Source organism: Xiphias gladius, chromosome 22 (genome assembly GCF_016859285.1).
Source record: "Xiphias gladius isolate SHS-SW01 ecotype Sanya breed wild chromosome 22, ASM1685928v1, whole genome shotgun sequence".
Lineage (NCBI taxonomy): Eukaryota > Metazoa > Chordata > Actinopteri > Istiophoriformes > Xiphiidae > Xiphias > Xiphias gladius.
In genome coordinates this window covers 13,112,056-13,255,753 of record NC_053421.1, presented here as the reverse complement: position 1 = coordinate 13,255,753, position 143,698 = coordinate 13,112,056, and the positions used below count along the sequence as shown (strand labels likewise).

The following is a 143,698-nucleotide window of genomic DNA, read 5'->3' as shown; positions in this document are numbered from 1 at the left end:
AAGTCCTATATTCACTCTCCTTTTAGCGCTTTTTTTTTTTTTTTAATCTCTCTAAACTCTTAAAAAAATATCTGGCTCTTTAGCTGCTAAACGATCCACTACGTTAAATAGCTAATCATTAACTGTCTGCCATTTGGGGCTGAGCAGGTAGCGTATGGTTGGTTTATCAGAGCTTGCTGAAAACATCTGCCAGCTGCATCAGGAAACAACGTGGATTAGGGCAGTGAGAATGAACCAAAACAGTAAAGCTGTGGGCTCTAAACCCAAAAGGCTCAGTAGAGGTGAGGGGAACTGCAAAGTTGGGTGATAATTCTCTGTGGGATCATCACTACGATTGAAACCCTTAACATTACACAGTCATATGACCACTTGTTATTAAAAGAAAATTCCACAGACTTATATTATACAAGACTGAGAAAGTGCAAAATGCTTCTGAGGCAAGCTCACGACCAGTGGGAGACACAGAGCGGCCACCTCATTGTCCAGCACTTCAAACAGCCAGAACATATGTATATTAATCAACTGATATTAACCATAAAGGTGAAGCAGCAGAAATTAAGAAAACCTTGACCTGGATAAAGGTTGGGAAAACAAGATTCAAATTGGCTCATTTTTTTGAGTCTGTATCTGCAAAATAAGATCAGTGCACCCCTTCTAATATTGTGCCCCCTTTGTGATTGTCCTTAATAAGCCTGGATGATGAAGTTGTAGGGGGGGTATCTCTAGACCTGTCAGCTATGAGAGATAAGGAGAAACAGGACTTACATCATCAGGGAAGATGTGTAATCGCTGCATCATGGTGCGCCGGTGTAGATTCTTAGGAAGCATGCCGTAAACTGACAACTTCACAATCTGGTGAGAAGAAGCACATTGAAAAGGTTGGAATACAGTCAACTATTTTTTTCTCGTAAAAACGTCAGTATCTATAGCAACCTTACAACTTTTTTTCTTACATTTGCGTCCGTCCCAAAAATTGACTGTGTTTCTCAATATGAGGCTGGTTGCTAAAAAGGTGAATTCAACTTCAGAGTTACTGGATTGATGGATTGGACAGATATATTGGACAGAGATGCTGGGCAGAGGCAGTGCTGACAAATCATTTATCTGTCCAATTCTATTTCTCCCTCTTCTCTCTCCAATCCCCCAAAACCTCATTTTAACTAAACCACCATCAGGACAAAAGTCTGAAGTCAGGGACTGGACTTAAACCTGCATCAGGAAAGAGCCAACAGCAGAGTAGATGTCTCCCCTGGTTTTGTCAACTACAGGTTGGGAACCAGTGCAGGTAATTCACCTACTTTTAGTGGTCCCCACATGACAATAGCATTTTACATATTCATTAGCCTACACATGTGGAAAAAGTCTACAAACGAGTAAATAAGGAATTTGTTGGGGACTATTTTTTAAAATGCGGATTAATACACATTTGGGTTTCTGGTAAGTTTGCATTTTAATAGATTTTGAATAGTATTTGGAAAATAGTTTTTGCTCTGTGGCACAGAGAAATTTGCTGTATCAAGCTTTGGCTAAACAGAAAGTACGTGTACAATACATTGTTGGTTTTAGTCTTTTCATGGGACTTGTTCACAATAAGAAAAATATAGACTATTGCCAAACTTATCCTCTCAGTTCATGAGTTGTTCTCTCTCGCTTTTGTCAAAGCCTTGATGTTTTGAACATCAGGGATTGCCAGTGGTTAGTCAAGTACATTTTTTCCGTCGTGTGAGGGAATTTTCTATTGGATTAAACCAGTCAAGCATGGGCCTTGAGGTCTCAGGCGAAACAGCAGCAAATCTTTCTGAAAGGCAAACTGTCTTCTCTCCCTGAGACGCTGGGCAGCTGTCTGGGGTTATTTTGGGGAAACCAAGCCATTCTGATAAAAGTGAAGCAACATTGTTGTAGTAGCCAAGGTCAAAGGAGATGGCTGTTTTTGCCTGCCTGGAAGTCTTAGACCGGGATCTGCTAGAATCCATGGGTTTAGCCAGATAACAGTGGCTCAAGACCAGGATGCGCTGACGTTATACTGAAGGCTACATGCAATGTAATCTGAACTAGCACAGGTAAAAACATTAACTTGTTTACAGAATAACGAACCAATAGACTAACTCCACAAACTGTGGCGGCATTGAGCTTGACAATTTCTGGGCTTAAAGTATTTGCAGCATAATCAATAAGGGTTAAAAGACTGAGCACAGGGGACTGAGCTTCAGAATGGAGACGGCATCATGCAAAGAAACTTGTATTGATAATTTTCTCCAATCTCCTTGGCCAAGCTTCAATAAATATTTTCAGCATAAGACATCTTGGGCTCCTGAACACTTTCTTCACTGACGAGTTGACCAATAATCAGCAAAATCTCCACAATAGGTCATATCATGTCGTAAATGTAATTTTATCTTTGTGTATAAAAAGCCAAGCTCTGCACTTCCTGTAACACAATGAAGGGTCCATAACCCTGAACCCAATAATATGCAAAACAACCAAAACTCCAGGAGTTATCCCTCAAGTGACATTCTCATACTGAGTTTCACCAAACACCACCATCACCAGTGTGAATCCACTGCTGCTTAATCCCTGTTCTCTGCACTCCACATTAATGTGCACGAGCAGCACATATGCGGGAAGGGATAAATGTCAAACCATGAAACACCTACTCTGCACCACATGTGGCAAGACATAAAAATTATGCTAATCTCTAAGAATGTGGTTTAAAAATCATACATACAGTATAATAGAACTCCACGTGTAAGGTATGAGGGCAGAGACATTCCTAAGTTTTTTAGGAAAAAATGCTGACTGACAATACTTACAGCTTTTGGGTCTTTTTGATGCAGCTGGGCAGCTGTGACTTGTTTGAATCCACCTGGATACCTTAGGAAAAAAAACAAAAACTTAGTCAGTACTTGTTGTGCATGACATACCAAGACCACAGTGCTTTAACATCTCTAACTTCTCTAGTATTCCACTTACAGTTATTCGATTCATATAAAAAATCTAAGTATGCATTTACCAGACATGACAAAGAATAAGATCCTCTACTAAACACAATTTATTAAAAGATTAAACAGTGTTCTGATTTTGTATCTGCACTTCTTATCAAATATTTTTTCTCTTTTAAACAAAGGAAATAGAAAAGTAAATTGTTGTAGGAAATATGCAATATGCGAATATGTAATAATGCATTTTAAAGGCTTTTCAGCAGCAAGGGGGTAATTGAGCCTTAAGTGCAGACTTCATTATATGTCACCCCCCTAATCCCCTAATCTCTAATGTAAATGCATAAAGCACTATGCAGAGAAGATAAAATGCTTAATTACAGCAGTTTGTTTTCATAAGTCGAGAGTCCAGAATATAAATACAATACAACTCCAACCCACCACAAAAGCTGTGGTGTGTTTGTGGATTGTTGCCATTCCTAGAGACTCTGACAAGAGGCGACAGAGACATGCTTTGTATTTAAATTTTAACAAGTACTGAACAGCAAAAACAGCAAAAGCGACAAGAAAAGTGGAAGTATCATATGAGCTAACTAGGCACTTACCCTGTGTGTGATGAGTAGACTTTCTGCTCCCATTTGTTTCCAGAGAAAGCTATATGTTTGGTGTTTATTACTACCACATGGTCACCACAGTCACCTGCGAAGATGATCGAGAGGTTACAGTTATGTTAGAAATTATAAGAAGAAATACTTGACTCCGTTTTAACAGAGAGACAGAAAGGTACAGACACAGCTGGACTTCCCATTATTACACCAAAAACAGCAGCTATTTTTTCTAGAGTAGTGAAGACTCATTTTCCAGAAAACAAAGAATATTATGAGAATGTAACTTCACAAAGAATAAGTAAGAAGAAATCAAAAATATTTTTTAAGTTTATACTCTACTGCCATTGTGTGGTCATTCCATGCCACAACAACCTTAAACTGGGATGGGACTGGAGGTAGCAGGTCCTACTCACTCATTGAATGGTAGATAGGTTTGTGCTTCCCCTGTAATCTAACAGAACACATGCTTGCGATCTTCCCAGGAGGCTGCATCCTGGCATCTATTAAGAACCAGGAGCGGGCAAAGGTTGCCCATTGCTGAAAGAAGAAAGGGATAAAGAATGGGATGGTTAAAATGACAGACATGGGACCATCACAGGTTTAATGGTATGAGAAACGTTGTTGTACTTTTCCTGTAATAAAGTGAGCACTCCATAAGCCTGGCACCATGAATATGCTACTAAAGCCCAACATCCAACCCAAATAAACCCCAAGCAATTATTTGTGAACAGACATTCTTGCACTGCACTGATTTACAGAATGCACCAAACACCACCATCACCATCACAAATGCACTACTGGTCAATCCCAGTTCTCTGCTCATAGGAAGGGATAAGTGTCAACAAAAGACTCATCTACACACAGATTGTGGCAGACACAGAAACTGTACTCTATGAATGTAAGTTAATTCACACACACAGTATGACAGAAATTCAGTGCATGTCTGACATCTTCAGGGAATATATCAAACTCCTTGACCTTTCCCAAATAGAATATACAGTATTGTGCAAAAGTTTTAGGCATTGTAGATGTTTAGATGCGTATCCATCACACAATACTATGACAAAGGCATCCAATTGGTCACAAATTCATTTTGCAGTTGGGCAACAAGCCAAAACATACAGCCAGAGTCGTAAAGAGCTATCTTCAGCTACAAGAAGAACAGGGCGTCCTGCAACAGGTCTGCCTGCCACAGAGTCCTGATCCCAACATCAATTAGTCAGGCTGAGATTACATGAAGAGACAGAAGACAAAGAGACAGACTAAACCCATAGAAGAAATGTTGTTCTCCAAGATCAAGATTTTCCGAAAATTTAACCTGTGTACAAGTGTACTTAGAAGAACTAATGCTGTTTTAAAGGCAAAGTGTGGTCACAGCAAATATTGATTTGATTACGTTTTCTTTTTCTGTTTACTGCACTTTGTATGAAGTTAATGGGTGAATAAATACTGTTCATGGCATTATTTCTGAAAGCATCCCTTAGTTCATATTATATTATATACAACTTTTGTGCAGTACTGTATATTTTAAAGTTCCTTCTTAACTATTGATGTCTATGTAATTTCCTTTCCAGTTTTGACATTAGTAGCAGCCACCGGAAATAGTTCATCAACTGCACCACTATGGCCACATCTCAATTTGTTGAGATCAACACACAGGTCTGAAAAGTATTCAGAGCTCTGTTGTAAGACCTAACCCCAAAATATCCCGTAACAATGCTTCAGGCTGCCATATTTTAAAGTTCAGAGGGGCTAACTAGAAATAATATTGATCTTACAGTCATAACGCTTCTTGTAAAGAAAAGAGTTAGGCTACAACTTCGATACGTGGGTATTTTTTGCTGAACACTGTCCACTAGTTTCCTAGCTAACCATTACAATAATGTTCATACTCACTCACTCACTCACAAACACAGACACACACACCGCGGCTAGCTCATTAGCAATGCTAGCTAACGGTGTGGCTATCGAACCCGCGTGAGATTAAACGCAAGTAACAGTCAAATTGTGAAATAAAAATAAGATTATGTAATGAATGATGTGTAATATCACCTGGGCAGATCTGGAGAAACTTGACATTTCAACGACACTACAAGCACATCCTCAATACATTTGACCCTTAACGTGAGCAACGGTCCATTCGGTAACTTTATTCGGTTGAAACAAGATTTGAGACTTCGCTGTTCCTATGTTACAGCTTTAGCTATATCTAGCTCATGTAGCAAAATGTACCGACATTTCATCAGCACACTCACTTGACTTATTAGTAAATCTACATGACAATCTATATAAATCTTCGATGATAATTGTTTTAGCATTTATTTAAGAGTCAATCGAACAGTAGTTTCTACCCGGTCGTATTTTGACGTCGCGCCTCGACGTAGTTACCACTTCCTTCCCACGATAGAAACAGCGCGGGGAAATTTGACAATCACCGGATACAGAGGAAAAAAAAAACATTTTACACTTCATTAAAAAGGGAATTTTCTGACAGTTTGTCTCGTCAGTTAAAAAGGGTTTATTCGTCAAAACACCATCGAGTTAGCTTGCCGTCTGTGCTAAAAATGAGAACTTTAGAGGAGGTGCAGGCCACGCTGCAGATCGCCAAACTGAAAGAAGAGGATCTAAAGAAAACAATCCACTGTCTGACTTTTGGGGAAAATGTTGCGTCTGCAGACTACTGCCTGATGGAGCTGGACGACACACTGTGCAAACACATAGAAGCTGGCCAAACGTAAGCTATTGATAGTGTGCATTCAATAAGGAAGCATTGTTGTTCTGTTTTATTCTGTTCTCGTCACAAGGTCTGATTAGTTTCGCGATTGATTAAGCTATAGATGTAATCGCTGCATCTCTTAAATTTCAAAAAACAATGAAAAATACCCTCCTTAAGTGCCCCAGAGCCCAATGAGACATCTTCAAAATGCTTGTTATATCTGACAACGGTCAAAAACCCAAAGGTTATATAATCTACAGTGATATAAAAGCAATCATTCATCTCATTTCAGAGGGTGGAGCCAGTTTGTCTTTTTTACTTAAATGGTTTAAGCAAATCGTTTTTTTTAAATTGTTGTCGTTTTATTTTGTGAAGATCGACTAATCAAAAAATGAACTCATCATTTCAGCACTACCGTTCATTAATATACAACCTCATAAGAGCACATAGTCTGTAAACTGTTGTCATTCCCTTTTTGTCTTGTTTAACACAAATGATAAATGAGGGTGAAGATAATCAAAACTGATTTGCACTGCAGAGGCACAAGATGAGCGGAATGGATGCAAATACATATGTAAATGTAACTTATAAACAATAACTAACAATTGTAATTTGATCTTTTTCCAGTCTAGTGATTCGGGGGGATAAAGATGAGCATGCAGTGCTCTGTAGTGGTGACAAGACCTATGATCTTAAAATAGCTGACACCTCCAACCTGCTGCTGTTTGTACCAGGATGCAGAACGCCAGACCAACTCACTAACAGCCCAGACAGCTCTCAAGTGGTGCACGCACAGGTACGGAATTGATAGATGCATAAGAACACATGAACACTTGCCTGACGTAGTGTAACATCCACACAAACAGACACGTGCACATAATGGTTGGTTGAACTTATGACCCACATACACTAACAATATCCTACTTCTGTTGTAGATCTGGGGATTTTGCAACAGCTACTGGGAACTGAGGAAACAGCGTCCTAAACTGAGGAAACTGTCAAAGCTTTTAAAGGAGAATCCTTATGAAGGACCTGTTTTAGGAGCACAGGCAGAGAACACAGAGAACAGGGTAAAACATCTTCTATAGAGAAGTCATTAAACATAATAGCCTGTAGGACTGAGTATCACTAGCATGCATATTAAGTCTTCTTTCTTTCAGTAGTGCCCATGGTAGAAGTCCGTCACCATGTAGGCTATCGCTCAGTTTCCACAAATTTTGCATGATAAAAAATATTTGCTTACTACAAATGATATCTCTGTTAAGTAAAATATCAGTGCAGCCCTAACTGACTGTATCATGTAATGCATCTGGTGAAAGAATGTGGGGCTTCTATGTCAATATGTCCTTTCCTTTTTGAAAATTAGTGGCTTTTAAACCATATATTTGAGTATTGCTTGCTAAGATGAATGGTCCTTCTTTTGAATGTTACCATAGCTCTTAGTAAGTGCTTCCCTTTGTGTTCCTCTGTTGTCAGTACACAATGCAGGATCTGTTGGAGAGGATCCAGGCCAGTGAAGAGGAGATAAAGACCCACTTAGAGACCATCCATGCCTGTCAAATAGATGGTAAACAGTGACTTTTGTTAATAATTTACATACATACCTGTATGAATTGTTAAACCTAAAGGCTGTTTACAAAAAGTGTCTTTCTTTCTTCCAGGCTACTGGCGCATGCTGGACTTTGACTATGAGATGAAGCTGCTCGGTCATGTGACTCAGCTGGTGGATTCTGAGTCGTGGTCCTTCAACAAGGTTCCCCTTCAAATCAGTCTGGAAGAGTTAGCCCCGCTGGAGCCCAAGTAAGTTAACATCTGAGATCCTCATGTTCACCGGTAGAGATCTACAAAAGGAAAGGCAAAAAGTTGGCAGTTAAAACTAAAGTTGGTTTTTAGTTATGTTGAGACTGAGGAATCAAAAAACTACCCAAATAACAAAACTAGAGAGGTTGTACTGACTTTCTGAGCATCTATTATAAGTCTTATAATAGAGTAGATGGTCGGTGAGGTTCCAATAATGATATTCTCTTTCTTATTCACAGAGGGATGATCGAGCACTGTTTGAACTGCTATGGGAAACCTTATACTGAAAACGGTAAAGAAAAAAAAAAAAAGATTCAATTGATAGACCATAAGATTTTATTAGCAAATTGGTAGGATATTCTTACGCAATCTGGAGCTACACTGTACTAAAATCTCTTTCTCCTCCTTCCTCTATACAGACGAAGTGTTTTACGCATTGCATGAGGATAAAGTCTGTAGAGGCGTAGCACTAATGCTGCTGCAGAACGCTGTCAAGTTCAACCTAAGGGAGTTTCAGGAGGTCTGGCAGCAGAGCGTCCCGGAGGGCATGAGCACAAGACTGGACCAGCTAAAGGTTAGCCTGTACCTCGCTTATACTACATACTGCAATCTGACCTGTATTTTGAAAAAAGGTTTTCTTCATTATTTACGAACCGGGGGTCCAAAAGTAGGGTCTGAGTCTTTTTTTTTTTTTAATAAGGGTCAGATAAGTTGTCTTAAGAATGCATACAAAGCCACTACACCTTGCAGCCGAAACATTGAAGAGTGCTATGGCTTCTAGGGGCCAGGAATCCATTAAAAATCACCAGACTCTTCCTCATATCTCAGTGTTATTTCTCTTCCAAGCCAGTTTGCATTTTATTTAGTTTAGAATTTAGCCTCCAAATACCCCCTAACTAGACTGAGCTAATATGGAGCATAGTTGTTGACTGACCTTCTTGAGAAACTGGCCGCAGCGCTGATGGCATTGTAAATCTTCCAGAGCGTTGCCCTGGTGGACCGCATGTCCCGTCCAGAGACTATCTGCCTGCTGCGAGTGGAGGAACTCCCAGAGGACACGCTGGAGCGCTTCAACCACCTCTTCACACTCAGAGAGAAATGGACAGAAGAGGACATCACGCCATACATACAGTTGGTGTTATCCATCTAAGAAATTATCTTATCCTTTCAATAAAAGCAAAATAATAACAACTTGTGAATTAACTGATTTTTAACCTTCTAGATAAGCAACCTGGTTCATTATAACACGTTATAATTCACTTCCTCCCTCTTCTCCTCATCCAGAGACCTGTGTGGAGAGAAACAGACCACCGGAGCCCTCCTGACCAAATATGCTCGATCTTCAATGCAAAACGGGATCAAGGTCTTCAATTCAAGAAGGCCTGTGGCTAGATGAACATGTCTACTGTCAAGCAGTGAATTTAAATTTGGAAATGAATGTGGTTATGTTTATTCCCAGTCTGACTTTTGCAATTGTCAAAATTCTTTTACTCATGATTGTCCTTAAAAATGCCGATAGCATTGTAGATATTTATCAATCAATTATATTAAAGAGTTATTACAATTAACCACTTAAAATTCAAGTGTTAAAGTATCTGTCACCACAACCAAACTTGATCTTTGTGACTTCATTTATTTTGTCTTTAAAAATGTCACATGTTGGTAATAAAATAAGTTGGACAAAAAAGTACCTTTTTGCATTTCCGGCAGACAGTAGAATTCAGGTGCTGTGCTGGAGGTTGTCCACAAGGTGGTGGCCTGTGCTGATAAACGTAAGCTCAGGTACTGAATAGTGTGTACTGGCTGAGGTCCAGCTGCCTTGTTCCAACTGGTTGTACTTTACTGCATTTAAATGTCAATTGCTTATAACACAGAACAAGAGATCGTTCACAGTATCAGACAAATAAATTACTTTTGAGAATATTTGTATTTACTGACCTGCGTAATGTCCTCGGGTCGTTTAAAACAACCAGGTTTCTTCAGACTGGATCCCAGTCTCAGTCACATATAGAGCTGAAATATTCATATAAAATATATTGTAGCCATCATGTACAAAACAAGGGTAACGTGACACAACTAATGCTATATTGCCAAGTTTGTACTGTGATCTTATGTTCTGAATAGATCTTTGAATTAAGACTATTTTCTTTCATTAAAAAAATGAACAAATCTTTCAAGACAAATAATTGAGGAAATGGAATTCAAGCGGAGCAGATGTTACACAGTGAACCATGCAGTATTTGGTCAACATTTTTGGCTGAGCACAGGTTTAACACTCAATTCACCCTTTATAGTTGATGGCTGCTTGGCTGCTGCTATAACATATTTAAAAAGGAGATGAGTTCATCTGTATGATTACAAATGAACTCATCTGTATGATTACAGATGAGTTCATCTGTAATCATACAAAAAGGTGTATACTGTAAACCAAAATGCTGCACAAAACACAGAAGCAGAGTTAAATATCATTTCAAATGTAATTTCAAAAAGGCTTATCTGTCAGACGTTGTCTCTAATGTTAATGTGTGCATTTAGTTTTCTTTGTGTATGACACAGTGTGTGTGGTTTTTCACTGATATAACTGTCTGTGCATGAATCATTGTCAGCATGAGAAAGAGCTCCCCAGACATTTACTAAAAGATACACAGCTTTGTTTCAGCACAAACGCACACGTACACACACACGCACACATCTGTGATTTCAAAATGGCTTTATTTGCACTGGCTACCTGACTAACCCTGACCTCACCGTTTTGGGTGAGGTCAGGGTTAGTACAGGGTTAGTCAGTAAGACCAAAGGGAGAACTGACTTATCAGTTCTTGGGTAAAGAGATCGCAGCTGTGTGTGTTTGTTAAATCCTCTGCATTGGTCTGCGTGGCACCCACAAAATGAGGAATTCTCTTTAGTTCCTCTCCTCCACTGCATGATCTCTCATCATTTTTTGCACTCTAATAATTTCTTCACCCATCATGACTCTTGCTTTTCCATTCCTCTTTCCTCCACCTCCTTTTATGGAAACAAACACTCAGTGTTGTATATGTCTTCTACTCTCTTAAGTCACAGAAACTACACGATCAGCAAAACTCAAAGCATTACAGCAGATAAAGGCAGATGGGAGTAAGTGCGTAACACGTTGATTCATGCTTTATTGATGATATCACAACAGCGCAATGATTTCTTCAAATTTCACTGAATATTACGTGAGAGTGACAGGAATTGTAGTATTTGTAATACTGACAAACAGTTAACTAAATATATAGTTTGTAAAGATGAGTTTTTTCCTTTAGATAATACTGGAAACTGACAGAAGCATTACAAATTTAGGCAGCTTCACAATTTCTCAAAACACTTTCTCAGTCATTTGCCTGTTATTCTTTGCTTTGCCTGACTTTGCCCATTATATTAAGGCACTAGGACAAACACATTACCTGAGAAAGTCCTTTATCTTACACACAGATTTCATTCTTTTGGTCTTCTTTTCTTCTTTTCCCCCTTATTTCTAAGCATAATGTGTTTTGCTGAAAATGACTTTGCTCACATTGATATTTGTTATTTTGCTCTTGGTTTTCAGTTAAAACCTTGCATGCCCTTTCTTTGGTCCTGTTCTGGACTGTAGCCTGCTTCAGATTCAAAATAATCATGACACGATTCTAGTCATTATCAATCATTTTTTTTAAAGTTGGATTTCACCATATGTTTTGGAATCAACCAGTGGTTCAGAGTGATCATCCTGTCTTCCTGTCAACTGAAGGCTAAGTATCCTGTGTGCTAACTGGATACCTAGGCAGCATGTCCGGCAGGTCCGCCACAAGATAGGCAACAACTGCCCACAACGCCGAGCAGCGGTTCATGTCGTCAGGGTTCTGAACAGTCATGGTATCACCCTCAGTGTGGTGGAACCAAAAGTATCGGGCGTCATCCACATGGAGGCTGGCACCTGGATGAGAGACAGAGAGAAAGATATTTAAAATACAAACTGTTACACTCCACGTTACATGCTGAAGAGTCAGTTGTTTACACAGTCTTGGACTCATCCTAGCATGTGAAAAATAACTAAAGCCACTAAACACTCAGAAACTGGTTGAGAGTAAAGGAAGAAAACCTGTTACTAGTCTTGGTTACGCTACAACAACTGTCACTTTTCATTGTGGTTCTATTTCAATCTGTTCATTAACTCGCTCTTCAGACTATCAGGCATGCTTTGTTTTGCTTTGCTTTGCTGATGTACTAAAAAAACCATCACTGTTTGAAAAACGAAGTGTTAGCTTTGGATTGTCAAACAAGTATAGTAGTAGAAATAGTAGCAGAGATACATTTATAGGAATGAATTTTCATGCATACATCTAAGACAATATGGACGAGAAGTCCTAAAAGTGCTACAGATGAAATCATAAGAGCTGACATGCCAACAGATCCCCCTCACTGACAACTGAGAAAACACCTGTTAATAAAGCCCATGTGATACAGTTGAAAGCACCGGGAAAATGTAGTTAGTGGACCTTGATTTATTGCAGTTTTGACCGAGATTTCTATTTTTACTGCCACTCTACCACTCCGCACTCCAGTCCAATAGATGGCGGTGAAGCAAAAAAGACTGGCAACTTATCCACAGACGACAGAAGAAGTTGAAGTTTGTTTGTTTTTTTTGGTTAACTATTCCTGTAGACTGAGCCAAAGTCAGCTATCAAATATGGGTCGCAGATGCGCCTATCCCGAGTGCAGAAGCACAGAGGGACTGCACTCTTTACCGTCCAACAGAGAGATGGCACACCGCTGGCTGCATGCTCTGGGGCGGCTCGACATACCCACCGCCTCTGTTTACGTGTGCAATCTCCACTTCACGCGCGAGTGCTTCTCCAACTATGCAGAGGTGGAGATGGGGTTCAAAAAGCAGCTTCTCCTCAATCCCGATGCCCTCCCTACCCCTGCAAGAGTGATGGCAAAGGTGAGTAGAGCTCCCAACACGGATCATGTAAGATAGGGACACGCGAGCGTATGACTGCACAATGTGCATGAACGTGCTCCGAGCCACTGTGACCTGGAGCTCCTTCCTTAGGAAGCAAAGGGAAAACCCAGTTGTTTGCTGCAAAACAGAAAACAAATATGTATATTTTAAGATTCCCTACATCCGAAGATTTGAAGGGGAAAAAGTGGTTAAACATTCCCATTACGACAAGCAGCCATTTATACATGTACCCAAACCACTTTGTGGCAGACTGTTTTAATAATGCGGGATAATTCAAAATGTAGCATCGGAACCCGTCAGTAAGACGGGAGGATGCTGTAAATATGGTGACCGAGGTGCTGTTTACACTGCTTAGCTTAACCTGTTAGCATCCCCCACTGGGCCAAAGTTTGTTTTGAGTAGACCCCGACCAGCAACAAACCAACACTGTGTGGCGAGACTGCAATTGAATTTTATCTCAAATGTGTGCTTGGGGAAGATAAATTAAACGTTTTGATCCTTACAATAAAAGCATCAATACCAGGCTAGCTAAGGAAAGTGAGATTTCCATGTCTTTATTGATTCTAAAGCAGATGTAGGTGCTATATAAATACTGAGAAAGTATCAAAATGCCCAATCTAAGAGAAATACAGGAGAAAGACGCACAGCCCGTACTCAGGAACTGTGCCTTGAGAAGAGCCCTCAGGACTTCCGTAAGGATGTGATGTCACAATTCTACAGTCACCGCCCTCAGCCATTAGGTGGACGAGGACCCGCCCCTACCTTGCCTGTGATTGGCTCCGACGCTGGCATTTTCTCCTAACTCCGACCATCTCACCACTCCTGATGCCCAAACCTAACCTACCAAGCCAATCAGAGGCATAATAGGCCGGATCTTCGCCCACCTCGCGTGGGAAAATAGCACGGGTCAACGTCCAATTTTTTTCGTTGTTGTTTTAACTTTATTAGCAACACAACATAGTATGCAGGCATTCCTGTCGCTGAGATAACAAGCTACCAGCAGAAAAATGTCGAGGAGACGCTGCACAATCGCCGGATGTCAGGAAGCCAATATATCATTGCACACTCTACCAAAGGATAGTAATATTAGAGAACGGTGGCTAAAGTTTATTTTTTCTGAAGTACCGGAGCATTTCAGTCCGAATTTGACCATCTGTTCGGCTCATTTCAGCAAAGACTGCTTCCTCAATCAGGCTCAATACAATGCAGGTTTCTCAAAGAGGCTAGTGATCAAAGATACTTCAGTCCCCACATTGCTGGGCCCAACTCCAAATCCGCAACCCGTAAGTAAAATAGTAATATATTTTATATTTCAATAAGGAGGTAGCATAATTGGAAGTTTCCCCCCGCCATTTGCATTAATTGGTAAGTTTTACCAAGCTACAATAGGCTGCTTATCTTTTTTCTTCTTCTTTGGTCTGGCAGACTTGACGCAGATATGGCCTATTGCTGCCCCCCTCAGTCTGGACAGCACCATTGGTACAAATCTATATACGCCGGTACAAACTAGTGGTATTCTACAGTAGGCTACTAAAAAAGTAATAATTATTTAAAATAAACAAGAAAAACAGAGCAAAGAAAGGGGTTTTTGCTCACAACATAGTAAAAACATCTTTGCACAGTTTTTTTTTGTTTTTGTTTTGTTTAGCCTCATAATTGGTGCTTTAAATGATATTCGTTGTGACTTGTTTCTGTTCCCTTTGTTGCTGTTAAGGACACTGGTGGCAGCGTTGGTCGCATTTTGCCTGCTATAAGACACGTAGCCTCCCAGACTGACCCCCCAGAGAAAAGATCAGTCGGCACACAGCTATCCATGAAAACTCTGCAAAATCACATTCGAAGTACAGGTTTGTGGTCCTACAAATCATCGTGAAATTTAATTGTTTTTGCTTTAACTTAGCTGAACAGTAAGTGTGCTCATTCATATTGCTGCTGTCAATACAACTGACAAAATTACTGATTCCTTTGTCTGTGCATTGAAGCTACCCAGGCAAGAGTGCCCAGCAAAGACTGTGGTGTTTGCACCCTCACCTTTCCCCTGGACAGTCCCATATTGTTCCTACAACCAACAATAGTAAAGAGACCATCAAAGAGACCTCGACTCAGCCTTACAGACGAGGAGGAAGGCCTTTCCGAATGCAGCTAGCCTATGGGGGTTCATGAACAAGAGGACTCATCATGATTCTTAAGGACTAACTGTCGTGACTTAGTAGTGCTGCTTTTTTTCTTTTTATTTCAGTTTTCTTGAAAATCTCTCCATGGACAGGAGAAAAATAGACAGGTGGAGAAAAAAACAGTGACAGATTAGTGAATGGAACAATTAAGAACACTGATACTCTGTCCCACTGGACCGGATACCTGCCTATGTTTTCAGAAAGGGCTTTCATAATGGTTTCCTTTTACTCCGTCTGATACATGCTGCAGTACACATGTCTTATTATTCCTGAATCACCAGAATGGAGAAAATATGCAAAAAAAACAAAACAAAAAACAACTGCATTCAAAACCTCCTTGAGCATGGCACCAAACCCTCAGCTGCTCCATTGAAACTGTTTAATATTAGAAGACTCTAATTGAGTGTCTTCTCTGTTCACTGTTTTTGTGGTCTGCCTGGCTGAAGGACCAAATGTTTTTTTTTTTTATTTGCAGTTCCTCGTTCTACAAGTTATACTACAATCTCTCTTTGAGTACAATGCGATTTCACCTCTACTAAAACCAGACGGAGTTGGAGAAGATGTTTGGACCATTTAATGTCTACCAAAACCACACGGATGGAAACAGACATTATAAATATTTCAATGGAGGCAAACTGCTATGGCTTGGTATAGTTTTTCACTATTGCTGCTAAACAAGGAATAGTAATTTAAAATCAACTGGTGGAACAGGTGAAAACACCATTGAAGTCTTTAATATTTGACACAAAGGGACCTTTAGGTTGATAACAATACTGGTTGGTAGATATACTGTACAGACAGTGAAGGAAATATGTTGACCATTAGGATCAGTTTCAGCTCTACAAGTGTCTCTTCTAAGGCATCAAGTTGGTTCATTCAGAAATGATAACTAAAAGTGAAAAGAAATTTCCACACAGATGTTAACGTATCTTTTGTGTGAAACTGCAGGTGCTGTGCCAGAATGTTGACTATAGAGCAGACCTGCATGAGAACTGTAATTACAGTGCCGACTGGTAAAGTGTCAGCAGCCTTTGTAAGGCTGGATCCTGTTTCATGGATTTCATTATTCAAATAGCTACGTACACAGGGGGTTTTCTTTGTCTTTTTTATAGGAAACATATAACAACACATGCAGGTTCAGTAGATGTGTTGTAATAAAGCAAAGTTGCATTACGTTAGACTGATTTTGTCTGGTTATTTCCACTTTATTTAGTCATTATTTTTTAGTGTCATAGACCTACAGTATATTGTGTACCCAAGGTCCAAGTTGGGAATATACTTTTAAGTAGAGTAATTCACTTTATTTATAATCGATTAAAATCTTAGAACGCCCATCCATTTTCTAAACATCTCACAGTTCCAAGACGGATTCCTAAGTAATACAGTCAATGCAATCACAGACATACCAGTTCCACTAACTAGTTTAAGACTCAAATAAAAGGTCATATGCAAAAAGTGTGGCTGGCAAGAATACTGGGATGATAATGAAACAGGAAGGTGTCTGTAAAAAATATAAAAGTATGTTGTTATTGGAATGATAAGGGTCCGGAACTGGGAGGAAGACTCCATCATTAACCGTTTGAGACAAGGGCATACAGGATTCAACAAATCACTTTATGGAACAAGTAACACTCACTAGGAGTACGTACACTATAATGAGCCAAAATCAACTGAGGATGTGCTCAGATGCTAAAGGCATCACGTGAGGTACTAAAACCTAATACATACCAAAATCTTGGGAAGGCATAAAGTAAAATAGATTCATTTAATTAACTATTTTTAAAATAGTCAGGTTTAGCTCTTATGTCTTAAAATGTTACCGGACAAGCTTCCTGTTTCTTTAGAAAACTTACTATTGCCTGGTTAAGCTTCATCCAAACTGAGTTACACTAAGTATACGGCCAAAATCTCTGTTATCCTTATTGGGTCTACATAACATTTATCAATACTTTGTCTATTTTTGATTAAAATAACCTTAAACTGTCTCTTGAGTTTTTTAAACTAGACAACTTTACCATTCTCTTCAAAGTGTAGAGTTGTTCAGTCAAAGCCATTCCATCTGGATCAATCCAACTTATCAGAATCACTTATGTTTTGGAGGAGGTGGCATCATAAATGCACCATATTCAATGCTTTCACATAAACATTTATACAGTAAATAAGAAATATTAGTAATTAACATATTTGTCAATATGTCAAGTAAAAACAAAAATGGCTCCAAGAGGTCAATTCTAAGGGAACTCATAATTGGAAGAAGTAAATCGGAAAATATCCTGGCTGTTGTTTCATAAGTTTATTCCAAAATTTAAATAAAATCTATCCAGATAACTTCTGTTCTTTCTTCCAGATGCAACATAATTGGGGGTTTTTTCAGTTTTTAGAAAACAATGGAATTTTGTCTTCAATTTTCATGTTTTCAAAGCCACAACTGTTTCCACTTTATCCTTCAAGACTGGGAGGCAGAGCCTTCAACTATCAGGCTCTGCCTAATAACTGGAACCAGCTCTTGGTTTGGGTTTGGGAGGCGGACAACCTCTCTAGATTTAACATTTGGTTAAAAGTTTTCCTCTTTGATACAGGCTTGAGTTAGGGCTGGCTCAGGTGAGCCCTGAACAATCCCTTAGTTATGCTGCTATAGGCCGAGGCTGCTGGGGGAGTTCCCATGATGCACTGAGCCCTTCTTCTCTCTTCTTCTCTCTCTCTCTCTCTCCCCATGCATTTATATCACACTACTGTAGGCCATGAACTTTGTGTCTTCTCTCTCAAGTAGTTTATTTTTTTCCTCTCTGTCCTCTCTCTCCCTGTCCTCATTCTACAGTTATCTCTGACTCTGGAGAAGCAGGATCCAGATCTGCCACTACGCCTCAACACTCATCATCATTATTATTATTATTATCTTTGTTACTAATTGGTGCTGCTTAATTGCTGCTTTATTATTAACACTATTACATCTATAAGTATAACTATTATTATTATCATTATAACAACCAGTTTGAAAGTGCTTGAATACAACAGTGTATATATAGCAGTTCCTGGTCTCTTCTTTCCTCTCAACCTAAGCTGTTGAGGCAGACGCCCACCTTCCCTGAGTCCAGTTCTGTCAGAGGTTTCTTACTGTTAAAAGGGGGTTTATCCTCTCCACTGTTGCCAAATGCTTGCTCATGGTTAGAACTGTTAGGTTCCTCTCTATAATATTGTAATGTCTTGACCTTACTCTATAGAATGCCTTGAGATAATATATGTTATGATTTGGCGCTATATATAAATAAAATTGAACTGAATTGAAGATATCTAATACTATGACAATGGGAGTAACACGTCGCTAGAATACTTCATTCTGAAATTTCTTAATTTACTGGGAGAGAATCTATTTACACACACAATTTTTTTTGGTTCCTTAATCTTCTTTCCCCCTTTTTTAATTGAGTTTAAGGCGTATCCTAATTATCTAGCTCTTACAGACAATAACAAAATCAATGATCCTAAAACTTTATAAAAAAAAAATACAATATATTTGAGGGAGAAGTACAAATTATTAACATGTATATATTTTAATGTTATGTTACATACAGATGTTATCAGCACTCTTGTACTTAATGTTTTTAATTAAAAAAAATAAAAAATAAAAAGTGTCCTTCAACATCCGAGAAACCAATCCGTAGTGAGTGACGTGCCAGTCTCCGGTCAGCGTCATTTTCAGTCGTCACTGAAGCTGGTAGCGGTTGCTAAGGGGAGCGGCTAAAACAAACGCGTGTTATGCCGGTTGTGGTTCCGCACACTCTCGCCAGACCTATCCCCACAGCGCTGTGTCAGCACCGGAGAATGGTCTGGCTCTACCCAGGAGCATTCTGCTTTTGGGGGGGGGCGCTCTGGCTTGTATCCCTTTCTTTAAACCAACCATCAATTGTCTCGGGCACCGCTAAGCCCAGGATGCAGTGATGGTGCCCATGCAAAATTGAGGGGGGGGGTCGCTATCATTAAAATGGATGACTCCCTTCAAAACAAAACGCCATCAAAACAGTAAAAGACGTATGTCAGACTGTGTGACTTTTGCTGACAAAAACCCCCCAAACAAACATAGATTGATAATCCGTGCCCTATAGGTGAAGCCTGCCTATACTTTAGTTTCGGAGGAGCACACACGCTGGACTCATTAAAACCACAGACGATGTGCTAGCTGTGTGCGGTCCTCGCAGAAATGTATCGAACCGATATCACAGAAGCCCGAGTGAAGTAAAACGTATCGGTCCGTTGGTCAAGGCGATGTCACTGGAGCATGCCGCGGCCAGAGTAAAACGATGCGGCAGAACAACCCCGACTGGCGATGGCCGTGGCAGAAAACGGATCAGCGTCGGGTATCAGAGTCCTGCGAGACGGAATCTAGGCTTTTTCCGAGGTGCGTGTCACAAGCTGTCTTGGTCCTGCAGCTTGAGTAAAATCCGGTTCGATGCGAGATGAGCTTTTCGAGGTTTGCACTAAAGTTTGCTGGTTGTTGTTTCCTCGCGAAGGCAAGTTTATACCTGCACACGATGCGGTAAGGTGCAGCCGCGCACCAGACGCCCTAGCCAGATGTGCACCCCCCCATCCAGTGGTGTTAATGTAACTACACGTCGCAGCGACGCAGACCGCAACAACTGTGATTGGTCTGCTTGGTCAAGCACAGAAAATTCACCTTCCTATGTTTTGATAATGGTTCACCTTGGATCTACAGACACTGCGCGATCCCACGCTGAAGCCTTTATTCCCACGGTCTGCATGCGGTTAGAAACCTGCTCACTGTGAACCCCGAAGAAAAACTGTTACACCAGCGGTTCCGAAATGTGGGGATCACTTGTGGAAGAGACCGAGGGGGCATTCTTTCAGGATTTGTGTCAAGTGTTACTGAAAGCTAATCGGAGGGAAAAGAGGCTCTGAGAATTAAAAAAAAACAAAAAAAAACGGCGAGTGTAAAGACGGACATCAGAAACGGAAACTATGATACCACACCGACATACAACCGAGGTAAAGTTGGCACCTGTGGTAAAACGGTTAAACACAGTCTAAGGTTATAACAGCAACAGTGGCACCTATAACCAGAACATTTACTTCACACCATGTACTTGAGTACAATTTAGAGGTACTTATTCTTCACTGGAGTTTTCCATTTTAAGCTACTTTATACTTCTACTCCACTACATTCATTAAGATTTTACATTAAGAAAAAAACATAAAATCAGCTTATTACTTTCAAAGCAGTGACTCATTACAAAAAGCCAGTGTGCAGTTGGAGTCCCTTGACATGTTTCAGATGTCTATGAGAGATTATTTTCCCCTCCAAAACTCTACGATGGTTTCATTTAAATGACTGTCCAAGCCCCGGAGAGGCAATACTCTCCAGTATTTCACAAAAAAAGCAAAAGATAGAGAAAAGCACCCCCCCCCACCCCTTGCTTCTTTCCTCTCCCATGAATCAACTCACAACCCCACGGATTCATCTTGTGACCCCTTGAAGAGGCCCGAACCCTAGGTTGGGAACCAATGGACTAAACAAGCTAACTGTATATAAAGCAGTTAAAACTGACTCCACCCCAAGCTGCTGCAACAGTAAAAATGCTGGTTACAAATAGATGCCTCACTATTAATCTAATAATGTCAAATATAATTATTTATCTTTTGTTCATTTTACTCATAATACTTATGTACTTTCAGTTAAGTAGAATTTTGAATGCAGGACTTTTACTTGCTATGGAGTATTGTTACATTGTTATATTGGTGCATTCACTTTAAAACTTTGTGATAGCTATAAGAATAGGTACAATAACTATTTAAATCACTAATAGTTAAACAACTTTTCTGTCTTTTTACCATCTTTCATATTGTTTAAAGAAGAGATTGCATCACTGTACTGATTCTTTTGAGTAATAAAATAAAGGTTTTGAATAAGAGAATTTCTACTAAATCAATAATGAAAACAGAGACTCATTTTGTTACATGTTGGTAGATGTTATGAAATTGTCCCACATACAATCTCGAACCTGGTTGGCCACACTCTGGTTCCTACATCTACCATCTTTGTGTCTGGCTGAGATATTCCTCACGAATCACACTATCAGACTACCACTCTTGTAACAAAGCAAATTGGAAACATATGTTGATGTTCAGCAGCTAAGGGTGCATCCCCAATCCTAAATCTGGCGACTACAGCCTTGTGCTGTGTTTTATCTCTTGATTTGTTTGAAATTATATTTGTGCTAATGGAGGCATTAAGTTTTGCTGTTTCCTGCATTTAGGGAAGCAAGGGCAAAACAAATGTCTCAAATTTTCCATGTTTTTGATCCTGCAGAGAGATCAGTCAGCACACAGCAGAATAACTTTAGAGTTACAGGTTCGTAGTCATACATATCATGCAGTCGTGTATGAAATTAGCTGTAATGTTTTCACTTATTTTAATAGGAATATTTTGTTACTGTTCATTTTATTTAAATAATATTTTTGTGCTCATCCATACTGTGAAATAACGGTCAGCACTGACAGAATTACTGATTCCTTTGTCTGTGCATTGAAGCTACCCAGGCAAGAGTGCCCAGCAGAGACTGTGGTGTTTGCACCCTCCCCTTTCCCCTGGACAGTCCCATATTGTTCCTACAACCAACAATAGCAAAGAGACAATTAAAGAGACCTTGGCTCAGCCTTACAGACAAGGAGAAAGGCCCTTCAGAATGCAGCTTGTCTACTGTGGTTCATGAACCAGAGGATTCAACATAACCTGTCACTATTTTGACAGTAAAACTTCGGTTGTCCTTTTTTTCCCTTTTCAGAGAACTTGTCATGGAGAGGCGTTGGTTAAATTAAGAATTGCTGAAAACTTGATCTATTACGGTATAAACAGCACCATTTTATTGAGTCTATGCTGTTATTTCTATTTTATTCTTTATAATGGTTTTGTGTGTTTATAGGCCTACTGTACATCATGTACCCATCATTCTCTGTGCATTTTGTCACATCAAGTCAGCAGTCTGGCTTTAAGATTCTACTTCTACTGCATCATACTATACTATACTATGTTCATAGTTCATCAGTAAGGAAGATATTTTTTGCATGCAGCACCTTCACAAGAAAAGAGAGCTCATGAAAACCAGACCCACAGAAATTATTAAGAGTTATTTCCTATTTCTCTTTTTTGAGTATATGGTTGTCATGTAAAATTATACAAAGTTGTTGAAAATATAGATTTTTACTATGCTCTATTATCCTGAGCACGTGTTGCTAGTTGCAGACGGACAGATTCAACTGACCTGGTACTTTTGCCTTCATCCACAGTCCTATGTCTTCCCCTTCTGCGTCCTCCTCCAGTTTGTTCGTATTGAGGGGAGCCAACTTTTTGACAACTTCTTCCATCACCTGTTGATAAAGAGCAGCAAAGTGCTTCTTAGCTCATCACACTGTCTGTTATACACCAGAATTTTTAAAACTTCAAGTTCAACAATATTTAAAATATTGTAATTCTAAGAGGCATTACCTGATTCTTGCATAAAATTGCTATTGTTATTCAGATGCAGGACTATAGTTGATGCTAATGTGAAGTAAGGAGTTGAAAAAAAATGAAAAAAAGCCCATTCACTGGACTGGGCACTAATTCATGCCACCTTGTATAATCTGTGCTCTGCAGAATTCAGACGTTTAAGCCTGTGTAACTACTAATAATTGTGCGACAGTGTTGTGTTTTCAATCCCACCTTTCGTGCTTCGTTGTTGCCATTAAACTGCAGAGCAACCGGTTCGAACGTCCCCGTGTCAGACTCCATGACGAGGTCAAAGTTGGACAGGTTCACCTGGGTGGGGAGAGGAAGTAGAGGACAGGCAGAAGAAGTGAGCGGCCAAGACAGCATGGAAACATAAAAAACAACCCAAGGTGTGTTTGAGTAATTAAAAACAATACAAACTTCAGTCAATGGAAATAGTGAGCCACTGAATCGTCGTCATATGGGGCTTCATGAGGTACATTTTAAGCACAGCTACTCTCAAACCAGGACATACACACTCAACCAACTGCTCAGAGTTTCTGGTACAGCTGCCTTACCTGATTAGACATCAAGTCTAAGAACTGGACAGGCCCATGGGGAGTTACACTACATTGGAAAAAAGGTACAAAAAAATTCAGTAACTCTGTACCTCTGTTTTTTAAGAGTGCAGTTTATTACGGGTCAAGGCCTGGTAGGCAGCCAAATCTCTAAAGAAGGAAACTCTGTAAGACTGTAGATTTCTGTTCAGATCCTTTGCACAGAGAAAAACCTGGTAGGTAGCCAAGGCCTCTCCAGTCGCTGGAGTATACTTCTACACTCCACCAGTCTATACTTTCACAATGTGATGCAACCCTTCTTGCCTCTTACTAGCAGGAACAATATTTGCTTAACTGCTGTAACAGTTTGTTTCCTATTAAGTACTGGAGTAAAATTAGACAGTACCTTATGTAGATCATAGTACTGCTGTGCTCCAACTCCACCCTGCTCTTCACCCGTCCACAGCACTGTTCGCATTGTTCTCCTTGGACGCAAACCTAGAAACAGATGAGTAGACAAATGAACACACAGCGATGCAGATTAAATATATAGAGAAAACGGGAGATAGAAGCTCCAGTTATTACTATTGAAGTTATTTTCTTTAAAACCTGTAATACACACTAAACTTTACTGTATTCCGGACCATAAAACTTTTCATCACTGGACTTTGTACTCTTGGTTGGACGAACCTGTTCCATTATGGGCTTATTCAGTTAGAGTCTTTTCCTAATTATGTGTGTTCTTGTTCCTCTACAAACTGTTGGAGGAAACTACCGTGTATGGTCTCCCTTGTTCATGGAGCTTTACAGTATTTTGCTTGTATACATTGTTGTACCATCTGTTACAGTTGTACTTTTTTGGCCTTGGTCACTCGTTTATAAAGAACACTATTGATCTCATTGGGACACACTGGTTACATACATAAATAATAAAGTAAATAATTTACTTGACTTTGTTTATTAGCTTGTGTAAGCCTGCTGCTGTCTGTATACTGTTTTGCATTACTACAGTCTGTACATGTTTCCTTCTGTCGAAGGACTTCTGTACGTTGTCATGTTCTGTATATATGTGTTTGTTTATACGATATTTCTGTCTCTGCAGTAATTACCCAGGTCCTTGATGAGTGACAGGGCCTCCCATGAAATTATGGCTCCACCTCCATCATCCATAGCACCCTGGCCCACATCCCAACTGTCCAAATGACCACTAAGTAAGACGACCTAGCAGATTGGATAAAAGAGATATAAACATAGAAAGCAGAGATTGACAGAGTACAGTGTGACACATTTTGCAAGTGTGTATCCATGGCAACTTGACCATTTGTCTGATCTGACTCAAACAAGTACCAGAGAATTGTAATAGACAACGCCATCCAATCCATATCCTCTCAGCATTTTATTATTAAGCACACGCAAAAACATAACACAAATGTTGACACGACATGCCTCAAATTTGACTCAGTTGTTATAATAAAAAATGCTTTTGATCAGCAAGGACAGACAAACAGAATCATAAAAACAGGAGACAAAGACAAAAACCCCACAGTTCAGAGTGATATCCCCATTTCCAGGAATTTTACTGGGTCAGATTCCCATCAGTGGGATGCTCCTGACCTGACAGGTTACAGAACATTTTTCTGACAAGATAAACCCCCGTCCGGACAATGATCCAGAGGACATCCTTTCCATTAAAATGAAAGCATTTCCCCAACCATAAAAAAGACATAAAGGTCTATTTTTAATAAAAGAAAGCTGTTCAAAACATTTTTTTTGCTTAGAGCTGTAGGTGCCACCATTTTAATTAAAAGGATTTCAGTATTATTAACATTTGTGTAAATGTGCAGGTCACACACCTAAATGCTTTTTGCATTAGGTAAGAATACATCAGCTGGGAATACAAGACATACCTAGGCATTTATTACAGAAACACAAACGCACACAGACATGCTTCTGTGGACAAAATCCATGAATCACTGGATTTGTTTTGCAATACCAGAAGCGTCTACTTCTAAATGGAACATGTACATTTTCCATGCAAGGGTTTATCCTAGGTTATGGCAGGCATCACAATTTTAAAGCGCAATCTTTGAGTTTGGAATTTGCTCAAAAACATGCTGATCTTGCAATAACTCAGGCCACCAGCAGTGTTGAAATATCAAGAGATTCACTGATTCATTTATTTAAACCCAGAGTGGGTTATTTTTCTGTTGTATTGTTATTCTTACAGTGATTAACCCCAAAAAGATCCATCTATTCCCGTCGACTTTATATTAATACACCTTGTCCCTCTTACTATTGAGGTTTACAGTTAACGAACTAGTATCGCTATCAGTCTGTATATAGCTGTTTTGGACAATGTGCCAGCAGTGAAGACAGGTAAACACAATGTAGTTCAACATAACTTAAATTATGAGAGACCAACTATGTACAAAAAAGTGGTTTTAGATGGGGTTCAGTGTAGGTGGGAATAACAAAAACATTCTTTCCAATAAATACAGACAAGCATTTATAGTCAGTGCTGATCACAATCATTGTCTAGAAAAATGAATTGTGTTTTAGGCACAATCTTAAACAGAAGGCCTACACATCATGATATTTTAGATTTGAAAAGTTGAAATTTTAATTGAAAAAAAGGATGGGAAATGTAGGAGTTGAGTGGGTGGAAAAAATCCTAGCAACTCATCACTCTTAGATGACTGTGTAAGGTCCTGAAAGGCTAAACTGTGGAAATGACTCACTAAACCTCAAATGAACATCCTTCTAAGCAAACACATACACACACGCACACGCGCACACACACACACACACACACACACACACACACACACACACACACAAACACATCAGAACCACATTTTCTGGTACTGTTATCCAGAACGCAAGCCACGGAGCCAGAAATGATGTCAACCATGCCATGTGTTTCATTTCCCTTTTCTATAATGAGGGACCAAGCGTTGGTTCCCAGATCAGAATAGTAACAACTTACATCAGCGATGTTCCTCTAATCCAAGTCTCCTGACTGATTTTTCAGTTATTTCCATTTTTTTCTCTACAAAATAAACCATCGAGACTACAGTTTTAAAGAAGTTCACTTGGATTACACACAATGGGAGCCACTGAAATAAAGTGACGCAATGGCATTATTGCAATACTAAGCAGACCTAGTTTCTGCTCTCTGTTACCAGTCAAAGTCAGGAATCTTGTGTTTGCCCATCTTGGACTATAATTTTATGGCATGATGTTCTGAAATTGTTGAATCAGCAGGCCTCCAGAGGCTGTGAGGGAGTAAAGGCTTACACACATACATTTCATACTCACACTCCTCGAAAATTCCCAGTGCAAACACCATCTAACTTCATCTTCCAAAAATAACGTACAGCAATCTCTGTCCAAAATGCAATATCCACACTTCCTAAATTACAAAATAAAACACCCAGGCTCCCACCAAACTCGACCTACACATCAGGAACACCTGTACACCTGCTTATTCATAGAATTATCCAATCAGCCAATCATGGGGCAGCAGTGCATAAAATCCTTCAGATACAGGTCAGGAGCTTCAGTTTATGTTCAAATCAAACATCAGAATGGGGAAAAATTTGATTTCAGTTACTTTGACTGTGGCATGATTGTTGGTGCCAGACAGGCTGGTTTGAGTGTATCTGAAACTACTGATCTCCTGGGATTTTCACAAGCGACAGTCTCTAGAGTTTACTCAGAATGATGTGAATAACAAAAAACATCCGATAAGTGACAGTTCTGCAGACGGAAATGCCTTGTTGATGAGAGAGGTCAGAGGAGAATTGCCAGGCTATTTGGAGCTGACAGAAATGCTACGGTAACTCAGATAATCCCTCTTCATGACTGTGGTGAGCAGAAAAGCATCTCAGGAAGCACAACACGTTGAACCTTGAGGCCAATGAACTACAACAACAGACCGCGCCGGGTTCCACTCCTGCCAGCCAAGAACAGAAATCTGAGGCTGCAGGGGGCACAGGGTCACCAAAACTGGACAGTTGAAGACTGGATAAAGGTAGCCTGGTCTGATGAATCTGGATTCCTGCTGAGGCACGCAGATGGTAGGGTCAGGGTTTGCTGCCAACAGCATGAATCCATGTACCCAACCTGCCTTGTGTCAACAGTCCAGGCTGGTGGAGTAATGGTGTGGGGAATGTCTTCTTGGCAAACTCTGGGCCCCTTATTATCTATCAATCATTGTTTGAATGCCACAGTCTGAGTATTATTGATTTATGGCCACAGTTTACCATCTTCTAATTACTACTTCCAGCATGATAATGCACCTTTGTCACAAAGCTAAAATCATCTCAAACTGCTGTCACGAACATGAGAATGAGTTCAGGTACTTCAGTGGCCTCCCCAGTCACCCAGAACGAATACAACAGAAAACCTTTGGGCTCTGGTAGAACGGGAGATTGGCCACATGAATTTGCAGCCGACACATTTGCAGACATGATGTGATGCAGTCATTTCAGCATGAATCAGAATCCCGAAAGGATTGTTTCCAAAATCTTCTGGAATCCATTCCACGAAATGGGGCTGTTTTGGGAACAAAAGGAGGCTCTACCCACTATTAGCATGGTGTTTCCTAATAAAGTGCTCAGTGAGTGTACACACTGTACACACCATGATTCACCGATCACACTGTTGAATTTTCACACAGGCTTTACGTGTGATTCATAGAAATGGAAAATGTTAATTCAGTTGGGCTCAAGTCTAAACCAGAAGCTTCTTCCCCATTTTCCTACATTGTGCTGCAGTTCTGTTTCACAGAGGTTTTATCAGTCAGCTTTACAAATCAGCGCAATTAAACTTACATACCCTGCTCAGTTATTTAGGACATGCTGGTTCAACCCCACTGGAACAGTCCCTGTGAATGGGAAATGCTGATTCTGCTTCTCATCCACTTTTATTCAGACAGACCTGACAGCTTTGAGCAGACAAGACGAGAGCTCTGGACAGTTTCTTCCAAGGACTCTAACTTAAATCTGCCCCTCTAGTCCTACTGGTGTAACCACAGCTTTCTAACCCCATTGAGCAACATATGCCTTTGTGCTGAGAATTCCACTTGTAGTATCCAGGACCCTCTGGACTGTTTTCTCAACCCTGTCCAGTCAGTGACATAACCAATAGTGTGATGTTTTTAAGGGCTTTCATAGTGTCTCTCCCACAAACAGAGTGAAGCTGCATACTTTAGTGCAGCAGCCCCTTCTCCATTGATCAGGTTCTACCTGCTAGACATGTCTGGGTCCTTACCCACATACGCGTAAAGGAGCTGTGTGTGACAATGTGTGACACTTCACTGCATAACTACAAGCTGGGTCAGATAATGTGTTTTCTCTCTGCAGTGATAGTCTTCTGACTTAGAGTAGGGCATATTTTGCCATCTTATTCTATGACCGAGGAGTCTGCCAGTGAAAAAAATGGTAACTATAATTTGCACATAGTCTGTCTGTCTATGTGTGTTCTCCCTGTGATATACTTTACAAAGCCTGAAAATAAAAATAAAAATATACTAAGAATGATTGTAGTTTGCTGTACTTGTACTACTGGAAAAAAAAAAAACATCAAAATGTAGATTCAAATCATTATTCTTTTTGTTTACATCACCATGTGCTCACACATGACAACTCTGTTCATACCATTAAAAGGATGGGTTAATTTCAGCAGGCCTATAATTTTAGTTGAGCTGTTTTTGTCTGGCTAGTAGAGAAAAAAAATGGAGTGATCTAGTAAAAACACAGTAATGTCAGCTTTGTCACTTACATAAATCATTTCATATGGTCAGAGTTTAGGGAATAATCAATGTAGGAACATTTCATGGGAATGAAAATAATTCAAAACATTAAAAATGCAATCAACAGGTGAATAGTTTGTTTATACAATGTTGTGTTTCCATAGAAACCCATTTTGTACTGAATGACTGGCAGTGACATTTCTCAGTAATTCCAGCTGAGCCAAGCTTCAGCCCTTCACTGGAAAGATTAGATCAAAAACAAACACGGGCAAAATAAAGGCAGGCTGAATATCTGTGGGAATATCAGCGGTCAGCGAAAAGAGGTTACAATATTCATTCTTCTTCCCACCCATCCAAGGAAAAGACAGAGAGAAAAATGAATTAAGAGAAAGATAAGAACAGTCAGTGATAATCTTTCTTCCAAAAATGTAATTCTAACAAGACATCTGTTTCCAACACAGTTTCCTTAGAAGGCCCACTCAACAGATTTAGTCCAACAGTAAAGGACTGGAAAAGAGAGACTGTTGCATGATGATAAACTGAGATGCACAAGTCAGAGATATACAAGTCAACCAGGCAGGTATATGTGCGTGGGAGAGTGAACGTTACCTGCTCAGGGTGCTCCTTGCCTTTTATCTCAGCCACTATGTTGAAAGAGTCAGCATCCGGCAGAGTCTTGGCTCCCATTGTGAGTCTAACCACGATCTTCTGCCCCCTCTGCGCCATACGCCACATCAGCTCAGCATCCTCCACAGTGATACAGGCTGTAGGGATGCGCTTCACTCCATGCTGGTATTCCTGCCAACCTGTGTGGGGACTACAGAGGAAAAGACAAAGACATAGAGAAATATTGTTGTTGACTAAATCCTTACTATTTGACAGAAAAGATGGGGGATGGAGTACCAGTCTCATAGGCAATTAACAGTACTTAAATGTACCTTTCACAATTATTTCTTATAGATTGATAGATAGGTAGACCTGTTAATAGACAATGGAGTGATAGATCGAATGAGTGTGGCCACGGCTCCAACTTTAGCTGCCTCAGAGGCGCCACAAGAACGGTAAGCCACTGTCTCCCCGTAGCTGACAAATGGCTGGTTAAAGACCACAATCTTGTCAACAGCCTCACTGGCTCTTTGCTTCAGTTCCTCAAAAGACCGAACCACCAACACTTCTGCCTCGATACCTCCAGAGATAACAGGAGACAGTGAGGAGTAAAAAAGGAAGATGGATGGCAGATGACAGGCATTAACTTGACTTTATACGGTAATGGTCTCTACCTTCAGGCGGAGTTCCTACACTGCTACCCAGTCCCAGTATAGCCAGACTTTTGACCCTGGGCACAATCATTTCTGCACTCTCCTTCCCTCTCACCCAGTGTGGGACTTTGACAGGCTCTGGAGAAGGAATCGAGGGGACACAAAATCAAAACTTACTACTTACATTCAGCAGAGGACAAGAACCTGCTTTTGGAGCTTCTTTAATATGAGCAAATTGAAACGTGTCTTCACTGCAGACTTCTAATGACGTGCATCCAGCGAGACAGATAACAAGGCATTCTCACCCAGATGGACATCCAACCCATCCTGTGTCATAGCATTGTACATGTATTCGATAGCCATCTCTAGGTTGTGCGAGCCACTGATACGGTTCCCTATAGTGTCGGTGAAGTCGGCCAGCCGTCTGTAAGAGCGGTTCTGTGCAGCACCATGCACAGCCAGGTCAATGATCTTGTTTGCCACATCATCATTGTCTCCTACATCTGCTGCTATATCTGAAACTGAGTTTACACAGAAACACACTAAAGAAAGTCAGGTTTCATCCCCAAGTCTTTCTTGAGGAGAACTTTTCCAAAATCGTTTAAACCAAATATTCAAAAGGAGTGAATAGATTGTCTTTGGTCCAAGCAAACAGTCTAGAAAAACTCTATAGTCTTGTACAAATGCTTATACAAAGCATCATCGAAAAGCTAAAGTTGAATAAGTTAGGGAAGGAATATAAACATGATGCTTTACATAGTATAAGTCAGTGGTGGTTAGACTATGCAAACTGACCGAGTCCACATTCAAAATGATTCGAGATAAAAAGCTAGAATGGGAATATATTTTAGTGTATCTCAAAAGAGAGAAGCACAGTGTGTGAGAGCTGGGATGGAGTAATTTTAAATCCAGTATCCAGCATAATCTGTAATTTACAGGACAGGAATTTGGCCTGTATTTTTAACCACTTGATTTCTGCAGTGGTAGAAGAAGTATTCAGGTCTTTTACTGAAGTAAAAGTACTTATACCACAATGTGAAAATACTCTACTACAAGTAAAAGTCCTTCATTCAGAACCTTACGTAAGTATGTAAGTATTATCAGCAAAATGTACTGAAAGTATCAAAAGTAAAAGCAATCATGCAGAAAAATGGTCACTGTCAGTGTTTTACTATTATATATGTTTTTGGATGAATATTGCTGCAGCATTAATGTGTATGTTGCATTTTATTGATGTAGATGTTTAAGGTTAAGCTCATTTGAACTACTTCATATACTGTTGGGTAGTTTAATCTACAGTGATGCATCATATTCCATAAGATCAACATATGTTTGTAGCAACGCTGTCCTCTGAGAACCACATATCTCCGAAAAGTCAGCTTTTCATGAGCTCAGAAAAACAGCCCCGTTTTCGCTTCATGCCAATGGATTTTCCAGCTGATCCAAGAGCAGTTTTAACATGTTTATTTATCTTAAGTAGGAGCATTTTCTAAACCCATAAAGGAACACCTAATCCTTCTGTTCATCACAAACATTCAAAATCAACACATTTGATGATACATAGTTTTTGACTGGGCGGGAAGGGTATGAAAAATTTAAATCTGAAAAAGTGACTAGTAACTAGACCTGTTAGACAGATGTGGTGGAGTAAAGAGTACAATATTTGCCTCTGAGATGTAGTGGAGTATAAATTTGCATAAAATGGAAATACTTAAGTAAGGTAAAAGTACCTCAAATTTGTACTCCAGTACAGTACTTGATTAAATGTACTTAGTTACAATCCACCACTGGATTTCTCTGCCACTATATCACAGGCATGTACTGTTATCTAAATTTCTGATGGTAGGGAAGACCGAATACCTCCCCTTGCAGTATCATAGGATGCGAGGGAAAGGGATGCATCCACATCGCTTGAACTCATGGGCCGCGCAGAGTGAGGGTGGCAGTCATACGGAGATGACAGCATGGAGAGAAACATGAAGAGGGAGAGGAGGAAGGGTGGTTTCCCCTCAAAAGCCATCTGTGGACAGAGAAATATCAGCGTGATTGTAAAGAATCTCATGGAAGCTGGCCAAAAAAACCCCAGACAGGGAAATTCCCTGTAAATAGCAGCACATAATTGATCCCACATTGCTACAAATTCACATGGAAAAAAAAAAAAATGAATACAATAGTATCAATGACTCGACCACTTTTAATGGTAATCCTAACCTCTTTATAGCGTTGGGGCTATTCAACGAGATTTCAGTAATTCATCATGCTAAACAGGCGGCACAGATTTAATGCTGCGTAGCTAATCTAACAGAGGTTAGAAACTCCATCCAATTTGTTAAAGTAATACTAGTATCACCTCCATCCGACACTGGCTGGGGGAGGAAAGTAACGTTAGTTGTAAAGTAACGAAGTTACTTCTTTACTTTCAGTTACAGGACCTGACAATGATTAGCGGTTTTAAAGATGAGCCCGGCCTGCTATCAGTTCAAATACACCCCCGAAATGGTCGTATTGACAAAGACGAGTCCCCAGACTTACAGACTAACGTTACTGAGGACGGAGAGAAACGTTACCAAAAGTAACCATGGTCATAAACGTGATTAGAAAGCTCCGTAAAATAACACAAACACAAACCTTTCAGGCCACGAGTGTCTTTCTTTACGTTGGCCCTCGCAGACTTTGTATATCTGTAATCCAGTAACAGGCCAATGCTCCTGATTCCAGCGTTTTTAACGAAAGTAAACTTCCGGTCTGTCTGTTTACATAATAAAAGCGTCGTCTTTTATAATAAGAAAAAAACACTTTCCGCAGAAATAAATTAATATAAAAAATAAAAATAAGATGTGATAATTGCAAATGAATCTATTTTAAAAAATCAAAATGAAACTATAAATATTGCACCAGTAGCTGAACCATCCCCTGTTGTTTTTTGTCTGCTCCTTTTTTCTTTTTTTTTAATTTTGAGCAGCCATTTTTCTGTTTAAATGTCTAATAGCACATCTCTACGCTTTTCACCCCCCCCCCCGTCCTTGTCTACCACTAATCTTCTGCAGTCATTGGCATTGACTGTTAATGACCCACCCTGTGAGGAGGGTCAGATTCTTGTGTACTTAAAAGTTTTTAGTCTTGTTCTTCTTTTCCGTTTGTTATTTACACAATGGTAAAAGCCTCCGAGTCTCCTCTGTTTCTCACAGTTTCCTCTGCCATTTGTTTTTTCTACTATACATCATTGGGTTTTGGAAAACATCTGACCATTTGGCTCCGTTCACATGTTGCTGGCTTGCTTTAACAAAGTGGCTTGTCTTTCTTTTTTTTCTTTTTTTTTCTGGCACCTACATTTGTTAACGAATATTTCTTAAGGTTAGTAGAAATTTTTTTTCTCTGCTACTGTGCAAACCATCTACATCTGAGTGCTTTTACCTACAGCTGAGCTTTCAGTGTAGGGACATTTAACACAAAGTGTCTGAACCAATAGTTAATTAAAAACTGTGTCCAGTCAGAGCTTTCATCTGTTGACACCATGAATTTCTGTAGAATGATTAAAGGACTTGCATAAGAATCTGGCCTCTAATACAGTCTTTTTGTTTTGCCATTTTTCACACAGTGAACACACAACACCAACAACAAAACACAAGTTTAAAACACAGAGGTTCCAAAATTCTGTGCGGAAACATAAACTTATTGCTTGGGTGGCCAGATTTTGTGTATGTGTCAGCAAGGGATAGATACAGTAGAAAGGGGATATGAAAAGACAAAATGTCAATAAAAGGGACACATGCTGTTGAGTGAATACATCTGTCTTGTTGTGCCATGTGTGCACGAGAGCATAGAAGGAATGTATTATTCTTAAAGAAGAATGACAAACAGCCAGTTTCAGCATTGCATTAAAGCCACATCTTTTATTCAGTAGTGAACCTCATAAGATACACTTCAGCAACACGGTTCTCTGTAGGCTGCCTTTAGCTCATACGTCTTAAGTTTATTTTTGGTTGGTCTTCACCATTGTGTAGGTGACTATTTGTTAATTCAAGGCTTCAGTCAATTCATATTCAACTTTGATGAAAATTAAAATTAAAGCTGCAAAATATTTACAAGGGAACTTATTCTACTTTAATCATTTATCAAAGCGGTTCATATGAAAAAAGATAGATAACTGATAAACGTTGAAAATGAATTGAACCAAAGCTTCTCAAATACTCTAAAAACATAAATATAAAAAACAAAAAGAAAAAAGAAAAACTGAGCAGCAAGCACAAAGAGGCTTCGACCATTAGTATATACTGTACAATCCCAAATTATCACTGAATTATTTACCTGGACTATTGTCTTAGCAAGTATAAATTAATACATATAAACTATACTCATCAAAATACTGTATAAACTTCAAAGAAAGGTTATTGTGTGTCATCACCTGTTGAATTGCCAACAAGTCACGTGCTGACCTGTTGTCTTAACCCTGTATGGGAGTGGTCTATGTCGGACATTTCTGTTGTCAGTACCAACAGAAAAATGCCAGAGTTGTTTCGTAGACCACACTGGCAAAGTGCAGTTGAGCCCACAACTATTAATGATGTGGTTCTGTACAGATTGAAGGTCAAAGCGTGACACTAATACTGTAAATGAATGTAGACAATGACTTGCAAGGCACTGAGGATTCAAGTGCCCAACAATTATCATGTTATCAACGGTAAGTCACAGTGGGTTAGTGATCAGATCGTCCTGTTTATTCCAGCCACAGTGAATAGGTAGTTTGCATTCAGATAGTCTAGAATTGTTTTAAAAATATTAGAGTTATAGTCCCAATATGACCGAGGCAGTTATATCATGAAAACACTATAAGCAGCCTTGACTAAAGGACAAAAGATAAATGTAACATCACGAACGAAAGTAATCAAACTTTTGATAGACACTCAAACTGCTGCAACAGATAGGGGCAGTGACCTTTAACACAGGAAAATCTAACAATAGCCATTACAATCTTGTAAGGGAATACCTATACCAATTTAACATTTGTCATGCAAAATCAAACTCAAAGTCAACAAATTGCAGAGACACAGAAATAAACAATCTAAAATCAATGGAATTTCAATGAGAATGTGTAGATAAATGGCAGATCTACTCATAGTTTAACCACTTAACCCCACCTCTCTGTATGTATCAACCACTGATCTTAGTCACCTTAATAACCAAAGCTGGTCTGTAAAAAAAAAAAAAAAAAAAAAAAAAAAATTATTTAACTTTTTCATTAAAATAAGGCCACCAATAGTGCTTCAAGACAACTGTTCCCCCATTTCAATAAGAGGCTGATGTTAATAGAATTGTTCTTTGACACATAATAAGCAGTGGGTAGCTGGATAAAATTCCTCAGTCTATACATAGGGCAAGTCCCCAATATTTTCAATAAAAAAAAAATATATATATATTTTTTTAACAGGGTGTCCACAAGTAAAAAAACTCACATGCTATCAAAAGGGAATAACACCCTGTTGTCATTGCTGTTAACTTTATCCTTATCGAAGATCTAAAACTCTCTAGAAGATCCCACAGTCCTTTGGTTGGCTGGTTGAGGTATAAACTGAGAATTAGGAAAAATGTTTAAAACCTGACATGCTCACCACTCGGACTAGCACTGTAACCATTACAGGGCTGGAAACTCCCAGTGGGTTATTACAGTTCAGAGGAAATAGAAATCTGTAACTGCTTGCATTTTGACTCTCCAACCCTGCTGCATGAATAAGCCCTGATTCCATAAACTGCAAGAAACAGTAAATGCTGGCACTGTCCCTTTAACTTCAAACCCGCTATTACAGCTGTATACAGTTGACAGTAAGACAGGAATTTGCTTTGGCTTTTGTCACACACTGGTCACTTATACGGTTTGTGAATTATAGTCATTAGCCTTGGCTCTACCTTAGCAATCCTGTCCCACATGCACACTGCACCCAGACACCAAATAAAACAGTCCTGAAAATATTACTAATGTTGGACAGATGCAAGGTTGAGGGGCTTTTACGTGCTTAAGGCTACCACTGTATGAATGCAATGAAAAGACCAAAATCTCTTCTTAAAAAATGGCTTACAGAAATATAATCTCTAAATATGCAAACACATCGAAAAAAAAGCTACTAAAGATAATTTTCCAAAAGACAAATAAAGCACATTTATATTTGGTCAGGTCCACAACTGTCAAAGATCTGTGAGAAATCAACAAAGGTATATACCTGCAGTATAACAAAATCTCTCCTACCAATACTGGACAGCATATGAAAAAAAACAACCTTCAATTCAGCAAAGCATACAGAAAATGAAATGTATCAATGCAAGATGTTATCAATCAAATAGCAAATAAAGGGTATCAACTTTTGAAGATTCTTGGTAATATTAATCCTATATGTGGCACCATTTCATTTAACAGCATTCAAAATGTGTTAAGTCTATTCATATGTTTACTTCTTTATGCTGTCCTGCTGAGCTGGGACTGTTCAGTTCTGCTAAATGGGACATTCGATTTGTCAGTGTTGAAAAGTAATGTGGGTTCAAAAGCACAATGTTATCAATACTTTAAAGTTGATTACTTTGTTAGACTAGAATGGTTGTTTTCTGCTGTGATACTCAAGAGAACATTCATTTCTTAAAATTTAAGATGGGTATTAAATGTCCCTCCCTAGGATGGAATGATAGGAATGCATTTTAATAGTCTTATTTGTTCTCTTATGACCTCTTCTTCACAAAAACTGAACATTATGTGGAGACAAAGATGAAAGGATGGCAGAGGAGGAACATAGGAGAGATGAAAGAAAACAATCTAAAGAGCACTGAAGAAGAGCAGAGGTGCTTGACTTCAAACTTCAACAAGAGGAATCATCTTCAGCTGTTTATAGATCCATTTCGAGCCCTGATTGGCAGGTGACAGATTCCATTTAAAGTCCCTATTGGTCAGTTCAGGCATAAAACTCCTTGGTAGGCGCTTTGTGATAGGCTGTTGTGGAAAGTTTGGTGTCTCCAAGGTCATAGCTCCCTTCGTCTTTCTTCTTCATGCGGTAGGCGAGGAGGAGGAGGAGGAAAACAGCAAAGAGGAATCCTACCACTCCACATGCTATCACCGCTGGAGAGGACATAAGAGAATATTTAAAAAAATTTATTTTTCGACAGTGTTACAAACTCTTTTCAAATATTTGACAATATTATGACCTAGACTGACCAACACTGTCAAAAATATTTAAAGGGCTATCAACTTCAAGATATATATTTTTAGGACAACTAAATTCAAAAAGGTATTCATAATTATCATCATCCTCAGTCTAAATCCTGATTTTCGAAAAGGGCTCGTGGAAATCTGTCCTCACCTGCAAGAACTTCTGTCCTCTCCCATACATTCTCAGAGGTCACCTCTTCAGGAGAGTCCAACACATATATTCTGCCTCGACCTGTGGCTTCCTCTTCGATCAAAACATTTTCTCCACCATCTTTGGATGTCAAGATATCCCCACTATCCAGACTGCTGTCCTCATTGGTATCTTTGGTTACACTGATGTCTGTACTGAATCCGGTTGCAGTAGTTTCACTGGGAGGCACATTGGTGGAGCTGGGGCTGGTACTCTCCGTGAACCAGTCAGCTATTGGGTCAGTACCTAGCACCTAGAAGAATATATGCATTGGTTAAATGCATAATGCACTGGATAACAAAGTAGGGTTGAAAAAACCTGAGCTATAATGTGGTTTTGAATACTTTGTAGTTACCACGATTTAGACCATGAAGTGGATGTTGGATATACAATGTTAAAGCATTTACTTTTATTGTTTTATTGTTACACTTTACAGAACTAACAAATAGCTTTATATCAACTCTCACCATCATGAGTCAAAATTTCTATAATGGTCTATACTTGCAAGGGCTTTGAGTTATTCAGACGATGTATATATGTAAGTCTGAAAATCATGAGATTACTAACATTTATCAATTTTCCCAAAACACTGAAAAATCATTGAAAGTGTATGACAGTATACCATTCACAATATTTGTTTGAATATCTTAAATGGTCCACAGTATATAAGTGCTGGTTTGTTTTGGGACCCAAGCCATAGATTTGAATAAAAGGAAAAGTAATATTCTACCTTCTCATCCTCGTTGTCTCCATCAGGGAATACGTATGGTGTTGTCTTCACTGTAGTTTTTTGATCCTGGCTGCTTGCTGCTGTGGTTAGTGGGGTGTGAGGAGAGACTGCTGTTGGCTCGGGCTGAACTGGAACCATTTCTTTGGAGACTGCGGTCTTAGAGATGTTGAGGAACCTCTTGAGTAAGATCTCTGTATCTGAGATTTCGCTGAAAGCTGGGACAGAGGAACACTTTAGAGTCAGTTTCTTTTCAACCTAGCACTATAATGGATTTTGGAGTAAGAGCTTTTTTTAAAAACCTATTTAACGCTATCTGCAGTGTGACAACTTAATTTTGGCCTAATTATGTTTATAATGTGCTCTGGTGATGTTAATCCTTTTTTTTTTTTTACATGCAGGAGGAATACAATCTGTGAGTTTTATAACTTACAGGAAATTACCTAACCAAATTATACCACGTTTAAGCCTTATTTTGGGATCATGCTGAATGTTCTGAATGAACTTAATGTTCCAACACGTTCTTCATTGTGGTTGTAAAGGTGAGTAATGCATAACAGAGGCAGAAATTATCTGACATCTGTGGGCTTCCAATAAAGTCTCACCTGGTTAACTTCACATCACCTCAGGACAAACATCTGGCACACAGTGAGTGCTTCTGCATCTGAATTTACAAGCACTTGTGTCTACAATACATATTGCTCATTTGTCTGACATGTGTAACTGAGTGGATAGATACTAGATCAGGAAACATACTATGAGATAATGAAAACTTTTAGGCTGCTTGTGAGGAAATTTTGAATTTGAAGACATGTGATTGAAGGGTGAGAGAGGCCATAATCAGAATGATGAAGTTCCAGAAAGTAGAATTTCTACAAATATGCCATGGTGATATCTAAAAAGGAGACCCTGTAATGTTTAAGCTATGATTTGAAAAATAAAATGAATAGTCCACAAGACTAAGTTTTTAGTCTATGTTAATTTTACTTGACAAAAATCACAATGTTTCTGAGAACCCCCCATTTATGTTTTTTTCTAAAAACTACTAAAACAAAGAATGTATAGTTGGACCAAAATTGTTTGAATCAAAAACACAAAAAACAATTACAAAACAAGGAAAGTTCAAGAGACAGTAGTCTCTTTACCATAGTCTCCAGATCCTGAGCCTGATCTGTCGTCTCCGCCATCTTCATCATCTATAGGGAGGTCACCTGATGTTCGGCCCTCTAGGTACAGGTCATCTGCCGTGAAAAATGGTGACTGAGAGGAGACCAAAAGCTAGGAGAAAGAAAAATTCCAGACATTTTTATTACTCAATTGATGCAAGCAGGAGAGAAGTACAAAGACGAACAACAAAAACAAGAAAAGAGAGGAAGAGACATAGATACACATAAATCTGCTTCATTCACACTTAAAATTCACTTAAAAATGAAATTCCTTCCCCTAATTGAAAACATGTGAACGTCTCTTCAGTTTTGGAGTAAGACAATACAACTCACAACCAATGACCTTTGCTAGCCAAATATGCCACTGATCACTGATGTCTGTGAGTTTAACCACTGTGTGTATTCCATCCATACTTTAGCATGTACACAAGATGGAGGCTGGTTTCTTGTTAATTTCATGTGTTGTGGCAGTAATTTGTGAAGCTTCACAGAGCCAGACAGCAGAGATATAAGTGTGTGAGGAGGAGGAGAAGGAGATAGAGCAGCTTCAAAAGACAACACACAGACCAAACAAGTGGACGCACTGGGATGGTTCCCACCAACCCACACACTCCACAAAGAAGTGGAGTGTGATGAAAACCAAAATCCTAATTGTCTCTTCATCTAAAGCCTGGTCTGGGGGGGAAAAAAAGAAAAGAAAAAAAACAACTTAAATAGAAGTTTTCTTTTAAGTTTTTAAGTACTTAGGTATTTAAATAGATGAAGTTATTCAATGTCAACTTCAGAGAGAAGAATATAACAGACAGCACAGGCAGACTAGAAAAACACATGAATCAAAGAAAATAACCTTATAATGAGTCTGAAATTTAAAAAAAAAAAAAAAAAAAAAAGAAATGGCTCAGCAGATACTGGAAGTAAGACACAGAGACAGACACACACACATACACACACAAAGGAGTGGATGAATTTGGCCCATTGAGACCTAAAGTATGTCTGGTATGTATACTATGCCTCCACTAACACAGGTGCTGAGAGAGGGCGAAAGGAGGGAGACTAGAGAAAGGAAATGGAAAGAGAGAGACACAGGGACAGTACTGTGTGTTTCCCGTAAAACAGGTGCTGAGGACAGAGGAGAAGATGCATGAGGAGGTGTACCATTCTGTCTTTTGCTGCAATAAATATTCACACTTGAGGGATGAAAAGGTATAAATAAATTCTTAAAACATGTGTCTTCTCATGCCAATAATAGCCTTTCATTTGGCCGTATACCTTTGCTCATCCATAGGCAAAATTGTAATCATAAGGCTTCAAACAAAACCCAAAAAGTCATGCAGATGTTAAATGATTTGACTAATGGATTGATGGTCTCTTTCTACTACTTCGAAGAACAGAAATTGAATAAAATAAGCCAGGAACCCGATGTTATACAGATGTGAAATTTGTGTATTTATTCTGTATCTGCAGACAAAACACTTAATCTTATAATGCTGTTTCATTCTGCAACATATCACCGAACTACAGGTATAGATCAGGACGAACTGTTTAGCTAAATTTTGATCATGGTGGTATCTGAAGTCTATCTGAGCTAACTGAGATGTAACAAAAAATAAAAACAAGAAATGAGGAGAGAAAAACATTATGTGACAAACCAGATGTTCACAACTGTGGTGGAACAAGCCAAACAGAAAATCATCAACATCAATTTTCAAAAGGACAGTAGGACAGTAAAGTCTCATAATACTAAGACTGAATCAAATAGCAGACAGGGTTCTCAGATTCTTGCGATCTTCAGCCAGGGATTACAAAAGCAGATGCTGTGCTTGTCAAAACGAAACACACAGTGACAGACAAACACAAATACACAGTGATGCACACACACACGCGCACACACTCAAAACCAGAATGGCTGCAGACGTGCAAATGTGATGCCCATCTAATGTTTTTCATCTGTCTTTACCTTCAATTTAGAATCTGTGTGGATGACCAAAGAGAGTTTTAAGTTTAGCGCTTTACACTTTCAAACTCCCAGCTCCCAGTTGGACATCACAGATCTCTTATGTCTGCTCTCTAGCTTTGGAAAAAGCATTTCATGTTCAGGTCTATACTGACTGAATTCTCCCAAGGAAGAAGGCACACAATGTTTAAGGCCACTACAACTAGCCTACTGTGACCTCAGGGGCTGTTGAACTGTTGGACTGCCAAACACCCACAACCACCATACAGCCAGAGCCTGTATAGGACTGATTTTGTTGTTAAAGTGTGTGTGTGTGTGTGTGTGTGTGTGTCTGTGTGTGTATAGACACACAGGCACACACACACACACACACACACACACACACACACACACACACACACACACACACACACACACACACACACACACTTTAACAACAAAATCAGTCCCATACAGGCTCTGGCTTCAGCTTTGAGAAGCTGAAACCAGAGAAAGTTTGGCATTTTTTGCTTGATAAATGACTTAAACAGCTGATTGATTATCAAAATTATTGCAGAGTCATGTTCTGTTTATTGACTAATTGTTTCAACTCCACTGTTCTCAAACACATATAAAGACAATGTAACAAACAAAATGATACATAAAGGCAAAATACAATCAGCAATCACTTTACTGGAAGACTTGACTCAGTCACTCAGAGGCTACACACATCTGGAAAACATATATGCACACACACATACACAAAGACCATATATAACCATCTGGTATCTCGGTGCTTTGTCATAGAAGACAGTTTTCTGGAAACAGCCGGGCCACAGTGGTAAGACACTGCAGACATGCAACAGGGAGGGTGTGTGAGTGTGTTGGGAGAGTGCAATAATAGATCTTGTAACCAACAAATCCATATTTTTTGTGTCTGCTGGGCTAACAGTTATTAAAGTAAAATATTTCCCCAATGAGCTGGAAGTGAGTCAGAGAGCAGTCAGGTTGAGAGAGAGGTAGTGTAACAGCCAAAAGCACACAGAAGGTCTGTCATCACCATCTAGATAGCAGCAGCATCACACAATGCTGTGTTCGGGGAGGTTTACCATTGATGAAGGCTGTGAGACATAAAATGTTTGACCCCTTAACATCAAGTTGATCTATTTAGTCTTTGGACAGCAGTTACAGTATGTCAATGCTTCACAAAGGCAAAATTATTTGACAAATTTAAAAAGGGTTCCAATTTGAGGAAAATAGATATTTAACATTTTTGTTACAACTCTGTAGGTCTGGACAAGGTTCTGTAGGATTGTACAGAAAGACTTAGGTATACAAGAATTTCCCCAAATTCCAAAGTGTGATACTAACAAAAAAGAAAATGAGACTATCTATTTTTGTCTTAAACATACAGGATATTATAGCGTCCTAAACTGAGATATGTATCACAGTAATTTGAATCTGCCGAACCCACACTAAAGGTTATGGTCCACACGAACTGGCAAAAGATAAGATTTCCATCAGTTAAGAGGCTTAAAATGTTAAAAGCTCTGTGGGGGAGCAAAGAACAGTGTAAGATAGACAGAGTCCTCAAAAAACCAATCTGTGATATAAAAACTCGACTGGTATTTCCCACTGTAAAAAAATCTAGTTAGCTCTTGTTTCAAATTCTTTTTAGGTCTAGTTGTACATATTCGACAATGGTGTGAAAATCTCTCAAGGACCTGCTGAGATTGAAAGACAGACATACAACCAACAATGTCACAAAAACATTGTAGAAGCAGTCTGGAAGCCAATCAGACGTGTACAATCTTCCCTTGATATACAGAACAGTGTTATCTCTCATATGCTATGACTAATACCGTGCTGCTGATTAACCGAGCGCACATGAAACTTTAGGTAGACCACACTGTATAGCAATTCTCCACAGCAAGTGATGCCAACCTACTATTTTGACATTCATGGGTTATCATTTAACCATTTCTTTTTTTAATCTATAATTTGGTCTTCCTGTCATATGTGTGTTCTGGTAATGTGTTTCAGAAGCACCATGGAGATAATCATTAATAATAATGAGAACAGGTGTTAGTTATGCGCTTCCTCTTGCCTTATCTGGTTGTACGGAAAACTGCGTGTATCCCACGCACTTTCATGCTTGTCTGGACTGGCCCAGTGGGACTCACTGTGAGTCATCCATCCAGAAAAATGACACAACTACTGCTCACAGGCTGTCAGGGGCAGAAAGCCTGTGTGAACATTCATCAGATGTGAGCAACATTGCTGACTGACTAACGACTAATTCTACAGCCACCTCAGCCACACTCAGAGAAAGAGACAGTTTGAATATACAATGTAACCGTCACACCCAGCAATTTAGACCTGGAGTCTGTATAATAGTAGTATGAAGTAAAGGGGAATCAAAATATGTGGATCAGAGTAGGGGACACATTACGAGATGATACAATTGAAAGTTTAGCAGTAAAAATGTTGTTTTTCTTAGTGATCACCTTTGTTAATAAGATCCTATATTCAACTGTATTAAGCAAATGTGGGATTTCTTTTCAGTTCCTGCTACAAATATCCAGCAGGACAGCCTCAGGTTTCGGTCCTCTCCCTTTCACAATATACAGACCATAAATCATAAATATCATACATGCACGGAGAGGTGTCAAAGTTCCCTGGCTCTCATTTGGGACTTTATATAGTCAATAAATCATCCAACCAGGATATTTTCCCACTTGAGACAATGTACAGAGCTCTGCTTTAGCCTGTCATTTCCAGGTGTTTTCCAGCTTTACAACAGAGAGAGAGAGAGAGAGAGAGAGAGGGAGATAAACACAGCAAGAGGCGGGAAGATTTTTTGTTTCTTTGCATTTTTATCCTGGTTAAATATTCTTTATTTTTTTGACTCGGAATTTCAATTTGCAAATAATGACATTTTAAAGCTTGTGTGGGAGAGAAAATTCAGGCCAGGTCTGGAGGTTTGGGTTTAAATGTCAAAGCTGTGAGCTGGAGGCTGAACAGACTTTGGCCCTGTGTGAACTTGAAAAACCAACTGGACGCCTGGACTTGGCTTGAATACACAGTCTACGGCTGAATATCAGCAAACCCTGATTCAGTCCGCCACATAACGTATCTCTTATGTAAACACTGTTGCTTCCTGGAAGATAACATTCACTTAAGCTTCAAAAAAGCTGGGCTCATTTTCATGTTAATCATTTTACACGCAGACGTGATATTAAACGTCCAGGTGGACCAATTACGGAAAATGTGTAAATAAAATAAGCACACCGAACAAGCCGGGAGGATATAATACTATATGTAGGGTATTTAAAACAGTTTCCCCCTGAATTTATGGGGAACCTGCATGGGAAACAGAAATAACTGACGAGAATTAAACGTTAAACGTCTGCCTCTTTTGAACGTCTTTTGAACGGCTAATTGGTGCGTAAACTCTGGACAATACGAAGACAACAAATTCAACGTTATCGAGTCCTACAACATTCAGGTTTTTCACTAACGTCAACTGGTCTAAATTTAGAGTGAAACCAAAATTAAAAGCCACTTACTTTTTCACTGATGAACCCAGTCGCCAGACCGACGAAGAACAACAGCCACAGATTCCTCATCTTAACTTCCAAAAAGAAACGGCAGTTGTAAGGGGAAAGTGTATATAGTGACGGGGGTGTGGGGGGGAGAGAAATTGTACACACTGAAAGACGAAGTAATGTGTTGCTGCTAAATGGCTCGTCGCGTTTCCACTGATGTTTCTGGCTAGTCGGTCAAATCTCGGCACCTCGGCGAACGGCTCCCGGACGCATTGTGATGTGGAGTTGGTCCGGAGAAGTTGTTTGGATTGGTAGTGCAGCGTGGCTCCGCGGTGACGTCAGCACGGCGTGACGCTCACTGAAGAATGCTCTAGGCTGGGGAGCGCCCCCCCCCCCCCCCCCCCACCACACACACACACACACACACACACACACACACAGAGAGAGACAGAAAATCATTAATTACCACCGCCAAGCAGGTTATGTTTTCACCTGAGTCTGATTTTTGGTTTACTCGTCAGCAGGATTGCCAAAAAAAAAACAAAAAAACTTCAGAACCGATTTGCACCAAATGTAGTGGAGGCACGGCCCAGGGAGGAACCCAGTATATTTTGGTGCGGATCCGGTTAAAGGTGGACTTTTCCCCTTAACGTTGAGAGACAGGACATTTTTCGACATTTTCGTTAATATTTGGCCTTGGCGGAGGTATGCGCTCTACTGGGTGCCATACTACTTCATGATGTTTTTTAAACCCTAAAAGGCCACTATCCTTATGTAACAATGGAACAGCTTAACACCATTTATTTTCTCTGATTTATTATTTAAACGAATTGCTTTATAGTGTTGCATTGTTTCTGTGGTGGGCTAAATATATTTACTCAAGTACAGTTTTGAGGTATCTTATAGCTGCCATTATTGGTTACTTTTCTGATTAAAATAGTTCATAGACATTTGAGAAGTTTATAAAATACAATACCTCAAGATTAACAACATGTAGGTTCACAACCTTTTTTTCTTGTGTCGTCTGTGAGATGTTGGCAGTTTCACCAGAGACATTTCCCCTCTGAATTTCTCACATTGTTTAATTTCAATATCTGTTGGAGGCACTAAGAGGTAAAACTCTAATATGTCAGAAACTCTAATATGAGCAAAGCTCAAAATATGTATAGAAATGAGTGTGTCAGAAGTTTGCTTTTCTTCTTTCCTCTTCCATTAATCATGACACGATGCATCAGATTTATCTTGTGACACTTTGAAAGAGCCTGACCCCTAGGTTGGGAAACACTGGACTAAACAAGCCAACTGGAAGTATTTATAACTATTGCCACCTCTGAGCAGCTACAACAGTAAGATGGTGCTTACACATTGATCCATCAGAATTAAAAATTAAAATCAGTCACAGGGCTGATTTTTTTTTTTTTTTTTTTTTTTGAAGAACACATACTTTTTCTTTCAAACCTTTAAGTAAATCTGTCTTAGAAAACTTTGGTGCTTTTACCTAATATGATTTTAAGTGTAGGACTTTTACTTGTAAGGGAGTATTTTTACACTGTCATATTGGTGCTATTAAGTAAAGGATCTCAGTACTTCTTCCACTACTACATTTATTTCTTTGTCGATCTCACAGTTGAATAATATAGTAGTATAATAAATTCTCCAGCCTTTCTCCTTGTCTGAAACCACTACAAGCAGATATTTACCTCAAAAATATTGTAGATTGGTAATTATCAGCATGATTTTTAGCATGACCATAACTAGAGGATGTATAGTAGCAGGCCCTGGTGTAGTGTAGGATGTATGAAAATATATCAGTAAGCACTACTCTTTTTTGGAGGATTTAAATATACCGGACATCCGTGTTGGAGAAACAATACTAACCACCATAAACTTCACCATAAAGCAAGAAGTTATAGTAACTTCTCTAAAAAAGATAATATAGCTCCCTAAAAAAAGTTTAAAGAAATTAGTCAATACGGATATGTAAAGCTGGAAGCACCATCTGCTTGTTATATTAAGTGCAGTATGTTATAGCTCAAAAGCTGACCAAATCAAAGGTTCTACATAGACATGTACACGTTTTATTAAACAGAAACACATGAAGATCAATGGACATTCTAGTATCTCATACTGGTTTCACTGTACTTGTTTTACACCTGAGACGAGGGACTGACTAGTGTATGCTGCTCCATTGCGGGATGTGGAGAAGCTTCAGTCCATGAACTGCATTTCAAACTGTAGATATGACTCCCTCTAGCGCAGAAGAATGGTTATGCCAACACAAAAGTACAACATAAACAACTTTGAGTCACACCTGACACATGAAACTGAAAGTTTAAAAGAAAAAGAAAAAAGGAACTCTTTAAACCTAGCTTTTGTTTTCATTGTACCAAAAGAATTTAAGTGGAGAAAATTCCCTCTCTCTTCTAAATACTTTTGGTAGAAAAATATTCAGTGACTGCAGTTACATCTTTTTCAGTGGATGTAATTCAGACTCAATTTTTGACTCTTTAAGACACTTTACTGTCAAAGCTGTAACTGTGGCCAAAAGAGCCTCGAAATGGGCGAAAACTTCAATTTTATATTTAAGTAGTTTATAAGTTTAGTATAAAGTTAAGCTTTTATTTCATTTTATATTTGGATTAATCATAATTTAGATTAATTTGTAAGGAATTGTTTTCACTTTTAGTCTTTTTTTTTCCTTTTGGTATTTCAGTTTTAGAAAAGCTGAATCAGATCCACTGATTCAATGTGGTTAAACAAAAGAATCATGAAAAATTCTGAGAACAGTGAATAAATATATAGGCAGTGAATATAATACAGGGAGTAACTCTCAAAATGTGAAGGATTTGGCCCAACTTGTTATAAATATTACACAGTACTATAAGGCAGTTGTTTCTAACAGTTTTTGCTTGTGACCCCTGAAAGTGAAGCCAAATCTACTGTCGATTCCTCGTCACCTGTTGCATATCTCTAGCTTCTTTGACCAGTTCAACCAAAGAGTGAGTTTTAGAAGAATTGCCTGAAAAACATTCCTGTGTTTCCCTGCTTTTAATTAGTCATGTTGACAATCACATCAAATGCCAGGGTATCATTCGATTAAAATCCTTGTCTTTCAGCGCAGTGAGTGTTTCAAGAATAGTCCCTGCAAATCATCCAGATGATATTGTGCACTTAATGGAAGGGAGCCAGCGTTAACATCATTTAAACCTTTTCCCTCTTTGACAAGTCAAACGTCTGCCGTGAAAAAGGTCTATTTAGGGTGTATTAAATCCTTATTGCCTAACTGATGTTGCATGCTAATATTCAGCTTCAAAAAAAGTGTAAATTACTCTTTATAAACCTTAACAATAGACTTAACACATTCATATGGCTCATTTATTTAATTAATAGGATTTTTTTCCCCTTTTAACAAACCTTTTTTCACCTATGAAATGAGGGAACGTACAACTGCATGTACGGTGGTTATCATATTAGTGGGGTTGTTATGGGTTTCAGTTCCAGTGCTGCCTCTCGCCTGAACGTAGAGCCATGAAACCAGTGACGACAGAGCAATACTCTGCACCCACATGCTTTCCACAGATATGATATGATTAGATATGAAGACATCTAATCAAGTATGTGAAATAACCCAAACATAGTGCGAGGAATATCATGATGAGGACACAGAAGCACACATAGTGTAAAACAGTGGAATCTCCAGACATTTGGATGCAGTCTCTATCTCTGCTGTAGGCAAGGGAGAGTAAAGCAATGAGGTAAAAAAAAATAGAACATTTCCAGCATCGGAGAGAATTCGGGAGGTTCAGGGTAATAAAATGATCGTCTTTAAAGCTCCAGACTCTGTGCGAGGTCTGTGGAATTTTACAGAGCAGAGGTAGAGCTTCATCTGACTCCCGCTTTGATGTCCGATGCTTTCAGGTTTCTCTTCCAAACTGGAGGGATCTGTGTCGCAAACAAGAGAAATGACACTTGTGACTTGATCTTTGGCCACTCATTCATGTAGCATTACAAAATAAAATTATGATCAGTAAATTATATCAGGACACCGGGGTGAAGGAGTGGCCTCAGAACATGCACATGCAGAGAGACCATATGAGGTGCCGTATTCTACCCATTGTGTGTGCACCGGTGTGTGTGTATTACTAGTGGGGGTATTGAAGGCTCTAGATGCCGTCCCAGAAATGACAGCAGTCGTCTCCATATCAGCCCGCTGCCCAAGAACATGAAGCCTGTTACCAGCCAGAAAACACGAGGGTCCTGATAATAAACAGCAACACAAACACAAAAATGTATGCGTGTATAAATATACAAAAACGTACAGTGTTCATATAAAGACACATGGACCCACATGAATGGATAAACATAAGGCAAATATACAAGGAAAAACATACTGATGTACAAACTTAACAATTTTATAATTAAATAGATTGTTTTTTCTGTCAAATGTCAAAGATCATGATGAATGCCCATTAGATGTTATCTGAATCCTAAATTCTGTGTTTAAGTTGCTCATTTTTTAAAATCAGACTAACAAAGGCTTACAGCAATATAAACTTAAGACAAGCGAGACCATCCTCATATTTGAGGTTGGTTGGTTGTAGACAGCAGATACAACAGTCAAATTCCACATGTGATATAATTCTTTAACAGGATGCTGTCTCACCTCTTCAAAGCACGACGTCAGATTCATGCCAAAGGCCACCCCTATCAGACCGAATAAGGAAAGGGAGAAGGAACCCATCGTCAGCTGCAGATTCAGACGCATCATCACGTTACGATGGCTGTAGTAAAAAACAGGAAACACATGTGGAGCCAACAAGTCTTTTTATTTTCAAGAGGAATTAAAATGTCTTTTATGGTCCAGCTTAATCATTTTCTCTGAATTCCATGTTAAGAGTCAGAGTGAGAAAAAAAAAAAAAGATTTTACAACTACTACACACATTGTAAATTCCAATATTATCAATGCAAACCCAGCATGCGTTTTTGTATGTGTATGTACCTGTCCAGATTGATAAAGATGACACTCTCAGAGTCATCTATCAGCCCTTTCAGCTCTCTGGCCTTGTTCCCCAGCTCCTCAGCCTGTATGGAGCAGTTCACAGTGATTGTATGAACACTCAGCCACAATCGACACACACACACACACACACACACACACACACACACACACACACACACACACACACACACACACACAAGCACACACACACACACACAGACACAGACACAGACACACACGTAGATGACATTTAACACTGTATTTCAGTGCTTTTGATATATAAAAAACAAACAAATAGGAGGTGCAAGTGGACAGGCTCAACAGCACATTAAACGGTGCAAGTAAATATAAATGTTTACATGAAGACATAAAAGGTGTTAAGTTTGGTCAGGTCTTTGTGCACAGACCAGATTGAAAATCTCCTTTCAGCTATAATTCAGCTTCAGTGGGTTCAGTGCACTGTAGTTCATTTGATTTAAAATGTCAATATAAAGTTACATTTGCTCATTGTTGACCATGAGCTAATTATCAGGAGTTTATTTAAATAATTTTAACTGTAACTCTTTCAGTTTAATTAGAAAAAGTGAAATATTTTTATATTGGTTAAAGGGTTTCTTGGGGTTTTTTTTTTTGGTAATCAGCAGTACCTGCATATAGTAATTCTCCAGCAACAGTTCCATCTCTTCAGCATGGTCGATGCCCAAACTGCTCTCCTCGCTGAAAAGGCAGACAGACACATATTTATACACATACATTAAAAAAAAAAAAGACCTGGTAGTTATTGAACCTTTCAGCGATCAGTAAGACCATTCATATTTTGGAACTGCTCTATATCCATTTGAAAAGAAAAAAAAGGTGAGCGGCCAGACAATAAATGTCTTAGAATATCATATCCAAAAATCAACTGTCCTCATGCGACATTTTCATATTGCTATCCTAAATCTCTTACTTTTTCCGTTGAGGCTTCCTCGTACGGGTGTTTCGAGCCGGATTCACCAAACTCTCATCTCGTCGTAAAACGCTCGTTTCAACCTGATGAATACCACCTGTCCCACGCGAAGGTGCGCGCGGGCGTGAGGTGTAATCAAAAGCGTAACGGACACCCACGGAACCGCAGGTTTAATTTACCAAGAGTAAGAGGAGCGGCCTCGCACCCACCACGCTTCAGGTCCTGCCGTCGGAAATGAGCAGGGAATAAATACAAAACAACGGATGTAAGAGCTCGGCCCTGCTGTGTTATAGGACCCGAGACAATTTGAAAGTGTTCATACAGCCGTCATCGACGTGTCACGACATCGGCCCCGTGCAGATTACAGACATAAAGCGTCGATGGTTTTCCGTGATGTTAAAAGCTAAAAAAAACAACAACAACGTCTTGCTAAAGGAAAACACACCGTACAACTTCCATTAGTTGCGACCAAAGGCGATTTACAGTCACGAGGACAGAGGAAAGAACATGCAGTAGAGGATGTTGTCGTGGTGATATAACAGAAGATGTTCCCAAGCCGACAGCGACTGTCACGAAGGCCCTGACGCGGCGGTATTTTTTCGCCTGGGCAAAAAATAAAAATAAATAAATACATAAAATGATGCGATGTGGATGACATGCGGTCAACACAATAGGCTATAAAAATGTGCGGTTTTGTTTGAACTTACTTATGTTTATTTTAATGTTGGTAGCATTAGGACACGGTTGAACCCATCGTGAATTTCGGTCCTTCCAAAGAAACATTATACATTTTGAGAGAATAGTTGAACGAATGTGTGAAGTTGTTCTTAAATCCCTTGTACATGGCACCTAATAACAGATCTGTGGTCCCGGCGTGAGGCCTGTTGTGTAAGCAGCAATTCGGTTAGTGACTGATACTGCCGTCTTTCATCTGACCGCGTGGCCTAATGGATAAGGCGTCTGACTTCGGATCAGAAGATTGAGGGTTCGAGTCCCTTCGTGGTCGGTTTTCCTTTTTTTTTCTTTTTTTTCATCTTCCATCACGAGTGAGTGTGGTTGTGTAGTCTTTCCATGATTTGTGCATTACCTTGCCTTAACCTTAATGTTCTGTTTGGGCTCCTGAAGACTTAGCTAGTTTTATGAGAATCACTGATAAGCATGATTTTGAACTGAGGTCATGTTTCCGAACATGTATAAAGCTGTGATTTCGCTATCTGTGTTACAGGTTACTGTTTTGGCAAACAAAAGGAAAATACATTTTTTCCATGCATAACCCATATTACATATAAAACATAAAACATGAAAGTCAAGTTTGTGGCAATGGGAAGGGTTACCACTTACATTCTTTTCTACATAATAGTTATCAATAAGGTCGTAAAAAAGAAAAAAGTATTTCAAGTTAAAAAAAACAAAAAGTTAATTAGCAATTCTCATTATTTTTTACGTATACAGCAAAAAATAAATATAAACCCAAATTCATCACTAACCTTAACCACTTAATATGATTCATTTTCTGGGATTTACAAAGTCAAACTAACTTTTATGTAACACCAACCAGTTGTCGCTGCAACACCTAACCCTTACGTAAACCAACCCCTAACCAATGAGGACAACGATATAGAAAAACATTATTTCAAGAGGATGGGAAACACTATTTGTAGGGGAAACAGACTTTGACAACTCGGGGGATCAACAAAGTCTTACCCTTTCTTATCTTTCACTGCAGTCGCTACTGGACCTTTAAATGAGCTTGGAATGGAAGTGCTGTTAGTATTGATGTAAGTGTATGTGAGTGCATGTGTAACATACAAAACTCTTGGGTCTGTCCACTTGGTCAGACAGAGTTCTTCAATGATCTCGTCCTCATCCAAAATCTTCAGCAAGGAGTCCTTAAAAACTTTTATGTCCGTTTCCAACTCTGATAAACTGTCAGAGGTAAAAGACACAGACAAAATCTGTTAATGTTTAAGTCTAACACTGCCATGGTGGTAAATGTAGTGTGTGTGTTGTTGAAATTGTAAATGTTAATTAAATTTAGGTCCACCCAAAGAACCAAAGATGAAAAGCAGTGCACGTGACTTAAAAAATAGGTTGTTGGGTATTTTTGAGAGAAGATAAAAATTGAATTGCTATGCTGGAAAATGTTATGGCTAGGGTGATGCCTGACCCAGTTCCTAAAATCCATAATTTAGAAAAACAATGCAATCCTATGCTTCACCTCATCTACCCTCGTTTATAGGAGCTTTTACAAGCTATATGTCAGTGTGTATGGCTGTGTACTCTACCTCTTGCTGTTCTGCAGCAGTACATGTAGTTTACTTCTATCAGCAGAAAGGATTTTAGGATCCACTAGGGATTCCAATACGTCCAATATTACTGGTTCAACTTCATTCAGCCGGGTTTGTAGAGTGTTTACCTATTGACACAAATGCAGGAAGACACACATATGCAGTTGCCTTCACCTTATCTTGAAAAAGAGCTGCACACGTATCCTCAATTTACAGAGAGCTTTATCCGTGTTGGAACATGCTTAAATACACAGATACACAGTGCTACTCTAAACTGTCTCACCTTGTGCTGCAGTATGGCCTCCAGTGCCCTGAACTCAAAGGGCAGAGAGTGCGTCTGTGATGCCAGCTGAGGGGCGAGTTCCAGTACCAGCCAGCGTTCCAATCCCAGACCACGAAAATCCAATACCAAAAGGGACTGCGGGGTCACAATGGCTTTCAAAGACTGTGGAGAGACAAGGGGGAGGGTGGAAGCTATGTTAGAAAGCACCGAAACATGTACTCTGATACCTGATATTGGAGGCTTACACCAAATGTGTACTTCTTCATTTAGATTTTCAAGCTATTTGTAAAGGATCGCTTTGTTTTTAAAGTGTGTATAGAGGGGAGTGGAGGGTAGGGATCCTATAAAAAAGTGACTCAAAGTTTTAAAGTACCTGAATTTCTTCAGCAACTGTTTCATGCCTTTGAAGTGATATGAAATGGCATGTAGATAAATCTATTTTAATTTGAATGTCTCTTTGCATCTATGGCCGTGTATGAAGATCTGCATTTGGAAAACTACAGGCCCAATAGTTGATTCTGATCTCTAAATATTTGCAGTGAGAGGCCTGATCAATGAGGAAATCTTGTTATGTAATCAAGGACATTGATCTGCTGCAACTACAATTTTGTTTGTGCTCTAAAACCACAGTTGGATACCCAGCACAGCCATCAAGGATCAGCAATCACATCCCGCATCTGAGGTCTCAAGCAGCATTCACACACGGCCAATATAAAGGACGGAAGCGCATCAGCAGTCAGCAGAGGCAGATAGCTCCGAGACGCCGCCGCGGCAAAGAAAGCTTTCAGTACTCCGGGTAATGCACCAGCACTGCTCTGTATTTGTGTTTTAGTTTATTTAGCAGGCACTGATTACAGAACCTGACGCATGCAGGTAGACAAACTAAAACTAACAGGTGTAAGATTGTAGACACGCTGATGCCATCAGTAAGTTACCTCATAAGTATGTTTACTTGTTTACGGTCATGGTGTTTTGTTTTGTTTTTTAAAGACAGAAATACAGTTTTTATGGTTTCTGTCCTTGTCGGAAAGAGATGTGTAGGTACAGAGAGTATTCAAATGTTTACTTCAATACCCAAATCTCATATTGCTTTATAAATAATAAAATACAAACAGGTCGGATTCCAGGCCTGCATCTTCATGGTTTAGAAGTGTAATAAAGTAAAAGCATTTGTCTTTGTTTCCTAATAGTTCTCTTTATTTTAATTTTAAATGTGAATCATTAAACAGAGAAGATAAGACTAATAAGAAAACACGAGTTTACATCATCCAAGAAAGGGGGAAAATAAGACATGAGACAAGTAAAGAAAAGAAAAGCTAGATAATAAGTTAACACACTACACATTTGCCTATTTCCCATGCAGGACTATTTGTTTCACTTACATCTTTTATTTAGTAAAATTGATAAGCGATGACTAAATTGCTACTTTCAAGAACAGCATCCTAATGTTTTATCGTAACTGCAGGATGGCTGTGAAGCTGCTATGTCTCTGCCTGCTGCTGGCTCTGTCGTGTCCCAGCTGGGCCAAACAACAAACATGTCTCGCATCTGCCTCCAACTGTGACGAGTGCATCCTGTCTGGCTCGGAGTGCGCTTGGTGCACTGCCCCTCGTTCTAACATTCGCTGTCACAGCCTGGAAGGGCTGCGGAGAGCGGGCTGTCGTGAAAGTTTTATGTATAACCCTCAGGGCACAGTGCAGGTTGTCAAAAATGAGAGCAGGTAAGTGTGCTAGTTTGAAGATCCACTATGACACCCTTGACACTAGGCAAGTCTGTTAGATAAAACATATCTGTCTTATCAGTTTAAATCACAGAGGGAAAAAAACTGAGGGAAGGCAACAGAGACATGTATGAAATTACCCCTAATTGATATAAAACATTTGCCAGATTATAGTCTCATAATTTGCTCAAGGCCACAATGACTTCTGAGGTATTGATCTTCTTGCTGGTGACTGCTGAACTTCTGCAGCACAGAGCCAGCAGATGCCAAGGCCCTGTTCCTCCAGCCCCAGGAGTTGTCCCTCCACTTAAGGCCGGGTGTGAGCCGGTCCTTCCCTCTAACTATCACCATTCCTACACACCAGCCTGTCTCGGAGCTGACACTGGACATCAGCAATGTGCCAGCAGGAGTCAACATCACATTCAGCAGTGTCACTAATGCAAACCCCCTACTCGTACAGGTAAGCAAAATTAATTTTGGATGGTTTTGCTTGTCAATTGTGCCCTTAGAAAACAGAAATGATTATAATAATAAATCCTCTGTTCTCTAGGTGAATGTGGAGGCCGCCCAGTGTCCCAATGAGAGTGACGTCTCAAACCAGAACAGAACTGGGCCCTGGTCCGTCCACATCACACCTAGAGGCTTTTCACTGAGTGTGAAGTTAGAAATAACTCTGGAGTGTAAGTACAACTGCTGAACCATGCTGTAGTTAATATATGATCAAAAAGGTGAGCATTGGCAAAGCCCAAAAACTTATACAAATTTAGAGATAAAGCCAGTCCTCTAAAGGCTATGTCATTGCAATAGCTCATTCAATAAGATTAAGATAAGAATGTGTCAGAAGAAGGAACAAAGGCACATGTGTCTTTCATAATGCTATAATATGACAAATGTGTTGTGTAGAAAAAATTAAAAAAAAAAAAAAATTTCTCCCCTCAGGTCAGTGTGGCTGCACGAGAAACCGTGAGGAAAACAGTCCTGCCTGCAGTGGACATGGAGCTCTGGTGTGTGGCCGGTGTGAGTGCTACGAGTCTTACACTGGACAACACTGCCAGAGGGACACTGATTCATTTTCTTCACCGAATGAAGAATTCTGTCGCTCAGGCCCAAATGCCCCGCTGTGCAGCGGCAGGGGGCAGTGCGTGGAGGGCTTCTGTGAGTGCGAGAAGCGAGTAAACCCCAAAGAATTTTACAGCGGACGATTCTGCCAGTGCAGCAACTTTGACTGTTCTTACCACAGTAACAGGTACGCTATGTGATAACTAGAACCCTCAATTTGCAAAGTAGTATTGTCTTCCCTTTTAACTCTACTTAATTACAGAAATGGATTTATATTTAAAAGACTACAATCTATATCCAACAGAATATGTGGAGGCCATGGGAAGTGCGAGTGCGGACGCTGCGTTTGTGATAAAGACTGGATCGGTGAAGCCTGCAGCTGCTCCTTGGAAACTGCCTCCTGTATGGCAACAAACCAGCAGCTGTGTAACGGCAGAGGGACGTGTGAGTGTGGAACATGTAAATGTCAGCCACCATACAAAGGCCCCACCTGTGAGAACTGCCCTGTTTGTTAGAATGGATGGGAGAGAAGAAGGACAGGTGAGAACTGGTTGCTTTTAATACAGGCTGTTACGATGAGATGGGGAATTAGTTTCTTTAGCTAGAGATTGATATTAAGGGCACTTTTTTTTTTAATTTAAGAAACATTGACTGAAGCCATAAACTCAAACTTAAAAGTATCTCTTGCTGATTTTAGCATTACAATGGCTAGTTTCATTTTCGGGACAAGTTCAGATATTCATTTACCTCTTGACATGTATATTCTAGTGCTTACTACCAGAAAATAAAGATGTAGAAACACATTACGATGATAAAGCATCATCATCATCATCATCATTATTTGTCTTAAAGAAATTCAACCTCTTGACCGTAACGACGCCATGGCATTTTGACTTCAATTCCTGTTACTACTCTACATCAGACTAACTATGTTATTTTATTTCTGCACTAAGGATTAATGTTAATGAAGAAATGCCGACAATCATTTTATTTCTTAATTAGAGTGTAAAAATCTTTATCTATTTTTTCATATACAGTTCTTGAATTGACTGTGTTCTGTCACTCGGCATCAGGTGTGACCAAAAGTGTGACAAGGGTGGAGACCAGAGATGACTTGCCTCAACCAGGGGAAACCATCGCATTCTGTAAAATGATGAGCGCCGATCGCTCGTGCTTCTTCTACCCAAACTTCTCTCACACGCACTCAGGAGGACAGTAGACTGTGGCGCGAGCTAAAGAATGTCCCCATGTACTTTGGAAGTGATCAGCTCGCAGAGGGAGGGAGTGTGTGGTGAAAGGTGTCCCAAATGAGTCCAGTTTTTTCTTCCTGTCTTAGGTGTAACTAGTGCGCCAAATCAGCGCCATGCATGAGTTTTAACTCACTACATATTTAGTTTTTTCACTGTTTTTTTTTTTTAAAGGAACCTTAATCATTTTAATTATTGTGAGAAATAGGCAAATAAAATAATTTAAGACCTTGAAAAGAATGTAATGATACTATGCCTTCATAAAACTTTGGGTTTCAAATATTTTCCAGTTTTCATTATTTTACTGGATTAGGTGGTTATGGAAGTGTAAAGAACCGTTTAGCACATAGGTGGCCATGAAAGAAAAACTGTTATTATTATCGATGGTTTGGCTTAGACTTATGGTCAAAGAATGTTTCCTAATCGACAGCCAGATCAAATATGATGTAGATTTGGTTGAGAACAGAAATGTCTCATGAATCAAAAAATGTGCTTATAAGACAAAAAGAGAACATACCGCCATTCGTATGATAATACAGTTGTTTCTCGCAGTGAGGCTGGTACTGTGCTGAAAGCGAAGGTCTCTAGCCTGAAGACTTAGCTCTTGGCAAAGCTCTGTTTTCTTTTTTTCTGTAAGAGAAAGAATTAAACAGTCAAGTGAGAAGAGCAGAGGCAGAGGGCAATAATATAGACACCATCCTATTTCATGTGTTTTTGACTTCATATGGGACAGGACCCTACACCAGAAGCAGAGGTTATAACACATTTTACTTACTGCTTTCAGCATTTTCTTTATAGAACAGCAACAAAAAAAACCCCCAAAAAACCACAACTCTTGTTGCAGGACAACAAACATAACAGAGCAAGGGAGCTAACACAAGCTATAAGGAGATGTTCGCACCACGGGTCACAGCAGGAGTAACACAATGACACGGCAGTGGCAAGCAACAGTGTTCAACTGTGCATGGCTGACATTAAAAGGTGTACTCTGGGGATATACTGAAAAAGATACCTGCACTTTGGTAGGAGTGGTGACATTACAGCACAAAAAAGATAACCAATCATCAGTCTCAATCAAAACCTTGATTTTTCTCATCAAATAAAAGACAACAGGTAAGTGAGTCAAAGATTAATGTGATTAATTTTCCAACACTTACCAAATGATGTCACATTTCCCTCTTGGTCAAACTTCATCTGTAAAATAAATAAAAAAAGGAACTGATTACCTACCTCTAGGGATCACAGTTAAACTAACAGTTTGAGTGTATTTCAATTTATAAAATGTACGACTGTAGATTGGTAGCTGTTTGACAAAACGTGCAAAATCTGGATGAAAGCCAATCTGCATTAGTTTCACCAAAAGCACCTTGCCATTTAATACTTCTAACTCTGATTTGATAGTAGTAGCTGCTGTTCAATAACCACTGAAATGTTTTTAGTCAACTGCCCTTGGTACATCTCTTACCACTACGAAAGCTGGAGGCACACTGGAAAGAGGGGCATCTGTCACTCTGCAGCGGAAAAAGGACACTGTTCCAAGAAAAGCCAAAGTTAAACCACATGTGAAGGAAAACATTTCACACAAAAAGCTGGAAAAATGCAACTATAGAGTTTGAGGCACTGCAAAAAGTTTCTGTTTCTTTTTTGACTGCAGCAATAAAGAGAATTATAATATGAATATACTGAGCTCTATAATTGATGAGACCCTGTTATACTAGTCGCTTGATACTCATGCACTTATTTTAGACGTTATCAGGGTGCAGCTTTGATACAATTTGATTATATGCACATAATATAAAGCGGTATGCAGTACAATGTTACAGTAGTGGAAACAGGTATGCAGACATCTGAGTTATCAATTTAACATGACTGATTCAATGACAAAGGTTGACATTAGATCTGTGCTTTACTGTAAGTTATTCTTCATGCTTCTAATATCCCTCTACAGTTTAAAAAAAAAAAAAAAACCTACCTAAAGTTAGTTTCATCTACAGTTAAAATAAGCAGACTAGAAACTGAGCAGTACTGGATTTTCGATTCCAACACTGATATCTATATTTGAGAGTTCAAAACATCTGAGAACGAAATATCACTGATGTTTATTTTTTTTTCATGAACGGATGCCATAAACAAACATGCTTGGTTATTCAAGAGTCGTGACTAAGATATGTATTTCGCGGGACATTGTACTTGTCAGTGATCTCTGGTGGATAAAAACTGGTATTTCTATACAGCAAAATCTTGTTACTTATCCACAGACACACACGCTGATGCCAGCAAACCTGCGGTAAACTAATACCAGTTGATGACATGTATCAAAATATATTAAAACTTTTTTTTATTTAAACTGTACAGTGTTGGATCAGCATATGTCTTTAAAATATGAAGTATGGTGAACAATTGCCTGTCTGAACCAACTGTGAATGTGAGATCCCCTGTTGTCAGTGTGCCTCTAACTAACCCGACTATCTCTCATGCTTACCAGGCCATGCTGCACCTCCTTGCAGCAGGTTCTCCTTTCTGGGTGGACGCCTTGAACCCACATCACTGTAGCTGCTGCTGCTGCTGCTGCTGCTGCACAGAGACAGCTCTCTACTTCCACCTGGCACATCGTACCCCGGTGGGCAGAGCATTGTGCGGGCCCGACGAAGGCTGGGGGCTCGGGTCTCGCCAAGTCTTGAGGAAAAGGCACAGACAGAACTGAAAAGGCGCTTGGGGTAAAAGTTCCCACTAAGTGGCAGACACATCCCAGTGCAGTGCACACAGCCAGCAAGCAGCAGCCGGCGCAGTTTCATCTCCACGCCGCCGCCGCCACCACCACAACACGCAGCCTTCACGCTGACCGCCATCGCGGCTTCGGAGGGCGGGTGTTAAAGCTCAGGTTCTCAGATGAGGACACGGCCTGAACACAGGTGTGAAGCTCTGAGTGTGTAGAGATCCCGGAGTCATCTCACTGGTGGTGCCTCGGTGCCCTCCGGCTGTTGGCGAGCCGAGAGACCAGATCCGCAGGTACAACAAGGATGAAAAGCCTCCACATGACAGTCACAGTACGAGCAAATATTGGTCGACGTAGCCTCCTGTGATGCTAGTCATGCGCCGCCTTTCTAACTTTCCTCACGGCGTTTTCGAGAGCTCTGTGCAGCCCTTTTCCTGTTATGCTAGCCACCTTAGCTCACGGTAGCAGGGGCGGCTTGTGCTCTTGGCGAGTGTCCACTTAAAACCCGCAATGACAGCAAACGAAGACACGAGTAACACAGGCCGGTTACCCGCCGCTAACTACAAACTGTCCCGAGTCAACGCGCGCTAAACGTAAGGCTGCGTTTCAGTGCGAAAACACAGTCCTCCGGGTTAGCATCGCGGAAGGGGGGGCTGGGAAGCAGGCGAGAGCCCCGTCTCTGACCACAATGCACCGCGGTGGCCGGGCCCGACTGCCAAAGATCGTCTCCGCGGAAGGGAACCACTCCGACTGCGACCTCTGGTGTTTGACACGGGGTCCGTATCAACTCACACTCCATCAAAAATAATGTTTTTAAAAAGCTCTTAACTTTCCAGAGCATTGACGCAACGAGACAGCAGCCGTCCCGGGCGGACTACCCCCGAACTCCTCACAGACCTGAGAGCTGAGTTGGCCTTCGTGCATTTCAAAGACTCAACTGCTGAGGACCCGAACCCGAAGGAATCCCAAAGCAAGGAGTGACAAACCCGGTAGTTGAAGGAGTCTCCCCTGACTCGGCCAGATTGTTCTGTTAGTCTTAGGATACATGCCGTACCTGAGCTGGTGTGTACAAAAACAAGCATGGTCCTAAATTTTGACTTATGAGTCATAACCATAGGAAGTAAAGTCATCTGCATACACTTATAACCCCCCCCCCCCCAAAAAAAAATGAACAGAAGACATTATCTGGGTGTCCTCAGTGGCAGCTAAAGCCCTGCCGTATCAAAAATTGGCTTCCAGACACAGAGGCCAAAAATCAAGTCTGCATTTTATTTTTATTTACTCCGTGAGCTATTTTCTGCAAGTCTCATTGAAACAGAGCAGTTATTTTAAGGAAATTTCTTTGGCAATCAGCAGCTGCTCATAAACTCAGCACGACCGACTAGACTGGCTAAAACAACTGTCGCAGAACTTTGTCTCTAATTTCGCTGGAATTAGTGCCGTAATGCGAAGGCTCTTCCAGGAAGCAATCTGGAAATTTTCTTCAGGAATTGTGGACCCATAAAAAGATGCTTTACGAAGTTATTTGCAAAGACAAAGCTCTAAAACACACAGACGCTGCCAGGAATAAAATTCTGATGGAAAAATACTGAATTCTTTATTTATTCTGGTGACCTAAAAGTGGTCAAAATATAAATATAGGCCCACGGGGCATGGAAATACTGCAATCAGTGTAAATGATATATTTTCGACTGTATCCCTCAGGTTGCTAAATCCCAGTTTCCCATAAAAAAAATACATAGGACATGACCCTGGTGTCCACCTGGGCAGAGGCCATGGTGACCTGTTGGGCACTGACCCTCAGGAAAAACTGCCCACCGCAGCCTATGCGTGACCAACTGTGGACAAGTACGTGTATGGATGAGCCGTTCAGACGTGGACACATCTTGGTGAAAACGGCGTGGGCGCAGGCGCGGGGCTGCTGTCAGCATCAGCATCCCTCCGCTGGATGCAGATCACCGGAAGGATGCTGTGGCAGGGAGGAAGCGTGGGGATTTTATTGTGTTGACGCCGCGAGCGATCCTAAACAGTTCCGTCCTCAAACCAGACCACGTCCATTTAAAAAAAAAAAAAATCCATATCCATCATTTTGTTGTTGAAATCCTCAATCGATAGCTGCCATGTTCCCATCGTGTTACTCCAAACCCGCGGACAGCGGCGCTACGAGGAGCTCCGTCGCCAAGCTGCTGCTCGGTGTGTTTGTGGTTTATATGCTCCACACCGCCTGGCTCCTGTACGGCTTCCTCGACACCAAACCCTGCGATGGAGGCAGAGGGGCGCACTGCATCGCCTCCTACCTGGCAGCAAGACCCAGACTACAGGTTAGCACGGGCCTTTGTCTCTTATTTCCTAAACCGCGACGCAGACAGTTCGAGACTGCTGCATGGGCCCGGTCGTTCAGCTGAAAAGAACTGAACAGGCTGCCTCCTCTTTTCCATCATGTCGTGAGCCAGCAGGAAGAGCCTGGCACAAAAGCCCCAGGCAAATCAGGAGTGTGCTTTAATGGCAGTGAATACAATATTAATCTTAGCTTTGCTAAAACTGTCACAGGTCATATTTGGCCAATATACATTACAGCCTACAACCTATCACTAATTGTATATGTGCATACTGGAGATTTTTAAAAAAACCTACTGAGGCGTATTTCTATCATCCTGCAGATAAAATTAGCTTTGTGCTGAAAGGAAATCGAGAGTTTTGTCAGGCTGAGCCTCTGGCAGGATTTGGCGATCGGTGTGATGGAGACAATCCTCACACAGACTTATTGTTCTGAACGTGACACGATAGAGTTTAAGCTCTATAACCCATAGCCGTGCTTAGCTTCCATACTGAGCTGCAGTCACAAGCATCTCGGATGCATTCTCCTCATAAAAATTAATAATAATAACCCTCCCTTGGGGTCAGGTTTTGTTTGCGGGTGTTGAGTTTCAGTCAATACAATAAACATTACTGTGCACATACTTTGGAGAGTTGAGGCCCCCCCCCCCTTTTGCTCACTGTAGACTCACTGTTTTTGCAAAATGGACTTTCACCCTCTTCTCTTTCGTCCAGCTGAGTGTCTTCACCTGCCTTGTGCCAGACAACAGCCAACTCAACCTCGCTGTAAAAATAGACCCATTTGACCCACACTCTACATTTGAAAGGTGGGTTTGACGTGTTCGTGTTAAGCTGTGACCACTACGTTTGGTTTTTCGTGACATGGAATGCTGCTCCACACATTGGTTGTTGCAATATAGCAAATAAGTCATAAGTCCTATAAAATAACTGGAAGTTTTCCTTATACTGTCACAGTAGCAGTTGCAACACAGGGGACAGAAACCTTTGTTATATGTGTATGATTGAAAGGGTTGATCACCATAAGAAGACTGTGCATAGTAGACACAGAGCCAAAAGAGGTAAAAATGTATGAAACACAAACATAGAAACAGACTAATTTTAATCAACATGAGTAACAGGTCAACATTATCATACGACAAGAACAAAAAGCAAATACTGATTGTTCTTCAGACAGTTTTTTTCCTTTTTCCTCTCCGCTTTTCTCCTTCATATACCCCATCCCCCTCTCCCTCTCCGTAGGCAGGTGAATGTCTCTCTGCCAGAGGAGACTCGGGCTAATGGCACTCTCTATGCAGTCGTCTATGTTCACAAAGCCGGAGTGTCACCTCTGGAGGACAGCAGAGAGGTCCACTACCCAGCTCAGCTCACCGCCTACCTCACCCCCGCGCACACAGAGAGGCATAGAGACACGCAGAGGGTAAAATGCAGTTGAGCTTCTCTCAGTCATCTGCTATCATATTTCAACCGCCGCGTGACCCTTACAGGGCATTTAGACATGTGGCCTCGCTGCAAGTACGTTCTTTCTGTGGCTCCATCAGAGGTCCAGCCCCAGATCAGAGAATCCTGTATCCCATTGGAGACCTCGCCTGTCAGTTACTATGATGTCAGAGGACTTCGCCTTCAACAAGGCGGGGCTTCCCAGCGATGTGCGGCGCTACATGAGAGTGTAAGTGTCCACAGGACGCTTTGGAGGTCAGAGACAGGTGACCAGGCAAAGTGCTGCTGCTAACCATGAGGGTCTAGTGCTGGAGGGCTTAGAATAAGAGGCCTTTTATTGGCTGTTTGTGAGAACATCGAGTAGCCTCGGACATTTTATTCGGATAATTTATATTTATTTGAGAATTAGGCTTAAATTTGTAACTGGTGGTTTCTTTTGTAATATAAAAAAATGTATATACAATGAATAATAACGGGAGAAGCATTTGGAGCCTCCCGCCATCTCAATTCTCATTTGCTGTGGAAAAACATTTATTTCATCTGTATACCCTGCACCATATACCCTTGCACAGCAATAAGCTATATTTATATGCGGCCACTTGTCGCATATGTCCCTGAGTTGTGAAGAAATGGCCAAAGAGTAACTTTTCCCTCTCAGATGAATTTATATGAATAATTTCTACAGACCTCGGGAGGTCAAATTAAACAAAGATTAGAACAAAGTCAGAAAAAAATGTTCCTTGCTTATTTACCTTGGTGTTTACTTTGTGAACACTTGAAGGGGTCTCAACCCCCAAGTTAATAACCACTGGCATATATAATTTTATCTCTCACAAATTACACACTCCAGAAAATATGCTGCAGCATTTGCATGTGATTGCAACTCTGTAGAAACACACTTGAGTGAGTGGAGGGTTGACTGTGAGAGATGTGACAGGTCGTCTTTACTTTCTAATACCTTAGAGGTGTCGCTGTGTAAGTCGTATAAATGCATGTGTGTGTGCTTGGTCACGATATTTACTGCCCATGCCAATCCACCAAGCTGCAAATAAGAATCTGCCCCGAGCCAACGCGTGTGTTTGAATGAAACTTACGTCCTCTTTCTCCTTGCAGGTCTCAGGAAGGCCGGCAGATGATCTACCTTCCTCTGCTGCTGGTTAACGAACTCAGCTTCAGGGTCCGAGACCTCATGGTAGCGAGCTTGCACGCACACAACGTTTAAAAGACACACAGTCAGATCTTTTCCATGAAATACTCAGTTTTCAATGAGAAAAACATGACCATTCATTTATCTATCTATCCATCAACAGGAGATCAGCAGCGGCACTGTTCAGCTCCCTCTGACTGTGTCCTATGAGGGAATCTCTTTAAGGAGATTCAGGTTTTGGGTCCATCTACAGGATGTGGTTTATTCCCTACGACAGTTTGGTGAGCTTATAAGACAACAGATATTTGAGACATGATGATTTGGTGAATTATGATTTTAAAAAACATGAATTGGGTTCCTTATGTTTATTTTTCACTGTCATAGAACCTTACTATGTTTGAGGAGTAACTTTCATAGTATGTCACAGTTTTGAGACCTGGATAAAGCATAAATACTTCTAAAACTGTGCATTTTAGTACAATTTTCTTTATATGATGTTATATTTTTAAATATATACGTGAGTGAACTGAATCCTCTGATGCTGCTTCTTCGTGTTTATTCAGGCTTCACGGAGGAAAACATTGATGAAATTAAAGAAACTCTGGTGGGATCCAACCTCTCCCTGTTAGTGCTCACTGCGCTCATCACGGCTCTGCAGGTAAGATTATATAACACTCTTTAAAATACCATCCCATACATATTAGAATCTACCTGGAGCATAGTCTCACGTATTTGGAATTATTTTATAAATAACAGTCTGTGGGGGAACATGGCAACTCAGGCGTATAGCAAACGAAGCATTGTCGAATTAATTAATGGTCTTCTACAGCTCATCTGTGAATTTTTGGCTCTTAAAAATGACATCAGCTCGTGGAGGAAAAAGAAGAGCATGGCGGGAATGTCCAGGAAGTCAGGTTAGAGAAACATCAAATTATACAAGCTTGACTTTTTAAATTAGTTTGCAACACTAAAGGCTTTGTTACATAGGCAGCGTTTTGAGTCAGAGTAGGAGGCCTTACCGCCGATAATGAGCAACATTAAACGATAGTTTGACTGCAAATGCTTCTGCTTCTTTGCCTCTGTCTCTCCCCCGCTCCGGCTGAAGTTCTGTGGCGTAGTCTCAGCACCTTGCTGATTTTCCTCCATCTGCTGGAGGAGACCAGTCTGCTGGTGCTGCTCCCCGTCGGACTGGGGGCATGTGTGGAGGTATTCAGTCTAATCGGTCTCCTCCGACAAAAAGTGTCAAATAAAGAAAAAAAAAAGGAAAAAAAAACGGGCGGTTTTAACCCACCAAACTGTCGTCCCGCCAGGTGTGGAAGGTGTTTAAAGTGTTTAAGATCCAGTTGCAGTGGAAAAGCTCCAAGCTCCGTGTGAGTATGGTGCGGTCAACCGTTTGTGTTCAAACTCAGCATCTGTTTAGAGTGATATAATTAAGGTTTAAATACCTTTACCATTTGCTTTGAACATTATTGATTAAGTTAGTAGCTCAGCTTTTCTTCCGTCAGTGTAAAGATTTGATTGGTGACAAGCCCAGTTGTCCAACTTTCTGGCTCCAGTTCTGATGCCAATGATCAGTCCGTTTATTTCTAACCTAAGGCTGCCTCCTCTCTTACCGTGTAGGCAAATAAGTTGGATGAAGAAGAGAGGAAGACAATGGAGTATGATGCGCAGGTACGAGTATGTTTTCTATCTTGTCTGTGAGAACTCTGATTTCATGTCTCAGCCTCAGGCTTTACTTGATTTTAAGGTTTTTTTTCTCTAGGCGTCCAGATACTTGTCCTACTTGGTCTATCCTTTGTGTATCAGTGGAGCTATTTTCTCACTGGCCTACTTTCGCCACAAGAGGTGAGCGGATCACCATATTCAGCGTTCTGCTTCGCCGTATAATTGAAATGCTGTCTGATTGCAGTGCCGCTAAATGTCCCATTTCTGCAGTCCGCCTGGACATTTCAGCACAAACTCCTTCCTGGTTTTGTGTCGGTTCCTCTCGACCGACTTGTGCTGAAGTTTTTTAGGCCGTCAGATTCAATTCAGACCTGAATGTTCCTTAAATAAAAGGCAGATGTTTTGGGTTATAATTGTCACTGTGTTCCCTGACTACTACACATACAGTATATTATAAGCTAGTAAATATGCTAAGTATGATCTTCTGATTGCTAAATTAACATTCAGTTGTATTATGCTGACAGTTACTATTCCTGGGTGATGAACAGCCTGGTGACTGGTGAGTATCCATCTGTACAATCGAAACAGGCTCATCTATGTGATTCATCAGTAAATTTGTTAACTTCGTTGAATTCTGGTCCGTTTCCCTTAAATCAGGCTGATACGCTTGCTTTTATATTCATATTACTGATGAGCTACACTGACACTTTATCTCTCCCCTCAGGAGTGTATGCCTTTGGCTTCCTGTCTACGGCCCCACAGCTCTTCATCAACCACAAGGTCTGTTCTGCAGCTTCATCAAAACCCAGCCTCTATAAGTGTATCAATTACCAAATGATCTGATGATAGTGCTGAATGAAATGGAACGATTTAAATACAGTCAAAAGAACGGTGTCCTCTCTTGTCTCTGTTTCTCCGCCCCTGGTTCTGGATCAGTTGAAGTCTGTGAGCCACCTGCAGGGGACAGTGTTCATGTACAGAGTGAGTAAAACCATTTTTCTGGCTCATTTATATCCATCGTAGCCATATGGCCCCAATACTTACTTACTTTGCAGTAAAATGTTGATATAGCCTCCTGCACTTTACAGTAAATTTGGCCTCACTAGTTTTCTGCTGTCAGATAAAAGAACCATTGAAATTTAATTCTGACACAACTTTTAGTCTCCAGAGAAACTTTGCTGCTTGATGAGTGTCATTATTCTCTCTCTCCTTCTTCACCCTTCTCCCCCAGGGAGTGAACACACTGATCTCAGATCTGTGCTTCTGTGCCTCCTTTCTCTCCTCTTCGGGAACCTTCTCCTCCTCTCATCAACTTTCCTGCTTCAGAGATGAGCTCCTATTCCTCCTCTACCTCTACCAGCGAAGGTAGAGCGTGTAATACGATGAGTAGTGTTATGTGTTTATTTAACATGCAGTTATCTTTCCAGGGAAACCTCACTTTCCAGTATATAAGTGGCTTCATTAGGTGTCAATTATGTGTGTGTGTTTAAAGTTGCTAAGACTGCAACAATACCATCCTGCTTTCATCTCTTATCTCCACCAGGCGTTACGCCCCCAAGGCCAGAAGACAGGACTCTGGGACCCACAGCAGGAAAATAAAGACTCAGTGAGGAGAAGACAAATTAATTCTTTTTAGAAATGAACATGTGCAAAAATGTAAAAACTCATCTTTGACAAACAGAGGGGAACTAACAAGCCCTGAAGATGTGGAACGGAGACTCAGGCCGTTAAATCGGCCATGTCTGACCCAAGGCAGCCTGTTCTGCATCAGACTCTTCACTGCTGTTCACTCTCGGTGCTGCTGCTTTTTGCCGGGCATTGATGGTCCCCCCTTTTACTGCTGCAGTGATTTAGAGTAATTCATTCATCCACTGCTTTGATTCTCTCTGCTGCACATGCTATGCCGGGTTATCTGTCAGGTGTAATACCTCCAGTCGTAATGTGGATTTGCTTGATTCTACATTGTAAAGGATGGAGCTTTCAACTGCAAGTATAGTTTGATAACCATTAATTAAGGTCCATCTGCTTTAACTAGACTTCAACTTAATGACTGACACAACTCTTTTTCGTCACTAACTTTCATATGGCTGTCTTAAGTGCTTGAATCCTGATTCTCCCTTTAAAATTTACTTTAAGAAGCGGCAAAGCAAAAAAAACAAAACCCTTTTATTTCATATATTTTATTTGTATAGATTCACACACATTCAGTATATTCTGTATGCTTGTTCCAGCATTTCACTGAAGCTGGGACAGCCTCTAATAACAGCAAAAAATACCTAACAAAATACTTAAGGAGAAAAAAACAAAAAAAGCATTTCACTCAAGCTATATGAAGCTATACTCTTGTATAGACTGAAATATTCCGACCCAAGACAAAATCGTTTTTAGGGTTGTTGGTTTTGCACGGCTTTGTCACGCACGTTTGTAACGATGGACCTGCAGGTGGGTCCTGCAGGGTTGCAGATAAGCCACACGGTTCCAGACAACGATGAGAAGATCAGACCAGCAACGTGAAGCACTTTTTTCGGCTCATCCATTTCGGGAAAATAAATAAGTGATTTATTTTCTAATTCTGGTGCTTGCTGTTGCAGGTTAGGTCCCACATCACATCCTGAAGGTGTATTGAGGTCAAAGTGCTTAAGTAGCAGAGTCTGATCTGATCGGTTGTATTGCAGATGTATGGATTTAATGTTACTCTCATATTCAGTCTCTCAAATGCCATTAGATAAAGTTTTTTTTTTGTACATCTTAATGTTCACCATCACGTGTTAAATGCTGAATTATTTCCACCGTCTTTGTACTGTGACATTATTTTAACAATACTGACTTTGCAGTGTTAACATATTTAGAGAGACTACTCCTCCCAGGGAGTTAACCACTTAACTACATTCGATGTAGTTGCTTATAATCCATCTGTTCCCTTTCACTCAGCTCACAATTGCATCCCATATTATGAGAAAGATTTATCTACAGAAGGCATAAACACAGCCCTGCAAACGAAATACCCAATTTTTACCAAGCTTCTTCCTGTGCTTGTACCGCACTGATCTCAGCGCTAAATTCTGCTAAACTCTGCTTCTTTTGCCGAATAAACTACCTGAAATGGAGAATAAATTACAAACTTCCAATTAGTTTTGTTTTTTTTTAACATTATTTTATTTGTCATCGTCTTGACAATGCATCCGGCTTGTTACATTTTTATAATATGGAAAAGATTAAATAAGTGGCTTTAGGGTTTATGTAAATTTTCAACGAAACAGCTACTGCGTGTGTGGATGGGAGCGCATGTGTGCGTGCTGGTGTGTCTATCAGCACGTGCAATCGGGAGACAAGTCAGCACAGAGGGCAGACTGGTAATAATGGCTTCTGCTTGAGGAAGTTTCTTTCTTTGCTTACATTGTGTGTGTATGTGTGTTTGTTTTTGCTGTTTTTATAAATGTAATAAATAAAAAACACCTTCACTGTGTCCTTTTGAGATTCAGGCCTTGTCCATGCGTGGTAGGTGTGTACCGGTTGTGTGATGGTGCATTCGTCTATTGACACTGGACAGATATGAGGATGATGTGACTGATGTGACTGCAATTCATATATATATGGTATATTTCAAAATCCACTTATTAATCTGGTGAAGAAAATGTTTTTTTGTTTTTTATTCACAATAATTGGGGTCACGGTTGATTCTCGCTATAGGTCATGGATTGTGTGACGTTGCTGGTCAAGCCAGGTAAGTTTTTTGTCATAAATCTTTTAGTCCTGTGGTGTTTTTAGGAGCCAGAATTTATTTCAAAGGACGTGCCATTAATAAAAATCTGGTTTCACTGTAATTACAGCTTCACTGACTTTATCAGACCCTTATGTTTATGATTTGAGTCACTGGCTGATAGACTGCATGGTCATTTTCACTTATGAGGGTCAATTCTAATGTCTACACGTTGTTGATTCCTGTTTTTCTTACAGTGCTTTCCCCTACCACACTTATTCACAGAGGTTGTTGTCAGACAGAAATGGGAGCTGCCTCTTGGCTGAAGAAAACAACGCCACGAACCCTCCATGACGTCCTGCAGCACAGTTTGAGCTGAAAGTCCTGACATAATACTTGTTGCCTCAGCCTGCACCGACACAGGCCGTGTTTCATTCAACGGCGTGCTTTAACTCAATAAGCCGCATTGTGACTCTGACTGACAGCAGATAAATAAAGGACAAGTATCTGTGAAACCGAAGCAAGCTCGAGGAATGTTCTCCAAGCACGTGCCGGGTCACATAAAGACTTTAGAATTGCTCACTCGGAAGGTCAAAGGGTCAGGGGCTTTTATAGGAGGGAAGGGTAAGGCTGGTGAGTAGGACTTTACAGGCTTGGCTCAGAGGCAGTGTTTAAATCTTTCAGGAAGGGCATCATTCTTAGGGTTGCTAAAAACATCAGTCTGGGGAAATTTGAGAGAAACCAATCACTACGGAATCGGTGCTCCCTCCCTGAGCGACTCCTTCTGTTGGGCAATTTTGTGTCTCCTGCTGAAACTTAAAAGACTGAACAAAATTACAATGTTATTCTTTATCTTCTTGAAAGTATTCAGACCTGTTTTTTTTTTTTTATTGTAAGGGGTAGTCACGAAAACAGATTAGAACAGATTTATCCAAAATAATCAAAGAATGAACAAAAACCAAGAGGGGTTTTGTTATCAGGGGGGCTGTGTTGCTGTATGTATCAGTACATATATTTGCGCTGTGATAAGAGTGCTACTCTTTCTTTATCTGGACTAATAATTAACTGGTGTCAGGGCTTTAGGCTTGTGTTTTAAAACATCCAGTGTCCTTACCATTTGTTTTCGGTGGTTCCGCGGGAGGTTAATGCGGTAACACTGGAAATGAGCTACTGACGTTAAAGTTCATATGTAGATACGTAACTTCATGCCATTCAGAAATATGAATATGTTTTGTCTAATTTTTGCTTTTGGGCTTCCAGCTGTCAGTGTGTACATGTATATGTTGTTTAGTTCTCCTTGGATTACTCTCATCAGAATAACTGTGTGAGCATGTTATTGTAATACGTGGAATACACCCCAGTTTGATGCATATATTGTATATAAACACTAGATGTGCATCTGGTCACTGTGATGGATTGGCCTGACATAAGATATAAGACGGCAGAACAACAAACTGCGCATGGGCGAACAGTTATGCAACCTCCGTTTCAGTGCTCTTCATAATTATATATAATAAAGGAGCAAGCCTGACAAGTTGTGACAGTGCTGTCTTTTGCAGTAGCTGTCTTTCCGATTTTTTCTATGTAAATTTATGGTATGTCATAAAAGGTTTCCCTCCTTCTATAATTTTCTCACTCTGTAGTCAGACTGAAATATCTAATAATTTGTGGCTTTGTTGACTTCAATGCAGCAGCAGACATTCAGGAGTCTGATTCCGACTCCGAATTCGTACATTGTTAGAGAAGCTGTGCGTCATTCTCGGAAAAATATCTGAATTCGTGACAAGATTGCCAGTTCCCATTGCAGTTCATTTAATTGTATTCTAGTCTGTTGGGATTTTTGATGCCAGTTCTCTCAGGTTGACATTGCTAACATTTGCTTTGTTAAGGGGTAGCACTTACTTCAACACGGAGTTTCTCACACTCTCACCACGTAAACTACCTGCAAAATGTCAAAGGCATCAATGTTAGAAAAGGCCGAATGCATCCGAGACAATCGCGACGACTAAAAGTCACGACCTACAATGAGTGATGGAGCGGATAAATGAAGTCGTACACCATATTGTAACAGAGCCAGAGTTTTTCCTAGTCCTCTCCATCAGATGCAGGAATATGCACCTGACCATCAAAAGCCAACCATATACCAAACCATGAACCTAATAAAGCAATGTCTAAAACGTCAAATTGCTGATGTGATAAACTTTCAGACATATCTGTCACTATATTGTTTGGCTTCGCTTTGGCCTTTTGACATTTGTTTTCAATAGGACTTTTATCAATGGGTTTTTTGCACAGTATGTTGTGTACTTCAATAAAACTACTTTGAATCATGCACCAACTTTCATGGCTGGAACATATATTTCATTTTTTAACCTTTATCTTGTTTTGTTTTGTTTATCTCATGGCCTGTATTTGGCTTGTTTTCTTGCATCTGCAGTTTTGTCCCTGGATTTCTATGTGTGCAGTTCTTCTGCCACCAATGAAGAATGCAACAGTGACACTCAGGAAGGTCAGGCGCCGCTGGACACGTGCATGACTGTTGTTGACATTTTAGGTAACAGTGACTACACAGGATCAGATACATAATTAAGAACATAAAGACCTGCAGATTTTCAGGATCCAGTATTTATATAAAAATGTCTTATTGAGTCTAAATGTTTCTCTTAAGTTCCTTGACAGTAAGTAACAGGTCTGGTTGTTTTATTGGATAGTCCTTATTAAGGGGAACTTTGATAAATGCAATCTTAATTAAAGCTTTGGTCCTATATGATCAATGAGCTCAGTTCTTAATAACCTTTCCATTCCATGGCTGTACTGCAACACTATGAGAAAGCTAAATGCTATATTAAAAATCCATAGTGCATATTGTTTTTATTACCTTTGAAACTCACTGAATACAGGCCTTCCATTATTGTTCTAGCACTTAAATTAGCTTCTAAACTTTAGGGACTCGAATACTGAACTTAACTCTAAAATTGATGCTGTACTATGCTTGAATATTCTTGGTCTGGCCAAGCCTAAAACCCCTTTTAAAGGATATAAACGTAATTTTAATATGACTTGCCTATATATGCCTTTATATTTGTCAGTATGCTGTAATTTGTGGGAAGGCTCCGTTCATCTCCCTCATAAAACTAATACACCTAATGACACAATCCTGGGGGCGATCGGTATCTTGAAAGTCTAATTTTGGTTTAAAAGACAAAAAAAGTTTTTCTTTTTCAGAACAAAAACAAAAAAACATTTATTCTGAAACAGGGAAAAAAAATGTTTTCTTTTGCTGCGAAGTATTACAGTGTATTACAGTAAACCATCTAATCTGTGCCATTTTTAAAACAATACTAATTTAAATGTTGGCAGGAAAAGCAACGCCTTTGCAGGACTTAAATGGAATGTCATTATGTGTTCTCTATGTGTGTTTTTTTTTTTTTTTTTAATTTTAAATGGGAAATGAAATGGACCACAGCATGGAGCCTCCCTGCCAACACCAACATTCACACAAAATAAAAACTCAGTACCCCTGTATGCTGGAGATATAAAACCTGAAAGGAATTTTTTTTTAAAAATTAAATCTCTCTATCATGGATAAGAATGTGGACAGATTGATTTCCATTTCATCATTATTTTATTTCATTGTTTTTTTTTTTCCCTCCTATTTGACAAGATGGCTGATTTAGCCCAGAAGACAAAATAAAAACCAGTGTTTACGAGTTCTGTACAATTCACCAGTGATACACACCAGTATAGCTTACAATATACCAACATGAGCAGATTTACGCAACAACAAGGAGATAAAATAGATGTTCTTACATTTTTTTTTTTTTTTTTACATTTTTTATCCCTATAACACCCAGATATTTCATAGTGTCATTGCTGGCTAAACATGGAAATCAAATCTGGGTAAAATAGGGTAAAAAAAAATTGCTTTTTGCTGTGCAAATATGCTCTTTTCCATACCAGTATATCATGCTATACTAGCACAGTCACCAGTATATTTCATATAGCAGTATGTCATACTCCATGTGGGATCAGGATTAACAAAGACGCATGTAATCTGCTGTATTTTCAGTTCAGTGTTTCGTGTCTGCAAGACAAGTTCCAGTCATGTGACTCCACATTTCATGTGTTTGTGTTTGTTTCCTTGGGGACTGTTGTTAGGAGGGACATTTTTAAAGTGTTACACCTGACAGAAATTGGGACTCAAAGCACAAAGGTTCCAGTTGTGTGGTGTGTTTGTGTCCCCGGGAAATTCAATTTGTGACATCGGTGGGTAAGGGGTCGTTAAAGGTGTGACACCAGTCTAAGGTGAGGAACAACCGAACGATACTGGAACTGTAGGTGAGGAGAAAAACAGAGGAGGAGACACTGTCCTCACAGAAATAGTTTAAGTTGAGTTCAGTGACCAGTCTGAGACATGATGTCCTCCTCTTCCTCGCAGACGAATTGGAGGTATCCAGTCACTCAGACTGAATCCTCAAAATCCACGTTCTGTTTTCTTTTCCACTTTGCTCATCAGAGTCAATGCTGGGATTGAATATCTGCTTGTATTCCAAGTTACAAACAGTTTTCAGTATCAAGGAAGAAGACTGCGACTGCTGAAAACGACACAAAAAACGTGGAGCCAGCTGATTAAAACGGCTAGACTAAACTGAGTGTGACTAGGGAATTTCCTGTCTGCTGTGTTTACCCAGACAGAGTTGGATTCTTCACATTTGGAGTCTTTAAAACCTGCTCAGATAGGAGCTGAGGAAGACTGCAGGAAGGAGAGGAGCAGTGACAATGAAAAGTGAGTGAAATAGAAAGGAAAGAGGAGGATAGTGTCTTCTTTCTTCAGGCAGTGGACTGGCGCTGTGCTGTCCTCAATTTTTATCCGCTCTTCCTGTCTCTCCCTCCCACACCTCCTCTGCAATTTCTGTGTCTATAAATAAAAGCTGGTGAGACAGAGGGAAGACGGGAATGGATGGATGGAGGAGGGAGAAGGGAGGAGCGATGGAGGGTGGGAGGCTGCTTCTCCAGACTTAACTGAGACCGTCTTTGCCGTGAGTTTTCCTGCTGGGGCATCCACCGAAAAGCACCGCACATGACCAAAGCTGAACAGAAATCATCCGGTCTGATCTGCCCATTGACAAGCATCCATGGTGATGTGGAAGTATTTCAACTGAGGAGGAAGCTCACATCCAGGGGTCAAAACACACAATGACAACAAATGTACTGACATGGCTGCTGGCTGATGTCCACGCCCATTCACACTGTGAAGTTTCATGCAGATATGTTGCAGATCAAACGCAGTCCGATCCGGTTCTGATGGCTTTGCTTGAAAGTTGTATTCCTACAAAGACTAATCCATCTGATACCAACAAATCCAGAACCAATCGCTCGCTTGATAGTGTTTCTGTCAGAGGCTTTTTAAGCCTTTGAAACCTCTGACCTCAGGAATTAGGCTCATCCAGACTCACAGTTTAAAAATCACCAGTATAGACCTCTCTTCCTCTCATCATTATTTTCCAGTCCAAAGAGAGTGAAGCTGCCAAGTCCCTGATTCAGGAAGAGTTTTTGCTCTGTACTTGTATTAAGAAAGTCACAGTGGTGGAGAGTTTAATCCCAGATGAACTGACTGCCTCGGTTTACGTAGGATTCAACATCTAATGATTCTTCACGGACTGTTGTCAAAGTCTCAGAGCCATCATCTTGTTTTCTCCGTCAACTCTCACATATCAGGAGTCACGACTGACGTCACTAATCCAGGAGTCTTTTATTCTCCACTGCCAACAGAAACCAGAACGATGCCGTCTCTCAAATAGCAGACCAGCTCCTGTGGGTCGGCTCAGCTGGCTAGTGTGGGCGGGACTGGGCCATCATCTTGAGCCGGGATTGGTCGATGACATCCAGCAGGTTCTTGGCATCAACTGCAAGAGCGTGAGCCGCCGTAAGCATCTGTTTCTTATAGTCCTGCTGGAGACTGCAACAGGAGAAAAAACATAAACATATGCATTAGTTATACAACAGATAATTAAATATTAAAGAGACTATGTGTAGAAATTTGGCACCTCCCAGTGGTAGCATCAAAAAAGTCACTTTGGCATAGATGAACAGGCCTAAAACAACAAGAGCATTTCACAAGCTAAAAAACCCCAAAACAAAAAAGTACTGAAACCAAAGTTTTCTGAGTAGTCACTGCCCGCATTAAAGTTTTTAAAGACATTAACAAAATACTATTTTGTAAAATTTAACTGACTTAATTGGTGTCCTTTAATGGAATGATGATATATGTCTTGTGATTGCCTGCACCCAATAAACAGACACAACAAGACTGTTATGAAATATAAAAAGATAAAAAGGCCGCCATCCATTGCAGAGATGTCACATGATTTTGTCAAATATAAAGCACTAAAACAAAACTATTCTTTGCATATTGTGAAGTTGGTGGTATCTGTACCTACCTGGTCATCACATATTGTTGGGCTAACTTCATCTTCCCAATTAGCTCTGCCAGGTCAGAGTTCAACAGCTTTTGTGCCATCTCAATCTGTTAAAGAAAACCAGAGCATTACACGTCAAATTGACAGGATAAAACACGAGACACAAATGTGATTTGAAAGTCTTTACCAACATCTACTGTTAATGTGAATTTTGTAAGAGAAAGACAGATTGTTAACATGCACACATCCCTGTGTGAGGATAAGAATGCATTTTTTTGTACCTCTCTGTGTGTACTGGCTGGAAGTTGTGGTAATGTCTCATCCACTGTGGCCAGTAATGTCCTCAATGCCAGACCCACATCCTGAAACACACAAAGACAACACAGACATTACTTTTTAGAACAGGACAAAATTATACGTGTTATGAAGAAAATCTGATCTTTAATTCACATGGAGTTTTTCAAATATACATCACAGAAATACATTTAAGCTTCTATAAACAAGTGAGAAACCTCTGTGGAGACATAAAAAGTTAAATGAAATAAAATTTAACGTTGTAATTTTACGGTGTAAGCAAAAAGGAATGACGAGGAGACTTCAATGACTAAATCCCCATGATTAAAAGCAACATCTAGTGAGGTTCAAAGGTCAGATCTGCAAAGTCTATCAAAATCCCGCCCTCTGAAGACCTGAACAATGTCATTAAATTAAAACATGGTGTCAGAGTAATCAAAGGAAGATAACATGAAACTGTATCAGCAGAACCGGCCCTGATCTTCGTAATACTTTCAAGTTTTAATCTCAAGATTGGTCGTTCCAGACAGATTCAAAGTGAGCTGCTAAGGGGGATACACTGTGAGTGCATCTCTCACCTTTACCATAGGAACGTATTCCTCGGGAGGAGCTGGCTGAATCTTGCTTGACATCTCGATCACAGCTTTGACCAATCCTGTCACGTTCTCGTACACCTTGTCATTAGAGCGGTCCAGATTGGCGGTGGGAGGTGGGCTTATCTCTTGGGGCTGCAGCTGAACCATGAAAAAAAAAGAAAAAAAACAACCACAACAAAAAAAAAACATCAGTTAGCGACAGATTTACTGAATGGAGAATACAGAGCTATGTGGGGACTGATAGTGAGAACCGGCAACAATACACAGAAAACCAGCTGAGACAATGTAGATGAAAATCATGAGCTTCCTAATAACAAACAATCCTTAGATTTATTACCAGAGTTTCTGGTACACATCCTGCATGATTATAGAGATGTACATGAATCATGCACTGTCTGACCTAACTTACACAGCAATGCATTTCAAATATTTCAAATAGGTAGAGAACAAAAGCCAAAGCTGCAGAGCACTGTAATCTGATAAATTACAAACTATATCTCAGAGGTAAATGAGTAGATTAATGAGTAAGTGAGAGGATAAATGACTGAGTGAATGAATAGGTCAGTAGGTTATTTGGATCTATGACATGCTTTGCCTTCAAATAACTAAAGAGTGTGTAGACGCAGATGTTATTGAAAGTAATTCTGTATTCTGGCCATTAGATGGCAGTGTCACACTGGCACAACCAGATACTGTATTTTAATCATGACAATTTAATCTGAAACTGATAAGGCAGGGGTCACATCTTAAAACTGATGATAATTAAATGCATCATCTGTATACTATTCCAAATGTGAATTGTACCTAAATCCATGTATGCATGTATAAAATATACTCCTCCGTTCCCGAGCACAATTTCACTCTGACCCACTCCTCCCTCCAGTGGTAAATTACTTGTGACCCTTGCACACATTTTGGCCTGCTGGTATTGCTAAACATATTTAAGTAAAAATACTCATAACTTAATAGATTTACGTATTTTCTACTGTTGCTGAGTTTCTGACACGGAAATGGTTAAAAAGAAGGGAAACTGAGTTTGTTTTGTCAAGTGAAGTCAGAAATCACAAATTTGCCTTTACAATCTGAACAACATATGACACCCTCTATTATTAGGATAAGGGAAAACTCTCAAAAACCCTTAAATGGGAAAAAAAGGAATAAACCTTACAAGGAGCAACAGAGGATGGACCCCTCCCTTCTATTTATCAAATGTATTTTGCACTTCCTCCATCCTCTGATAATATTCATAAGGAAAAGATAAATCCTCTGACCTGAGTTGTAACAATATTTTTCATCGTAGCCTAGAAAACTGGATAATTGGTGTTTAATTAGTTCAAAACGCCTGCTACTGTGAATAAAATAAATGAATTCTGTATGATTTTCAGTGTGACAGAGGGTTAAATATTGTTAGCATAAGAAAACAATCAAAACCTTTTGGATTTGGATGTTAGTGTAGAGAGGAAAAGACAGTAGAAACAAGAAACCTTACGACCCAGCAACCGCAGGGATGACATTCATTTCATTTATATATATCAACAGAATTTGATTTGCTGGACTGATGGAAGAAAGGACCAAATGAGTCAATGTGTGATCAACTTGGAGACAAGACGCACAGTAAACACACACAGACAGTGTGCTGCTTACCCGCCAGGGCTAGAGTCAACATTAAGGCAGAATGCAGGGGGAGGAAGAGGAGGGAGAGGAGGGGAAGGAGAGAGGGAGCAGCCAAGGGAAAAGAAGATAAAAGAAAAATATTAATGCTCTAAGCATTAAAAACATGCAATGTGTATATTTGTGTATATTAATATATCTGTGCAATTATTTTTGTTTTGGCTTTGTGTACTAAAAGTCATATGCTAGATTTTTGATTCAGTGTATCTATGAGATTCCACACACTATGTGTGTGTGTGTCTGTGTGTTTGTGTTTGTGTTTGTGTGTGTGTGTGTGTGTGTGTGTGTGTGTGTGTGTGTGTGTGTGTGTGTGTGTGTGTGTGTGTGTGTGTGTATGTGTGTGTGTGTGTGCGCGCGCGTGCGTGCGCGTGTGTATACCTTGACTCCGTCATTGTAACTGTCTCCAGTATTTAGACAGGCCAGACTGCCCACCTGGCTCTGGGCCCCAGGTCGAGGGGGCTTCTTTGGGGGAGCTGCATGTTCTACGGGAAACAACATATAAAAATGAAAATGATTTTTCCTCACAGCTTTATAGTCACGTACAAGTTCTGCACAGATTGTACTTTGATGCCTAAGCAGCTCTCAGTTTAGAGCCTGCACTCTCAGTGGTAGTTCACATCAAAGTCAACATCAGTATAGGGCTGCAACTAAAGATTATTTTCATTACCTTTTTTTTTTTTTTTAATTAACTGGTCCTCAATCGTCAAATGTCTTGTTTTGTTTGACTAACAGTCTAAAACCAATTTTTATTCAATTCAAAATGATATCAATCACAGAAGAAGAGGAAAAACCTTACATTTGAAAGGCTCTTAAGTGAATATTTGGCATTTTTGCTTGAGTTATCTGCAAATCATTATGAACAATTCAATGATCAAAACACAAGAAAAAACTGGTTTTGTGTGCAGGGAAAAATGCAGCTCCCAACTGTAAAACTATTTTCAGCTGAAAGTTTTTTCTATGTCCTCTGGACTCAGCTGCTTGCAGGGCGGGTATATCCACGCAACATATTGAGCTTGACATGCTTTCTGAGTCCATATAAACAGAGGTTGATTTGCTCGGTTGCAGGCCAACAGGCTGCCGAGTTCACAATCAGATGTTTTGTATTGTGGCAACAGACTGTAAACTCTGCAGGCAGACACTGACACACACACACACTGAGACTCTAGCTACTGTGCACCAGACAGATAGACAGGCTGGAGATACAGAATATGTTTACAGAGAGTAAATCAGAGCTAAACACAGCCTTGTAATGCTATATGTGTGAACAACCTACTTCAGGAGATGAAGAGACAGAAAGAGTAGAGAGAATAAAACAATAGCAGTTGTTTGACGGTAATTACAGAGGGTTAGATGCCTGTCTATTACCTGGTTTGCCAACGGGCTGGTATATGTGCTGGTTTCCTGTCTGCACGAACAAACAAAACAAGAAAACATTGGTTCAGCATTTGCATAGTCACACACATAATCAGAGGCTTGACAGGAAATTAGAACTTCACAGGCAAAAACCACAAGGAGGTTCTGAAAAATTTGGGGAATCAAATTTGATTTTCATATTACATGACAGCGAGTCTCAGTTTGTAGTTGGTAAACTCCAGCTGAGGAGCTGTTTCTGTTTTCAGTGGTGTGTGGTCTAACACTGTCTTACTTATGTTAGAAAAACATTCTGTCTGGGAGGGATAACAAAAAATAGTGATTCCTTTGTTAGTTAAACCCTTTTAAAACCAGAAAAAAATCCATAAGCATGTATTTATGATTTGATGTTTGTGAGCATAAAATGATGCCACAAACTCTCTAGTGGTGCCAGGCACGTTGCATATTTACTTTGTTGCATTATTAAGGCAGCTTTGTTGTTTTCTCTGTGTGAGAAAACTGTACAGTGGGCTTTCAAGGCCTTGTTGCCACCAGAGTGTCATGGTCTGGCAACCACCAACACCCAAAAATACTCTACTACAGCATTTTACACACACACACACACACACACACACACACACACACACACACACACACACACACACACACACACACACACACACACACACACACACACACACACACACACACACACACACACACACACACTTACAAACGAGGGAGATTTTCCCACCACAAACCACAGCCATTCAATGGGAGGAGGAGGACAAGGAGAGAGATGAATTACAGAGACAGAAATATCTTTTTTGCCCGCGGGAACTTCAGATGGTTACAACAACCTCGGCTGGCATCAGGGACGTAACAGACATCAACATACAACTCAGAGTTTGGCTCCTCAGATTCTAGCTTTGAGATAAAGTTACACAAAAGCTCTGATCAACAGCATCATTTAGTGTCAGGATGAAGATTAAGGCTTCAAGAGAAACACGAAGACTCCAGTTTCAAGTCTACACAGAACAACTATACGGGAGGGAAAAAGTGATGAAGTTACCTTTCGATACGACCTGTTTTAAAAGATATTAGAGGTGTTAACAGCATCTCACCAGCAGTAGTTTTTAAGTGAAAAAGCGCATCTGTCACGATGCAAATCATTTCAGGGTCACATCACAGTGCTAAATAAAAAATGATGTGGTTAGCTCTCTGAACTGATCACAAATCCTCTTTCAAAAACACTGACACTGAAGCATGTTTGTACATATTCATGTGACTACAGCTGCATGCATTATTTTCATTACTGATTAATCTGTTGATTAATTTCTTGATTAAAAAAACGTATCATTTGGTCTCTAACATGTTGCAAGAAAATTCCCCAACACCCAAGGTAAAACTTCAGATTGATTTTTTTGCCAACCAACAGTGCAAAAACAGAAGATATTCAGTTCACTACCACACAAGACAAAGCAAAACACTGGCTAACATGTTGAAAAGCAGAAGCCCATGACTTTCTGGGAGACCAGATCCACTATACTTTTCCTCTAATGGTGTTTTTCACAATCTAAAGTGTGTAATTACTGGGGGACAGATTTGGTCACAGCACAGTAAGCTACAGACTACCAGCATGCTGAGGACGGAGAGAAGAGTAAAGATGGCTAGTTTGTTTTCTTGCAATAGTCTTCTATTATTAACCAGTGATGTTGTGGGAATCCATTGACCCCTCATTGATGACCCCAACCCCAACAGGTCACTTCCTGTCCCTGGATCAATCCCCTCAGCTCTAATCAAAACAAACACATGCTTAAGCCAATCTCAGTGAGTCCGACCAGAAAGTGGACTTCCGTCAACATTTGTCTTTATCAGATATCCTCCTCGCTTAAAAACACAAACAGCTCAGAAAAACAACTTCCTTCTATTTTTAAGATGTTTATGTGGAGTGGGAGGACATGTGAGGAAGGTCATGATTTTGACAGTGAAAATTATAAAGTATAAGAAACACAGTTCAATCAGGGGAAAACAACACCCTCCAGGACATATTAGCTCCCTGTCATCAAAAAAACTTTATCTTACTCAACCTGTGTTGCACTATTAATGTCTGCTCAGACCATGAATAGCACCAACTAACAGTGATGGCAACAGGAACAAGAAAAAGTAACTTACCGGTGGTTGAAGTCCACCTTCTTCTCTGTCCAGACTCCCTCTAGAACTTCTGGTGTCTGGTTTCTGAACACACAAAAATAAACAAAAAAGAAATCATACATCTTCACATATAAACCATATTTAAGTTCAGGGCTGGTTTTATTTCAATTTGCAGTCAATTAATGATTCACCAAGACAGATCAAAAGTTCTGTATTTACATTTATTCAAAATGATTGTGATTGTTTTTCCAATGAACAGTAAATCACATTGCTTTTCTGTACATGACTTTACAAGCAGTATTGGTTTTTGATTCCTGGGATATTCTCTGATAAAAATCCCCTTTATTGCCATGCTGCCAGCTCAGTATCCCATGCTGTTGTCATACTGGTGCATTTCATGGTGCAAGCTCAATAACTTAAAACAGCAGATTAACTGATTCATTAAAGATCCTTTACCATCAAAGGACTACCATGTACAGCAATTTTAGGAGTACCCAGCAATATCAGACAAAATCATCAGTAAATGAGTGATAGTTTGCACTGTGATCTGAATAATGTAAAAGTGAGCAGAGTCCATCTCTCAAAATCAAAGTTTAATCTGAAGTCTTAACAATGATTAAGTGAATGAGGTAATGAAAGATTGGATCACGGCAGTGAAGCTCACACAAAAAATGCCTTAAAATATGTGTCCAAACACACTTCATGAGACCTCCAAGGAAAACAGGAACATACTGTACAAAGCTGCAGGATCCAAATGTCCAGGACTTTCACCCTACACACAAACATGTAACCCCCGAAAAATAAAACCGCACGCACACACGCACGCACGCGCGTGCACACACAGACACACACACACACACACAAACTAACAATTACCATCCCACCAGCCGCGCTCTCATACACACCCATCCTTGCCTACCAGTTTTCCAAGACAGGACTTGAAGACCATCATTGCCTTTGAGTTCATTAAAGATGCCTGATGAATCGTTTGTGTCCGATTTGTTTAAGGTGCTGTGTCTTTGTGGTTATCTTCTGATCTTTTTATATCTCTCTCTAGCTATGTCTGCCTCTATATCTGAGTGTTCTCCTGTCTGTGCGCTAGCCTGCACCCTCGTCTGTGTCATCTAGACAAGAATTCAAATTCAACTTCGGCTTCCTGCCTCCAGCAGACTTATATCTGACACTGACGCACAGAGAGAGAGGGAAGGACAGGAGAAGGGGGGAGGCGGGATGGAGCATGCTGCCAAAGCCGTCAGTGTGAGAGCATGTCTACCCTTCTTTCTCACCCCCCTGCCCCTCCAAGAAGTGACAGTGTTATAAAAACCAGCCAGCCTACAACACTCACTTTACACACACACACACACACACACACACACACACACACACACACACACACATGCTTCCCAAGCTTTTCAGTATTCTCATCCATTGTCAGCTAGTGGTTGTGGGTCAAAGACAGACTGTTGACTGGGCTGTCAGATTCTCTAAGCCTATCATTAGCCTGGAATTCACACAGGCCACACCTGCCTAAAAACTTTCTCTCTCTCTCTCACACACACACACACATGCTTCCCAAGCTTTTCAGTATTCTCATCCATTGTCAGCTAGTGGTTGTGGGTCAAAGACAGACTGTTGACTGGGCTGTCAGATTCTCTAAGCCTATCATTAGCCTGGAATTCACACAGGCCACACCTGCCTAAAAACTTTCTCTCTCTCTCTCTCACACACACACACTCACACTCACACACACACACACATGCTTCCCAAGCTTTTCAGTATTCTCATCCATTGTCAGCTAGTGGTTGTGGGTCAAAGACAGACTGTTGACTGGGCTGTCAGATTCTCTAAGCCTATCATTAGCCTGGAATTCACACAGGCCACACCTGCCTAAAAACTTTCTCTCTCTCTCTCTCACACACACACACATGCTTCCCAAGCTTTTCAGTATTCTCATCCATTGTCAGCTAGTGGTTGTGGGTCAAAGACAGACTGTTGACTGGGCTGTCAGATTCTCTAAGCCTATCATTAGCCTGGAATTCACACAGGCCACACCTGCCTAAAAACTTTCTCTCTCTCTCTCACACACACACTCACACTCACACACACACACTCACACTCACACACACACACACACACATGCTTCCCAAGCTTTTCAGTATTCTCATCCATTGTCAGCTAGTGGTTGTGGGTCAAAGACAGACTGTTGACTGGGCTGTCAGATTCTCTAAGCCTATCATTAGCCTGGAATTCACACAGGCCACACCTGCCTAAAAACTTTCTCTCTCTCTCTCACACACACACTCACACTCACACACACACGCACGCACGCGCGTGCACACACAGACACACACACACACACACACACAAACTAACAATTACCATCCCACCAGCCGCGCTCTCATACACACCCATCCTTGCCTACCAGTTTTCCAAGACAGGACTTGAAGACCATCATTGCCTTTGAGTTCATTAAAGATGCCTGATGAATCGTTTGTGTCCGATTTGTTTAAGGTGCTGTGTCTTTGTGGTTATCTTCTGATCTTTTTATATCTCTCTCTAGCTATGTCTGCCTCTATATCTGAGTGTTCTCCTGTCTGTGCGCTAGCCTGCACCCTCGTCTGTGTCATCTAGACAAGAATTCAAATTCAACTTCGGCTTCCTGCCTCCAGCAGACTTATATCTGACACTGACGCACAGAGAGAGAGGGAAGGACAGGAGAAGGGGGGAGGCGGGATGGAGCATGCTGCCAAAGAGCCGTCAGTGTGAGAGCATGTCTACCCTTCTTTCTCACCCCCCTGCCCCTCCAAGAAGTGACAGTGTTATAAAAACCAGCCAGCCTACAACACTCACTTTACACACACACACACACACACACACACACACACACACACACACACATGCTTCCCAAGCTTTTCAGTATTCTCATCCATTGTCAGCTAGTGGTTGTGGGTCAAAGACAGACTGTTGACTGGGCTGTCAGATTCTCTAAGCCTATCATTAGCCTGGAATTCACACAGGCCACACCTGCCTAAAAACTTTCTCTCTCTCTCTCTCACACACACACTCACACTCACACACACACAAAATAAAATTCTTGAGTAAACAACCCAGAGATCCTTCAATCAGTGTTCACATAAATATGCATCCTACATGAAACGTTTCCTCCCCCCCCATCTTTATGTCGAGGTAATTTCCATCAAAACATTTAACATTCTTAACACTATATCTATGAGACAACAACAAACTCTGCATTAATTCATCCATATGCCTGAGTTTTACTGGAAGAAGCAGTGGTGGCTAGTAGTGCAGTCATAATGAACACTGAAAAACTGACAAGCTTTTGGAGATCCTCTGATAACATAAGAAGGAGAGATGGGAATAATTTTCTGAATGAAAGTAGGTGATTGTTGATCAGTGATTATAGAGTATGGCACAAAAATGCTTTTTCTTCAGTACAACGTGGTCTATGGAAGTGTAAATGGCACAATATGCTGTTATTATAGTGATGTATAGAAAAGTCAAAGGAGGCTTGTCCACTGCATTGAAAATCACACTTCCCATTTCTAAAGCCTATTTTCTAACTAATAGTGCAAACAACTGTGGAGTTGTTGAGGCTTTCATAGGTATTTAATGCCCTGATTTATGAGGAATTTAAAGCTGGTAAAAGTAAAGAAAAACTATGTGAGATTATGAGACTTACAGAATCCTACTTTTACTTTCACTCATCCCATAAAATAAGAGCAGCATCACTATGTTAGTGGTGCTTAAAGAGGGTAAGGATTCAATGTCTTGCTCAAGGACAATGATGCAGGTTTAAACTGGGGTTCAAAACTTTTAGTCAACCAAAAAAGTTATAATCAATTATATTATTACTGCAACAACAGCTGATAACCATCTTTAGTATTGCTACAAATGTAATTTAATCAGGACTGAAGTGTTGTTTTATTAGGAAATATAATCCACAAGTGATCACAGCTTTCAAATACAGTAAAGCTTACAGTTAGATCCCAAGTATTTGGGCAGTGACAATTTTTGTAATTTTGCCTCCGTACACCACCACAATGGGTTTGAAACGAAGCCTTCAAGATGTGATTGAAGTGTAGACTTTCATCTTTAATTCAAGGGGTTTAACAAAAATATCACATTAACCATTTAGAAATAACGGCCATTTTTATACATAGTCCCTCATTTTCAGAGGCTCAAAAGTAATTGGACAACTGACTGACAATCAGTTTCATGGCCAGGTGTTATTTCATGACAAATTAAGTAGATAAAAGGTCAGGAGTTGATTCCAAGTGTTGAATTTGCATTTAGTAGCTGTTCATGGGATCTCTCAATATGTGGTCCAAAGAGGTGTTGATGTAAGTGAAGGAGGCCATCATTAGGCTGAAAAAACAAAACAAACCTATCAGGCAAATGGCAGAAACTTTAGGAGTGGCCAAGTCAACAATTTAGTACATTCTTAAAAAGAAGGAATGAACTGGCGAGCTCAGTAACACCAAAAGGTTTGGAAGACCATGAGGGACAACTAAAGTGTTGTGTTGTGAAGAAGAAACTCCTTCACAACATCTGGCCAGGTCAAGAACACTCTCTAGGAGGTAGGCTTATCATTGTCAAAGCCTACCACCAAGAGACGCCTTCATGAATGTAAATGAAAAGGGTTTATCACAAGGTGCAAAGCACTGGTAACACTCAAGAACAGAAAGGCCAGATGAGACTTTGCCAGAAAACATAAAAAAAAAATCCTGTCCAGATCTGGAACAAGATTCTTTGGAAAAAGATGACACCAAGATCAACTTGTACCAGAATGATGGGAAGAGAAGAGTTTGGAGAAGGACAGGAATGGCTCATGATCCAAAACATACCACATCATCTGTCAGACATATGGTGGAGGTAGTGTTATGGCATGAGCATGTATGGGTGCTCATGCCATAACACTGCACTGTCCTGGCATTTATTAATGATGTGACTGCTGATAGAAGTAGCAGGATGAATTCTGAAGTGTACAGGGCGAAACTATCTGCTCAGATTCAGCCAAATGAAAGGAAATGGGTCCTGGTTTGAAATGTATCAAATTTTGTCCTTGATAAGAATGTGATGAGTTTCAGAGAGTCCATCAACAAATGTAAAAAAACACAACAACATGCACCTTGGAACTTAAAAAAACCTCAACAACACAACTAACAAGTCTAAGATGGCAAATAAGCAAGGCAGCTTTGCATTACAGGTAACAATAACACACTGTAGCATGCACAACAACACCACACACAGAGGGGACTCAAAAATCTTAAAATGTAGCTGTTTCTCTATATTCTACTTCTCTGCAGTGAAATTTTCCTGGTATTCCAGATTTAAATGTACACACTATTGTTCTTTAATGTTAAGATAATTTGAGGACAAAACTGGTCTTACATTTTAAGTTGAATGTACTCTCACACCTTTACTACTGTATGTATTAACTGTGTTTGTGTGTGTATTTTCCACCGTGTGTGCTGTGTGTGTTACCAGCAGCCTTTCCTCCTGTTCCAGCCACCTCTGATCCTCCTCCATCTGCTGCTGTTGTATCATCAGCTGTTCCTCCATTAACAGGCACTGCTGGCCTACACACTGCTCCATGTCTACTGCCCTGTCCTACACACACACACACACACACACACACACACACACACACACACACACACACACACACACACACACACACACACACACACGCACACACACACGCGCACAAATACAAACAAACATGCAACAAAAGACAAGGCATAGCAACAGACATGCACACCGACACGGGGACACACGCACAAAGCCACAGGCGCATACAGATGAAGAGAGACATGCACACACACAAACACAGGACATGGAGACAGGCAGACACATCCACCAGACTGATGAGAGGCTGAACTGAGGTGATAGACACACGCACACACACACTAAAAATAATGGGTGTAAATGGGCCACTGACTTGTACTATTTTAATATTTGTATAATTAAGTAAATCTGTGGACTGTGTTTTTTTTTTGTGTTTTTCCATTCACAAACAGAATGGTCAGTCTCTTCAGGCTGCCAGGCAACAAATGCAATGCTTGTAGGATGGCAGATTTTGTCTAATAGTCCCAAGCATGTCAATTTATTTACAGAAAGTAAAAAGGATCTAAAAAATGTTTAATCACTCGGAGCTAGACTTGCAGATTCAAGAATTTGAGGCTTTAAAGTTTGAAAATTAAAAATATATATAAAAAACGAACTTTTGAAGAGCTTTTTATTATTTTGAGCAGAATGGAAGTGAGCTGGATGAGTGGATAACATATTGGGAGCTTTAGCTTTGTGTATGTTTCAGTTGACAATCCGGTCCTAATATACCTGTGTATTTGTGCTTATGTTTGCATACAAGTTTAAAATTAGTCTCTTACCTCCATTGCAGAGCCCCATAGCGCCATGTCGTGTCCATGAGGCTGGGGAAGGTGCTGTGCATGTGAGTGTGTGTGGACGTGGTGGCGGGGGTGTGTGTGCGCGTGGTGTGTGTCCAGCATTGTTGCCTGTGGGGGGTACAGGGCACTGGGCACAGAGGGGAGGGTGTGAGGGCCGGGGTACCCTGTCATCTGACGCAGGGAGGGAAGACAAAGACAGAGACAAATGTTAGTATTTTGTCAGTTGTCTTGGAGTTCTTTTTCTTGTGATTACTGCAGCTCTGAATACTTTGTACTAAATTCCATCACAATTTAAATTTTGTAATTGTATACCTAATGCAACAGTAGCCGAAGAGTGGTGGAATTTGTCTACATACCTGGTAGTGTCCAGGGTGCTGGGGACTGGGGTAAAAACCTTCACTTGAGCGGGGACTGGGATAGCCTGGTCTACTTGGCTACAGACAGAGACAGAAAGAATGCAAGAAAAAAGAAAGAGAAAGAGAGAGAGAGAGAGAGAGAGAGAGAGAGACAGATGGATAGAAAAAGAGTGGATGAAGCAAAAGAGAGGAAGAGAGATTGAGAAATAGAAAGTGAGGGAAAAAACAAACATTAAATGCTGTTCATCTTTTTCCCAAACTAAACGATGGAAGACGGGACATCAGGTCATTCAGACAATCAACACACAAACCTCCAGGAGCTGTTTGTGTGGCTGGGTTAGCTGTCAATCAAAAAAGGGACCACCCACTGGGCTGCAAGTCCAGCAAGCTGTTAGTTGAACTGGCATGAACTACTGTCCCTATGTTACAAAAAAACATCAATGGATTACCAGTATAAACTATGTTATATTCCTAGACTACTGACCACTGGGAAATCTGGTTAGATGTGATGCACCTTTGTCAATAGTGTGTTATGGTTACATGTTCACCAAAGACTCCTATTTTATGTGCATTTTTTTCTTATTTTGAAACTGTTGTACTGTTGCTGACCAGGCTGAATGACAGAAGTGGAAAGTATTTCCAATCAGCATAATAAATTTGATTTCTCCTGCCGTGGGGCATTTGTAATGCAAGCTTCTGCTTAATGTTGTTAGCCAAAGAAACAGGTGTAGGACAGCGAGTCTGATACTTGATTATATTCTATTCTATTCTTTTCTATTCCTCTGGTTAACACCTTTAGCTAAAAACAGAAGTCCTTGGTGAACACACAGCCTTGTTTCTTCTGTTGGTTTCTGGTGATTTGTTGAGATGAAGCTGTTAAAAGCTGATGAATAGTTTCCCCCTTTAAAATGACTGGAGACATTTTTCTTCATGATTTAAACTGCTCTAACAGAGCTGGTGTCTATGCCAATATTACTGTAACCTCTACCTTCCACAGTCTCTCACAGTAGCTTTCTCTGGACCACACCTCCGACAGCAAGACAAGCACACAGACACACAGGGGGGGGGGGCGAAAAGCGTAGAAGGACAGGAAGGGCGGGAGACAAGGAATGAAAAAAGGAAACAAGGAGGAAGGGTACGACAAAGAGAAATAGACAAGACAAAGAAACTGAAAACGAGACATAAGGAAGCTTCAAACTTTCAGACACAGAGTCAGACCAACAGACAGAAACATACAGCACGTTTGTGGACATGCTCACACATGGAAGGACACAGGGTTCCTTCTCATGGAGAAAAGTATATCTTAAAAGTTTCAGGCTGCCCCAGGTTCACAGCCCTGTCGAAGTTAGTCCATGTAGAGGGAAGTTTCCCTGGGAATACCCAGTTTAAAAACAGAAAGATAAACACAGGGACAACAGACAGACTGGAGGTTTATCAGAGGGGACTAACACACCAGGACAAGACAGAAACAGGTTTCTCTCTAGTCAGGTTTCTGTCTTCATCCGAGACTCTTGGATGAATATTTGAATGCAAGAATAGATGAGCAAATAAATAAATAGGACAAGTCAATATCATCCAGTAGTTCAGTACCAGCTCTCGACTTAGGGGCAAAACAAGTAATAGCAGCAGTTTAAAGTTGCGGATGTGCCAATGCACACCATCTACTGGCAAGGAAAATAAGCTGATACAATTTTCACACTTGTGCTACCATGAGTATTACAGCTGATTCTTCTGTTTGAGGTCACCTTTTGGGGAGAATCTGCAACATGTACAAAAGTAAATGTGCAAAATGGTGAGTTTGCTAGAACCTAGTTCCATGAAGTGCTTTGCATCTGATAAAAATGTCTGGCTATGTGTTGGTAACCAAACATTCTCATGCCGCGGCTATGAGGGCAGGACAGACTACCGTTTTCATTACCTTTAACATTTAAACTGATTGTATAAATTAAAAATGCAGCAATTTCAGCGCAGCCCACACAGTAATTGGGTTTATTTTTAAAATTAACCTGTTGTTGTGAGGCACATACCCCTGTTACTAGCATGTAGTCCATTGGCATACATCTATGAAGAATTTAAGGAATGTTGAGTGGCACAGTTTTATTAGGATTTTCTTTCTTACTTCATGTATCACTCTGGGGCACAATAGATCAACTTCCACACGGCTACATCTATCACCATAATAAGGGTCACAGTGAACATACAGCAACAGATCTGTAACAGGGACGTCTCACAGTGACTTGTAACAGGAATGGGTTCTGGCCATTGCAGGGATTTAACTTGTGACCCGTCTTCCAGGTGTCTGATACAACTAAATTGTGTTTTTGTCATGTTTCAATCACTCATTTCTCACTGGTGCCTCAAGTATCTTTGAATGTAACAGTGTTTCTTATTTTTACAAGAAACCATGCTCTCTCAAGGTAGGGTGCTGCTACAGCTCTGAGGAGAGACTGATGAACTCTCACACCAAAACAGTGTCACTCTACAAAAACAAGCTTATGTGCAGTGTTACTGGCCAGCACCCAACAGCTAGGTCAAGGTTACAGAGGGCTAGCTCTGTATAAACAGGCTTACGAAGAGAGGTCCTTTTAGCTACGTCTTTATGTATTTATAGTAACTGTCTCAAACACAGGCTTCACATTCTCATAAGCTTCATTTGTATATGCAGTAAATGGTACAGAATGCACATCAATAGCATTATAGAGAATTATACTAAATGTTACAGTAGTTGAAAGTCTTTCCTCTTAGACAGATATGAAACCTGGAGCTGGAGAGTGGAAAAGCTGCTGCATTACAGCATTAGTTCTGGACTTTTGGTTCCACCTGGTGTAAAAAATGGTTTTAACATCCATCTTGAGCTCATTCCTTGTCATTTAAATTCCAGTGACATTTAAAAGCTTACCACATGACCTTTTTTTGTCAGTTCTGTAACTTATTGCTTTTTCTGGCTTATCCATGAAATACTGTATTTAAGCTCCATGTCTGTGAGGTAAGTCAGACTCTCTCTAGCCGGTTCAGTCATCCTGAACAGGCTAGAAATAGGGTGCAATAATCCCAGGACACATCAACGCAATGCCTGACACAGACAAAGGCAAATATATGTAACTACATTCAATCATGACAGAGGACATTTTAACAGCATGCCCTTCAGGTCTTAAAGCAGGCCACCAGGCTGAGCATAAGCATGCTGATTGCACAGTCACTGGTGCTGGCGTCAAGATCAGCGGACTCAGTTACAACTGACAACTCAAAGTTGGGATTTAATTTAGTCAGAGATGATGATAAATCAAAAAATGTTGCAACATTTTTTTTTTTTTTTTTTTTGAGTGTGGAGTTTTTGTCAATTCTTTGCATTGAGCCAATAAAGTAGACTAATACGTTCCTTTTTCAATATGGTGTCTTTTTCAAGCGGCTAATTAAATGGCACCTTGCTTATTTTAACGCTTGTTGTCCTGTGGTGGCCATAGAGAGAGAAAAGGGATTTGGGCATAAACCAGTGTCTTGAATGCTTTAACCAGCCAAATGTTAAATAAACACTAAACCTAAGATGAGGAAAATAAAACTTCTAAGGTCCTAAAGACATTATTTTCTTAATCAGTTTATGAGCAACAATTTTCAACCAGAGCTGGAAAGTTCTGTTTATTTCACAGGATTGATTTTTCTGTCTGTGTTCATGTCACTGGTTGGAAGTGGTTGGGGCTCAGTCAAAATGTGACGACAAATGTTGCTGGCCTCTGTCCATCAAATCTGATCAAACCACACCAATACAGTCCTGATGAAACCGATAATACCTAACGATGTTTTTTTTCAGAACTTCAACTATGATTGTTACTTGTTTAGTCATGAATATTTAATGTTATAAAGAAAGATATAGGTTTGAAACCAAGTTATCAGGGGCTGTAAGAAAAAAAAAAAAATTCAGCTTCAAACACTATCTTAATTACACATCTCTGCTGGTGATGTCCCTTTCTGCAACCATTGAGTTACTGGATGGCATTTTTTTTTTTTTTTTTTTTAAATCAGCAGAATCTGCCAAATGCAGTCAACATGAGGACAAAATTAAAATATTAATAATAGAAGTGGAAATCTTTTTATTTTAAAAGACAAAAGCTTTAGGTGTCAGTGGCTTTGAATCAAATTCTGGAAGTGGAAGTCACCATTTCAATACCACAATCAACAATCATATAAGAAATGTATCTACCTTCAGTAGCCTCAATAGATCAAAGTTCAATTTGATGTTATTTTTTGTGCAAGAAGCCTCACTGACCTTATCTGTACCTGAAAATCTTTGAGTCTGGAATTTTCTTTTTAAATCCCCAGGACATTTATCAAGGGCTCCGCAAGGAAGAATGTTGCTACTTTCTTTGATGATACAGACAAACAGGTTTGTTTTAGTTATAGAAAAAAAAGCTATAGTGCAGTGTAGCAGTACACCACCTGCCTTCAAGGGTCTGGACATGGTTCTTTCAGAGCAGGGGATTGGGAAATGGCGTGTAGGTAGTTACAGGGAGGCTTGGAATTTGACTGGATGGATGAGGGTAATTGGAAGGCAGAGTATAGGGACTGAGGGGAGCAGGAGAGACCAGTGGGGGCCTCCCAGATGACTGCACCACAGGGTGTTGGGTCTAGGGTCAGAGTCAGGTTGGAGTGGGGTACTGGGATTAGTTCGGCAGCCAGGGTGAAAGCTGGGCAACAGTGGGATTAGAATTTGACTTGGGCTGGATGTTTTGGAGGGTGAGGGTACAAACATTTGACATTCATCTGGGCAGAGAGTTAAGGTAATGACCGGATTGGGAAAGGAATGGAGAGAGGTGCCTGGAATGGGATCGGGAGTTAGTGGCCGTTAGTAGGGGGATTGTGAGGCCAGCTGCCATAAGACATGCTGTCTGAATTTGTGTGAGGTGGAGAATAGAGGTTAGTTTGAAACTGTAGGGACAAGCCTGGACAAGCTTTGGATTCGGGATTCAACCAAGTGTGGTGTGGAGAGAAAGAGCGATTGTAGTAAGTGGTGTTTTGAAGAGGAGGTGATTGAGGCTGAGGATTTGGAGAAGAGGAAAAGTGATGGGGAAACTGCAGAGATGATAAGTAGAGTTTAGGAGTGGGTATATGCGAGGAAGTGCAGGGAAATGTTTAGTTTCCAGCATGGGCAACTGTATCATAAAGGCATAAAAACCCCAAATCTCTCAATCTCACTAAGTACTGTCCCAAGACATATGGCTTTAGTTTTAACCAAAAGAAACAGGTAACAGATGCTAACAGCAGGGGCATGGGGGCAGTGAGTGAGGGTGAAGAAGCAAGCAGCTGGGGCAACATGCTGTGAGGTGTGGGATGGTACTAGTGGAGGAGGGGGTAGGGGTGGGGTCTATGGTCTTACAAAAAGAACGTGTCATATTTGTAAGTGGTAATTATTCGAGAGATCCACCATGTTTAGACATTTGAAGGTCACATCATCATAAAGGTCAGATCATCATTGGTCTTATGACCAAAACATTCACTTTCTTGTCACATATTTTCATCTGAAGAGTCTCTACTCTTTGTGTGAGGGGCATTTATTCCCATGATATGGGACTTAACTACTCCCACCTGACACTCGTCCTCGAAAAGCCTCGATTCAAGAGCACAGACCCTTTTAGATTCGTTTTTCTTGACCTTGATTATCATAGTGATAAAACCCAACTTGACAACTGACCAGCAATAATTGGACTAAGCATGTCAGCAGGATCCTGCAGAATCATTTTAATGCCTTAATATCATGGGTGGTCACTTAGAATCCTGTGCAATGCAGCAAAGTAGACAACAGAAAATATATCTCTAACGCCACATGACACCAAACCAGAGAGGATGTGATCCTTTACTAAAGAGTTGCAATAATCAGGGTGTCTCACTGCAAACAGCACAAACACAGCAGATACACAGACTCTTTATTACTACACTAAGATAAAACACACACAAACAGACACACAAAGACACAAACCCATGTACTGTATGTCTTACCTTTGGTGGTGCTTCATCAGACCCTCCAGAGTCCCAAGAAACAGTGACCTGTCTCCTCATCTCCATCCTATTCCTCTCCTTCTGCTGGACCTTTTCCTCCTCTAATATAGTGCTGCAAACACGGAAAAAGATGGTGTAACACAAAAGTGCTATTGGTGTCTTTGTTTGTTTCTGCTGAACTCTTTTTAATCCAGTTCTGGAAAGACGCAAAAAGAAAGCTTTTGGGGGATAAATAAATAAGGTTGTCTCCGTCACAATCTTTAATAAAAAGGCAAAAATGAACACATGGCATTTGGCCAACACTTTGGACTGCTATTATAAACAGTACGTTGGTACAGCATTTGCTGGTATGTTGTTAGGCCAGGTATAAAGTGAATACAAACTAGAGACAGAATAAAGACCGCATATTGCCCCTTCCATCTTGCCCATCATTTTCTGATTTTTTACCTTCTAATGAAAAGTCACTTACAAAACCCATAAGCACACGCACAAATTGTTCTGTGCATCAAAGTTTCACTACCACACAAACTCATGCATACAGAGCATTCCTCGCGCACTGTTTGTACAGAGACACAAACTACTACAGTCAAAAGAAAAACAAATTCTGTCCTGTTATGAAATGTCTTAATGCTCAATCTCTTACAACCAAAACAGCCCATCCCTGAACACTCACATAATTCCTAGCAATGTTCAGTGTGCCGATACTGCCAGCTACAGTAATAAAAACAACTGAACAGTTTTATCTTAAAATGCTTGAAGAACAAAATTTTGAGTCTCTCCCTCTACTGTGCAGTAGTGCTGGGATGGTCAGCTGTTATGTTGCGACATTTTATTCAATTTCAATAATTACGTCTTTAAAAACAGACTCAATTTGGTCAAAGTAAATGTTTCAACTTACACTTTTCATGATATATTAACTACTAATATCATCTCTTTGCTGTGTCGGGAAAAATTGTTACAGCAACTTAAAGCAGTGAATCTTCGGTTAATATTGCTTAGGAAATGAACAAATGAACAAACTGAATCACTGAAACTAAGCAATGGCCCACGCCCCAAACTGAGAATCTTTTTAGGACTAATGGGGCCAAAGATACCAGACTGGTTATACCCTCTAAAATTACTCACACTGACCTGTTCCCTGGGAAAACTGCTGCTAAACCAAACCCAGATTCCCAGAGGAAGGAGCTGCTGCTGGAAAGCTGACGGTTCCACAAAACAGAAAACTGAATGGTTCAACAGTCACACACACACACACTCTCCACACAATCACACAATCTCTCCGCTCTCCTTTCCTCAACAAGGGAAAGAGCTATTTCTAGTAACGTCATTACCCTCCTGTTCTGTTGTCTCCTGCCGTGTTTGTGTGTGCGTGCGTGTGTGTGTGTGTGTCCTTGCACCTGTCCAAGTTAGTCTCCTGTCAGGTTTAGTCCTTGTTTTCCATCACAACACGCATTCACATACATTTGTACAACAATATCAGTACTGAAATAACATTATTCCTCTAAAATAACCGGTAAAAATTAATTTCATTTATTTAATTTTAATATTCGTATCCATTGTTAACTGATAACCATTTGACATTTTATTTTTAATTTTCTTAAATGAGTTTGGCTGTTTCAGCTTAGTTATGTTTTTAAAATAAGTGTTCATCTTAATTTGTATCTTATGTGTTCATTGCTCTCTAGATAAATCACTGGCTGCTATTGGTAGTATCTGTTTTATGTTCATACCAATGTAAACTGTCTGGATGAACACTGTACATTGAAAGTAGACCCAGTCTATTATTTTTTACTTTACTCAGCCAGCAGTGATGGCAAAAAAGTCATAATGATTAAATTATCAGTTTGAAGTTTAATTTATTCTTACTTTTTAGGTTAGAGACTCATTTTTTCACTTCTATTTTCTCTTACTTAAGTTTTTTTTTCTGTGCCTTGTTCAGACCTATGAGACAAATCCTGTAAATGTGTTTCACACCTCTTCTTCTGGAAAAGTCTTTGTACTAAAATTGTACTAATCTCATGAATCGCAGTGTTTTTAAACAGCATAACTGAATTGCAACTTTGTCTTTGGCCTTGTTACTTAATTTCTATCTAAAATGCCAGGAAATGACAAATGGAGTTATGTGGAACCAGTCATCAATGCATCTGCAAAACTTGCCTCATAGTTTAACAGTACATGACATCATGTATGTATACCTATGATGATGATAACATCAGCACCTGGCAACATCAACACTGACTGTCTCCTCCCCCACCTACACAACGCCGCCACCTGGAATAACAAGGGCTGTTGAGTTTATTTACTCAGGCTGGGCTGACTGCACCATCTTGGACTTTTCAGCAACGTCCTGCTTCACTCTCATGTAGTTCTCACCTGTTAGCTGCCCGGTATAAGTGCTACTGATGACCACTGAGCAGTGCACTGAGATGTAAACTAGTTTCTATCACTCATACATTAATCCCAAATGAAGCATTATGAAGGTATAAGAAATATGGTTTTATGAGATAACATTATTCAATACCAGAAGATGAGATATTAGACCATAAGGACAAGGGCTCGGGTGATCGGAATGAGGAGAGGGCAGTCTGTTCCCCGATTCCATAATGGGGGACCAAAAAAAAGACAGAAAAAATAGTTTTTTTCTTGCTTTTGAAAAAATGGGATACAACATTGTAATAATTCATTAGCTGAGGTAAATTTAATAATAAATAATTTTATGCATGTCATAAAAAAAATACATCAGTCTCTACCATGAGTTTAAAAGATGCAACTGAAAAACCAGCTTCACATTTAAGTCTACAGCACTACTAATCAAAAGGAAGCAGGGTAGCTTTAAATCAGGCTGAAACTATTGGCAGCAAGCATTCACCCTGCTGAAGTGCTCTCGAGCAAGACATTCCCAATTCCTTCCAGCTTGGCATGTGCCATCCTGTACTCCAGCATAGACCTCAGACATTCTTGTTAAAAGGATAAAAGACTCTTTCTCCGTGTATCCCATCGCTGCAAGGAAACACTGTCCTTGTAAACAAACAACTTTAGCTTTGGAAGATTCCCACTTGAATTATCTAACTTGGCCTGCTGAATCCTCATATTCGGACTTTTCATCAGTGACATTGAAATAACTTTTTACAACCACTATGGACAGGAGGAACGATTTCAGAGACCAATAACTGTTGCAATGTAAATTTGGCTATGTGAATATTATTTTAAGACAGACTTGATAAAATGAGAACCCATCCTTTAAGTAGGACATGCAAACAGACAAAATTTCCTCTTGAGGATCAGTAGAGGAAAGGCAAAAAACCAACTATGAATTATGTTTAAGAGGCATAAAAAATGGCTGCTCAAAAACAGCTTTGAACACACAGGTTCTGTGGCATCCACTGAATGCAGCACACTTGCAGTTGTTTAAAAGGGAAATAAACTATTCACAATATCACAGGCTGATACCACAACATGTAGAAAAGCCAAACGAGACAGGAGGGACCATACGTTACCTTTAGAAAAGGCCTCTCCGATAGCACCAGAGTATTTCCAGGCAAGCCCTTTTAGGAGAATATCCTTGCCACTAAAATGATGTTGGGCCAACAGCACTCAGCGCTGATACGCTACTGAAGGTTAACATGAATAACTGCAAACCTGAACAGATAAAAGTTACTTCTTCTGGCAGGATGACACAAATATGTTCTGTTGCAGCTAAGCAAAACCCCATTAGGCTTCGCTAGCTTCGGTACATCACGACACATAGATTTCACTATCAGGATAATAAGATCTGAGAATTAGGAGCTACCTTTGACCATGGGAGTACAGAGCTACACTGGTTGTGCTTGCTTTTTCCTTTCCTTCTTTCATTCTCTCTGTATATTCTCTCTCTGTTGGAAAGCTGTAGCTCCTGGCAGCTGCCCACTGTGTAAACACACACACACACACACACACACACACACACACACACACACACACACACACACACACACACACACACACACACACACATACACACACACACACACGTTGGTCTGCCGTCTAGGAAAACTGTAGTAGTAGCTAAGAGCCGCATATTTGGCAGGAGAAACCTATAATTGATATTATGATATAAAAGCTGGCCAGACCAAAAGTAAACCAAACTGTATAACCTTATATGGCATGAATTTCTCCTATTAATAGCCAGAGACCACAGTGAACATGGTCAATATTGACTCGGTTTCCAAGACACTGGATGAGGCACATTAAGGATTCCTCGCTATTTCTTCATGCCAAGATATCATATTCAATTAGAATAAATGTTCTTAATTTTGTCAGCTTAGCACCCAAATGCAGTTCACATGTACTTTTCCACACTGGGTTTTCAGCCCATTAAAACATACAAATTCAAACATACTGTATACATCTGTCAAACGGACCTCGATGATGTGGAGGCCTGTAACTCATTTGGAACCACAATAAGAAAGTGAGATGAGGAGGACACAGTGAAAAGGTGAAAGAGTTCAGGAGCAGAGGATAACAAAAGAGAGCACATAAGGTAGAGTTTGAAAAGGGGAGTGGAATCGGGTGGCAGGAGAGGAAAGCTGACATTGAGAAAATTGGAAGAGGAATCAGGGTGGAATTTAAGGTGTGAGTCATGCTGGTTTTAAGCAAACTCGTAAAACCACAGGACTTAAATATGCACTCTTATTTTCCTGTTTCTGTGTGTGTGAGAGAGAAAGAGAAGAAGAGAGAGTGAGAAAGTGCATGTTGAAGGAAACAATGATGGCATCTTGCTGTGTTCCTGAAACTTGTATTCTTCTACTTGTGTATATGAGCTTGTGAGTAGAAGCCTCAACATTAACATTGTGAAGTAAAATGTAAAAAAATGACACAAGTATACACAATATATCTTATTCAGTTTTGAATGATGAGCAAATGCAGTGCTTTATGAAAACATGTAAAAATCTGGAAATATTCTGTCATTTCAAATCTTCAAGATATCCTGTAAGATAGTAAATATTGTGGAAATCTTTTGAGGTTAATATACTTATGTGATGCTGATCTTAACTAATGTGCTATTCATGTAAAACCTATGTCATGATTAAGTGTAATCAGCTGTTTCCACTGTTGAGTTTCAGTTTGCACTCTGCTAGTTATACTTTTACAGCAGCCATCTAAAACTCACACTCTAGTTCAGTTGTTACCATCACCACCACTACTCCTGTTATTATGATCTATCTTGTCATCAGAGGCGATGCTGAAACATCACTTCCAAAAAACTACAGGTCTGTTCATGTCTGAATGATTAAGAATTGTTGTGTCATGGAGGCCGGGAAAAGCTCTATCCGTACTGTATACCAAAAAGAAAAAAGAAAATGTCAATGGGCCTTGATGTAAAAGAACTACTGTTAACTCGTTCAATTCTGCATTCCAGATATTAAAAATATTACTTCAACCACTTTAGTTTGACTGGTTGTCAGAAGGAGGGTCTTAGATTCAAGCAAATACTGTATCTCTGTCCTAACAGGAATCCTGATTTGATTACACGAAGCAGAGCAAAAGGTCTTATCAAGCATCATCACGCCTGAACATATCTTTAACAGCAAACTTTAACTTGTTGGCGTACCTGCATTTTTGCATGTTTGTTGGGGAAAATTATTATTGGGGATAATTATTGATCTGAGTGCTGGTGTTGTCAATTTGCTGTTAGCATCCTATGATTAGGATTAACTATAATCACATTTTGTGACCCTACAATGGCAGACATAAATCATAAAATCTGTTGGGTTTATGGAGTCAATCTCTTTTTTTACTTTGCGTACAGATATCATCTTTTTTTTCCCTCTCCTCCCACCTGATGTCTTGTGGGTGAAGCTCTCAGTCTCTTTGATAAAACTTTTTTTTTAAACTGTCTTGCCCAGTTAGTAGTGTGACATTACATGACTAATGAATAGGTTGGGCCCTTCCTGTTCAAAGGGAAATATCACAATAATGCAATACTCTGGGGCTTACTCAGCAAGTTTTTGAATAACCAACACTGTTGTCTAGCTCTGACTTATCCGATCACAACATGCCTAGGATATTGTTTCTTGACAGATAAAATCTATCTCTTTGCAAATCTGTCTCCAGACAAAGCTAGAAACAAGGCAGTGATTTATCATTTAAAAAGGAAGCATGGCATGACGAAGACGTCTCAATGAATCTCTCTCGGTCATCATCACATCTCTGTTACTATGCCGATTGTAATGTCATCAGCCCAAACAGAATTAGTTCAGTTTTGTTTGGGCTCCGTACTCCTGCACATTGGATTAAAAAAAAAAAAAAAAAACACCAATGAGGTTGAAAAGTGCTAACTTTCTGGTTTAATTTGAGGTTCTTTACATCAATTTCGGATGAACCACGAAGAAGCTCACGTCAGTTGTGTTACATACTGTATATCCGAAGAGGAAAAAGTGTTAGGTGTCCTACATTGTTCACCCATATTAGAAGGAAACATTACCAAAAACCCTTATAGCTGAAAGTAAGCACCTTAAACCCCTAGTCATTATTTCTTTTGAGTTCCAGTGTGCTGGAGTAGAGCCAAAACAATGAAAAAGATATTACTGTCCCAACTAGTTATAGACTAAACTGTATATGACACTGCTGCAGAGTAGGTATTGTCAAAATTTAATACTTCACATACAGTTACTGTTGTCATATCCAAAAATCCAAAGCATGTTTAGTATATTAATAAAATCTCCACGGAATTGTTTCCGAGTGACATTAATACAATGTCTATGGCTCTGTCTATGCTCTTACCACACAGGAAATTATTTCTCTGCTGACTCCATGTCCCTTATTAAAAATGAAACATTCATGTAGTATTTTAAACTGGATTAAATCAGAGCAAACAAGAAGCACCTTCCTGCTGCAAAACTCAATGCCGTCTCAATGAAAATAAGAAGACGTGTAAAAGTGACCTCAGTTGGGAAAAAAAAAAAAAAAAAAAAAAAAATCAGTCTTTTTGCTTCTCTGCCTGTATTTGACTGTCTACAGGCATTTCATCTATTCTTCTGGTCCATCCATTTACAATGGTTTGCTCTGTTCTAATTTTGAACCAGCAGTCAAATACACACTATGTTTCTTAATTTTAAAAGGTGTAATATTTGCTGTGACTCTTTGCCTGCTCTACTTATCATGTCACATTAATGCAGACAGACAGTGACACCTGCTGTTAGAAAGGTGTAAGAAAACTGTTCATCTAGAAAACATCAATGACTGTGGAATATTCCTTTATCTAAACTACTAATCAGAAAATAGCAAAGAAACACATGCAGTGGAGTTCAGAATGATCAAAATCTTACATCTACACATAAAAACACAAACTTTTGACCGGTGTAACTCCATAATGCATTTACTGAAACTAGTATCATGTTCTGTAGAAATTGAGATGGGCTGGGTTACAGAGGTGGTTCATTGAGAAGCTGTCTAGGTAAAGACATTCATTTTTCAATTTTCAGATGAAGAGAAAATGTAATTAACCTGATGTTAGAATGACCTGATGTGCCATTGGATCTTTTCTGTCACTAGGCAAATCATTTATTGTGCTAATTTCACTCAATGCATTACAGCCATAACTTACTATGAAGAACAAAAACTGGCTAGATCAAATGGACAAAACAACATCGAGAGATCTTAACCCCGAAAGCATAAATTTTATAGTTCTTCAGCAGAGGTAAAGCATATATAAAAATGGTAATTTAACCTTCTCTGTGCCGAGATTCATTAAAACATTCAAAAGACAAGACAAAAGAGACTCACATACACTCTCAAACCACACGCTTAAGTACCTCAGTTGTGTTTTGAGTTCATTGAAGCGCGGCCTCTTGCTGGGATCATAAGACCAACACTTTGTCATCAAGCTGTAAAGAGTAGGAGGACACTGAGGGGGCATCGCCAGTCGCTCGCCGTTTTCTATCCTGCCAATGACATCGTTGTTCTTCACACCCTGGAAAGGCTTGATGCCGTACATTAGAATCTCCCACATACAGACACCTATGGAAGGACAGATAAACAAACTCTGTCACCATGAGGCAGCCACCTATTGACTCTTACATGCTGCAAAAGCAAGAGAGTGAAAGGTTAAAAACCTATTGCTACGGCACAAAACATCAGGGCGAAACTGACATGGAAATGAAGAAAGGAAGAAAACAACAAGGACTTAAACTCACCAAACATCCAGACATCACTGGCTGTGGTAAACCGTCTGAAGTTGATGGATTCTGGAGCCATCCATTTAATAGGCAGTTTACCCTTAGATGCTGAAAAACAGAGGTCAGAAGAGCTGTGTTAAACTGATCAGTTCAGGTCATAGGAGTCCTATGAATATATTGGCTCTTTCTTCCATATGTTGGCTCTTTCTTCCAGAGGAATTTAAATTGGAGATGGTGGAGTGTGCTATTATGGGCAACCTGTGCGTATGGAGGTATAACTGTTACCTTTGTAATAAGAGCTATCTTCCATGTATCGCGACAGACCGAAGTCCCCCAGTTTCACACAGTCGACTGTAGACACCAACACGTTCCGTGCTGCAATGTCCCTAAAGAGGAGAAAACCAGTGTTAGAGGAAGTCATAGACAGTTTGACATTTATTCATGTTAATCTACTTGACATGACTTCAGGTAACGTAATAATTTATTTCTCTCATGTAACTACTGCAAGAACAGCATGATAAGATGGTTAGTATCCCTAATTCAGCCTTCCAGATGAGACTTGTTTGTGACAGTATTTTTTTCAGGACATGTCTCCGTTTTTTAGGAGAATATATATGTTAAATTGTCAAGCTCCTACCAGTAGGTGGCAACACCTGCCCCTGGTTGTTTGCCATAAAATAATATATTTTCACATCCAACTGCCCTATGTTATTATAAATGTTATGGTGCTCTGGCCCCTTAGCAATACACACTTTACCTAAAAAATTATTATATATATATTATATTATATTATAATTTAAACTTACTAATACTTAATGGAGCACTAATTTTATAATTTATAAATATTCTGGTATACTGTTTCAGGATGCCCTCCTGTGTACCTGTGTACAAAGCGTTTGCTCTCCAGATAGGCCAGTGCCGTGCTGAGCTGGTAGGAGTACAAGATGAGAGTAGCCAGGTCTAGACTGTACTTCCTCACCTGGAGAAACGACCGTAACTATGGAGAACAGAGAGAGAGAGGAAAAAAAAAGATGTCAGTTCAAGAGAGCAACAGCCATTAAAAAAAAAAAAACACAGAGAGACAAGGAGAGAAAAAGCAGGAAAAGCAATTAGGAAATTAATGAATGTTACAAAGAGAAATAGAGGATGATAAATTGAGATAGAGTGGTAGGAGAGAGAGGAACACTTGATGAAAATAACAATAGCCACTTAAACAGTTCCATAAAAGAAGCTGTACCATGGCTACAAAAAACTATGGGAGGAGAAATTAGTGAAGACATTATCCTTATTTAACCTGAGCAGTATATTGCCTCCTGTCCACTATACAGCTGCCTTCAGGGGCTTCAGAAAGTAATCAGACCCTTTCACCTATTCACACTTTATTGTGTTGTAGATTTCATTGTAAATGGATACAATTACCATTTTTGCCCATCATTTCAGTAATTTGTGAAAGCACCTTTGGCAGCAATTACAACTTTGAGCGTCTACAAGCTTTGCTCACCTGGAGCTGGGCAGTTTCTCTCGTTCTTTCTGGCAGATCCTCTAACGTTCGGTCAGATTGGATGGAAAGCGTCTGAACTGCCATCTTCAAGTCTCGCCACACATGTTTTATAAGGTTTAAGTTTGGACTTTGGCTGAGTCGCTTAAGGATAGTCAAGAGACTTGTCTCAAAGCCACTCCAGCATTGTTTTGGCTGTATGCTTCAAGTTATTGTCCGAAGCTCTGTCAGAGTGACCGCTGGGTTCTTGGTCATCTCCCTGACCAGCGCCCTTCTTGGCCACTCACTCAGTTTGACCAGATGGCCAAATCTAGAAAGAGTCTGGGTGGTTACAAACTTCTCTCATTTCACAATTTTTGAGGCTACTGTGTTCGTGGGAACATTCAAAGCTTTTGAAATGGTTTTATACCCTCGCCCCGCTCGCCATCCAGGCACAATTGTAACGCTGAGGTCTACAGAGAGTTCCATGGACTTCATGGATTTTGTAATTGACATGCAATTTGGGCCGTTATATACATGGGTGTGCATGGCATTTTTAAACAATGTCCAATCAGTTCAAGTTCAAGTTAGATCCATCTCAAGGATAATTAAAGCAAAAAGTCTTCACCTGACCACAGCTTAGCTTGCCACAGGAAAGGGTCTAAACACTATTGAAAATGAGAGATTTCAGTATTTAATTTTTAATAAATTTGCAAAAATTTCTAAAAACATTTTTTCACTTTATCATTATGGGTTATTGAGTGTATATTGATGGGCAAACATGGCGATTTCAACCATTTAAAATTAATTCTACAACACGATAAAGAGTGCATAGAGTGAAAAGGTCTGAATACTTTCTGAAGCTACATATGAGGTGTGCTGTATTGTGAGCCAAGATTTGCCTTAAAAATATGATTATAAAAAAACTGATATCACCAAACTATGCAAACAGAACTACAGGAACATTATACAAATGTTTTCTTCTTTACTTAGTAAGGAACTCTAAAAATGTTCAATTTACACAAAAAAAAAAATCAAATTCAGATTTTCCCCTGGATTTTGTCCCCATGGGTTCCTAGTTTTTCTGTGTTTCATGCTACGAAAAAGACACTGTTCACCAAAGTTTACAGTCAGCAGAGCTTAGATAGCTTCACTAATATAAAGAGAAGAGGAAAAATTTAACTAAAAACAAAAATCAGCTACAAGGTGCCACAGACAATTTAAATCATTTAAAAAGCACACAGTTAAACTGCAGATGGTATTTTTATAGTTCCGACTTCTGAATTAATAATTTTTAAAAATCCAGTTTAAAAATTACCTCATAAATAACCTCATAAATTCAATTTTTTAAAACAATTATTGAATACATATTAGTCATAGGTTTCTATGTATTGGCTATACAATTATTACACACCCATGTAAACAACCAGATACTGTATACACATATACAACTCCACATCAGTCTCCTACCTCTCCAAGTGTGCAGAGCTCCATTATGATCCAGACTGGATTTTCTGTGATAACTCCCATCAGCTTCACAATGTGAGGATGGTCAAACTGACGCATGGTCACTTTAGAGAAAGAAGAGGGGAGCGAAAGTCAGTTAACAAAGCTTGCAAGTTTTTCTTTAATAAAAGCTCTTCTGCAAACTGCTGAGAATGAGTAACTTTTGTCAGGTAATGTGACAAATGCACCCACAGGAGGAACCTACATGCTTCTTGGAGAAACTTTTCCCTGACGCTGTCTGACGTTGAGTTCTTACACGTCTTCACTGCCACAGAAAGAGCCGGGTTCTCCTGTAATGAACAGATACACCACAGCAAAACAACATAATCAGTATTACAACAGAGGCATCTATATCAGCATATTCACTGTCTGCTCATAGCTCAATAGAAAGTAGGAAAATCAAAACCAAACTGAGAAGATTTAAAGTAAACAACAAATTACCTTGCAATATAAAATAATGACAGTGTATATTTTACAGTGTGTGTGAGTTTGAGAAAGAGAACGAGAGACAACATACCGTGCTGATGTAGACTCCTTGGTGGACATCTCCAAACTGACCCTCACCTATGCAGCGTCCCAACTCAATACGATCCCTCTGGATCTCATAGTCCCGTGCTAGATACACAAACCACACAGACATGAATGCACACAGATACAGACACACAAATGAGGACAGACACAGTAGACCTTCAGATCAAACACACACATCCGTGCCCACATATACACTTCTTAGTCAGGCCTTCATTCACCAAGCTTGTCAGAGTGATTTACAGTGGGCAGGGTACAAATCTGCCTGTATTTGCAAAAGAACTTGCAACTGATTCTGTGGACTGTCATGGTTTGAAACAAATCTTCCAGCAAATTTATACAATTGTGACAAATTTACTGTTTGAAGGAGATGGAACTTTGGAAACATTTCAGAACCAACCACACAGTGTCAAACACACTTGTTAATTTCTTATTTGAAACATAACAAATAACTTTAAAAAAATATTCAGAATTTCTGGATTAATAAAGTTAATTCACCTCCTACTCTGACAAACTTGGCTTTATAGAAATCAGCACAGATCAATGTCAACAACATGCAACAACAGCATCAGCAAACCACAGCCAGACATGCCATGTACAGACAAACAACAGCCAGTAACACTTAATGTACATGTGAACATGAATTTCTATGTTAATTCAGATGTTATACGGATAAAGTCAGGTTGATTGAATGATAGTGAAACATAACCGGTGGCGATTCAATGCTCACAGGCTGATATAGGGCCTGTTTTGCTTGGTCTAAAAGGAATTTGTACTTGTTACTATAGTCGGTCAATTTTCTTCTGTAATTTTGGCAAGTGAGGGTAGTAAAAATGCACCATTTTTATATTAAGTTTTAAGAAAACGGGAATCAAAAGGTCTGTGAAATGTTGGCTGTTGAGAGGCTGGTAGCTTGCTCTGCCTGAAAGGCATGACACTGTTGACCTGACTTTGTCCATGTAACCAGCAAATGGATATAACATACATGAAACAATACATGTCAGTTTACATTTGACAAATCTCAGACTTCTCTTTTATGATGATCACTGATGTAAAATGTCCAGTACATGTGCGAGTTTTAGAGACAATGATGTTGGGCAATAAATCACCTGGGACTACATGTGGAAATGGGCTGCAACATACAGTAACAGAAATGTACAGTAAGCCATAATTATTGTTTGCATGCTTTGCCTCTAAATGTCGCCCATGTTACCTGATATTTAAAAGTCAAGCGCTATAGTTAAACAATGGAGTTGGACTACCCTGTTTGTTAGTGGTTTGCGTTTACAGTATATATTATACATGTATATACTGTATATATTTTAACCCTTCAGTCTCACTGCACTTCCTCCTCCAGGCCAAAGTTGTAAATAGGAACATGCCTGGTTAAATTATATTAAAAAATGTTTGTTTTTGAACTCTTGCCATGTTGTTGTTACCCTGAGCAGTAAATGGGTTTCAACAACTGTGGATTGCTTGTGCTATTATTGATTTTTTAGAAGAATGCATCCGGAAACAGTTTGTTCCACCGTTTTTTTCCCACTTAAACATTTAATATACACAACAAGATCGATGGCCAACAACTGGGACTCAATTCTGAAGTTACCACCAGTTTAGCCAAAAATTGACAGCACATCAAACATCCATGGGGAGGGGGGGTCAAATCAACAGGGTACAGATACAGAAATAAATTCAGAATTTTATTTTATAGTCGCAAGCAAAAGTAAAAAAAGATCACAACAACCACCAAATCAAAGAGCCATCACAATATAACCAGACTTATGGTACGTTCCAATCTTTACCTTGATCTAGTCCATAGTATTCTGGGAAAATGGGTTAGTAATAGGAGACAGAAATAACTAGCTGTGAGTACAGAGAGCCATAAAATGTTACTGCAGTCTATATTAGTTATGTCAGTGTTACTTTAACAATTGCCATGATTGTGGGTGTGACAGTGATGCAGCAAAGTTAGAGGTGCTATATGCCAGTTTAAGTAAAGTGTCCCTGATCTTGTAAAATAACTTGCTCTATAATATTTAAAGCTTTTTAGTGTGTTTTGTCTGAAGAAGGTTAAATTTTGTTGTGTATACACAAAGAGCAAACAAATCAACAAAACACACACAACACTGGTCACCACTAGATAGTGTAAACAATTCATAAAAGGAGTGTTTTAAAATGCAATCACAACTTCAACAACAAATGTACCCATCTGAATTCTTGGAAACACGCTACTTAATAAAACCAAAACAGACGGACACTGAAAGTGCTGAGTCGAGACATGAACGGCTAAATGTGACCTTCGCTAGCTTATGTACTCCACTTCATTGTATTGATCTAACTAGATAATTTCTAACTAAATCAGTCATATACAAACTTGAGAAAGTCATGCAACATGTGTGAGAGGCTAGTAAACAGCATGGATATAGTAAGGATTTTTGTTTTTGGTCATTTACAGTGTGGACATCTAGCACTCTGTATGCGTTTGTGTGTTTAGACCTGTAAATCCATAGGAATAAAGTGAAAGCGCTCATTTATGAATGGTCAAAAAGCAAAGCCATGTTGGAATTTGGTTGCATGGCACAACATGTGCTTTTGACAGCATTTTGAGGCAGTTTAAATGGGACTAGTTGATTTTTTTTCCCACTATCCCAACGGCCCTCTTTGTTATTCACATTTACTTTGTCACAGCTGCATTTCCCATTCTAGATGAAGAGGATATCGCCCATCTTCACTGCCTGTAAATGTTGCCTATGTAACATCACCACTTAGCATTACAATGAGCTTAATATGGACAACAGTCCTTAACAGGTGGTGAACAGGCACTACTCAGCAGCAACAGCAGCACAGCGGGCCCTCACATTTTAATCAAATCTCATTTTTTAAGGTAATAATGCAGGGGGATGTTTATCAGAAACAGAGAATAGATGTTTATAGGCCAGAGAAACCTCAACACTGATGCCTAAAACTGAAATAATAACATATTGAAAAACTATTGAACACACGTGATACAGCAGCGATTAGTGGGACAAGGAGTCATTTGAAAATTGTTCATTGTAATGTAAACATTGTGGCAACACTACATGTCAATCCAGTCTGAAGAAGTTTCAATCTTGTGACAACTTACAAAAACAAATATAGCTTGCCGGCCTAAAAATATACACATAAGACGTGGTTCAAGGGCTTCCCCTTTTATATAAGATTGCTACACTGACCATGGAAAACGTAGATTCATTCAAACATCAGCCATCCTGTTATTCAGAGCTGAAGTCTCAATAGATTTACAAGTAGGCCTGATATCATTATATCCACCTGTATAGTGGAGTGTGGTGAAATAATAAAAAAGCTAATTTGCAACATTTTAGGTTATTTTCCTGGCTCTTCTTTACAATAATGTCGATCTGGCTTTCTGGGTTCCACCTGTCCAGTTCTTCATTAATATACTGTTGATCATGGTACGGGGTAAGTGGATGATATTTTCACTTTACATCAACAAATATGAGTTGAGACATTACCAAATGCAGAACTAAATGCTCTGTCTGAATTTGACAGGTTTACTTCTTCAGCTCTAAACTGATGTCAGAGGGAAAATAGTGATAAAACGCTAGTCAAAGGTGAATCTGGCTTTGCATGTGACTACAAATGTACTTTATTAGGATCATCTATTATCTGGTTTTGGGACAAAATTACTAGCCCCCGCACAAAAAAATATTTCAGGATAAGATCAAGTCACATTAGATCAAAGTCTAATACTTTCAAAATTGGGTTACGCTGTGATAAAAAATAAACCCAACTTAACTGCAAGTGCACAAAGAGAGACACACATGGATCATATACAGCACCACCACACACAATCGTGTTTCCCAAAGACCTTTAATCCTCGCTCTATCACCCCACCAACCTCCAAGCCTAAACACAGACAAACAAATTCTAACGTGCACACACTTTATTCTACACGATCACAAGCAAAAGTCTGAACACCTTACACTTTTTTTCTCCACTTGTCACATAAGCAGCCTACAATGTTTATGTGCATGTGTGTGTCCACTTACTTGAAGGCATGGTGTAGGTGTCCTCCTCATCTATGATCTCAGCATAGTCGTCTGTTTCTGCAGAGCCAGAGCAAGGTGAGATGGAAAGAAAAAGTCCCAGGAAACATTAAGTCTCAGTTTTTGACACAAAAAGAGAGATCAAAGAGAAAGAGTTGACAACAAGGTCAAATCTAAAACTCCACTCTGATATAACAAGCAGACCCCTGGACAGCATTCAAATTACAACTTGCAGGTTATCTTCCTTGACACAATACAAAGTAAAAGATCTGTTATTGATACAAAGTGATTTGTATTACCAAAATTTATATCTGCAATTATATTCTTTGTCTCTACATCCACCACCTCCCATATCACACATACACAAATAAGTTCCATGAACACACCTTCACAGTAAAAAAAAAAAAGAAAGGTGTGAAAATAGAAAATACCAATAGTAACAGAAACACACCATCATCAGACAGAAATACCTTACGAAAAAACTGTCACCATACCTGACTCCAAACACATGCACAACAATCAAAATGTTCATGTACTACTGAACAGCTGCACACAAGCAATGAGACAGCACAGTACGAGAGAGAGAGAGAGAGAGAGAGAGAGAGAGAGAGAGAGAGACCGCGACGCAGACACAAGGAAAGGGGAGGGATGGAAAGTTCATTCTTTCCAGAGAAACAAGTTGAAGAAAAAAACAGGTTTAGTCATGGATACAGCAGAAACAGTTACAGGCAGATACAGGGAGAGACACTATACAAACACAGAGTACACTAAATGTAGAACCACAACAGGAATTCCCTTGTGCTACTGATTTATGAGGGTTAATATAAAGAATGTTGTTTACCATCGCCACTAGTATGACCTGAGGAAGCCACATGCAGCAAGAGGAAGAAAAAGGAGATAACCATTAGTTTTACTGTTATAAGACAGGCAAAGATATTATGTAATGACTTCAAGGTCATTTTCATTTAATTCTGTGTAACTGTGAGTTTGTCAGAGGTCAGTAGACAGTCATTGCAGAAACAGAGTGACAGTGACTAAAGCTCTCCATGGAGACATCTGGAGAGACGAGGACACTTCACTGCACACACAGATGAGGCTTTATAGAGGAAACAGGGTACACACACATATCTATGAACCCTTTATCTAATTCTTAGCACTCACTGTCATTCATGACATTTAGAGCAGCGGACAGAGAGGCAAACTGACAGGGGAGAAAGAGACCAGCAGGCAAGGAGAAAGCGAGACAGCGGTTTATACCTGAGATACAAACAGCTCTGGTCCGTACTCCGTCCATCCGCTTTTCCATCCGCTTCTCATGATTTGAAACTCTGCACCAGAGATGAGAAAATTGTTTTCGGGATTTGGTTCACATCTAATCCAATGTATTCTGACTGACCCTCCAGTTGCGGCTATGAAGATAGTAGTGGAACCAAAGTAATGAAGGATCCTCCCACATCCTGTCATGTGTGCTGCTTTACAATGTCAAACACTATAAAATCAACACCGCAGAAGAGTTTCTATATCTTATAAAGAATATTATATTCAATATATGGGAAATTCAAAGACTAAAACTTTTATCATAAAAGCTGCCATGCTTGATGTTGGTAACTTTTATTTGCAACATTCCCATTCGAATAACAAAAGAAATCAAAATGAGTGAAAGCACTGAATAACAACCAAAAAAAGACTACAAACAAAGTTGTGCTGGTAAACGGGAATGGAGTGGATGATGTTTTCTTATGGTTCACTATAACTCTGACTGCACCCCTTTAACCCCTTTACACTCACCCCCATCTCTGTGCACATGCCCGAAAATAATGTACCCAAAATAAAAAGGTTACTGTTCTTCCACCCTTTTGATTACAGTCATAACCCTAGTCTCGTTTGAAAGGCAAGATTTACGACCAAAAAGTCAGAATGAATATAAGAGACACTGGACCAAAGTTACAGATGCACAAAAATGGTAGAAATGTTATTTTTTTTCCTCACCTATTTTTTGGCATAAAAAAAGGAATATACGGCTTATAATTATACATTTTGCATGGAAAAGACTTTGAACCCATAGCCACAAGACTGAAGGAATTCTGTGTCAACAGCTGTTGCAGTGATATGGGGATCCTAAAATGTTTTGTACAGATAGAATCAAGATACTTAGAGCTTTCAAAAAATGTATCAGTTGTCAGGGTTGTGTGAATATTAAATATGGTACTGATGAAAAAACACACCTGAAGTAGTGCTACCGAGGCCAAAGCGTCCCACGGGTGAGACGGTGTGTTTTAAAAAGTTTTAATGTCTCACAGGAAAATGACATCTTGTTTTTAATTCATAGTGCTCAATTAGTGTAAATAGATTCAGCTGACTTACTTGGGTATAGAAGGCAGAGCTCTGTCCCCCTCTGCAGAGATAAAATGAACACATGAATTAGAGAATAGAACAGACTGGCTTCATGTTAGAGCTACAACAACACTGTAACCATGTCTTTGCTGCTATGGTTATTTTTAGAAAAGACTAACCAAACTCAGGCCGGTTATTCAAAGTGACAAGCATAAAGCCTCACCAGTCATGATCAGACTTGACTACTGTTGGAAATATACCTGACAGCAATTTCAGCCCTGAGTAATATTTATGGTATAAGGTAAAACATGTTAGGAATTTTTTTTTCTTTGCTTCAAGTTGTCATCTAAATAATACAAAACTATCCCAATCATACCACACAACTGCACCACTAAAATACAGCAAAAGATGCCGTGATATCAAGATTGATTTGGGTGTAGAGCAAGCATAAAATACATGTAGGAGTGGATCCATGTCCTACCTTTGTGGACTCTGACGATGAAGGAGTGAGTAGCTGAGGAGACGAGTCGACAGTATCCGTCAATCAAGTCGGCCATGTTTTCTGCTGTAGTCAGTGATGCCGTGGTGACTGTGAGAGGCTACACGCACGCGCGGACACAGAAGGATTAGTGTGTGAGTGGGACAGAGAGTTACTTCACAGCGAGACACAATGAGAGCTTTATTATTGATAACGTCTTTCCCCCAGTGCACATATACACACATTTTTACACATACAAACCCTACACAGATACACTAGCACGAATGCACACATGCGTTACCACTAGAAATAGCCTCCCGCAAACACACACCCACTCTCGACAGACACAGTCACACTGACACTCAAACGTAAATGGCAACACCCGCCTTCACCCTCCCATGTACCACTTCCCTCTTTCCCTACATGTCTTCCTGTTTTTCCCTCAGTTTCTGTGGTACTACCACTTAAAATACAGTGTTTAACAAGCAGAAGCCATATCATAATTGTTACGTATGAAAAAAACAGATTTTTCTGTTTAACAATTGGATGAAATCAGGCAGTGCTAAAAATTTGGTGGGTCTGATATCATTACGAGCCAACAAAAATAAAAAAGACACAGTTTTGCCTCACTGTCATTTTGAAATACATGTGTTATGGATGGGAATATAGGCACTGTATTTCATTTAAAATGCCTCAGCTCCATGTGAATCAATTGTTTAACAGCAATTTGTGATTAAATTTAGATACAACTTGAGGTATTGCTCCAAACTTAATATCCAAACTCCAGGCAAAAAGTAATGTTTCTCAAAGAAACACCATACAATGGAAAAGCCAATGACATAGTATGCAAGGGGTTTGGGTGTGTGTTTTTACCTCTGGAGCTCCCGCTACATTGAGCTGCAGCATGCCTTTCCTGTCCTTCTCTTCCAAAGCAGAGTACTGGATTGACTGAACCTGGTTAAAGTTAGCTAAGTGTGTAGGCTGCAGGGAGAAAGAGATATACACGGAAATATTAAAAATAACTTATAACATACTGTACATGTTGGTACCGTTTATTCAGCTCAGTGAAAATGATCTTTACAAAGAACTGAAGATGATTCATGCCAGAATGCACACGACATATTTTTTCCATTGTACCAGTTAGTCACATATTTGTATTTTTTCAAGTCTTTTCACACTGTGCACTAGAAAGATAATGTCATCAAGAGTGAATTTTTAAATGTTTATAAAGGCCATGCAGGACAACGCTGATTCATTTACATGCAAAGATGAATGATTAAATAAATTGCTGACATTTTGACAGGGGGTCTGTCTTCATAAAAGGTGGAACTTAATAACTCAGTCTTAGCACTGGAGTTATGGGTATGCAGCTGTTTCCTGTATTTTGAGCTGTCACTGCAGCGATCACCTCCGTCATGCAGCTGTGCAGTTTTCACAAGAACTGCACAGTTGATCACACATCTGGCTTTTTTGTAACTCATAATATCTGTTTTGTTACTAAAACTACCAGGCCACTGGCATTTTAAGACTCATTTGAATTTGGGCCACTGAGAAGACAAGATAAGAAAACCTGTCTATCATAGAGGCGAGATGAACCAGTAGAGGGCAGTATGGGTGATTGCCACTGTGTCCTTACAGTGATCTTTATCAAAAGCACATAGTATTAAGTAGTGTTGAAAGGATTACATTTTTTTGAAAGAAAGCAAATTTTGAAACAGTTACACATTTACAGAATGAGAGAAGTTAAATATTGTGTGTGTGTGTGTGTGTGTGTGTGTGTGTGTGTGTGTGTGTGTGTATTCACCGTTGAGCCCTTATCTGTGAGGTAGCTTATTCCTTCCTCTGGTCCGATAGCTAACTCTACTGATATTACCCAACTAGACTGGAGAGAGAGAGAGAGAGAGAGAAAGATAGTGGAAGAAACACAGCATTAAAATAGATGTCATATTTCATCATATCATTTGCTTTATTAACTAAACACAGTACTGGCAAAAATGTGATATTGATAGCAGAGAACAAATTGAATATTCTATTCTATTTTCACTACTTTTGACATTAAATGCCCTCTAGGAGAGAGGCTTGTTTTTTTTTCAGTAAATGACATTGATAATACATTGCTGTAGAGTGCTGTAGAGAATAGTATAATAAAAACCATGTACTGACACATAGCATGACTGTGGAATGAATCAGAAATTGCAATCGCTAACCTCTCCTTGGGTCGTGGCAAGCCATTAAAAGTAGAGATGAAACTCCCTTATGCACGTTTTCTCCCTCTACATGCTAAATAGGCTCCAACCTTCCACCCCCCTGGCTTTGAATACATTTTCAGGTACTGATAATGCATGAATAAACTTTTTTCTATATATTCTTTTTTTTTTTAATTCTTTTTCTATTTACGTGCAACATCATCTCTGTGAATTAAGTGTTGCCCTACCCCTAAAGCACATTTGAAGCACTCCTTGTCGAAGCGGTAGATGGGAGAGAGTATCTCAAAGAACTTGTGGATGCTCTGCTCATCATTGAGGTTAGCGAACTGCTTAAAGGTCTGTTGGATCTGCTTACGAAGAGTCTTTGCCTGAAAGAGAGTGGGGAGAAGGATGAAAAAACATTCCTGAGGGTTCAGTCCAAGTTGGTTCAGCGCCAGGAAATGCACAACACACAATTGACATGGCGAGTGACAACAGGAGGTTTAACTTAATTCCAACAAATCAGATAATCAGACATTTAGCCAGACATCCATTCAGTCATCAAGTTGGTCTCCCTGCCAGTCAGCCGGCTGCTCGGTCAAACAGCCATTGGCTCATCCAGCCGACTAAGCACAACTAGGATTCCCAAAGAAATTTCTGCCACTATCACTTCTATTATCAGGCAAGGGAACTTGATTGGAAGAACCTGGCCAGATAGAGAGATGAAAGTCACTGACTGTTTCTTCATTAAAAGTGGTTTAACCTCACCTTGAGAGAGTCCAGCAGGCTTTTGGGGAAGAACCTTCTCAGACCAACATCTTTCCTAGAAAGACAAATATCATAACAACATTTACCTTTCAGTAGTTGAAGTTTACCTTCACACAATTTGTTAACATACATTAAACTTAAAATAGAAGTAATATGATTTACAGTGTGGACAAAATAAAATTAATCTTACTCTAGAAGTTCATAGTTGGATTTCTTATCCAGGGCGTTGCCTGGCATCTCTCTGAAGAACCTCCTGTATAATTCGCAGAGAGAAGGAGATATACTTTGTACAAACAGGATTAAATGGTAATAATTCATATTTTTAGTTCAGACATTCTGGAAAACATCTCTGAGCAAACAGTGGTGTGTGTGTGTGTGTGTGTGTGTGTGTGTGTGTGTGTGTGTGTGTGTGTGTGTGTGTGTGTGTGTGTGTGTGTGTGTGTGTGTGTGTTTCTTACCTAATTTCCAAACAGCCCAGTTTCAAAGCAACATCTTGATCCACCTGATCTGCTATATGTTGCATGTAGTCACTCTTTACCTGGAGAAACACAGTATTGTAGCCCACCATTTTATAACAACACTGCTGTAAAGATAAAATTTACTGATAGTTAAATGCATTAAATGTCAAATCTGTATCCTTATGCAGTAATTATATAAAGAGCAGAGTGAGGTGTATAGTATCAGTTAGGTATCTTTTTATTTATCTGTTTCAAGGTATTCCTGCCTTGATAGACGTAAAAGTGATGGAGGAAATGACAGAGTAGATGATATATGAAAGAACAGGTTCAAAAAAATTATATATTGTTTAAAACACTTTTTTTAATTTTAGAAGTATTTCACAAGGGGGACACCTTTCCTCTTTTTCTGTGATCCTGTTGTGTTGTCTCACCTGGTGATAGAGGTAGTTCAGAGAAGGTTTGTCTTCAGAGAAATGGCTGAGGTAACCTTTAGGAAGGTAACGCATCCGTAACTCATACCTGAGAATGACAGAGACAATCTGGATAAATAACCCCACAGTACTCACTTATACTCACACAAACAACACACACACAAAACACATAATAAAATAACTTGTAGCATCCAAATTCAATATCTGTCTGAGGCAGAAAGACAGAAGGAGCGTGCCTACTCATACATACAGCTGATGCATACACAAACCTGAATACATACAATTTTTGTAGTGGCCCTAAAAAAAATCTAATGGCATTTACAGTAATGGTTCCTGATCAGATAAGATCCACATCTATTTCAGGGATAATGTAAAAATATCTGATATATATGTTGTATATCATCAAAAGGAAGTATATGTCAGCAACGGAACAGCATCCACAGAGCTGGTAGATTCTGTGTTTTCCTCAAAGTCACTTCAGCAGGATGGCTGGCTGCCAACACAGGGGCTGGAAACAAGAGTCTTATAGTTGAAAGATTCCCTTTCTACTCACTATGTTACTGTCTGATGGCACATTGACACGTGGTTTCATATTTTGCTAACAGTGAACAAAATGAACGTCATAACCTTGTTATACCATACGGCATAATGAGATTCCTGCTGTTACACTTGCCAGTTTCCTGTGTCACAGAAGTATCCAGATGGGCCATCATTGTTTATAGTCACATATAATTTTATGACTGACATATTGCAGTGACTACAGTTGAAAGAAATGGGTCAGGAGAATAGTGAGCTCCATGCAGGAGCCTGCAGTTAGAGGCTGTAGTTAGATAACAAAGGAAATCAAGGTTGAGGACAAAATTAATAAAACATCCCCGTTCTATAATGAATGAACGGAAAAGAGTAAGAGAAGAGAGAGAATGATGCACGTTTAAGAGAGAAGAGAAAATGGATAAAAGAGAAAACACAGATGCGAAAGATGAGAGAAAGAAGGATAGAAAGAGAGATCAAAGTGAAAAAGAGTGACTGCGAGCACACGAGACAGAAAGAGAGAAAGCATGCGAGGGAGTGAGAGAGGAGTGAGACAGAGTCAGTCCATCCCCTGGGCTACTGCTGCTGTTCTAACAATAGCTTGGCAGCAGCAGAAGCTCCTGTGGGCTTGCAGCTCCGCCGCCAGTCGAGGCAGCAACAACTGCCAGAGCTGCTCTGCTGCATGTTAGTGATGTGAAAAACTGGTTCATTTTGAATTCATTTCAATTTTAAAGACATTGGGTTTAACCCATCAAGTGCAGGACTATGGACTGAAGTGTAAGGAGAGCTGTTCACAACTCAACTCAACTGAGTGTGGCTAAGTGCAAGCACAGTTTGACTGTATGTTGAAAACAGACAGAGCTGCTTTCAAATCACAAACAGCACAGAGAACCAATGGATGCTCTTCCCTATAGAACGACAGATTAAGCGACTGCGTCAAATAAATGTGTAGAATAAGTCTTAACAAATTATAATTTAATAATATGCAAAAAATAGTACCAGCAAGAGCTACTCATTGCATGCAGGTCATGTGCTTGCGCAATGACGTCACCTTGACCAGATGAATTATGGTAAATGCCATAAACCCTTTAATCATTTTGGCTATCAACTCCTCTGTATTCACAATATGATATTAAACACGGATGAGTTATTATATAAGAACTTTTAAATCTCAAGAAAATCAAGATGGGCTGTGGTAAAAGGGGGCAATTTAATATTAAATACATGGTTGTAATATTTTTTACTGCTTGTACGCAGTGTGTTTCTTATAAGGTAGGCTGTAGCTTAAACAAGTGTAGCTTCTGTACAGTCCAATAGGGCAATTGTAAAGATGAGATGTTTATCATAATGATCGGCCTCTTCTCCTCCTCTGAGGAGAATAAACTGATGGTCTTTTAGGGACTGCAACGTCCAGCCCTGCTCACTGATCTGAGCACACTGTCTATGCACAGATAAACTTTACTCTGTTGTACACCTACTGGAAAAGTGAGACAAGGGAAGAAATGGGGAGTGGGAGCAATTGAATCCTGTTGTAGTTCTACCTCCATTCCTCCTGGGGGTGCTGTTTCTCATATTTCTCCCTGACGTGAGACACGCCCAAATCAGGGTGTAACCAGTGGAGAGCGTCAGAGTGCAGATGGTTGAGACGGAGGCCCAGGGAGGAAACACAGCGCAATTTGTGGATCTCTGCTATCTTCTGGATAACACCCTGTTGAAACAACAATGAATAAAGTAGAAAGTGAGAGGAAAGGAAATAATGAGTATGCACGGAGAGAAAGGTAAGGAATGTTTGTGTGTCTTACCCTGACATCTGTAGCATCCCCATGCCTGATATTACTAGCCCAGGTACATGGTTCACTATTTGTCTCAAAGTAATGGAAGATCTTGAGAACCCGGTCCATGGAGCCTGGGGGCCGCTCAAGGCCTCCAGCAGAGCTGCTTGTACCAACACCAGGACCACCAGGCATCCCAGACCGGGATTTAACCCCACAACCACCCGCTGCGGAGTGATTGAGGTTAGGCTCCAAGTAGGAAGACGATGCCATGCCTGATTCAAATCCTCCTGCTGGGGCTAACTGGCCGTCATATTCTGAAAGACAGGGATGAACACAGAAGACGGAGGTCAAAACATGAGATCATAGTTAACTAGTAGGTCGTGAAAGGAACATTACAAAGAAAAGATAAAGTGGGAAAAAAATCAAATAATAAAAAATATAAAAAAAAGATTAGGGCATGTTAAAAAAATCATTAAAAACAAATCTGGTATCTTAAACAGTAAACAACCCAATCAAACAGTCTTTCAGTCACCACCAGCCTCTCATTCATGCTGCACTTTACACATTTGACATGTTACAGTAATAATCATTTAGACAGAAGAGAGAGCTCGTGGAGAAAAATCCAAGTGGAGATGAGATAATAAAACTGTGACAACACAGCAACACTCGGACAACAAATGAATGTCGTAGAGAGCAGGAAAACCTCCACACTTGCATATACTGTATGTTAATGACTGAGCTTGTGTATGCGCATGTGTGATGAGGAGCGGTTAATCCGCCAATCAGTCAGTAAATGAGTGAATATAAACCAGATGGACCGAATGGACTCACAGTTCCACATAAATCAGGTGAGTTTCAATAAATAAATCCTCAAGCAGTGGGAAACACTGAGGTCAGATTGGCAGGGTAGTCAGTCTTGTCAAGCAACAGATTTAACAGCAAAGTACTCAGACTCCAGTCAGCCAACCAATCAGCCTTACTCTAGTCTTTCTGAAGCACATTTACCCTACCCTGTCTGCATGGCTGCTCGGCTACATCTTGCACTCTGGTGGTTCCTAGAATCTGGCTAGACTTGCTAAGGTCTGCTGTGGAAGATAAGTAAATTATTCTGGATATACTGGAGTTGATTGGGAGTTGCTCTGGCTCATGTTACAGAAACCTTTCTAGATAAGGATTTCAATTCCTAAGCTCTGCCTATCTGCCAACACTGACTCCAGTGCTCTCTGTTTCCAGAATATACAATAATTTGCTATGGCGCTGTGACAAATGTGACTGATTTCATAATGTCATTGACGAATAAACGGTATTTATTGTGGATTGTTAAAGTCTGGCCGATTTCCAGTCGGTCAGTATCTCCCCTGAAACCAATCAGGCAGATTGGAGGATCTCTAGTTCCGAACCCTTATAATGTAAGTTACTAAATACTATCATTGGGTAGTAGCTTAAATAAAGAGTGAAATATTTTTTGGCAAATTCATAATGATGAGATGAGCCTACAAAATCACAAGAAGTCTCAATAAAAAAAATGTTTTATGATAAAAATGCTGCAGTGCCAAATAAATGAAAAAGATTATTAAGCAAAAACAGGCACAAACCATCCTGCTACAAATTCTTCCTTTTTGACTCTGTCTCCCTTTCACCTATTTACCTTTTTTTAAGTTGTTTATTTACCACTCTCTTTCTACTGTAAGTTCATCTTCACACGTTATCCTTGTGAGAGACACACACTCTGCAGCTTCCTGTGTCATATTGTTACTTCCTGGATATCCCAGCAGGCCTTGTTGAGTCGTTATCAGTCCAGTGACTGGTTTCAGCTGACTCTGAATTCTGGCTGTTATGTGGTGATAACAGAAAACTGAATCTTACAGAATAATTTCACGGCTCATTCCCAGTATTGTGGATATTATCTACAACAAAATACTTTTCCAAAATACACATCTCTAAAGTTGTGATTTGCATCATCATTGCCAGGTTATTCAAAACTCAAAGAGCTGATTATTTTTACTAGATAGTTTATTTAATCCATCAAATATGGAGCCAATAAACACAACTGACAGACTGTGTTTTCAGTTACTGTTACTGTCAACCCTGGTTGTTTCAATACTAATCTCTCACAAGTAAAAGAAAAGAAAATCACTACTTTTAACTTCACATCACGACAGTCAACGTTTTTCTGTATTCTGCTCAGGTCAGGGCTGGAACACTTCATAATGAGGGGAGGGGGGGAAGGAAAAAAGAAACAGAGAGACAGAAACACGGAGGCTGATCCAGGGAAAGTTGGTTCAGCACTTCTGAAAACTTGACCTACAGTTGCCTCTTCAAAGATAGCGAGTGAAACATGCCTTTTGTGTGTGTGTGTGTGTGTGTGTGTGTATGCACAATGACTGCAACAGAGGTTTAAAGGAGGACATTATGTATCTAATAACTTGACTCAGCATTCTCTTGTAAGAACTTGCTATATTGATAGTATGTGTGTATAAAACTGTGGGTGTGTGCACAAGTATGATCCACATCCACATCCACATAGATGTGGAAAGGCAATTTGCCAGTTTTCTTTTTTAGTCTTTATTTTTGTCAAATGGAAGCCTCTCACTCCTGATTACATTTATATTATCACCTTTCTTGCTGTTATTAACCTTTTCGTCACTATTGTTATATTGTGCTATGAATCAAACAGCTGTTATTGCCGTTCCCCTCATCTCCAACTGAACTGTGTGTATGCTTTGTGGAGTATTGTTAGAATGGTTATCGGATACACTTTTTTAAAATAAAATCACTTTTGCTGTTTGGTTTAATTTCTAGATTATAGGATGACCCTTGCTAGATTAAACACCTGACCATCTTTGTGTAAAATGAGCTCATACTGTAGGTTTGATGAATAGATGTCAGCGTATAATGGTCACAGACATGGCAACAGACCCAACAGACCCTCATTCAAGGTTTTAAAACGACAGATTAGTGCAAATAAAATACAAATGCCCCGCCTACAGAATTAATATCATGAGCCGATTAAAATGATACTACAGTACTTTTGCTATGATACTAATGGATTATTAGGTGGCTTGTTACAATCCCTAAAAAGTGTGCCACTGCTATAATTCCATTAATAATACCACTATATCATCTCATTATTACAATAACTACTCACTCTCTCTCTATTTGATGAAACCGGTCACCATGATGAACACATTAAAGGTACATACTGGCTCTGTAATCAAAATGCACATATTAGTAGGGTTTTGCAGATCATTAATAGTCACTCCTCTATTACTTGAAAAGCTGATGAGATTTCAAGCTTTCTAAACAGAAAGAACAAGCTTGGCTCTGTGTATTTGCTGGGAATGCTTCAAATTCCAAGCCTTTCTGCACAATACCTTACATTACACTATGCATTTGTTTTAGTTTTTTTTTTTTTTTGCAACCTTAGTGAAAATCAGTGCTGCATTTGAAAGGGAGGGGGCTTTGAACTATGAATCATTTTAGTACTGCTGTTGGGACTATATTTGCTGTACAGGTGCAAAAAAATTATTCGAGGACATTGCTCCTAAAATGCCTAGGCTTCTGGTCAAGTGTTAATTTTTTTTTCTGATGACTATGTAAACAAAAACATACACAGGTTAATGTTCTGATTAATTAAGTACTCTAATAGAATACGGTGCACAGCATATCATTTTATTTGAGTAAAGTATTCCAATAACAATCACTTACATTTTGCATTAAGCCCAAACCTGAATACATCTGATCTCAAAATCTGAAACCCCGACCATGCTCTGTTGTAGTTACAGCATCACGTCCTACTGTCCTAGGTGCTCCTACTGTGTGGGAGGTTTTGCGTTCAGTGGATATCAGAGTAGTGACATCATAATATTTGGCTATTTCTTGTAAAAAGTGTAACAGAAAAATCAACCGCACAGAGTAAATATTATGTTGCTTAAAAAACAAATTCAATGCTTTTTTTGTTTGTTTTTTTAATGCAGTGCATCAGTGTTTGCTGTACAATTTGGGGTTAATGAAAAATTTATCAAAACATGTTATGTGGAAAATCCTGCCCAGAAAGTGCATGAGTAGTGATACAGTTGCACAACATAGCTCCAGTTGTTCCACAGCACTAGTTCCAGCTTTCATGCCTCCTCTCAGGGGGTCATGTTAAAAAATGTATTGGGGACATTATTTTGACTGCAACTCATTTTTAAATAGAAGCGATTTCGCCAAAGGAGCTATAGAGTCACAAACCACAGCCATCTGCTGTTGCTGCTCACCCACTCAGTAATCAGATTAGATATTAAGCACTCAAATATAGTAACACACCACTGCATACACTGACACAAAACACAATAGTGATGCAAAATCACAAACATGTACCTTAACCTAAATACTACATGCAGCTTAATGAAATCCTATTAGAGAAGTAGGCATACCTACATTTAGGTGCAACTCATGCAGATACTTTATGCTGTAAATACTGTTATGTCACACATAACTAGGAAATGTAGTAAAAGTGAGTTTAGCTGTTTCTCAGTAGCATTTTTCAAAAGAGCTTTTGTTCATGTTAATATGGCCAAAAATCACAAAAGCTACCGACTAGAATGCAACTGAATCTATGTAATTCAAGTCTAGGTTAGAATAAAATACTTTTGATAAGTGATTGATAGCTTAGTATTGTAAGTACGTTGTTTTGCTTAATTGTATCTGACATTGACTGGAAAGTCGGTTTTGTCTTTTTGTTAGCAAAATATCTGAAATAGTTATGAATGGGTTTGGCTAAACTGATGGACATAAAGTTCTTTTCCTAAACACAATTTGTTGTGCAAATCCAAAATTTCTGCCATAAGGCACTTCCTTAATTTTTGATACTATCGAGCATGGAAAGCTCTGACAGTGGGTCTTTGAAGTTCGCCGCTAAACAGCACTGCATTCTTGTGCATTATGCCATCAAAAGAAAGATAAAAACACATAGACCATAAACACATTATATTACAGAAGCTGTCCTTTAGTTACCCAGCTTCATACCTTGCAAAATCAGATTTAGGGCACTATAACATATGGATCTAAAGGTACTTTAATTGCTATTTTAAATATATAGGTGCACTACACAACACATGACAAATGAAACCATTTCTCACTGCACCAATTTCTACCCAACATAACTGCACTAAATCCCCACATGCATGCCCTCACAGTTTCAAAAGGAGAGGAATCAAATCAACTAGGCCATGCAGGCAGCCAGGACAGAAGCAGGCGGCTGCCAGGCCCACAACCCCCTCTCTTTCAGTGGGGCTCCACTGACTGACATTCAGCCCGTTAAACCACAGAGGGCTGGAGCTGAGCTCTGTCTCGTAGCAGCAGCAGAAGGATGGTTTATCTCCTCGTCTAACTGGTATCTGGGTTACCGGGGTTAGCACAATCTTGGGGGAACCTAGGCCTCTTCGTCTTTTTTACCATCACTTTCTCTTATTCGTCACATTCATCCCTCCCTTAATGACTTTATTTCCAAAGCTTGCATCTTTTCCTCTCTTCCACTCCCCACATCCCAAATCTCCTGAATTCTCCTTCTTTCTGCATCCCTCTCTTTATCTGCGACTCCTGTCTTATCCCCCTCTCTTAATCTCCTCCTGTTGCTTATCTCACATGCTTACAGGCCTTTTAGTTCCTGCCTTCACATTTCCATTTGATCCTTCTGTCCTATTGAACCACCTCTCTTCCTTCCTTTCTCTCATCCTCAAACAATTTCCTCTGCCCTTCCCCTCTCCCATACTTCTCCTCTCTCTCTCTCTCTCTCTATTTCTCTTTCTCTCTCTCCTGTCTTCAGCCAAAGATGCGCATTATCTATACCAAGGGATTCAGTAGAAAAAGCTTGAAGTCTAAACACTGGTTGTACCCATCTACATTTATATACATATATAATACACTACGTGACACACATCCATGTTCAGTGCTGGTCTTAATGTCACTTTCATTTTATATACAATGCTTTTCTACAGTGTGCCAAACAGACCAGGAGACCTGCACTAAAAGTGTGTGTGTGTGTGTGTGTGTGTGATCTGAGTTGTTCCAGTGACATCAAAGCTTCCCGGGCGACTTCCACTACCTCAGGACCCACTGTTATTCACGAACCTACATACAGCTCAGTAAAACTGTAACCCTTGCAAATGAGGTGATAAGAATTCACAACCATAGTTCAGTAGTTCAGTTGATTTTTCAGACAAAGGCTTAAACCAAAGTTTAAAAAAAAAATTTGGGGATTCAGTTCAGGATAGTTTCTTCCTCATACTGCTCTATGACATGAAATCAAGTGCTGTAAACATGGCATCCCACAGACTGACAAGATACACTCACTGGATACAGTTTTATTAACCTGTCATGCTGTAGCGCTACTGTACACAGACTTGCTGTGAAAATCAAAACAAAGTTTATGATTATGCAGCACTTTACTGTGCCTAGTACCTTTTTTCATTCTCTGGTGGTCTCAAAGACCTCAGAAATAGTAGTCGGTTATGAACATTATTAGTCATGACTGTAACTGGATTTCATCTCTCATAAGCAATGACAGACAGGACCAAAACAAGGAATTTTGTAGCGCATTATGAGTTACGTTCGAAACCTCTCCCAAAGCCCAGAGTGATGAAGTAAACAAATCCGATTTGTGCCACTGTCTGATTCAGACTTCATGAAGCAGAAAACATAGCTCAGGTAAACTAAGTCCAACCATCTGACAAAGTACTGTAGTTTTAGCAGTATAGGGAGATGCTTCAAAACATAATGGGAGATGGTAAACACACGAGAAATCATGACAATTAATTGAAAGTAAATGTTTCATTTTAAATAATGACACCCTAATAGAGACAGTTGCTCTGTATTTACAGATAGTGGCATATTTTACATTTTTACATTTTATCAATGATGAGGATATATTACCATGTTGTTGTAAATGATAAAAGTTTTAGTAAAATACCCTGTGACCAGTAAACAATAACATATCCATCTGCACATTTTACTGTTTTTTACTACTGAAGTTTGCATTCAGTTCGTATGTGGCAAGTTTGTATTGGTATACAGTTTAGTACATACTTGGTAGGGGGTGCTGTGCGTAGATGCAAGCCCCCTTGCTCCAGCAGAGAGGGATGCAGCCGCTGTTCTCCATTTGTTCTGTAGAGAGTGCAGTTCCAGGTCTGGCCACAGGGCCCAGACAATATTGCTGGGCCCCGAAAACAGCATAGAGCCAAGGACTAAGACTGGTCCCTGATCTGGCTTGTTGCAAGGATGGAAAATTCGTGGTACATCAATTTCAATTAGCTGGGGATGAGCAAATAGAGATATCAAAAAAATGTCCCCAAAAAGTTAGCTTGTTGTGCTGGTACCTGGGCTGTCAATGGTCATAGGGATGATAATAGCCATTGTTCAACTTTTAGCCACCTCACAACACAGCCACAGGCAATACAATAGGGGGGGGAAAAAAAAAAAAAAATCAAAGCCTGGTTGTAAGTAACTCCAGTAAAGCAGAGAGCCCAGTAAGAAGAAACAGAGGATGTCAAATATCCTTTGTACTGTAAAATGTGGTGACACAGCAAGTAACCCCACAGGAGGTTGAGAGAATACCAGTTGGTGACTGTCTATGCTCTGGCAGCCACTCCACTCGATATCTATCATCAAGGTCCAAGTCAAACTGATAGAGATGCTCCAAATATTTTCACTTTTAAATAACACCAAGATAAAGGTCTGACTCAGCTTCTCACAATGGGCCAGCATGCAGAAATGATCCAAATCAAAGTTGGTCTGAAGGTCAGCCTTTCTTTTGCCCTATGCTTATACTAAAACAACTGACAGACACTAAAAAAAGCAAGTACTGTATCTGGTGCGGGACTCCAAGCTACTGATCACAAGACAGTGACTCGCTCCCCTGCATGTTGCTGAAACATCATAATACTCCATGACTTGAGGAAGTGCCTTGGGGTCTAGGTTTTATTAATCAATCCATCCAATTTATGTCATGACCTTTAACCGCGCAAAAAACCTTCACCATTGTGCAAGGTGGTTTGTAATGATCCCTGTAAGGCAGGTCTTTTTTTTTGCTCCCTCACTTCAGCGAGATTTAGCCCTTGTGGGTGGAGAAGATTCAGTAATTTGCTTGAAGACACTTCAGCTGGGTGTAAGCTTCGCAAAACAGACATTCAAGCCTGGCTTCTGTAGTAGGGGATGATTTCTCTACCCATTAGGCTATCCTGCGGTCCAATAAATCTACACAAAATATCAAATTCTGGTCTTCTGCGCGGAGTTGATGATCCAATTAATCAATCCTTGATGTGATCCTTGATGCTTCATGAAAGCAGCTTTATCGCTTCGAGAAGCCATAAATCTCAAGTTGCAGGTTACAAAATAACACTAAGCCCTTGATGCCAAAGTAAGACTCCTTATAATCACATCAAAGTACCATTTTCCAAGAAAGGTAGGCATTTTGTTCTATAAATCCACATTGTTGTCTGAAGGAGATGGCAAGACGGATGAGAGAAAGAAGAGACTGGCATCAGTGAAGAAGATGGAAATGTAGGGCAAAGGGGGCGTAGAGAAATGGAGCATATTGAGCGGGAGGTAGAGGTAGAAAAGAGTGAGCGACGGAAGGGGGAAAAAGTAGAGCGAAGACAGGGAAAGAAGGATGTAGAGGAGAGATTAAACAATGAGTTGAGAAAGAACAGAATGATTGAAAAAAAGGACAGAATTAAAAGGAAACTGTGAATAAGAAAGCGAAAAGAGAAGAAATAAAGAGAGCAGGGTGAAGAGAGAAAGCGGAAAAACCCCAGGGAGAAGCGGAGCCTCACATCCTCAAAAACTTTCCTACAATGCTCTGAGCCTGCAGAAGTTAACCAGGTCAAAGCAGGTGTCTGATGTCAGAGAGAGATATAAAGTGTCAGAGACCCGAAGGGCGAGGTGGAGCAAAAAAAGGCTCTGATGGAAAGCCAGGCAGGATGGGAAAAAGATTATAAAGCGAAAATGATGCTGCATGAACGGCCTGGACAAAAATAATTTTTTGATGCGGTAAATCCATTTCGAAGTCAGTCAGCTGTGAGTCGTTCAATCTGGCTTCTGAGGGCTTTCTTCTACAGCAGCGGAAGAGCAACTAGATCAAAACATAATTTCCAACCTCAAACACACACACGTACACACTGCCGCACCCAAACAAACACACACACAGAGTATCCAGTGCAATCCGTGAGCAGTCAAAATGAGTCCACCAAAGAGACTGTAGAGTGAGAGAGTATGTGTGTAAGCCACAGAATGTACATATATAAGAGTGAATGTGTGTGTGGTAAGCAGGAAGGTTACTGTGCATGTATGTATGTGTGTGAGAAACTGTGTGAGTGTCAGCAAAGGTAGGAGTGGGTGCGCGAAATACTCAAAGTCAGTGTGTGCATGTGTGAGCCAAGTGTTTCTCCTCTTGCTGTGACCACGCTGAGAAAAAAAAAGCTGCTCCGCCGCTCACTAGCAGGCAGAACCAGGGAAGGAGGGGCATGTCGGTGTTGGGGTGTGTGTGTCTGTTTGTGTGTGTGTGTGTGTGTGTGTGTGTGTAGGGCAGAGAAGGAGAGACAGTAGAGTAGGAAGATTAATAGAAATATTGTAATTGAGACTTGACACAGTGTAAAGAAGGCGAACTGGGTGGACAGTACCTATAAATCTGCTAATAGGACCACAGTCTTTAAACAACACTCCAACTTTAATAAACAGGCACTCATATGAACACACAAACCCAACACACACACACACACACACACACACACACACACACACACACACACACACACACACACACACACACACACACACACACACACACACACACACACACGGTTTTACCAGGATCGGAGCTTTGCCACTGAAAATATACATTCCACTCTTTGACCCCTTACAAACAGTTTTTCTCTATATTCCTATTCATTATCCCTCCCCCTTGTCTCTTTGTCTGTCTGTCTGTCTGTCTGTCTGTCTCTCTCTCTCTCTCTCTCCCTCCCTCCCTCCCTCCACAGGCCATGGAAGATCTCTGCTGCCCTCTGTCCACACTCTCTATTCTCTCTCTTCTCCTCTCCACGCATATTTCACCTGTTCTTTCAGCATTCCATGGCAGTAAAGCACTCTGACATTCAATGAGTCTCAAGTCCCAGAGCACAAGATGGTCGTAAAAAACTTTACACCTTGGCCTCTAGCTACAAAACATGTGATTATTTAGTGATATAAATTCATGTAGATCATTCAGATGAATGTTTTATATTTTGCCTCAAACAAGAACAGCAAGTCCTGCAAATTTAACAGAAAAATGTCATTTGTCTGTCAACCTTAAATGACGCATGAAAGCTATTTCTGACCTGATGCGCCTATCAGCAGGACAAAATTGTTTGCCTGTATCTTCCAAACCTGTTACAAATCACTGCCGTTTAAGAGTCCTTTGTCGCCATTGTTTTACTATACTAACCTCAACGTTAAAATTAGGGAATGAACGTGGTCATGGTTAAAAAGAATCAACCTTGATTGTCACTTGTCAAAGAACACCAGAATGCAGGCTTGCCTCTGGTTCCTAGAGTCTCTAAAAGTGGAATGGGAGGCACAGCCTTCAGTTATCAGGCTCCTCTACTGTGGAACCATCTTCCAGTTTGGGTCCAGGAGGCAGACACACTCTCCACATTTAAGAGTAGACTTAAAACCTTCCTTTTTGGTAAAGCTTATAGTTAAGGCTGGCTCAGGCTTGGCTTGAACCATCCCCTAGTTATGCTGCTATAGGCCTAGACTGCCGGGGGACTCCCATGATGCACCTCTCTCCTCTCACCTCCCCTTCCTCTCCATTTGTACGCATTCATATCATATCAATGCTTGTTACTAACTTGACTTTTTCTCTCTCCCGTAGCTTTGTGCTTTCTCATGTCATTCTTCTCTCCTCCTGTTGCTTTCTGCAGGTATTTCTGCCCCTGGTGCTAGAGAGTCTGGATCTATGACTGCAAACCACCTACAGCCCCCATGATCCTGCTCAACACCCACTGCTTCAAATACTATGATTATCATCTATTATTATATTTAGTTTTATTAGTATTATTATTCACCCTATTATTATAATTATTAGTTTTATTATTAGTCTCATTATTGTTACACATCTTTATGTTATACGTCTACTGTGCTATGTTCTCTTTCCTCCCTCCTGCCCCCCCCCCCCGTTCTCTCTCTCTCTCTCTCTCTCCCTCCCTCCCTCAACCCAGCGGGTCGGGGCAGACGTCCGCCCACCATGAGCCGGGTTTTGTTCAAGGTTTCTACCTGTGAAAAGGGAGTTTTTCCTTGCCGCTGTCGCCAAGTGATTGCTCATGGGGGAATGTTGGGTCTCTGTAAACATAACTATAAAGAGTACAGTCTAGATCTGCTCTACAGGAAAAGTGCCCTGAGATAACCTCTGTTATGATTTGACGCTATATAAATAAAATTGAACTGAATTGAAATAAACTTCTCACTGATAAACGAACAGCGGTCTCCCATGTTAATGTCCAATATTTTGTTGATCCATTCATCCATCCCAACCTCATCACTATGCAGACTTTATTGCACTACAATAATGTCACTGGACTTTCCCCTTTGTCTCCACTCATAACTCCTACAGCCACTTAAGGGTTTTGCCACTTGAACGTAAACATATGTCACTTTTGGGGCAATTGCTGAAATGACTAATGCTGTTGTTTTCTTCCGTCAACACAATGGTGTTGACAAGAAACATGCTTTTAATTAAATGCCAGGATCCATAATATAAAAACAATGAACAATGATCACTTAAATGTTTGTGCCATAAATTGCACTCAGCACCAATACACCCACAGCCAATTCTATGCAGGTGTCAAAAATGAGCAATATGAAATGATCAACATTTAAAGAAAAAATAATTAGTCTTTTGCTTCTTGGAAATTGAACAAATTTATACTGTAATTTTCTCTTTTTCTAATCAGTTATGTAACCTTCGTTTTCACCGATTTAGTAGATTTTAAACATGTGGAACTTACATTCTTTATCTCAGTTGCAAGTCATGGCTCCAGATGTCTTCTTTTGTGTTTTGAGTCTTACCACCATTTAAAATTGTTGCATGACATAAATTCTGAGTAGATAAAACTGAGTTACAGAGGCTGAATGTTATGTTCAGTATGCTCTTCACTGAAAATGAACATGTGATCCTTATCAACAGTGCTGAGAATGAGTGTTTTCCCAGGGCTGTTAAAGGCCACAGAGGCTCCATTTGACCACTCTGTAGGCTGAGTGCAATGCTGCTGTTACTTTCTAGCAAAGTTAGAAAGCATCATCTCATTATAAGTTTCATGTAACCCCAGTCTTAACCGCAACTTTGGCAACACATCTCCCAGTGGAGAGTTGCCAAAGTTAAGGTTAAGATATGTAAATTATGTGTCGGTCCTTCACGGGAATGACAAGTTCTCAGCTCCAAATATACAACAACCTGCTCGAAGATATAGGATCAACAGTTACCTAGCAACAGCCGCGGAGAGACACTGGATCTAAGGGCCATAAAATGTCTTAGTTATACCTCTGAAATCATTCAGCTCTACCTCTTTCCATACCATAATAAAGCAACACCAGCCCTCTTTAAATTTGAGTTAAGACTAAGACCGAAGAACATCATGTCTTGTGTAAAATAAAAAAAGAGGGGTAAATCTTTTAATTACCAAGAAAAATCAAAAAATGGACACTGTTATTTAGTGTGGCTCACATTATTCCTATTCATATCCAAAATTACATCGGGCACCATAATAAAAAAAAACCAAAAAAGATATACAAACAAACTTGCAGGTACATGTTGTGGCACTAGCTGTCATCTAATGTTGAATGTTAAACATTTTCACATACTTTTAGAATAGTATAATCTTTCATTTCTATCATTAGCTGACAGGTAGTTCAACAACACTTGCCTGTATTTGGAAGAAAAAAAAAACAAAACAAAAAAAACAGTAAAATTTGTACTCACCGGCGTAGTATGATGAAATGTCTGAAAAAAAGAGAAAAAAAACCCCAAGATTTTACTTCAATAAATGTGTGTATATAACACTGTGTTAAACTGTATTATTCACAATCACAGTATCTTCGTGTCATGGATTAAGTCATGCCATCAATGAGAGCCACTGTACTACAGCATGACTGGAAGTTATATTATTGCAGCTGATTTGTTCTGTGGCCATGAATATAAAAATGTGGTGTTTCTTCTGACCCTCACCAACCCCACCAAATTCAACACATCTTGCAATTAGCTGTCCATAAAACTGATACACTTATATGAAGTATAAAACACTTAATAGGCACAGATATGTCTTGCATGCATGCAAAGATATACTATCTATATGTATGTTAATGAGCTATTTATTTTCCTATGTACTGTACTCTTATTAAAGTCCAATTTCATGATAATCTCCTAAACGTTCCACAACACAAAAAAAGGGAGTGAAAAAGTGGAGAGGAAGGGATGAAAAAAAAGGCTAAAATAAAGAAGCAAAGAAGGAGACAAAGGTAAAGATGTAGACAGGTGGAGTGAGTTAAAGAAGAGTATGATACAGGGCGAAGAGGAGGGACTCAAATAACATCATCATTGAGAAATGTAGCCGTTGACAGGAAGAACACTGTCATTTAGTTGTAAATAACTTACATAATAAACCAATTAGCAAAATTCTCCTTAAATCATTTCTGTTTACTGAATTAACTAATTATCTTAGCGTTACAACTAACAGTCACATCCAAGAGGACTTTCATCACTTGGAAAGTGCAACTTACCAGTCCAAAATATTACAATGCTTTACTACTTTATTTGACTGGAAAGAGTCAATTTATTATCACACTAAGCATATCCACTTGTTTACACGTTTGACAGCACTGACCAACCAGTGACTGTGCAGCAGCTCTAATGGATCAGGAGGATCTAATATGAGCTACATTCCAGACAGCCGGAGTGAGGGGAGAATCATGACTTGGCAGAATATATCTACCCTGTTATGCTGTAATAACTTCACCCACTGGCCTCAGTTCATCTCCACTCAAATCTGTCTCACAACCCTCAGTCACCTTCTGCTCACCACTACTCAGTCCCATCTTTAAACTCACTCTGTGCTACATTCTCACGTAAAAAACGACACCAAAATGAGCGATATGATGACATGTCCACCAGTCTGAAGCTACACTGACATCTGTTACTAAGCAGCAGACACGAGGCAGGACTGTGGTGCTAATTAGGATGCCAAGGCTTTTCCTTAGAATATATGAAAGATAAAAGCTGTGTCCCAATTCCTTAGAACCTTTAACATTCTGTGCTATATATGAATATCCAAAGTAAGCTATTGTTACAGATAGTAAGCAAGAAATTAATGTACTTTTTTTTGTAGGGGAAAGACATATGATAGACACACACGTCCCCAAAATAGCAACTTTAAAAACTACAACCGACTAAAAGATGCAAAAAGACATTCGTTTTTGTATTCGTTGATTTAAAAAAAACATTTTTTTTCAAACTGTAGCTGTGTCCTGATTCCATATTACATTTTTATTCTAAGCAGGTTTCGTGTGTGTAATGTGTTCACACTGAAAAGTGGCAAAGTAAAGTATCCACAAAAGAGGCAGCATGTAGTCTAAAGAGTGCTTTATTTTTTAAATGAATTGCACAAAGGAAATAGAGGAGATGCTCATTTAAATTAAACATTTTTTGGTTGATCACATCTTTGTGAACACCTGAGAAAACAAAGCATAAGTATTGAATATTTGGTAAAGTAAGGCTGGTTAAGAAAGTTTACTAAATTTAGTATGAATACTGACATCCTTGAGTTTACTCATTTTACTCACTTTTCCAGCGCTAACAGACAACAAACTCGATTTGATTCACTGCTGCTCAGTGTGTGTTCTGCCATTTCACATAATTTCCTCTAATCACATAATCCAATTTGTTCCTGGCAGAGTTGTGTCCAAAATGTTGGCTACAAGGAAGATGCTATTAACAAAAGCAACACAACAGCAATCCTGGCATTATTCTCTTTCTCCCTCACTCTGTCTCCAATATTCACTAGAGACAAATGTAATATTTAAGGCGTTGATACACTGAGCAATTTTGAGCCAGGACTGGCAGCACATAAGGTAAAGAAGGCTTCATCATGTATTGAAATGTTTCTTGGTGTTAAAAATATACCTATGAATTGAAAGCTGAAGCACTATTGGCCTAAGAATTGCAGACACACTTTCCCTACAAAGCTGCCTTAAGTTAATACAGTTACTGTATATTTAAATGTTTCAAACACCCAACAGAAGTATGACAACATACACAACCACACATACATTTTCTTAAAGAGACCTGCCTCTCTGGTTTCAAACAATCCTCTTGGCAGAGATATTTTCTCAGTGTAGCCAGAAATGAACTAGCTTTAAATCCAACTTTAATCTTTCACATCCACAAATAAGGAGCCCAAACTAGAACCTGTTATTAAAACAGTACTGAAACATCTGTCACTAGAACTGCTTAAAACATTTTCACTTGCATAAACAATTCTCAGAGCTTCTCCCTCCTACTCTATCACATTTTCCCCCTCACACTCTCAGCCTTTTTCTTTCTCTCTCCCACTCAGACTAGAAAACTATTGCCTCTGGCTGTAAACCATAGAGGCTACGGTACAGCTGACACCACTCTAAGGGCATTGCACAACTCCATTCTCATCAAGAGAACAACAACAGCCTTTTGCAGCTCCTCTGCACTAATCAGCCTATCAGAATACAGAGTAACAGAATACAGTGGTGCAGAACTGAGTGCAACATCAAGAGAGAAGAATAAAGTCACCACAGTAACGGCAACAGCTTTAATAAGGTTACTGCTATTGCAAGTAGCAGCTATAAAAACATTACTGTAGTACTGGCACTACTGCAGCGATTGGGAAGTAAGGCAGAGGACTCTCTGAATACACCAGTGGCCTTTTTCACATTTGTATTTTTTATGTTTGGCAGAAAAACTGTTTACATGTGCAACATTTTCATATGTTGTCTGTTGTAATACCTGTGATAATAACCTTTATGGGCAAGCTACAGTACATAACCCAAAAGAGGATAGGTTTTGGTTTATTTACTCGTATACACTCAATCGAATGAAGCTGCACACTCAATTTGTTAAACGGTATGCCAAAATAAGTGCTTGAAAATACTGCACTGCTTCATACTCCAGGGCACCAATATCAATTCAGAGAGCCCAACAGTACAAAGAACATATACCTTATGAAGTTTGTAACATCCCTCGCATATGTTCATCACCAGCCCTGCAGCCCTTTATCACTCCCTACTGTCAATTATTTTCTTCCTAACAACAAATCAAGTGAACCACATGCTCTTCTTTTAATATAATCTATTGTATCAAAGACTTGATTCAATTATAATATTTTTATGCAATAAAACATTAATTAAACAAAATAAGAGATTTAAGAATGAAAATTCAGACTGACATTCAAGTAACTTTTTCTTATTTATCTTAATAATTACCTAGATGTCTTTACATTGCTCTTTGCAAAGAAAAAAAAAAAAAGACTAGAAGAGATTCATTGGATACTAAACTTAACAAATCCAGATATTTGACCAACTTGGGACAACCTATCAGATACCAACCCTGATCCCAACCCTGCCGTTTTCTTTCTTGCCGTCTTTCTCTGAATTCACAGATTTATAGTTTCTTTCTTTTTTTTTTAACACAAACTAGCCTTTTTTACAAGCTGTTTTATGGCTCTACCTCAGTGTGCAGCGCACTGCACCAAAGTCAATGTTCAGACATTCACAAGTACATTGATACAAACCACTGCGTTTCTGGGGTCACAAAGAAACTTCACATCTCTAAATTCTTTGAGGAATTCACAATAAAGGATTTTGCAATAAATATACTATAAATATATATAACGTTTCTGCTGTCTCATATTAAAAAAAACACTTTATGAAATGGAAAGAGAAAATATTAAAATAAACATGATATAACATTGTATAGCCAGAGCTGTCCAGCCATGGATTAATATACTGTATCTGTAACTACTTTCAAAACACCTGAAGTACACTTGATTTTGCTCTAATATATTTAAACAACCTCATAAGTGGAAACACGAAAAATGTATCCAGTCCTTCTAGTGTTTACTAGAAGGACTGTAAACATCTAATACACCTTCACAGACAGCAGCACTATAAAAATATCTATTTGACTACTACTTTACTTCGTTGCCTGCTGTTTTGATCACCACTTTCAGATGCATTTCTGCAGGAAATGCAAAGCAAAATGAATGGTGGAGAAAAGTGTATATACCTTACTGGACTCCTAAAACATTACAATACAAGGTGGTTAGGTATAGACAATATATATAGTCATCACTTACTGTCTATTTTTAATCAGGATACAATAAACATGAAACTGAAATGCTCAATTTGACTTACTGTTATGATGTAATCCAATATGATAAACATCACCTAGAAAACCTGGCATATGATGCTGCACTACATATGAATTTTTGGAACGGGTGTTCCAATTATTGCGATATTGATTTTTTTCTTCCATATTGCCAAGCCTAAAAATGGTGTCACTTATACGGGAATGTCAAACATGTCACATAAACTTGCTCAGTGAAACATAACCTATGCTTTGACAATACATCTACTACTATATGTAAACCTACAGTGTAAAGCTATATTTTGATACGCTCTATTCCTAGTTCTTCCACAATCAAAGCACCTGGCAGTGTATGCTGACCATGTGGTATAAGTTAAACAAACAGCGAGCTATGGATGCAAATAGGGGAGAGCTGATGATGACACAACATGAGCACATGTTTCCAGTCATACTTTCACTGGTCTTTCCAGACAGCCTGCCACTGTATTGTCCCAAAAAAGATGACAACCCCTGCTCCAATAAACCTATCATAACAGTGCTCTCCCAGGTTTTGGACTAGGGACTGAACAGGGGTAAATATTTTCAAGATCAAGCACATTTGTTTCCTATAATTTGTATTTTGACAACTTGTTCCGGGAAAATTTCATGGATGGAAGAATCAGCTATAGAACAAATCCAAATTTATAACACAATCCATCAAGTATCTTAGCTATAGCTATTAGTGCAATACAGACAACATAGCCTGGGGCACAGGATGGGTGTTGGAGGTATAACTGTCATGGAATTCAATACAGCACAAATAACGTAACCACAATTTAGGCAGGACACAAGAATTAACTGAGATCATATGGCACAGTTTTACATCTTTTATAGATTAAAAGGGTGTGTGTGTTTTTATATACGGCGATAGCAGACACACAATGCTTTTATTTCCGTAGGTCTGTGGATCATCTGTTTTCAACTGCATAGGCATACATGTGGGCTTTCTAAAAATGTAACTAAGGCTATAGCAAGGTCTATATAACAAAAACTGGTCACTACTTTCTTTTTAACGTTATACCTCCACTAAAGTATCAATTGCCAGACATTTGCTCCACATATTCTGCTGTCAGTTGCACACCTACGTGTAACCTTGTGGCCAAGTAAAGTGACATTTGATCGCAGTGGCCTGTGGTTGTTTAGCTGCATTTATACAGAAACAGAAATCTGATGTTTAACTCTTTGTGGTATAGGTCTGACCAGACATGGCTGTCCAAAAGAGTCTAGAAGATCAGTTTTCATGCGGTTTCCCTGTGCAGTAAACAAGATCAGATGTGAGTCACATACAAAAGTTAAACACTTAGACTCTTTTTGTCTGTGAGAATGCAGGATTTAGATGCACAGGATGAGTGTGAAGCAATACTGGTCAGGGCACAAAGAACTATGAACCATGACTATAAGGGTGACAAAATTCAATGCCCATCTTACCTACAGTCAAACTGACCCCTCTGAATTGTGACTTCTTTGTCTTTGGTTGTGACAGTGCGACAGCGGTTTCTGAGTACTATAGTCACAGTGGCAGTGATAGTCACAGTAAGAAAAGCATTGACAGTTACAGTTGTAGCGACACTAATATATAGTATTAGCAGTGGTTTTTACATAACATCTTTAGGTTTGTGGGAATTTAAAACTGTACACCAATCACAAAAATGAAACCTAAAATGACAGGTAACAAGCCAAAAAAATATCTCCATATAGACAGAACCGCACACATTCACGCTATATTTCGTGGAGTAGAGTGTAGCGAGCAGGATCAAAAAATATTCAGGGCAACAGATACAAACAAACACTTCATTTGTGCCTGTTTATTCATTTGTCAAATCTGCTGTCAAAAAGCAACCGACCAGGTTTATCAAAGGAAAACAGAAAAGACTGACACCGTATTCGAGCCTTCTGTGTCTTTGTGCTCCACACTCAACCCGTCTGTGAGGTTTTCACATGCAACTGCTTGTAAAGCGGTGAACAGCACAAATTCCTTTCCAGCCCTCAGCCTGCCAGACCCTCTCTACCTGCCTAGCACAGAGGACCCATACACCAGTCCAATCACAGCCAACACATTCCCTGAGCCATCAGTATGACTACACACATACATACCGCCATTGGTGCAGCCCAGGAAATCCCAGAACTGCATGTTGGCAGTTGCTAGACAGAGGACTGAACCTGAACCACTGCTAAATCACAATATGTTCCTCTTCTGTCTCTCCACTTCCTAGTTGTACTGTATGCTGTCACTTAGAGGAGGGAGAAAACACCCGCCCACTGATTGTTTCAGACTGACACACCTGGGGGCTGAGTTTCATTTCCAAACAGCTGCTTTCTTCCCCTAAGCCTTCGTTTCTCGCTGCCTTCCCACTACTTCTTTCTTTGCTTCCAATCTTATCTGCTACTCTGTCTCCCATCTTTATGCCTCCCTGACTGAAAACACACAGGTGTAAACCTCAATCCATCTTCAGTGTTGCAGTGGAAGTAATGGGAGAGGAGGCAAGGCAGATAGACAGAGGGAGAAAGGAACCAAAGCCACTGCAAAGTACAAGCCCTCTTATTACAATTATCATCTGTATGAATAACAAGTGTATTAATGTGATTTTTACATACGAATGCAATTTAAGTGAGAAACATTCTGCATATGGGCACAATAATCAGAAATGCAATAAAAGGACATGTTAAAATACAGATGGCCAAGAACATTGCTCTGCATGAGTCAGGTTTTTATACATCTGACTGCAGACCTGTACACAACTCTGGATAAAAAAAAAAGCAATGAATAGCAGCACTGACTGGATGAGCAATCTAGCAAACATTAACTAGTCTTTCAATAAGATCTACACAGAAAAGCAGTTGTATTCATCCATAGGAAGGGAAGCGACTACATGAAAATGCCAGGAAGTGAAATTTCTTTATAACTCACTTAGAAAAAAGGCTGTCATATCCCTTTTTGTGGAAACAGGTGGAAACACATCCTCCATCATTAGTAAAAATTAATGACATTTTGAGTTCATTTACTGGAAAGTTAACTGATACCAGCCTTGCCTGGCTTGTATTCAGGAATAATAATATGTTCTCAGCTGGTTGTCATTCAATACGAAAAAAAAAAAGTAAAACTATCTGAGGACTAGTTTGTTCTACGATGTAATGCGTGGCATGTCTCCTACTAATACAAAGAGGATTAAAGGTGCATCGGAGGAGGAACTGTCATTGACTATTGATGAGAAGACATGGGAGGATATTTGGAGCTATGCCAAAAGAATATCCATCTGTGCACGAACAAAAGCGGTCCACTTTAGAATTATACATATTTCCCCTAACTGCAGACATTATTTTAATCCCTCACTTTCTCCTCTCTGTCTCAAATGTAAAACCAAAATAGGTAACTTAACCCACTACCTATGGTAATGTTGGAAATTACAGAAGTATTGGTCTGAAATACTATGTGAAAGGGAAAAAATATTTGACAAAGATTTAGAAATGGATCCAATGTCTTTAATTTCCAGCCTCCCAAGTAGAAATATAACTACTGTAGCTACCAAAAGGTTATATAACATTCTTACTTTTAATGCTAGGAAAGAGAGATTATTACATTGGACTAGTGATGAGGGCCCCTCTCTTAAGGGTTGGTGTAAAGTCAAATCTGAGGTATTTCCTTTGATCTATCTTACAAGTATTCTATATACCAAAGCAGATCAGTTGTACAGAGTCTGGCAATCCTATATGTCTTTTCTTGGACGTGATTTATCTGCTTTTATTTGACAAGGATTCTCCTGATCTTGAATTCTGTGATTTACCTGCAACATAGACCTATTTCGTACTATTTTTTGCTTTATTATTATTTTGCTCGTGGAAAAACCAATCAATATACCCCGCCCCCCCCTCTCAAAAAAAAAAAAAAATCTGTGGACACACTTTGCCCCTCTAGTTTGCCTGCTGGAGAACATGCACGGGGATGTGATGGGGTGCAACAGTCAGGTAAGGGCAGAAAACAAAAATGGCAAAAAAAAAGAAAACAGAAATCTGTAGGAGACATGACAGGGCAGCTTTGACTCTTAAACCTCAGAAACCCAAAAGAAACACTGAGAAATCACATCCACATCCACACAGCTGCTGAGCACCAGGCTGCGCACAGTACTTAGTAAATTGAAGCAATACACCTAAATATTAGTTTAAGCTCACCAGGTATGCTAAAAGAATTATCTGGGGTCTTAAATCCAGACCTGCTTAAAAATTAATACATTTCAATCGGCCTACCACAGCGATAAGTGTACAGTATTGTGGTTGACTAGGCAGCAAGCAACCCAAAAATACACTTGAGACGCTCAGGTTAAGTAAGAACTGCCCCCTTTTGTCTCAAACCCGTTGCTTGCGACAATGAATCTCAGTCTGAGCAACTCGTTGTTCAACAAAACACAGATGTTTTGCTACAGCGTTGTTGCTCTGCATGACAGAAATCATCCTTGGCTTGGACCTTTGCACCTACCGGAGAATCAGAGAGGGGTGGTTTCGGCCACTGCACCACTGTCTGTCTGTTAGGAATACAAATGACTCCGCGGTGTCAAAATGACCAGTATTTCATTTCATCCAGTCAACGATATACCAACATAAATCCTCATACCAGCCTCTATAAACACACCCCCGTGTCGTGCATTGGCGTTAACCCCATTGTCTGTGTGTGTCTGTGTGTCTGTGTGTGTGTGTGTGTGTGTGTGTGTGGGTTACCCCTTTAATGCTAAGCTAGCTCAGCTAACTGTGGGCTATTCCCACTCAGCCCGCCTCTTGAGAGGGATCAATACTCACCCGCTTTAGCCCTGGAGCCCGGCCGCACCTACTCCCTGTAACCGAGCGCCTTTTCCGGCTAGTGTGTCTGAATTTCACACATACACACGTTGATATCAGAACCGGCTCGGTGGCTGTATCTCTCCGTTATGAGTCTCTCTCCCTGTCTGTTTTTGTCCACAACAGCGCCGTGACCGGTTGTCGGTGTCTACTGACGCTAGCTCTTAGCACTGCTGCTCCTGCTGCTGCTGCTGCTGCTGGTGCTGGAGCCCGAGCTTTTCCAACATGGCTGCAGCTGGCAGGACGCACTGACAGGAGGATAGGGGCCCTACGTGTCCAATACTACTGCAAGGGTCTCCTACGGTTTTTATGAAAGACCCACATTTCATAATATCCTTCCCCATGAGGCGTAGATTTTATGTCAAATGAAGCCATGAAGGGCAAAGCTATCCAATCTCAGTTTTACCAAAATTCGTGACCTTACACTGCACAGCATGTGATCAAATTGTGTTTAGGGGCTTTATAGTGGTTCGACAAGGATTAATGCTCATCTGAAAATGTGTATCAATATTGTCAGTTTTATGCAACATGAGAAAATATAATTACCAAAAGACCTTCCTCCAGCTACAGTGCCATTGCTTTTTGTTTTTTATTTCCCTTTTTTTTTTTAAATCCATTTCCACATTTAATGCACTGTACTGACAAGTGGTAACAATACTTTTATACTATATTGTATAATATATTATACAATATTTAATTCAGGTATCAAGGTTCAAGGTTACTTTTATTCATCTATAAAGTAATGCAAATTACAGGGCTCACATCCTAATCAACCTTCACCGATTACAGAGCATATGAAATAAATAACCATGAAATTAACTGTAAAAAAAGAGAAAGACAGAAAAAAGAGAATATTTAAAAAAAAAAAAAAAGAACCATTTAAATAATGTCATAACAAAGTAGAACTGAAAGTAAATGCCTTTACTAATTTCATACACCAGAGGGG

The 143,698-nt window shown here is 39.8% G+C and overlaps 8 protein-coding genes and 1 non-coding gene across 14 annotated transcripts in view; 4 read left to right on the top strand and 5 right to left on the bottom strand.

Annotated features, from left to right (window-relative positions):
- mrpl13 (mitochondrial ribosomal protein L13) overlaps positions 1 to 5,902 on the bottom strand; it is an 11,886-nt gene extending 5,984 nt beyond the window's left edge. Inside the window, exons 1-5 of the mRNA XM_040116905.1 lie at positions 5,597 to 5,902; positions 3,958 to 4,081; positions 3,542 to 3,635; positions 2,811 to 2,871; positions 766 to 852 (exon numbers count right to left, since the gene is read on the bottom strand). Coding sequence (XP_039972839.1) covers positions 766 to 852; positions 2,811 to 2,871; positions 3,542 to 3,635; positions 3,958 to 4,081; positions 5,597 to 5,623 — 393 coding nt within the window. The 5' untranslated portion in view covers positions 5,624 to 5,902. The remainder of the gene's footprint in view (positions 1 to 765; positions 853 to 2,810; positions 2,872 to 3,541; positions 3,636 to 3,957; positions 4,082 to 5,596) is intronic.
- dscc1 (DNA replication and sister chromatid cohesion 1) lies at positions 5,884 to 9,672 on the top strand. The gene is made up of 9 exons (XM_040116904.1): positions 5,884 to 6,278; positions 6,888 to 7,056; positions 7,196 to 7,330; positions 7,737 to 7,827; positions 7,922 to 8,060; positions 8,300 to 8,352; positions 8,480 to 8,634; positions 9,043 to 9,191; positions 9,345 to 9,672. Exons 1-9 carry the CDS (start codon positions 6,109 to 6,111, stop codon positions 9,454 to 9,456), a joined length of 1,173 nt encoding a protein of 390 aa, XP_039972838.1. The 5' UTR covers positions 5,884 to 6,108; the 3' UTR covers positions 9,457 to 9,672.
- Positions 9,673 to 10,822: 1,150 nt separating this feature from the next.
- LOC120784299 (carboxypeptidase Q-like) lies at positions 10,823 to 33,008 on the bottom strand. 2 transcript variants are annotated; one of them, XM_040117985.1, is made up of 11 exons: positions 32,880 to 33,008; positions 32,112 to 32,271; positions 30,557 to 30,793; positions 30,273 to 30,389; positions 29,971 to 30,178; positions 29,602 to 29,809; positions 24,347 to 24,458; positions 23,644 to 23,735; positions 22,915 to 23,010; positions 22,475 to 22,580; positions 10,823 to 11,997 (listed from the first exon to the last, which is right to left on the bottom strand). In XM_040117985.1, exons 2-11 carry the CDS (start codon positions 32,269 to 32,271, stop codon positions 11,813 to 11,815), a joined length of 1,521 nt encoding a protein of 506 aa, XP_039973919.1. In that variant the 5' UTR covers positions 32,880 to 33,008; the 3' UTR covers positions 10,823 to 11,812. The 2 variants fall into 2 exon arrangements, with proteins under 2 accessions (XP_039973919.1, XP_039973920.1); XM_040117986.1 differs by having other exon boundaries at positions 10,824 to 11,997; positions 30,557 to 30,772.
- Positions 33,009 to 35,466: 2,458 nt separating this feature from the next.
- On the bottom strand, positions 35,467 to 45,323 carry LOC120784517 (syndecan-2-like). The gene is made up of 5 exons (XM_040118384.1): positions 45,026 to 45,323; positions 39,503 to 39,635; positions 38,361 to 38,575; positions 37,592 to 37,883; positions 35,467 to 37,350 (listed from the first exon to the last, which is right to left on the bottom strand). The coding sequence occupies exons 1-5, from the start codon at positions 45,083 to 45,085 to the stop codon at positions 37,187 to 37,189; spliced, it is 864 nt and encodes a 287-aa protein (XP_039974318.1). The 5' UTR covers positions 45,086 to 45,323; the 3' UTR covers positions 35,467 to 37,186.
- Positions 45,324 to 47,465: 2,142 nt separating this feature from the next.
- On the bottom strand, positions 47,466 to 60,417 carry mrs2 (magnesium transporter MRS2). Its single transcript, XM_040117323.1, has 12 exons — positions 60,033 to 60,417; positions 59,016 to 59,080; positions 58,708 to 58,744; positions 58,068 to 58,180; positions 53,525 to 53,686; positions 53,239 to 53,369; positions 52,763 to 52,879; positions 50,652 to 50,721; positions 50,005 to 50,087; positions 49,668 to 49,785; positions 49,148 to 49,261; positions 47,466 to 48,946 (listed from the first exon to the last, which is right to left on the bottom strand). The coding sequence occupies exons 1-12, from the start codon at positions 60,397 to 60,399 to the stop codon at positions 48,887 to 48,889; spliced, it is 1,437 nt and encodes a 478-aa protein (XP_039973257.1). The 5' UTR covers positions 60,400 to 60,417; the 3' UTR covers positions 47,466 to 48,886.
- trnar-ucg lies at positions 51,887 to 51,959 on the top strand. The gene has a single exon. It is a non-coding gene; the product is annotated as a tRNA-Arg (tRNA).
- On the top strand, positions 54,166 to 58,074 carry LOC120783920 (integrin beta-1-like). Of its 2 annotated transcripts, XM_040117325.1 has the most exons (6): positions 54,166 to 55,244; positions 55,494 to 55,704; positions 55,795 to 55,924; positions 56,184 to 56,490; positions 56,608 to 56,843; positions 57,377 to 58,074. In XM_040117325.1, exons 1-5 carry the CDS (start codon positions 54,970 to 54,972, stop codon positions 56,816 to 56,818), a joined length of 1,134 nt encoding a protein of 377 aa, XP_039973259.1. In that variant the 5' UTR covers positions 54,166 to 54,969; the 3' UTR covers positions 56,819 to 56,843; positions 57,377 to 58,074. The 2 variants fall into 2 exon arrangements, with proteins under 2 accessions (XP_039973259.1, XP_039973258.1); XM_040117324.1 differs by having other exon boundaries at positions 56,608 to 58,074.
- Positions 60,418 to 60,526: 109 nt separating the features above from the next.
- On the top strand, positions 60,527 to 68,642 carry LOC120783921 (cleft lip and palate transmembrane protein 1-like protein). The gene is made up of 18 exons (XM_040117326.1): positions 60,527 to 60,559; positions 62,382 to 62,587; positions 63,318 to 63,409; positions 63,843 to 64,020; positions 64,142 to 64,269; positions 65,154 to 65,232; positions 65,351 to 65,468; positions 65,751 to 65,845; positions 66,017 to 66,101; positions 66,293 to 66,393; positions 66,498 to 66,557; positions 66,808 to 66,858; positions 66,950 to 67,032; positions 67,377 to 67,411; positions 67,577 to 67,632; positions 67,789 to 67,833; positions 68,084 to 68,217; positions 68,396 to 68,642. The coding sequence occupies exons 2-18, from the start codon at positions 62,387 to 62,389 to the stop codon at positions 68,460 to 68,462; spliced, it is 1,608 nt and encodes a 535-aa protein (XP_039973260.1). The 5' UTR covers positions 60,527 to 60,559; positions 62,382 to 62,386; the 3' UTR covers positions 68,463 to 68,642.
- A 5,328-nt stretch (positions 68,643 to 73,970) lies between these two features.
- On the bottom strand, positions 73,971 to 143,010 carry LOC120784342 (focal adhesion kinase 1-like). Of its 4 annotated transcripts, none has more exons than XM_040118077.1 (34): positions 142,714 to 143,010; positions 133,477 to 133,497; positions 120,513 to 120,799; positions 120,252 to 120,418; positions 118,180 to 118,267; positions 117,749 to 117,828; positions 117,481 to 117,543; positions 117,291 to 117,345; positions 116,771 to 116,911; positions 116,141 to 116,218; positions 115,210 to 115,317; positions 114,340 to 114,457; positions 113,889 to 113,919; positions 112,782 to 112,852; positions 112,366 to 112,383; positions 111,528 to 111,584; positions 107,468 to 107,565; positions 107,156 to 107,240; positions 106,915 to 107,015; positions 104,849 to 104,964; positions 104,253 to 104,353; positions 103,986 to 104,075; positions 103,605 to 103,809; positions 95,812 to 95,923; positions 89,821 to 89,898; positions 89,447 to 89,635; positions 88,542 to 88,667; positions 83,058 to 83,120; positions 80,898 to 80,937; positions 79,911 to 80,014; positions 77,844 to 77,999; positions 77,253 to 77,333; positions 76,993 to 77,078; positions 73,971 to 76,511 (listed from the first exon to the last, which is right to left on the bottom strand). In XM_040118077.1, the coding sequence occupies exons 3-34, from the start codon at positions 120,753 to 120,755 to the stop codon at positions 76,385 to 76,387; spliced, it is 3,276 nt and encodes a 1,091-aa protein (XP_039974011.1). In that variant the 5' UTR covers positions 120,756 to 120,799; positions 133,477 to 133,497; positions 142,714 to 143,010; the 3' UTR covers positions 73,971 to 76,384. The 4 variants fall into 4 exon arrangements, with proteins under 4 accessions (XP_039974011.1, XP_039974013.1, XP_039974014.1 ...); XM_040118079.1 differs by lacking the exon at positions 142,714 to 143,010 and adding an exon at positions 142,397 to 142,589; XM_040118080.1 differs by lacking the exon at positions 112,366 to 112,383.
- Between the last annotated feature and the right edge of the window lie 688 nt (positions 143,011 to 143,698).

Excerpts from the sequence above, each read along its gene's own strand:
- LOC120783920 (XM_040117325.1), top strand. The coding sequence starts at position 54,970 with ATGTTTTATCGTAACTGCAGGATGGCTGTGAAGCTGCTATGTCTCTGC. Across the intron at positions 55,705-55,794 it reads CAAACCCCCTACTCGTACAG|GTGAATGTGGAGGCCGCCCA; the intron begins GTAAGCAAAATT and ends TCTGTTCTCTAG. Across the intron at positions 56,491-56,607 it reads TGTTCTTACCACAGTAACAG|AATATGTGGAGGCCATGGGA; the intron begins GTACGCTATGTG and ends TATATCCAACAG.
- mrs2 (XM_040117323.1), bottom strand. The coding sequence starts at position 60,399 with ATGGCGGTCAGCGTGAAGGCTGCGTGTTGTGGTGGTGGCGGCGGCGGC. Across the intron at positions 53,687-58,067 it reads GTATTATCATACGAATGGCG|TCTTTGAAAGCCATTGTGAC; the intron begins GTATGTTCTCTT and ends GTCTCTCCACAG. Across the intron at positions 50,722-52,762 it reads TGGACAGACCCAAGAGTTTT|CGAGGAGAGCAGTTTGGGCA; the intron begins GTATGTTACACA and ends CTGCCTTTTCAG.
- LOC120784517 (XM_040118384.1), bottom strand. The coding sequence starts at position 45,085 with ATGAGGAATCTGTGGCTGTTGTTCTTCGTCGGTCTGGCGACTGGGTTC. Across the intron at positions 38,576-39,502 it reads CTCAGGATCTGGAGACTATG|CTTTCAGCGAAATCTCAGAT; the intron begins GTAAAGAGACTA and ends CCTCTGTCCCAG. Across the intron at positions 37,351-37,591 it reads GAGGACAGAAGTTCTTGCAG|CGGTGATAGCATGTGGAGTG; the intron begins GTGAGGACAGAT and ends TGTCCTCTCCAG.
- dscc1 (XM_040116904.1), top strand. The coding sequence starts at position 6,109 with ATGAGAACTTTAGAGGAGGTGCAGGCCACGCTGCAGATCGCCAAACTG. Across the intron at positions 6,279-6,887 it reads CACATAGAAGCTGGCCAAAC|TCTAGTGATTCGGGGGGATA; the intron begins GTAAGCTATTGA and ends ATCTTTTTCCAG. Across the intron at positions 7,057-7,195 it reads CTCAAGTGGTGCACGCACAG|ATCTGGGGATTTTGCAACAG; the intron begins GTACGGAATTGA and ends CTTCTGTTGTAG.
- LOC120784299 (XM_040117985.1), bottom strand. The coding sequence starts at position 32,271 with ATGGCTTTTGAGGGGAAACCACCCTTCCTCCTCTCCCTCTTCATGTTT. Across the intron at positions 24,459-29,601 it reads GCAAGGAGCACCCTGAGCAG|GTCGTCTTACTTAGTGGTCA; the intron begins GTAACGTTCACT and ends CCAATCTGCTAG. Across the intron at positions 22,581-22,914 it reads GCAACAACGAAGCACGAAAG|GTGATGGAAGAAGTTGTCAA; the intron begins GTGGGATTGAAA and ends CTTTATCAACAG.
- LOC120783921 (XM_040117326.1), top strand. The coding sequence starts at position 62,387 with ATGTTCCCATCGTGTTACTCCAAACCCGCGGACAGCGGCGCTACGAGG. Across the intron at positions 66,102-66,292 it reads GGGAATGTCCAGGAAGTCAG|TTCTGTGGCGTAGTCTCAGC; the intron begins GTTAGAGAAACA and ends CTCCGGCTGAAG. Across the intron at positions 67,633-67,788 it reads AGCTCTTCATCAACCACAAG|TTGAAGTCTGTGAGCCACCT; the intron begins GTCTGTTCTGCA and ends GTTCTGGATCAG.
- LOC120784342 (XM_040118077.1), bottom strand. The coding sequence starts at position 120,755 with ATGGCATCGTCTTCCTACTTGGAGCCTAACCTCAATCACTCCGCAGCG. Across the intron at positions 118,268-120,251 it reads CACCCCCAGGAGGAATGGAG|GTATGAGTTACGGATGCGTT; the intron begins GTAGAACTACAA and ends TGTCATTCTCAG. Across the intron at positions 117,829-118,179 it reads TGAACTACCTCTATCACCAG|GTAAAGAGTGACTACATGCA; the intron begins GTGAGACAACAC and ends GTGTTTCTCCAG.